General features: G+C 40.2%; 2 protein-coding genes across 18 annotated transcripts; one reads left to right on the top strand and one right to left on the bottom strand.

The window, feature by feature from the left end:
• Nucleotides 1-8,710: 8,710 nt before the first annotated feature.
• Nucleotides 8,711-34,032, bottom strand: RBM18 (RNA binding motif protein 18). 2 transcript variants are annotated; one of them, XM_053563728.1, is made up of 6 exons: nt 33,904-34,032; nt 30,079-30,207; nt 22,025-22,151; nt 16,716-16,802; nt 14,467-14,552; nt 8,711-10,703 (listed from the first exon to the last, which is right to left on the bottom strand). In XM_053563728.1, the coding sequence occupies exons 2-6, from the start codon at nt 30,189-30,191 to the stop codon at nt 10,544-10,546; spliced, it is 573 nt and encodes a 190-aa protein (XP_053419703.1). In that variant the 5' UTR covers nt 30,192-30,207; nt 33,904-34,032; the 3' UTR covers nt 8,711-10,543. The 2 variants fall into 2 exon arrangements, with proteins under 2 accessions (XP_053419703.1, XP_053419710.1); XM_053563735.1 differs by lacking the exon at nt 33,904-34,032 and adding an exon at nt 33,596-33,747.
• Nucleotides 33,909-100,486, top strand: MRRF (mitochondrial ribosome recycling factor). Of its 16 annotated transcripts, none has more exons than XM_053563663.1 (7): nt 34,006-34,126; nt 40,798-40,924; nt 56,442-56,597; nt 61,298-61,416; nt 67,535-67,626; nt 91,603-91,762; nt 100,388-100,486. In XM_053563663.1, exons 2-7 carry the CDS (start codon nt 40,801-40,803, stop codon nt 100,463-100,465), a joined length of 729 nt encoding a protein of 242 aa, XP_053419638.1. In that variant the 5' UTR covers nt 34,006-34,126; nt 40,798-40,800; the 3' UTR covers nt 100,466-100,486. The 16 variants fall into 16 exon arrangements, with proteins under 16 accessions (XP_053419600.1, XP_053419638.1, XP_053419603.1 ...); XM_053563628.1 differs by having other exon boundaries at nt 40,798-41,009; XM_053563650.1 differs by lacking the exon at nt 34,006-34,126 and adding an exon at nt 34,273-34,294 and having other exon boundaries at nt 40,798-41,009.
• Nucleotides 100,487-104,104: the final 3,618 nt, after the last annotated feature.

Genomic DNA, 104,104 nt, shown 5'->3' with positions numbered 1-104,104 from the left:
GAGCAGAGAGTGCACCAGCTTCTAAGGACCCAACGGGACTGGGCTGGGTGAGAGGGAGTGTTAATGGAAGGGGGGTAGTTCCTCTGAATTCTCTTGGGAGGGGTTGCTTAGGACATCTTCCTTCCCTTCAGGATTTACTTAATCACACAGTCTAATGCCAGTCTCACTAGGGGTTCTACTGATAATGAGAGTGGTGGGGAAGGCAGTAGATGTCCCCCCCACACACACACCAGTACACAGACACAGAACTCTCAAACTCAAAGACAGAGCCTGGCACTTACTAAGACCCCACAGCACACACAAGTGGACACTTACAGCCTCAGCTCCCTGTCCACACACAAACTAAACCTAGAGACCCAAGTAAATATACATCCTCTTCTAAAAACAAACATGCACGCTCAGATACCATGATAGCCTTCTCCCATCCCATCACCTCCATAATTGGCCTCATTTCCGGATGTAAACACCCACACACAATTGTTCTTACACTTGTATACACATCCATACTCAAGAGAGCACTGACTTGCACAGAACTGCAAACTCATGAACAACCTTATGTCCTGTACCTAGATACTCCCAAATATTCACCCCCATCCTTACAGATGGCAAAAGAACCATTTATAGGCAGAAACAGCATACACTGTTCTGCAGACATAGGATTCCCAATAGTTGAAGCCTCAGTCTGCATCCACACAAGCACATTCTGACAGATGCAGACAGGCAAGGATGTCTGCACGCCAGCATAATACCAAAGACCCACACCTATATCCTCAAAAGATACAAGTGTCTGTTCCTTTACAAGCACCAAGGTACACAGAAACAGCCTCAGCCCCAGCTATGGCATCTCCCACCCTCAGCACGCCAGTCTTTATTGCAGAGAGTATGGTCTTTTATACTAAGAAAACAGAGTGTAGTGTGAAAGTGTACATGCACACACATGCACCCTCAGATGTGACCACAGACAAAAACCCCTCCCCCTGAAATATCTCGTTTGCACATTATAATCCAAGCCACCATATCTGAGTACATTCAATCTGTTCCAGGCACATCGCTAAACATTTTACAACCATATCTCTCATGGTAGCATCTCTCGTGGTGCCATTTTACTGATGAAGACACTGAGGTTAAGAGAGTGTCACGCCCCAAACAGTGCCACATGGCTAACTGCCAGAACTAAGAACTCAAAACCAGATTCATCTGCTGCCAGGGCTCATACTCTTGACTTCCAGGCTAAGCACATGACCATGTCCACTCTGCATGTGCGCACGTGTGCGCACACACACACACACACACATGCACACACTTTCAACCTTATCTGTGAAAAGATGTGGATATGACTTCCAGCCTCACCATTTATGGGCTCAGCCTACTCTCTCATCAGCAAAATGGGAATAAAGATAGGACCTTTTATGTTCATTTTCTCCTTCCCTCTGGGTTGCTGGGAGAATCAGGAGGTCAGAATATGTTACACAATCCTGCATGTATGTTAGGCTTGTGAGTGCAAAAGGACTCCAGGAAAAAAAGAAGACCAGGAAGATTGTACTGGCTTTTAAAAAACAGTAGAGGTGGCAGGGGCTTGACCTGAAACAAAAGGGCAGGTAAAATTTGGGTAGGTTCAGGGGAGAGAAGAAAAGATTCCAGGCTATCAAGTTTCAGAGGCTAGACAAACTGTTGTCCTCTGATGAAGAGGAATGTGAAGCTCCTGCTCCCTGAGAGATGATGATAATAATAATGTACCTACTGTTTATTGAGCATTTATGTGCCAAGCGCTGTGTGTTACATAGATTATCCTCTTTAATCCTCACAGCAACTCTACAAAGAGGTTGTATTATTATACTTCTTTTATAGTTGAGGAAACAAACAGGAGACCCATTGACTCCAGAATCCAAACTCTTAGCTACTACACAGTTTAGCTCCTGAATTTTGATTAAGTATTCAGAAAATCAAAACTAGAGTAAGAGGCAGTAACTTCAGGAGTGAAGCATGAAGATTCTGGGGCCAAACGGCCTTGATGCCAATCTTGGCACGATCCCTTATTACTTGGGTAACTCTGCACAGGTTCTTCCGTTACTCATTCAGCCTTACTTTCCTCATCTGTAAAGTGGGGATGACAACAGAGTCCACCTCCTATGGTGGTGAAATTATGCAAATAATCCAAGTAAACAGGCTCAGAAGTGTGCCTGCACACAGCAAGCCACCAGTAAACATTAGCCACCATTATGGACTAGATGAATGTTCTGCTTGCAATTTTACTAGGCGCCACATCAAATTCTTTATGGAGTAAGGCACAGCATAAATTAACCAAATAACTGAGTATTCTCCTGAATAACTTGACTAAGGAAGCTGCAGAACCATTATTCCAGCCCAAGGTGGCTTGTCTGACTTCAAAGAGTATGGATAGGAGATTGCTTTAGAAAAGAAATCTCTTTCCACAGCTCCTGACTCCCGTAGGAAGAAGAATCCAGATAGAAGAGACCTTGGCAAAATTAGGATTAGCAAATTTAGCATGTTCCATCAGGATTCTCGATTTCTTCCTATGAGAGACTGTGGACAAGTCACTTTGCTTCTCTGAACCTCACTTCCTTACTTGCAAAATGGGGGTAATAATACTTAACCTCCCAGAACTGGGGTGACAACAAACTATATATTAAAAAGTATTTTTAAAAATGTCATAGCTTTATTCATTAATATATCCCTGAAGCTGTATTAAGCACCCTTCACATGTAACAGCATCTAGTCCTCGCTTCAGTTCTTTCCTGGTCACTAAACAGGATGTGGCCATCTGGTCCTCGGAGGTGAATTTTGCCATCCTCCCCCGTTTGCGTCTAGGTCCAAAGTTTGGGTTGGAAAAGAGGCTTCATTAGTAACTGGATAATTCTGTGGGAAGCCCCCAGCAGCGGTTCCGCCCCGCTGGGGAGTAATTCTAGGAAGGTAATGTGAGCTGGGGGAGGCCGCAGACTCAGCTTCACATTTATTCACTCTGACAGCTAAATTGGTGAGCAAGGGGGAAATCAGATGAAAGCCATTTCAGAGTAAATACTAAATACAAAATTTAAACATTCAGGTTGTGACAAATGGGGAAGAGGCAATGGGAAGAGACACAGGCAGTACCCGCTCCCAGCCCAGAACCCTGTCCTCACCTCCTCACCTTCCTGGGCATTTCCTGTTTGAGGGAAGAACATGGTGTACAAACTGCATGACCTTAGGCCAGCAGTTTACCTCTCCTGGCCTCAGTGTCCTGGTTGGTAAAATGTGTATTCAAATCAGATGATGTGGCAGGTGATGGAGGCAGTCAGATAGACCTGAGGTCAAATCCCAGCCCTGACACTTCCTGGCTGGGTGAACTTGGAAAAGTCATTTCAGTTGACTATGGGGATAATGTCATTCTTAGAGGAATAAATAAGATAATCAGTGTGAAAGGGCTGTTTTGACCTCAAAGTATTTTGCAAAGGTGAACAATTATAGTCGCTGAAAGTCTGACATCCTCTGAGTAAATTCATGTCAGCAGGCATTTATGAGGCTCTTACTTCATACTGAGTCTCTGTATGGACACGCTACCATCTCTTGGGAGAGCAAAGAGCCACCAATGAAGTGCAGTGCAACAGGGGCTACAAAGGGCACATTAGCAAGGATGAGGGGCACTTAACCTGGCTTACATGTGGGGTATTGGGAAAGATATTTTCTAGCAGAGGTGAACTTTCAGGGAAGTCCTAAAGGATGAATAAGCAGGCAAGGGCTGAGGGGAGTTGGATCAGGGTGAAAAGTGGGTGCCCAGTTAGTGCTTTGGGGGGCAACATCGGGAAATGAGGCTGGGGAGGTAGGTAGGAGATAGAGGGTGGAGGGCTGAGTGTTGAGTTGAGGAGTTTGGATTCATCTTGGAAGCTTGGGCCTACAAGCCTGCAATCCCACATGAAACAGCAGCCTGTTTCTGCAGATGTAGCACGGCATGGTGGTTAAGGATCCCAGGTTGATAGTCTGACTCTCTTACATACTGGTTGTGGGTTTTAAGGCAAGTGAGACTAACTATAAAATAGGCATGAACAGAAAACCTATTTGCAAACCTATGATGGTTTGAATACACGGAGATGCATCTTCAAATTGTGTAGTCACCCTGAGCCGTTGTCATTACTAAGTGGCTGTAATGGGTATACAGAAGGTACTAGCTAAGTGGGGATCTTGAAGGGGCTAGATGTTCCTTCTTCAGAGGATTCTGCCCTGACCACACTATTCAAAGTTAATATTCATTAACGATTTTTTTTTGGTAAAGTTTACTTATAGGCTAGACTGTGATAGCCTTCTAGCCTCAGAATTGTACACGATGCACACAAATATATGTGATTCTGTGTGACAACATCTATATAACTTTAGTATGTAAAGTTGATCATTTAGGAGACCGGATGTAAAGAATGGGGGACTGGAAAATGTCAAAGATAACTTCCAGGTTTCTAATTTTTTATGTATTTTTTCATTCAGTTGTTCCCAAAGCTATGGAACACCAAAGCAATTGGGGAAGGCAAGAGAGATTAGTGAGCTCAGCTTCGGTTCAGTGGATCCGAGGAATATGCATGTGGAGGCACCCAGCAGTGAACTAGATACATGGGTCTGGAGCTGAGAGAGACTGGAACTTGGAAAAGTAATTTCAGAGACATCAGCATAGGGATGGCAGCTTCAGCCATAGGAGTGGCTGAGACTTTACAGCAGCCCAGGATTTGTCCCATGCATGAGAGCTCAGAGTTGACTTATTTGCTTTCTGGGAGGCTCATCCTATTTTCCATCAGACTCAGTTTTTAAATTATAAAGCACATTATAGGCAGTGATAGGTGCTTAAATGGAACCAGGTCTTTAAGAAGCAGAAAGGCTATTAACTGCCTTAGGGGAATGAGGGTGGGTAAGAAGATATCTGTTAGACAAATGGTGGAGTAGAGATGGGCAGAAGGGACTTTCCAGGTGGAAAGAACATCTTGTACAAAGACAGGGGTCTCTGGGAGATTCCATTGTGTTTGAGGTACAAACAGTTAAGTCTGGTTAAGGAAATATATTAATGTCTTGGGGAAGACTGTAAAAGGCCTCAAAAACCAGGCTTATCCTAGGGGTATGGGTATCTGGAAGTGTCTTAGCTCCTCCTGTGTTTAAATCTCCGTTTCTCTCACTTTGGGGCTTTGTTCTTCTTCCTCCAAGCCTCCTCTTAAACACTTTGCCTGGCTTATGTTTCATTAAACATCCTTCAGTGCTCAGCTCAAGTGTTGCTTCCTCCCTCTGGGAAATCAACTCTGCCCTCACCTCCCGTCCCCACTTGGTTAGGTGCCCATCCTCTGTGTCTGCAGCTCCTGAGTCTCCCTTTATCACAGCATGTCCCAGTGCACAGGGCCCATGCCTTACCATCTTTGGACTCTCCATGCCTAGCACATGGGAGATGCTTGGTCTACATTTGAGGAATGAGTAACTCCTGATGAGATCATCCACCAGAAAGCTTCTCACATGGGAGAGGCCTATTTTCAGAAGAGGAAATCTTAATTTGTTTTATTTTTTTTAGGGCTGAATTTTAAATTACATTTCTAGTTTAGAGAAGTCACAGAGCACATCAAAAGTAAAATGCCATTCTGGATAATCAGTAATCCTAGCTAAGGAAGACTGAATGTGGAGGAAAGAAGATAGACTCATGTCCTGGGATAAATTCTGACAGACATGTTTTTTTTAACCTGAGATTCAAGTCCCTCTCCAGAGACCACTAAGGCGAGCTTGCCTGAGAATGAATCCAACCCAAAGGAAAACACAATCAAGAGATAGACAGGTCCTTGACCATATCATTTGAACACCTGGACTTTTCAGTTACGAGCCAATAAATTTTCTATCACAAGGTAGCTGGAGTAAGATATTTTTCGCTTGAACTGAAAGAGTCCTGACTAATTTGCTCATATAGCTGGGGCTAGAAGTCTCACCCAGCCACGTCTGATGCCAAAGCTCTTAAGGCCTTAGTTTCAGCCCATGGACAGTGAGGGGATTTAGCCCATGTTACTGTCTTAGGCAATACACTGATGCTACTAGGGCTTGGATAGCCAGTTCTCTATCCCCAAAGATGTATAAGTGGTCAGAAGGTTTAGAAAAGACCTTGCCAGTAATGGGATATAGTTTAGAGCAGGGATTAGTAAACTTTTCCTGTAGAGAAACAGTATATATTTCAGGCTTACAGGTCACACAGACTTCATTGTAACTATTCAATTCTGCTTTTACAGGGGAAAAACAGCCATAGACAGTCAGTAAATGCATGGGTATGGTTGTGATCTAATAAAATGTTACTTTACAGACACTGCAATTTGATTTCCTATCACTTATATGTGCCACGAAATGGTATTTTTTCTCCCAACCCTTTGAAAAAAAATAAAACCAAAACATTAATAACTTGTAGGCTGTGGAAGAGGTGCCCCAGACTAGGTGTCTGTGGGCCTGGGTTCTACCTAACGCTCTCCTATTAACTATGTGATCCTGGCCACATCACTGTCTCTTTGGGTTTCCATCTTTCCTCCTGCACAATGAGGAGGCTAAATGGAGTGGTCTCTCAAAGGCCTTCAGCTCTCAAATACCAGGATTCTGGTATTTCATTCAACACTTATTGAACATGTACTACATATTACACACCAAGCATTGTTTTAAATGTTGAGGATATAGCAGTGATAAAGTCCCTGCTTACATGGAACTTACATTCTAATGAAAAGAGATGAAATACGTTTATATATAATGTTCAGTAGAATGGTGCTATTTAAAATCTGAAGAGGAAGGAATAAGAGAGTGACAGGGCTATAATTTTAAGAGGGAGGCCAGGGATTGGCTTGTGATGAGACACGAGAACCCATCAAATGGAGCTCTGGGTAAAGCGCACTCCAGGCGCTTTACAGTGCACTAAAGGCCTTGAGGTAGGGGCTCTCTTGTGTTCATGGAATAGCAGAGGCCAGTGCAGCTGGGGCACAGTGAGCAAGGGGAGAACAGAAGGCTATAGGGTCAGTCAGTAGTCAGGGACAGGCCAGTTAGGGCTTTACAGTCTTTGCATTTTATTCTAGGTGTAATGGAAAGCCACTGAGAATGACATTTTTTGAGTCTCACAATGTCACCCTCAGTAGAGTGCCATGACATCATAGCTCACAGCAACCTCTAACTCTTGGGCTCAGGCGATTCTCTTGCCATAGCCTCCCGAGTAGCTGGGGCTACAGGCCCCTGCCACAATGCTCAGCTATTTTTAGAGACCGGGTCTTGCTTTGGTTCAGGCTGGTCTTGAACCTGCAAGCTCAGGCAATCCAACTCAGCCTCCCAGAGTGCTGGGATTTACAGGCAAGAGCCACTGCGCCCTGCCCTGAGAATGATATTTTAAAATAATTCTAATAAGAACTGCTTTGGCAACTGTGAGGAAAATAGGCCACAAGGAGGCAAGGAGATATTAATTAGGAAGGGATTGCAATAGTCTAGGCAAGAGATGACGGTGGTAGTGTGTTGGAGGTTGTGAGAAATGGCGGGATTCAAGATGTATTTTGAAGGCAGAGTAGACAGAATTTATTGAAGGACTAGATAGGAACAGAAGGAAAAAAGAGGAATCAAGGATAAATATCCTGTGATCAAATCATATTTTAGAAACGTAAATGATTAGACACAGGATATGTTTGACATTTGAGGCAACAACTCATCCTTTATATAGTATAAAAATCAGATATATTTGCTAATTTAGGAAATTATGCATACCTTAAGAATCAAGGGACAGGGCTATAGAATACTTGGTTTCATAAAACTTGTGCTATTGATTTTTGACATGCCTTGGAGTATCTTTCCTCATATGAGCTCCTTCCCCAAAGAGATGAGAATTATAGAAAATTGACTGGTGTGGGTTGTATTTGACAAAATAGGAGCTGAGATTAAGATAGTTCATCTCTCTCCTGAATATTTCCTTCAATCCTTCACCCTTGTTTAAATCAAAATTGTAAGTGATACAATTTCAGTAAACCAAAATAATTAACCAGCAAACCAAAGAATAATTTTACTGGCTTGGCGCCTGTAAGCTCAGCAGCTAGGGCGCTGGCCACATACACAGAGGCAAACGGGTTCAAACCTGGCTGGAACCAGCTAAAATAACGACAACCACAGCCAAAAAATAGCCGGGCGTTGTGGCAGGTGCCTATAGTCCCAGCTAATTGGGACGCTGAGGCAAGAGAATTGCTTAAGCCCAAGAATTTGAGGTTGCTGTGTGCTGTGACACCACAGCACTCTACCGAGGGTGACATAGTAAAACTGTCTAAAAAAAAAAAAAAGAATTTTACTTAAAGTACTCAGAGTTGACCAAGTTAACACATTCTACAAATCTTTCATCAGACTGCTTCCAGCATACTTATGAGTCATACACTGATTCTTTTGAAACCTCTACTTTGAGAGACTAAACATGGCATAGGACTGGACAAGACTTCCATTAACAACTTCTTTTTAAATAGTGGTATTTGCAATGAGAACAGCTGGTCTCAAAACTCCTCTCTAACAGAGGTAGGGGAGCATAAAGGGTGAAGAGAACTGTCCCTAAGGCCGACTCTCTAGCCAGAGCCCTCTGAACCCTCTGAAGCAAAGCCCACTTAGAAGCAGTAGCCCACGTGGACAGCGTCCTCTGTGGCAACAACCTACCAGAAAGCTGTAGTCTATTTCAATGAATGGACGAGAGAAGATAAACCACACAGATTTTGTCTTACATTTATTCACACGGAGGGATAAGACTTGGTACAAATAATAAACATTGCTTTAAATACAAATAAATAGCTCTGGTTTCTAAAGGAAACAATTCTATATAATTCTAAGTATTTTCTAAGCTCCTATTAAAAATAGAATACTATTTAGCATTAAGTTCTACTCCACCAGAACCCTTTGAGGACTTAAGGATAAAATGGTGAATTCTATACTCCAAGAAGTCACCAGAAAAATGGGAGCCAGTGCTCCCATCTCTCTGAACTATCCCCCAAATGGAAGGAGAGTTACTTGTATCATAAATAAGACACAGCTAAAAATGCAGAAAGCATTTGACATTTAAAGCTATCTAAAAAGATTAACCTTGGGAAAAATGGTAACAATTTCTCTGAACAGTTGTGTGAATGTTGAAACCTCACTACACTGAAGTTTTGATTCAAGTGTCTTAAATTCATTTACACTCACGGGAAGACTTAAGTTCTTATAATGAAAGCTTCCTCTTGCTAGAACAATAGTGGTAAATAGTCTGCAATCACCAAGAATGGCGCCTGGAGTAACAAAGTGATTGACCTGGTAAAGAGCAATGGTGCTGCCCAATGAAAGTGTCACATTTGGCACCAAAATGACCGAAACTGTGCTGAAGAAACACACTCCCAATCTGTTGGTTTATCTTTCTATATTGTTAAATTTAGAATGTTCAAACCAGCAAAAATATCTAGGGAGAAGTATGTTCTATGAGTGAAGAATCACTTCCAAGTCATGCAGTCTTTTAAAACTACCTACATCATGAGGTCATTACAGTCTTGGTGCCAGAGTAGTGTTTGCTTGACTCTCTGTGGCCACTGCTTATGCCCTGCTCATTGTGCACAAGATCATGCAACCTCTTCTACTCAGACCTCTACACGATTATTAGGAAATAATGATCGATAGTGACTAATATAGCAATGTTTAAGTTTTCAAAGAAATTTTGCCTTTTCTAATTAGATTGATCATGATACAATTCCAAATAGAATATTCTCATGCTATAAAAACAATCTTCATGCAATAAGTGCCATTTTAAAAGTTCCATGTTAATAACAACATTTGGTGTTGTAGAAGGTAGGATTATTTAGATTTTTAAAATATGATCACTATAGAATAAAAGTTGGATTTCTAAACAGAACTTCCGTTGTGGTATAAAATGCTTAATTTGATTCTACAGTTTTGTCAATGCAAACAACTTTAAGATATACACCATATTTTCCTAATTGGGTTTGAAACAATAAGCATAATTCTTCAACAGATAACTACAACATTTGTTCAAAGAACCAGCTCCCTTTGGCCAAGAAATTTTTCTTTTTTAGTCCAGTTGGAGGGATTTCCATAGTAAATGCTGGAATTACAGTTCTGAACATGATTTAAAATGTCTTTCACTCTCTTTATATCTTACTTTTTATGTTGTAAAGATACATGAGCACAGAAAAATGCTCGATTATTTTTAATGGATGTTAATACATTTAGTTTCCTGATTTAAATAACATTCTGTATATTTGCCTTCCTTTCTGGCACACTACAGAATGTTTCTGGAGTTACAGATCCAAACAAACTAGCCAATTAGAGTATCCCAGGGTTCAAATCACAATCTGGGACACAATCCTATTTATTCTGGATGATGCTCAATTCCACACAGTTTAGGGAACAGACATCCGTAAGAACAACCAAAACTTATGTTACCAAACTCTAACATGTGATTGTGCTCTGTTGGGTAGTACCATTCACATCTACAAAGTACAAAAGCAGAGGATTTCAGGTGTGGAGACCAATTTGCTTTTGCTGCTACATTAATTCACAACCATCATCTTCGAGATTTCCAAGCTGTTCTAGAATAAGGAGTAGTCCTTTTTTTATCTGGTGGCTTAAAGTAGGAATAAACAGGTGCTGCTGGATACTCTGCATCAGGATTTTCTGCCATCATTTTCAGCTTTGCTTCAATGGCTTTTATCTTTGCAGTAACACTGAAAAAAAGGACAGTGGAGGATCAGAGTGGACCTAGGTACATTTGGAAAATATTTTTATATTTCATCTCCTTGTGCCTCTTACTTATGTATCAGGAAACAAGATACTAAATTATGAACATTTAAACATTTTATATACAAGAGAAAAATAACTAATGCTCTCATCTTAAGAAAGGATTACATGTGCACCACCTATTACATTTTTAATGCAAGCCCAGACATCACTGGAAGTAATTCATGTATCTTACATTTACTCTTCAGACACAGACACCATTTAACACCTCAGTACTAGGCAGAGAGCAGGCATCAAAAATGATTCTCGTAGGACTGAAAAATGACATTATAAGGTAGGCTGTATTCCTTATTTTGCAGATGAAGAAACTGAGGCAAAGGAAAGTTAGCTTGCCCAAAGTCATAAGCTATTGCCAGGCATGGTGGCTCACGTCTGTAGTCCCAGCGCTGTGGGAGGCCGAGGTGGGTGGATTGCCTGAGCTCAGAGGTTCGAGACCTGTTTATGTAACAGCAGTGAGCCAGAGTAAGACCCCGTCTCTACTAACATTAAAACTAGCCAGACGTTGTGGTGGGCGTCTGTAATCCCCGCTACTGGGGAGGCAAGGGGACAGAGCATCGCCAGAGAAAGAACATCTAAAAAAAAAAAAAAAAAGAAAGAAAATGAACAAAAAAAAAAAAAAAAAAAAGTATTTCAAATGAAGAATGAACAAGCAAGCTGAAATTAAAAATAAAAAAAAGTCATAAGCTATTATCTGACATTTGAATACAAACTGTCTCCTAAGCTGATGCTACTAACCATTACACTGTACCACATTTTGAATTACTAAATAATAATAGAAAAAAATCATTCTGGAAACTCTGTACTCTCTTTTTACTCACAAATGTGGTTAATGAAGGCTATACCAGTCACAGAGTGTTTTTTTTTTTTTGTTTGTTTGTTTTTTGGTTTTTGGCTGGGGCTGGGTTTGAACCCGCCACCTCCAGCATATGGGACTGGCGCCCTACTCCTTGAGCCACAGACACCACCTCACAGAGTGTTTACAATGAGCTAGGCATAGTGCCCAGCTTTGTTTTTTTTTTCTTTTTTGCAGTTTCTGGACGGGGCTGGGTTTGAACCCACCACCTCCAGCATATGTGGCCGGTGCCCTACCCCTTTGAGCCACAGGTGCTGCCCAGTGCCCAGGTTTTTATTTATATTGTTTGTAATCCTTGCACTAATTCTGTAAGGGTTACCATCCACATTTTATAGAAAAAGAAACAAATACAGAGATTGTGATATGCCCAAGGTTTACACAGCTAATGAAGTGTGGATCTAGGATTCAACAGTTTTATCACTAAAGCTCTTGCCTTTTTCTCTCCATCAGGCTGGGATCTGAACAGCCCTCTACTGCACAGAGAAGAAGAGATGCTGGAGAAGATGTGAAAGATTTGCTCTTGATTAAGGTCACTGCTATCTCCAGACTAAAATGCAAAGCACCCAGGTGGTGGGTATCCTTCGGCCTATGGCTGCCTTTAACTTTCCATTCTTAGTACTGTCAATAGTCTATAGCCAATTTTATGGCCTTTTAGATATTCTCAAAAGATATATACAGTTGTGTGGAATATGCCCAATAAATTCACATGGACAAGTGATTTAAAAACTAAGTCACAATAAAAAGAACACTGAGGTATTATTGAGATGCACTGTGGCCCCTCTTCCATTAACAGGATAGCCAGCCACTCATTCAATATAAGTCACAGGGAAATAAATGTATCTAATTAGGTGGAGATGTTAATACAACAATGACAAATATAACCAAAAAATAGCTGGGAGTTGTGGCGGGTGCCTGTAGTCCCAGCTACTTGGGAGGCTGAGGCAGGAGAATCACCTAAGTCCAAGAATTTGAGGTTGCTGAGAGTGTTATGCCATAGCACTCTACCTTGGGTGATAGCTTGAGACTTTGTCTCAAAAAAGAAAAAAAAAAAAAAAAAAAGATGTAAACTGAGGTTCTCTGGATTGAAAAGCAGATGAAAAACACTAGGCTATCTTGTAAACAAGTGGCAAACATTAATTATAAGAAAGAAACAATGATAGGCATGTTCATTGTAACATGAAGACCACCAAGCATAAAATGCAGTCATCCCTTCCCAATAGGAGTTAGACTTATGAAAACTGACATGGAGATTAATAATCTGTGATCAAGGAGGTTCAAATCAAATCAATCTCTGACAATAGCACAGAGGATATAAGAAGTTTGCTGAATCTACAGTTACAATTTTTTAAAAAAAATTTCCAGGAGCGTAAAACAGTAAAGGCAGCATAACCTTAACAAATACCATGATATTAAAATTAAATAAGTCTAAAATTAGTAACTAGTTACTTATTTGCCACACCTGAAAACATTTCAGGACTATCTCCTCCTGAAGTTTAATGAGATGCTTGTAAATTGGTTTTGTTTGGTGCAGATAACATCCATGAATGACATTTTTTTCCTTGCCTGGTTCTCCATCCCAACAGGCACTGTTTTCCTGACTTTGTAACTACTGATTTCTGATCCTTTTGTATCACATATGTTCCATCACATATCCTTCTCCCCTCCCCTAGTACAGGTTTCTAGCTTTTTTTACATTCCTGCATTCACAGCCTGGAGCTTTTCTCAAGTAGTAACTAAAAGACTGAATTTTAAAGTCTAACAGACACTTATGGCTTTGAATCTTAACTCTGTTATTTGCTACCAGTGTGATCTCAGCCAAGGTATTACACCACTCTGTAAGTTTCATTTTCTTCATATGTAAAACTGTAACCACATTTTTATCAGAATTTTTATGATAATTAAATATACTACATATAAAGTGCCTGCTTCATGCTAAGCTCAACAATCCTGGCTATTGTTATCATTATTGTTAAAATTTCTCACTTGGCTACAATGCCAAAAAAACCCCAAACTCTTTACTTCTGTTCAACTATCCATTTCATCTCCCCTTTCTTTACCCAACTCTTAGGTTTCCTGCCCAAAGAAGCAGATGACAATTTGTACAAACTGGAACCAAAACTATTATAGTTGCCGCAATAGTACACAGAACTAAAAATCTGCAAACTAAAATTTTGAATACGGTAACTAATGGTGGGGGAGGAATTAAGTGTATAATGACAAATGCCAAAAATGTCATAAGGCCTTATATTAAGATGCTTATTTTTAGGGTAAGGACTGTGTCTGACTCATCTTTGTATTACCAGTGCCAAGAACAAGGCTTGGTGTATAGTAGGTGCACCCAGCCTTTTTGAGTGAGTGAGTTTTACAAATGGGGAATACATGATCTTTAGAAAATGGAGGAGGAAGAAATGTATTTATTCTGGAGAGTACTGAACACACATCTCATACCAAGTTGGTAGATTCTTTTTTTTTTTTGAAGACAGAGTCTTACTATGTTGCCCTTGGTAGAATGCCATGGTGTCAACAGCTCACAGCAACCTCAAACTCTTGGGCTTAGCGATTCTCTTGCCTCAGCCTCCTGAGTAGCTGGGACTACAGGCACCCATCACAATGCCTGGCTATTTTTTTTTTTTGGTGCAGTTGTCGTTGTTTAGCTGGCCCAACCTCAGTGTATGTGGCTAGTGCTGCAACCACTATGTTATGGGTGCTGAGCCAAGTTAGTAGATTCTATTCTAAATAAAGAGTCTTGAAGATTTACCTTGGTATGAATGAAGGTGCTAAATAAAAAAATGGCTCAAACTCTTGAATAACTGTCTTTCTACAGTATACCATCTTACCTTAGATTAGACTGAGTAGGCTCAGTGCTTGAGGATGGCTCAAGACTGATTGGAAGAATCTTATCATTCTTGTTATGATCATATCTCTGAAAGTAAGAAAAAGAGAAATTACTTCACCTGGGCAGAAACCAGCCCTTTACTGTAGTGTATGGGTTCAGAAACTCTAATACTACCAGCGTATCATTAGCATGTTTCTAGACAATTTTAAGACTGCTTTATATTTGGAATTAATGCAAAATTCCATAGTTTTGGCCTAAATTTATAAGTTTAGAAAAATAGAGAAGAAGCTTCCATCCAAGACATCAGTTCCTCCTTATTTAGTAGAAAAAAATTTTCAACTTTCAAATCCCCAGATGGTACAAATACATGGCAGTTGTCCCCTTAAATTCTTTTAACTGTTACCTATCATCTCTTACGCTACAGTAGAACTTCTGTAAGTTGACCACCAAGGGAATGTAACAAACTGGTCAACATATGGAGGTAGTCAACATAAGGAACTAAGGTCACTATCCTGATAAGTATATGTGGTATGTGTCTGGTCTATGAAAATTAGGTCAACTTAAGGAAGTGGTCAATGTAGGGAGGCGATCAACTATGGGAGTTCCAGTGTTTTTGTTTTGTTTTATTCAAAATACTTTAAATTTTACAAAATGCTAAGCATAATGTCCATCTCTCTTTTTTTCTGTTGCCTAGGCTAGAGTGCAGTGGCATCATCATAGCTCACCAGAGCTCCCAACTCCTGGGCTTCAGCAATCTTCCTGTCTCAGCCTCCCAAGTAGCTGGACTATGGACATGCACCATCATGCTTGCCTAATTTAAAAATATTTCTTTGTAGAGACAAGGTCTTGTTATTGTGCAAGATGGTCTCAAACTTCTGGGCTTAAGTTATCCTCCCAGTGTGCTAGGATTATAGATACGAGCCACAAGGCCTGGGCATGATATTCAACTCTTAATAGGCCTGAATGGAGAATAAAAGTAGTAACAGTTTTCAATAGCTAAAAACATTGTACAGTAAAGGAATAGCTTAATTTGATGTCAGATAATTACATACTTCTTAAAAAAGTAAATATAATAAAAAAGAGCAACTGAGAGCCTCTCATAAAAAAAAAAAAAAATTTTTTTTTTTAGGAAAAGAGAACCATAAGGCACAGAGATTCTCAAATGAAAGACAGGAATGAAGGATGATTTCTCTTGCATGCCTTGTCAATGAGATGCGGAATACAAAAACGACATGCAAATGAGACTCGATTCTGAGTAAAAGAAGTATTTGGTAATTCTCTTTATTTCTACTCTCAAGGCAGTATGTCCTAGAAATTGAGAAGGCTCTGTGATTACCTGAAATACTCAGAAGGATCCAAAGTGTCTGACCTTTGTTTTTCAGCCTGAACATACAGTTTACATGTCTGTTCAGTTTCTGTGACTCTTCACTGGAAGCTTGTTGGGAAGGGAAGAGTGTCTCTGATCCATAACTGTGCTCATACAGCTAAAGACTTAAGTTCCAACCCTAACCGTCACTCATCTTTTCAGAGGCAGGTCAAGAATCAACTCTTGGGACTGCTCCAGTCCATACACTCTACCACTTCGGTGCCAGCTGGAACTAAGCATCATTCATTTTTTTTCTTCTAATGGCCACAGCTTTTCTAGCACATTCTCCCTAGAGACCAACTACAGTAACTACAGGATGAACAGGGCTGCCTGCCACTTCTCAGGGCTTGGAGACAATACAGGCACTGCCAAGTTCCACAAACCCACACCCTACTCAAGATCTCTGGAATAAGGAGAAGCCAGTGCTTTAAGCACTCATACAAATATTCAATTCTCAAGCATTTAGAATAAGCAAATTCAAACTCTCCAGACTTCAGAAGCTGGGAAGAGTCTAATAATGCCTGAAGCAAATAATTTTAAAAATAAACACTTTATTTCCTCCAAAGAATAACCTTACCAAAAAAAAAAAAAAAAAAGATAGTGGTCTGAGTATACACATTAGCCACACGGAAAAATCAATCAAAAACAGGATCTGTGGGCATGTGAAGAGCAACAATGAAGGAACTTAAATCCTTCCTGAGATGTTTCTCAAAAGAAAAATCTGGCAATACACATAGTAAATATAAGTAGGAGACCAAACTATGGCTGTTCCAGATGTGAAGAGGCTGGGATGCAAATGGCTAAGTGGACAACTATGTTTCAGAAGACTTGCTTAAACGAGGCTTGATGCTGTCTCTCCAGCATCCCTGGTGCCTCAGACATACCTTTACTTGAGCATGTGCCCACCGTACCACCAGCTTCTTAGACAGAGCCAGCTTGCCATTGAGACACTGGATGGCTTGTTCTGCTTCCTGTCCAAGAAAGGGACAAATGTTAGCCACAACTTTCAAGTTCTTAACTAGCTACATGTATTCTCAGTCACAGGGCGTGACTATCTTTGCTGGCTGAAGTCTTAGTCTGTCACCTTGGGTACAGTGCCAAGGCATCATAGCTCACAGCAACCTCAAACTCTTGGGCTTGAGCAATCCTCTTGCCTTAGCTTCCCAGCTAGTCCCACCACAATGCCTGGCTAATTTTCCTATTTTTATTATTTATTTATTTATTTATTTTTGAGACAGAGCCTCAAGCTGTTGCCCCGGGTAGAGTGCCATAGCATCACAGCTCACAGCAACCTCCAACTCCTGGGTTCAAGCGAGTCTCTCACCTCTGCCTCCCAAGTAGCTGGCACTACAGGCACCTGCCACAACGCCTGGCTATTTTTTGGTTGCAGCCGTCATTGTTGTTTGGCAGGCCCAGGCTGGATTCGAACCAGCCAGCTCAGGTGTATGTGGCTGGCACTTTAGCCACTTGTGCCACAGGCGCCAAGCCTAATTTTCCTATTTTAGTAGAGATAAGGTCTCACTCTTGCTCAGGCTGGTCTCGGATGCCTGAACTCAAGTGATCCACCTGTCTTGGCCTTCCAGAGTACTAGGATTGCAGCAGTGAGTGACTGCGCCTGGCTGAAGTTTCTAACCAAATTGCTTTCAGTAAATAATTAGCAAGGGTTTCGAATTTAAAAATGCAGAACAGGCTCGGCGCCTGTAGCCAGTGGTTACAGCGTTGGCCATATACACTGAGGCTGGCGGGTTCAAACCCAGCCGGGGCCAGCTAAGCAATAATGACAACTGCAACAGAAAAATAGCTGGGCGCTGTGGCGGGTGCCTGTAGTCCCAGCTACTTGGGAGGCTGAGACAAGAGAATCGCTTAAGCCCAAGCGTTTGAGGTTGCTGTAAGCTGTGACACCACAGCACTCTATCTAGGGTGACATAGTGAGACTCTGTCTCAAAAAATAAAGAAAGAAATAAATAAAAATGCAGAACAAAAAGTGTATGAATTTTTAAAAGTGAGACAAAAATTAAAATCCTGGCTTTGTCTCTTGCTAGTTGTTTGCTGTCTGACAGGTCACTTAATGTCTTTAGCTTTGTCACTTGTCAAATACAGATAACAGTACTTGTTCCCTCATGGTTGTTGGGAGGATCAAGCAAGTACACGTAAAGCGTAGGGTGTACGGCATACTCTTACAAATGTTAGCTAGCAGTTAGCTAGCTACTAGAACCTACTGTTCTTATTAGGTGATATCTTTCTACAAACTTCCATTAGTTAGGGTAGCATCCCTACTATGTCAAGGAATCGTAGTACCCCAGTGACGCTGGAGCTACAGAGGGTACCAAACAAACATATACACATTTTAAGAAAGGAGAACATTGTGCCTTCCGGCCGGAGACGCCATCTTCCAGTAATTCACCAAAATGACAAACACAAAGGGAAAGAGGAGAGGCACCCGATACATGTTCTCTAGGCCTTTTAGAAAACATGGAGTTGTTCCTTTGGCCACATATATGCGAATCTACAAGAAAGGTGATATTGTAGACATCAAGGGAATGGGTACTGTTCAAAAAGGCATGCCATACAAATATTACCATGGCAAAACTGGAAGAGTTTACAATGTTACCCAGCATGCTGTTGGCATTGTTGTAAACAAACAAGTTAAGGGCAAGATCCTCGCGAGGAGGATTAATGTTCATATTGAGCATATTAAGCACTCTAAGAGCCAAGATAGCTTCCTGAAACGTGTGAAGGAAAATGATCAGAAAAAGAAGGAAGCCAAAGAGAAAGGTATCTGGGTTCAACTGAAGCGCCAGCCTGCGCCACCCAGAGAAGCCCACTTTGTCAAAACTAACGGAAAGGAGCCTGAGCTCCTGGAACCCATTCCCTATGAATTCATGGCATGATAAGCATATAACATAGCACACAGGAGTACTAATGGACCCATGTTTTTAGGAGCAAGAACCTATTTATTCCCCAGGAGCTCATGGCATAATATGTGTATAGCATAGCACACAGGATAACAATAGTCCCCATGTAACAGTGATACAAGGTGCTGGAACCTATTTCCCATGAATTCAAAAGTCAATCAACACTTTGCCACATTAAATGGCCAGGTGCCTCCCCGAGCTGCTGGAACCTCTTCCCCTATGAATTCATGGCATGGTAGATACAAATAATAGCATAAAAATGTTTCTGTTCATTCAAAAAAAAAAAAGAAAGGAGAACATTGTATTAAAATTGTAATAATATATACCAGTAACAACAGATGGATACAAATCATGTTTGACTTCTGAAATTACAAGAAGTGCTCAAAGTGGTTCCATCAGTGTCCAGACACTTCTGATTATGGTGAACTACTGCCTGAGCAACCATGACCAAAGTGTCCACTTGTATTGCTGCACAAGTCGTTTCAATTTTTTCCTGAAATACCACCAGTGTAGCTGGTTTTCTATGGTATACCACATCCTTTAAGGTCCCCCACAGGCAGAAGTCAAGGAATGCTAAGTTGGGCAAACTCAACCGCACCTCTTCAAATACCACTTCAAAATGATCTTGTATTTCTTCATGGTTTTTTTTTTTTTTTGGTTTTTGGCCGGGGCTGGGTTTGAACCCGCCACCTCCGGTATATGGGACCGGCGCCCTACTCCTTGAGCCACAGGCGCCGCCCTGATCTTGTATTTCTTGAACGACAACTGTGCTTCTGCCATTTTCTTTGACTGACCTGCCTGTTGCATGGTGATGACAGCATTCATTTGATTAATGCCATCTTTTGGGTGAAGATGCCATCATACTACATGTTGCTACTTCAACTCAATTTAGCCTCAAAAGGTAACATATAGGTAAGAGTGCTTAAAATGTGTACACCCCACATATCCTGGACTAGGGGTTACTCCCTGAATCCAGAGTGAGAAACATTAATGGTTCTTTCTCTCTTTCTTTTTTTTTTTTTTACATTAATGGTTTCAAAGGACATGAGGGTGAAGGAAACTAGGCCGGAAAAAGCAAGAGTGAGTCAAAGAGACTGTTAGCAAGGTATTTGTTTAAGTCAATCTATGCACCTGGTTTTCAGAGCCAAAAATTCCCTGACCCTTTCCCCATCAGATACAGGAGCAACAAGGTTGAAAGGAATTCCTGAAGCTGGAAAATAGTCACTTTAGGTCATTACCAGGAAACCTGGCTGTACTTTCCCATCCTGCCAAATCTTCTTTGCCTCATTTGTAACCATGTGGCGTTCAGCCAAGTGTAACCCATGTTTAATAAAGGTGAAGACCTTAAGGAACAGAATTAGACTGGGTGCCCTAGAAGACAGGAGACTGAGGTGTACCAGTAGGCATTTCAGTCTGGTTTTACTGTGATTCTCCTGTTTGTGAAGAGCTCGTCAGTATGGCATTAACAAATATTTACTGAGTACCCATTATGTGTCAGGCATTAGATATTCACTGGCCATCCTTGCCCCACTTCAGCAAAAAAAAAAAAAAAAAGAGTAACAGAAAAGGGACATTTATCTTTTAAGTTTCATTTGGTGAATCAGAACTTATAGCATGCTCTATTAGTTCTGAAGTTATCTTATCGGCAGTAATAAGATGCCAGCAGGGGATGGAGTTTTAAAAAATAATTTCCTACCTCTGTACATTGTTTCAAAGTTTATATACTCAAAAATATTATTAAATGCCAACTATATTTCCTTGTGTATCCTCATCTACTCTCCCAACTTCCTATAAAGCAAGGAGGGTTTGTATTTTTAATTTTCATTTTTAGATGAAAATTGAGGCCAAAAGAGGTGAAAGGACTTGCTCAAAGTCGATAAATAAAAGAGCCAAAAGTATATTAGGCTTTGTAACTTCTAGTTCAATGTTTTTATTTTTTATTTTTGAGACAAAGTCTCAATCTGTCACCCCTGATAGAGTGCCAGGGGGTGATAGCTCACAGGAAACTGACTTTTGGGCTCAAGCAATTCTCTTACCTCAGCCTTGCAAGTAGCTGGGACTACAGGTGCCCGCCACTCTCCTCCAGTCTCAGAACATACCCATTTCTTAAAGAAAATTGGCAGTTGTATTAAGAGAAAATATGCATGGCCTTTGATGATGCCCTTCCATTCCAAAAATGTAACAAACATACTCATAGTTAGAACTATAAAAATACTCGTTACTGTTATGCTTACATTAGCCAATCACTAGGCACAACTCAAATAGCTAACAACTGGGTATTAGTCAAACATACACTCAAATAATCAAAATGATGCCTCCCTATTTGCTAATGGGGTTGATTCATTTTTAACGAGTCTAAGTAACATATAATAAAATGCACAAATCTCTAATATAAATCAATAATTTTATATACACACATACATACACCAGTGAAACCAAAATATCATTACACAGAATGTTACCTTAATGTGATTAAAAGGCAGAAAAATTTTAAAATACTGAGTGATAAAAATGGTAATATGATCCTATTTTTGTGTTATACACTGTATATGTGTCCATGTGTGTATGCATGAATGTGAAGACAGAAAAAGAATAGAAAGATACATGACTAAATATTAACAGTGATCATTTCTGGGTCTTGGCCTAACTGACGTGCATTTTCTTTTTTGGTGATTTCTATTTTTATCTATAATATATACATTCCTTTTATAAGAAGAAAAACCCATATAATAACTAGGCAATGTTCTTATGTACAGTATGATGAATAAAGTTATAGAGAATAAGCAGCAGTATCTCTATACTTAGTACATTTAAATCATTCAATTTCTTTATCAATGCATTTCCACTCCAAGAACTAAATTTTAATACAGGAGATACATGTATATGTCATGGTTGAAGCTGAATGTACTCTTCCTCTATACTAAAATTTATATGCATTTGTTTTGAAACATTGAGAAGTATACAAAGAAAAGGAGGTTTTGTCAACCAGCCACTAAAGGAACAAATAGAATAAGGGAGAAGGATGTCCATGTGCTCAGTGTGGACATTCCAAAGCATTTGATCAGAAAAGTAGGTCAATTAGTGGCCTTAAACCTCGAGCCAAGGGAGGGTAAATTTTGAAAGCTGTTCATTAATTCGCTTGTTTACTGAGAATCTCTTTTAGGATTCGGTGTATGAATCAGACATGGCTCCTGTCCACAAGGAATTGCTATTCTCGATACAATCAGGAGAGATGCCTGAGTGATTATCAGAGTGTGATAAATATAAAGCTCAATTACCTGCTTAGTTTCAAAGTTAACGAAACAGTACCCTCGAGGCTGTCCTTCCAAAGCACCTGACTTGTGGAAGAGGAAGTCGAACTGCTTTACCTTCCCAAATTTCTGGAGAAGCTTGAGGAGGTGGTATCTGTGGAAAAAGAAAAGCCCATGTGAGTAAGCCCTGGCACTCAGCCTGAAGTAGTGCTAGACAAAAGCAGGAGATAACTTACCCCAGGCACAAAGTCTTTTGCCCCCACCCCTGCCTTCTTCCCCTGCTGTGTTAGTTTATCTGGCAAACAGAGTTGTTTGCCTCTATTTGGAATGGGAACTAGAATTGTCACGGCACTGCGTCTGTCCAATACAAAATACCAAACAAACAAACAAAAAACCCCCCATACCTTACAAACAGCTGTCTGGCCCACAGTACCATTTGTTTTTCTTTTGGAGAAACGCTCAAAAACAGTGTCGATTTATTTATTTTTAATTTCTTGGCATTGAAATAGTGTTTGTGAATAGCTGTAACTCCCATCAGAAACACACACCCACACTCCAAAAGCCAAATCTTACCCTACCTCAAAAATAAAGTAACAAACACATACACATTCACACAAACTAAAAAACAGTTCTGGAAAACTTCCCTATTAGATTTTATAGTTAATTATTAGACCCGAATTGAACTTGTGAAAAACTGCTAAAAATCAAGCCACATACAGCCAGTGACACTTTCTTAAGTGCTTGAGAGTTTCAATTCCTGATGTGACTGAACATTAGGATAATGCGGAACCATGACATGACTGAGACGGGTGTTACACAGAGCCAGGGAACCTGGCCAGTCCTACAAATCATGAAGCCATTGGTAATTATGCAGCTTTAGTTGCCTTAACATAGTTTATATTCTGAGGTATAGTCAAGTAAAGAATATAGATGGTCAAAAGGAAGACTTACTCCCGGGAGGATATTCACCCCAAGCTATTGCTCCCCACTCTGCCCCTCATCCTCTTCTTGGATTCCTTACTTTAAAACTCATTTGGTTTCTATACAGCTTTTAAGTTATTCAAACAGATGTGGCCTTAACAGGTTGCTGTGGCCAATCTCAATTCTGACTTCCTGTCATCTGATGTAAGGGTGAGACAAACCAACAGCTCTCCCGTTTCCTTTTCCTTTGGCCTTCCTCCTGGCATCCTTTGTGCTATTGAAATGGAGTCAAGGCTTTCTCTAAACAATGCTGTCCCTGTGATACTAAAAAGGTATCAGCCCACATGCTAAATCTGTTATTACTGGGAACTCTACCCCATAGGGAGTCAGTAAAGTTGTCATGATAGCCACATTTATATTCACATTGTTTTCTGGGAGAAACCATGAAGATTTTATTCTTGAGCAAGCATCTCTTTTGGGAGGCAGAAAGACATGAAATGGATCAGAAGCTATATACTACATTGGATACTAATGCACATCAACAAGCAAGTCCATTATACTGGATCAGGTGTCTGACACAGAGGAAAAAGGAAGACATTATACAGAGTTAGTACTGGAGCAGAAGGCAAGGATTCCAAGGCTTAGTGTGGATATCCATCTTATTTTTAGACCTGTTTTGATAGGGAAAACAACTAGGATCCCCTGCTTTCTAAATCCCCAACTCCACCAGGAGACCTCAATCATCTAGTGACAACATAGGGAGTGATTCTTCAGGGGAAAGAAAGGGAGACACCTCAAGTGCAAATTTCTTGTTTTACTTGATGAATAGGTTTAGAGCAAGGGTGAGTCTCTCAGATACACAGATGGGCTAAAGAATCCCCTCTGGGGGTTTAAATTCTACAGCTGCATCTTATACTTAACTATACCCATTCAAACCTTAACACTGTGTCAGATGCCTGAGAATGGTGGGTCAAACCCATTCTTAAAAAACAATCTACGGGCTACTGTGGGTTGGTCATCTTTTCATTAGCTTCATTCAGCTTAATAGCAGGAAGGTAATGCAACAGGCATTTCCTAAGAAATGAATTTTAATTTACTCAGAAAAAAATGCCGACAGATTATTCTTTGTAGAGCTAACAAACACATTCTGCCAGAGAAGTGCGACCTTAAGATTCCAGGAACATCTGCTTAGGTCTGTGTCTTTCAACTTCTCCAGGATTCTTTTCTTGTCTGATAATTTCTTGAAATTATAGGAACACCGAAACAAAAGGAATTAAATGTTTACTACTTTGCTTCCTGGAGATGGGGACTGCAAGCTCTGATAGTGAAAAAAGGCTGAAGGATCCTGCTTTCACATCTGCAAGCACTTTTATCTTCAGTTGAAGTGTGGGAGAGCTCACTTCACAACAGAGCCTTGCTTGACTTAATGAAAAGTGTGCCCTGCAGCCTTTAGGAGCTAGAGAATTAGCACACTAGCCCCACACCATTTCTGTAACTTAATCAGTGTTTTTCTGTATGATCTTTAAAACAGCCTTCCCCACTAATGGCACAGCAATAATTAACCTATACAAATGTTAAACAGATACTATGTGTCAAGAACCAATTAGGAGCTGGGACTATCCAGGTGAATAAAACTAGGTTTCTGCCTTTAAAGACTTCCTATTCTGGCTAGGAGAGATATATGTAGGCAAATAATTTTACAAAATTAGTGTGATACTTGTACAGAGAAGTATGTACCCGAACATCATAGAATGAGGACCAATGGTGCAGGAGAGGTAGCGGTTACAGAAAGCTTCATGAAAGAAGATCTAGAGCTGGACACAAAGGCACATGCCCCTATCACCAGCTACTTAGGAGGCCTAGGTGGGAGGACAGCTGGAGCCCAGGAGTTTAAGATCAGCCTGGGCAACATAGCAAGACCTCGTCTCAAATAAAACCACCACCACCACCAACAAAAGAGTGCTGAGTGGAACATATCAGCATAAGTGAACACCACATGCAAAGACATAAAGGTGAAAAAGAGTCTGATCCCTTGGAAAAGAGTGGCAGCAGACAGTAAATGAAGCTGAAAAGTAGGCAGAGGGCAGGTTGGGAAGGATGTTGTGTGCTTAGACAATTTTTTCTTAAGAGACAGAAGCTCACTCTGTTGTCTAGGCTGGAATACAGTGGTGTGAGGAGAGTTCACTGTAGCCTTGAACTTCCTGGCCTCAAGCAATCCTCCTACGTCAACCTTCTGAGTAGCTGGGATTATAGGCACAAGCTACCTTGCCCAGCTAGGAATTTTATGTTGTAGGTAATGGGAAGCCCATGACATTTAATTTTGTTTTTAGTATACAATTTGTTTTAGAGAAAATTTTCTTTCTTTCTTTTTTTTAAGAGACAGAGTCTTACTTTGTCGCCCTTGGTAGAGTGCAGTGACGTTACAGCTCACAGCAACCTCCAGCTCTTGGGCCTAGACGATTCTCTTGCCTCAGCCTCCCAAGGAGCTGGAACTACAGAGCACCTACCACAACACCCGGCTATTTTTTGTTGCAGTTTTGGCCGGGGCCGGATTTGAACCCACCACCCTTGGTATGTGGGGCCGGTGCCCTATTCACTGAGCCACAGGCGCCGTCCTAGAGAAAATTTTCTTTATAAATGAATAGAGATGATTATGAAGTGAGTTTTTATGTTTTGTGCAATGTACATTATTAAACAGTCTTTTTGTGTTTCCAATTTAAGCAAGCAAACAGTAAAAGCTGTTTCATGCAAACCAAGACATGAAAAGCAGCAAAAACAAGGAATAGGCGGAGAGAAAAACACAAGTTTCTACAGGGATAAACACTGTTCTTCCATGCTCATGCATTTATTTCCCCTTTCATTCTAGCTTAACTATCCTGTTCCTGAAAGTCTGTATCAGAAGACATTTACAACTGAATGGCTCTCCTCTGCTTTTAAATTTACAGAACATATGCCAAACCAACCTCTTCCTTACAACTGATGGTCCTTTCCAGGACCAACTGCTCAGTGTTGACATGATTTCTTTACATTCCTCAGACAAGAAACCTCAGGATCATCTTCAACTTTCCACTCCTTTCCAATCAGTTTTTTCACCTCTCAGACTCACCCTTGGTCTCTAGGTTCACTCTATCTAGCAGGACTAACTTATGATAGTTCTCCTGGCTAATCTTCATCTTCAGTTTTTGCCCCTTCAATTCATCCCACACAATGATGCTGGATTTCCCTACTAAGACACACTTTCACGATGCCAGTCATGCTAAACACCCACAATAAGTCTCTTCTACATGAAATTCAAACTTGTCTGAATAAATTTTAAAGACTCTGTCTTAAACTGGTCTATCTACCCAACTACTATTTTCATATTCATTTAGTATTCAACCTCTCCTTAATTCAAAAAGCCCTTCCTGATATTCTGCTCACATATAACAATCTTTCTTATTCCTACTTATATACTTTTATTTATGATTTCCTTCTCACTTAGAATGCTCCTTCTGTTAGAATTTCTACTGGCTTTGTTCTCTCTCAGACTATTTCTTATACATAATGCAGTGGCTATTAATTTGGCGTATGACATAGCACACTGAATACCTAAAAAAGAAAGCCAGTATTAAATTTTTTAGAGGAAACACTGTGATTACAGTGTGGGAAATTGATAATGTCTATGGACATTAACTTTTTCAGCTTCTCTGTTTAAAGTGATGATATTTACAGGTATTGTTTACCCTTATAGTTAGATTACGTCCCACAACAATTAAATGTGCTTACATTTTTAAATCTAAAAAACTCTAGGACATTTCAGGACACACTAAGTTATAAATGTTCAATTATTAGAATATTTGTGCAAAGAGCACTGAATTAGGCAGTGGAAAATTATTAACTACTTCAGTAAACAGAGTTGACTCATTTAACTCTTTTCTATAAAATAGGCAAAAAAACATTTCACTCACCTGACAGAAAGTTCTCAAGGGCTCATATAAGAAGAACCCATACATATTAGAGATAGAAGAAATGCTCAGATTGCTTAGTTGAACATTCTCATTTCACCATAGGAAATATAAGGCACCATATAGTTGGGAAAAATCAGAATACAGAAAGAACATGAGTTTGGAATCTGCAAACTCCATAAATAAGAGTGTGTCATCATTCTCTCAAATCTACTCTATAAGATTTATTTATTTATTTGAGACACAGTCTCACTATATACGTCACCCTCGGTAGAGTGCCATGGTGTCACAGCTCACATAAACCTCTTGGGCTTAAGCGATTCTCTTGCCTCAGCCTCCCAAGTAGCTGGGACTACAGGTGCCCGCCACAACGCCCAGCTATTTTTTTTGTTGCAGTTGTCACTGTTGGTTAGCTGGGCTGGGCCGGGCTTGAACCCACCAGCCTTGGTGCATGCGGCTGGCGCCATCACCACCGTGCTATGGGCACCAAGCCTCTAAGATCTGTTTAATCATACATGTATTTCTGGCAGTTAGCATAGCCCTAAAACAGTCAGTTTTGCAACCACTGGTTGAACACAAATAAATAAGAAGCTTAAGAGTGCTAGACAGTCAAGAATAAATATTCTGCTGGGAGGAGAATGACACATCCTAGTATAGCTTAAGCAGGACTCAGATTAGTAACCAACAGGCACACACATAGAATAACTAGAACTGATTACAAAATAAACTAAAAAACTGCGTGCACAAGTATTTTTTAACTGCCACTGTCTTACATATTCCCATAACCATTCCTGACAGTAAATATGTTGTTTTCTAATAAGAGGTAAGAAAACATCTGAATAGGAGGGATATTCAAATCAGTTTATAAAATAGGTCAGGAAGAAGGGTGGTAGAGAGCAGGGACATACATAGAAAAGAGAGATAAGAAGGGTCCGTTGAGGAGGAAATAGCAGAAACTGGCGGCAATTTATAGGTGAAGGGTAAGTTTAATTTTATTTGGGAAAACTGGAGAATGCTCTGCAAACTTCTGTCAAGAGTCATTAGAAGTTTTGAGATTTGGATTCAACTAATAAATTCTCAGATTAGACTACATGACAGTTACCATATGTACACGTATGTTACATCATGTAATCAGTCACTGTTTGGGAAATAATTCATAGGCTCACCATAATGTACCCTGAGAGAAACAGAATCCACCAATTTATATATTTCAAAAACTCAGATATTTCCACAAGACTTACCTTATTAAAATGTCAGGTTTCTTTGGTGTAATTAAGTAAATTAAGTGAGGTAATACCAAACAAAAATGTTAACGATAGGCTATAATTGGTAGCTATATATTTTTTAAAATAAATGTATTACTATTTGATAAATCAGTTTTTTTGACAGATGAAATGTCCTAAGGTGAGGAATCCACAGAAGCAAAAAAGCAAAAAGGGTCTTTGGTGATATGGAAGTGGGAAGAACATGAGCACTTCTAGCCAGACTGCCCCTGTCTACAGGTTAGTACTTGATGTCCCCCTTTAGCCTGATGTAGAAAGAGCAGAGAATCAGTAGGAAAGTTTAGATTTCACGTTCTCGGTAATGCTTTAACTAAAGAAAACACTCATATACTCCAACTTATGACATAAACTGAAGTGACAAATTTCCACACGAACTTTCCTGTGGAGAGCAGGGCACAACTAGAACAAGGGTCACATTATAGAGAACTGTGGCCAACCGATATTGTTTCCATGCTTTAGATTTCCATTCAGACAAGCAGAGGTGGGAATGGAAACCACTCTTGGGAGCAAAACTCAAACTTACAGTTTGGGTTTTAGATATTGGAAAAAGCTTCTTTGAGGAAGAGGCATTAACTGAGAGGTTGGGCAGATTCACACTCATCCTCAAAGCCATGAACCATAAAAGAGAATGGAAATAAATGCATCTATTCTGATGTCCCTGAGACCAAGGCAATGTAATGTCGGCAACACATCGTAAAGACCATCATACATGACCCAAATGTGTTTACATTTAGCAGACTTGAGCTTGAGTAGGTTTAAGGATGTGAAGTTTCTGTCATGATCTATAGGTTTATATCCCTTTTTCTCTCTTATGAATCCCAACCCTTGTATATAACTTCTCTCATCCCAGACTCTAAAGAGCAGCCTCCCTCATCTTTCCCCTTGCCTCTAACACTATTCCAAAGTTATTCCAAAGGGAATAACTTCTAGGATGGATAATATATTCCACGGCCTATGGAATATTTCACATTCCATTTAAGAATTGACTCCATATAGTTTAATCCACTCATCCTATTCTGCTACCAAGCACCACCTTCTCTCATCACAAAACCTCTTAGTTTTCTCTGCTAAGAAACTCCTTTCCACTATCACGTCTGTGATAGAAAAGAGTGAGAAGTCAGTATGGTTCAATCAATTTTGTGACCCTGTGCATGGTACTTCTGTTTCTTGGGCCTCAAGTTTCCTCTACTGTAGGATAAGAGATGGATCATCTCAGAGCTTCTCAAGTGTGTTCCACACTTCTCAAGTGTGCTCTAGAGGTTCCAGAGCCACATCAGGGACTGCCAAAGAAAGGGTGGCAGCTGACAAAAGGCTTTGGGTCCACCTCTCCTCTCCTTTAATAAGAGCAACCCTGTGCTTTTATTTTATATATAGCTTCTGATTAATTTTAAGATAGGGTTCTTAAAAGGTCTAAAATCTGCTTAGCATGGCACCTGGCACTCAAATCCTTTAATGAATGAATGAAAACTGAAGAGGCTGTGATGCTCTCTAAGATCCTTTCCAATTCCCACCTACTACAGTTCTGTGGCTGCATGAATTATAGCCAAGAAATACCTGTATGCCTGTTTGCAAAGGTATTAAGACTTCCACTTGCTCCTTCATTTTGGGACAAAGAATGCCCAAGGTTGATTCTAGAAAGTAGTTCCCTATAGCAATTGAGTATAAAGATTCAGATAGTTGGAAATGGGAAAGTAGGAAAAAAGAAATATATAGTTTAAAGGATACTCAAGTCTATGTCCTTGCAGTAGCACAGTCCAAATGTAAGAAAAGTGACACGGTAACAGGCTAATAACAACATTGTATCTCTTCAAAGATAAATTAAAACATAAACAAAAGGATCAAAATACACCCTATATCCTGTGAAAATTCTGAACATCATCACCACAAAACATCCCAAGTTTGTAGGTAATGAATTAAAGTGACTTAGACTTACTCTGTGATTTTAGGGTCCAGGTTGCCAATCCATAATCGGTGCCCTTCCTGTAGAGAACCCTCTGAAAGGATGGATGCATTCTCCAGGGGAAGAGTTTTAGTTTCTGCTTCCATCAATCTATATGAAATACTAAAGGAAATGTGAACACTCAGGCAGGAGAAGAATAAAACTGTGTAAACACGAGATTTCAAATTCAACTCAACATTTATTCAGGGAGGGCATGCCCTTTGGGCAGTCCTTTAAAGGCTTCAGTTATTTCACAACGAGGGCCCAAGAACCAGTTCCCTTGGGACAGCTCTTCCGGCAGCCAGAGCACAGAAGCTGCCATTTAAGGTGAAAGGGGTGTGGCTCTGTGTGGAGAAACTATAGTTTTCCTCCTCCCAAGCCAGAGGCTAACTGGGCAGGAGGCCAAACTCTCTATTACTACAAGATACTAACAGTTCAACAACTGTCACCCAAAATAAGTCTTGGAAACCACCAGGAAGAAAGTCTTAATGGCATTAAAGAGAGTGGGTAGAGAAGAGCAGCATTTCATCCCTTTTCCTCATGGAAGAGGCAATAGAGGAAATCTGTGCATAGATTTTGGAATTAAAACTGGGTTGGAATGTAGGTTGTGTCACGTGGTGAATTACCTAAATTTTCTAGGGCTCAGTTTCCTCATATATATAAATGGAGGTCAAGTTCTTATTTTATAAGGTTGTTGTGAAGATAAAAGATAGTATATAAAAAAATCACTACATGCTATACCTAATAGAAAATAATCAATACATAGTAGCTATTATCATGTTTAATATTCTGGGAGAAACTAGGAAGAAGAGACTAATTTCCTCCCTAGTTAGTCCAGTTCTGCCATTTGCTGGTTGTAACCTTGGGCAAGTTACTTAACCATTCGTGCCTTGGTTTCTTCCCTTGTAAGATGGGTATAATACCTCACAAACTTATTGTGCAGATTCACTGTTAATACACCTAAAACATTTAGAACAGTGCATGGCACCTAGAAAATATTTAATTTATGTTAACTTCCAGGGGTCCTCAAACTTTTTAAACAGGGGGCCGGTTCACTGTCCCTCAGACTGTTGGAGGACCAGACTATAGTTAAAAAAAAAAAAAAACTATGAACAAATTCCTATGCACACTGCACATATCTTATTTTTAAGTAAAAAAACAAAACGGGAACAAATACAATCACACAGTCTCATGTGGCCTGCAGGACATAGTTTGAGGACCCCTGGCTTAAACTATTACTAGTCTTTAGCCAAAGAATGAAGATTATGACAGAGACAGCAGTAGAAAGAGCAGAAAGGTTGGTGTCAAAAGACCTGGTTTCAAATGGTGACATTTCCAAGGGAAATCATTTCTCTCTGAGCTTTGTTTTCCTCGCCTTTAAATAACCAATTTTTCCCTGCTTATAACATAAGGTTGCTGAGAGGACCAAAAGTGAGATGACGGATTTAAAATAAAGCTTTAATAAATGTATAAGAGAAGATAAAGGGCCTGGGAAGATGGTAGGCTATGCTAGACTTCACAAGTTCCTGCTAGAGAGCACATGCGTTCTGTATATCCAAAAGTGCCTCAGAAGCCAGCACTGCAGGAACTGTGTCTTAATAACAGCTCTGCTGGGCATGGCGCCTCATCCCTACAACCCCAGCACTTTGGGAGGCAGAGATAAGAGCATCCTGAGAGCCAGGAGTTCAAGATAAGCTTGAGCAACACAGCGAGACCTTGTTTGTAAAAAGAATGGAAAAAATTAGCTGGGCATGGTGACATGTGGCTGTAGCCCCAGCTATTCTGGAGGCTGAAGTAGGAGGATTGCTTGAGCATGTGTTTGAGACTGCACTGCACTTTAGCTCAGGCAATAGAGTGAGACCCTGTCTCAAAACAACAACAAAAAAACAGCTGACATATATTGACACTGCCATTACCTCTTATTCACTTCATCCCATAAAGCCCAGCCACGCAGTCCCTAGGTAATTGTTGGCTGAATATATTTATCTACTTCCAGCACATGTCGGTTATTTTCTTTCTTTCCCACTTACGTCTTCAATACATTCAGGAAGGTGTGACAAGCAACTAGGTACTATTAACCCTGGGCTATGTACTGAAAATGGAGAAATGAGTGAACCATAGCTCTTGCTTTTCTATCTCCGGAAGATAAAACAGACATAAAACAGAATCCCAAGATTGTAAACAGGGGAGGAACAGTTTTATCTTCTTTCCGTTCCCCCCCCTTTTTTTTTTTTTTGACAAATCATCCATTAAAAAAAGTGTACTGAGTTTCTACTTTCTAGGCATTGCCTAGTTACTGGAGTCCGAGAAGTGAAAAGGTCCCTGTCTTCTGGATGCTTATATTTGGAAAAGGAGCAAGATGAAACAAAAAGCAAAATAAATAAACAAGATATAATTTGTGATGAATGCTGCAAACAATTAAGCAAGATGATGTAAAATGAGGGTGGACTACTTCAGGTTGAGTGGAGAGGAAATGTCATCCTTTCTGAAGGAGATGACATTTCCCTTGACACTTGAATGACAGGATCTTCTCATTTTCTTATGTATAAAAACAGCAATAATGAGGCGGTGCCTGTGGCTCAGTGGGTAGGGCGCCAGGCCCATATACGGAGGGTGGTTTGTTCAAACTCGGCCGGCCAAACTGCAACAAAAAAATAGCCAGGCGTTGTGGTGGGCGCCTGAAGTCCCAGCTACTCAGGAGGCTGAGGCAAGAGAATCGCCTAAGCCCAGGAGCTGGAGGTTGCTGTGAGCTGCGATGCCACAGCACTCTACTGAGGGCGACCAAGTGAGACTCTGTCTCTAAAAAAACAAACAAACAAAAAAACCCCACAGCAATAATGTAAAAAAAAAAAGCTCCAGCAATAATGCAAAAAAAAAAAAACAAAACAAAAAACAAACCCCAGCAATAATGCAAACAGCTACTAACACCACAAAAAGGTTCAATGCTTTAATGGGAAGAGCAGTGTATAAGAACCTGGATTCAAATCTTGCTTTTGTACCTATTGTGTCTTTAGCAAGTCACATGATCTCCCTTTAAGTGTCCTCTTCACAGAAAAGCTTTCCCTAATAGAGCTGAGCCCCCTGTTATTCTACAGCATAACTACCTTTTTCTTCCTATAAGACGCTAATCCAATGCGTTATTTAATGTTTTGCCTTTTGTTTCCCCTGACCAGAACGTTAAGTTCCTACAGAACAGGGCCTTCCTAATCTTAATCAGGGTTCTATTTCCAGCACTTAGTACACTTCCTGGTTTATGGTTGGTGCCGAATATTTGCTAAATTAAGCAAGCCACTTCTCTGCTCAGAGGCTTAATTTTCTTCTTTCCTAGGAACCATTTCTCCCTATCTCACAAGGTCGTTGTGAATCTTAAATAAAACACTGGTGAAAGCTCAGCACGGGGCTTTTTGAGGAAGGACAAAGGGTAATAAAAGATCAAGACAGTATGGCAAATCCTTTGAGTTTGCAACGGAGACAATCCCTTAAATTAACAGAGTTCACAAGACGCTCTTACATCCATCCTCCCAGCGGAGCTGCAGTCACCCTGGAAGCAGAACAGTCATTTGGGGAAGCTGAGGTCCAGAGAAGCAAAGGCACTTGATCCTAAAAACTAACAGCAGGGTCAAGCCTAGAACCCCGGCTTTCTGATTCCTGGCCGCGAATTCCCAGAGGCGAGGAGTCATTACTCGGATTGTTATTTCCGGGCCAGCGGCGGGACAATCCGGGGCGGGGCCTGAGAAGCCGTCCTGCTGGGAAGCCTCTTCTAAGACCTCCTCGCAGGGCCAGCCCTAAGGTACAGAAACGCATCACTGGGGGACTCACCTTGTGGCGTCGGCGTTGTGCCCTCAGCTCATGCCCCGAAAACAGGTCCCAACTCCACAGACACACAGACCTCCGGACGCTTCCGCCGCAACACCGCCCGCCGCCAGGCCACCCGTGATGCTCTACGCCAGCGCCTCCGTCCCGCCTCCTGACGTCACTGCGCAGCGCCGCGGTGCTCGCTGCTGTCGCATGAGTCTTTCCTTAGTAACTTGGGTCGTAGCTGGTGAGTGTCCTTGACAGGGCCTCGGGACGCGCGCGTGGTTCAGGTGCTAGAGACCCTTACTCAAGGACCTCGGGGAGACGTCAGGGGAGCAGATTAGCGACCCTGACCCATTAATTTCGAGTTCGGCTTGATCTTTAAGGCTGGGGGGCGGAATCTGTGGCTTTTAGAGTGAGTGTCACGGGATGGGGGTGGGACTCACCAGTTAGGGGATGAGAGGCTGGGGAGAGGGTATTTACTAAGTAGTAGCCGCTATATAGTAGCACCCTAATTGACAGAAATATTTACTGTTCAGAATAATCTCTTGGGAGTAGGTATTATTATCTCCCATGTTGAAGAAACGGAAGCTCCAATATAACTTTATTAGAGTCACGTGGCTAGTATAACAGCTTAAATTGAAATGTAGGTCTATCTGACCCCAAAGCTGTGTGCCGCGCAGTGGCAAATCATTTGTCATTTCAATAGTTCTCCATTTACATAACCCAGTGCATATAGTATTGTCATATAAGTCTTACGGATGAGATGGAAGTCCAGAGAGCTTCATCAGCCTAAGGTCACATCTCTAGGAAGTCCTGGAACCAGGATTCTTTCCCAGTCTTCTCTGAGTTTGGTGCTTTTTTTTTTAACAGCCTTTTACATTTCCCAGAATCTTGCAAAGGATAAAAACCTGTCCTGACCCCCTTTTTTTTAGTGGAAGAAACAAAACCTAGTTGGGAAAAATGGCTTGGTACAAGTCAGAAGTCAGTGGTAGACCTGCCACAAGGGCTTTTTGGATGGGGTGGTTATGAATCTAAAAGGAGTGGATGGTGGGGAATGATGAAGTAGAAATACTGGAATCTAGCTCTCTGATGTCTTAGGTGAAAACTCTTTCTCTACCTGTTAAAATGTCTCATCCCTTCTTTGGCTGTTCCAGTGATGTGTTGGACTCTATGTGTAGTCAGGTATTGTGAGTACCTTTTCTTTCATAACATTGAATTTAGAAAAGAACATGCCCTACTGTCTCTAATAAAAATTTGGTAAACTGGCCAGGTGTGGTGGCTCATTAAGGAGGGGGATCATTTGAGCTTAGGAGTTGGAGACCAGCCTGAGCCAAGAGTGAAACCCTTTTTCTACTAAAAATAGAGAAATTAGCTGGACATGGTGGCAGGTGTCTGTAGTTCCAGCTACTTGGGAGATTGAGGCAGGAGGATCACTTGAGCCCAATGGTTTGAGATTGCTGCGAGCTAAGCAGGCGCCACACACAGCACTCTAGCTTGGGCAACAGAGTGAGACTCTGTCTCAAAAGAAGAAAAAATGGCATACCAAGAGATAGTGGAGTCAGTGTTGGGAGCTCCAGAACCAACCACAGGAGGGGTAGATTCCAATTGTGGTTGATAGTGGGCAAGGGCTTAAGGTTCCTGGATATTCATTCATGTATTTGTCATATTTGTATAATATCTTGTGTTCAGGCACTGTGATAGGCACAGGGGTATAGCAATGTCCAAAACAACCATAAAGTAATAACTTTCGGTGCTTTCAGTCACGTGGAAGGAATTAGACAGTACTCAATTATACAAATATTAGCTTGTATTATTAAAAATTAAGTCTCATGATTAAGTATAGGATTTTTTTTTTTTTTGAAGTATAGGATTTTATGAAAGTGGACTGTAGGACATGTGACCTACCTGGGCTGTAGGAGGCAGTCAAGGAAGGGAAGGCATCCTCTGAGAAAGTGATGAGTAAGCTGAAATCTGAAAGAAAAATAGGAGGTAGTCAGTTAAAGAGATGAGGGAAGATCATCAGGCACATCCACAGGCATACTTGAAGACCCTGGAGCAGGAGGAGCATTGCCTAAGAATACAAGGTTGCTGTGAGCTATGATGCCAGCACTCTACCAAGGGCCACAAAGTGAGACTGTCTCAATAAAAAAAATAAATAAATAAAAGAAAAAATTAAACAAAAAACTTCGAACTCAGACGTTTGAAAGCAAAGTTCAAAAATTAAAAAAAAAAATAACAAATGAAAGAACTGTTTGCTTTTCTTGTAAAATGTGAGTGGTAATGACCACTCATTGGTTATTGTGAGAATCAAGTAAGATAATACATGTGAAAGTATTTTGTATACAAAAAGGCCTATGTATGTGTTCACTTATATTTGTAAAAATGTACATATGAGCTAGTATACAGCTGGATTGGAAGGGGTTACTAGGAGCCAGGGCTTTGAGTTCATCATCTAGCTTTTTCCAAAATTGAAATGTACTTTCAAGAAAGAATGGGGAAATTCAAGTTTTGGGGCTCCCAACTTCGGAAAAAGAATTTATCTTTAATGTAGTCTTTAACAATTGTCAACAGTTGAACACTGGTATAACTGCTGCTATTTACTGTATAACTACTAGCTGCCAGCTATTGTACTTTTTGTAGGGTCTTTTGGTTTTGTTTTCTTTGGAGACAGAATCTTGCTATGTTGCCCAGGCTGGCCTTGAACTTCAAGGCTCAAGCAATCCTTCCACCTCAGCTCTCCCTCGGTAGCTAGGATGATAAGCACGTACCACAGAGCCCTGCTGTACTGATTATTTTATGTACATGGTATACTACAGTGGTTAAGAGCACAGACTCTAGAGCTAAATTGCCTGAATTCGAATCTTGGGCAAATTATTTATTTGTGCCTCTTTTTTCTCATCTATAAAATGGGGATAATCATAGTACTCACCAGGGTTATCATGAGTCTCAAATGAGTTAATGCATGTAAAGCACTTAGAATAGTTCTGTCATATAGTTATTACTATATAAGTGTTAGCTGTTGTTCTCATGGTCATAATTACTGTTTCAAAGGCTCCTTAATATCATCATGAGGATGTGGTAGAAACTGTTGCTCAGAGAGGCTGACTGGCCTACCCAAGGTCACATAGCTCCTAAGTGGGGGAACTGAGATTTCAGTTCCAGCTTGCATCCAAAGCCTAGACGTTCCCACCACATTGCTTCTATGTGTAGGTTAATTTTGTTAGTGACTACTTGGGCTCTCATAACAACTTTCTTTCCTAACCTTTAATTCTTTATCTGTGCTGAACTGAATGTGAATGTGTGAGTACTTAAGGTAAAGGATCTAAAGGACTGCCTTTATTGAACTTCTACTTTGAAATTTCCTGACTCCTGTGCAATTAAAATCTATGCCTTAAGCATTTCAGCAATGTGGTTTATTTATAGAGTTGTCTTCCGGTTCACATGTACTGGGTCTCCTTTTGGGTGCTGCGTTTTCTGTCAAAGGTTGTTTATTTCTAATCTGTTTTGATTTCCTTTTGCTTTGTGGGTTGGTATTATGACCCACAATAGGAACACCAGGAAATCTGTCTTAACTGGAGCAACCAGATTGAGACCCTGTACATTAAAAAAAAAAAAACCCTGAAAAACAAACAAACAAAAAAATCACATTATTTTACAGCCATATTTGGTTGTAAGAGTGAGTTAGGCATTGGCTATGTTAGGGCAAAACCTAGATATAGAAACTTCACTCTGAGCCAGACTTTTGCAAACAGTTCTGATGAAATAGGGCTGGGCTATTAGCTCCGTGTCCTTGGATACTGGCTTCATCCCACTCTGAGCCTCTGTTTCAGCATCTGTAAAATGGGCATCATTATACTTCCTTTGAAGCATTGAGAAGATTAAATGAAATAATATAGGGGTAAAGCAAACAGCCCAGGCTTGACCTCAATTACTAGTAGCTATTGATAATAGTAGTTAAAGAGGAAGAGGAAAAATTACTCCTTTATTTTTCATCCAGATCTGTTTTTGCAGACTTTGTATATTGATCACTGACTTGTGATATCCCTTGCTTGTTTTTTACAAAAAAATAATGATAATAATGACAGCCACCATTTCTTTAGCAGCTGCTATATTTTAGGCACTGTGCTAAGTATTTTACATGGTATTTCATTTTATATAAGATCAAGTTTATTTTTATCATTGATGAGGAAAGTGATGTGCAGAAAGGAAGAGTAAATTGCCCAAAACTGAAATTTGCATTCAGATTTGACTCACTCTAGACTATGTTGTACGTTGTTAATGACATATAAGGTTTATTTAGTGTATTGGCCCCGAGCATGAAAGTCTTTTGAAAGGAAACGTGATAGCTGTCAACAGGTATTATTTCCATGGCTCCTGTCTGCTAGGTACTGTGCCAAATGTTTTATTTGCATAACTTCATATCTTATTCCCAACCTTGAAAAATAAGTATAATTATCCCCATTTTGCAGTTGGAGAAATCAAGACACAGGGAAATTCAGTATTTAGTCAGCAGTGGAGCTGAAATTGGATTGTAACTCTTTTTTTTTTGCAGTTTTTGGCCGGGGCCGAGTTTGTGGGGCTGGCGCCCTACTCCTTTGAGCCACAGGTGCTGCCCTGGATTCTTTTTTTTATTGTTGGGGATTCATTGAAGGTATAAGAAACCAGGTTACATTGATTGCATTTGTTAGGTAAAGTCCCTCTTTACAATCTTGTCTTGGACCCAGTAGGGGTGGTATACACCAAGGCCCCACCCCCTCCCTCCTTCCCTCTCTCTGCTCTTCCTTTCCCCACCCCTCCCTCCTTCTTTCTCTCTCTGCTCTCCCCTTCCCCCACCCCCACCGTGTCCTTAATTGTCCTCATATCAAAACTGAGTACATAGGATTCATGCTTCCCCATTCTTTTTTTTTTCTTTTTTTTTTTTTTTATTGTTGGGGATTCATTGCATACTTCCCCATTCTTGTGATGCTTTACTAAGAATAATGTCTTCCACTTCCATCCAGGTTAATACAAAGGATGTAAAGTCTCCATTTTTTTTAATGGCTGAATAATATTCCTTGGTGTACATATACCACACCTTGTTAATCCATTCCTGGGTTGGTGGGCATTTAGGCTGTTTCCACATTTTGGCAATTGTAAATTAAGCTGCAATAAACAGTCTAGTGCAAGTGTCCTTATGATAAGAGGATTTTTTTCCTTCTGGGTAGATGCCCAGTAATGGGATTGCAGGATCAAATGGGAGGTCTAGCTTGAGTGCTTTGAGGTTTCTTCATACTTCCTTCCAAAAAGGTTGTACTAGTTTGCAGTCCCACCAGCAGTGTAAAAGTGTTCCCTTCTCTCCACATCCACGCTGGCATCTGCAGTTTTGAGATTTTGTGATGTGGGCCATTCTCGCTGGGGTTAGATGCTATCTCAGGGTGGTTTTGATTTGCATTTCTCTTAATAATTAGGGATGATGAGCATTTTTTCATATGTTTGTTAGTCATTCGTCTGTCTTCTTTAGAGAAGGTTCTATTCATGTCTTTTGCCCATTGATATATGGGATTGTTGGCTTTTTTCATGTGGGGATTGTAACTCTTATTCACTCCATTATGTTGCAAAATTTTAGAATGGGATTTTTTTTTTTTGTAGAGACAGTCTCACTGTACCACCCTCCGGTAGAGTGCCGTGGCGTCACACGGCTCACCGCAACCTGTAACTCTTGGGCTTACGCAATTCTCTTGCCTCAGCCTCCTGAGCAGCTGGGACTACAGGCGCCCGCCACAACACCCGGCTATTTTTTTGTTGCAGTTTGGCCGGGGCTAGGTTTGAACCCGCCACCCTCGGCATATGGGGCCAGCGCCCTACTCACTGAGCCACAGGTGCCACCGGGATTTTTTTTTAATGAGGTGTGAGACTGATTTTCAAAGATAGCAGCTTCCAGGGTTTTCATAAGTGTTTTTAATTTTTAGCTGAATGGTAGCTAGATTCCTGGCAGAAACACCAGCTGGTTAGGACTGTGTTCTATCCCAGAGTTAGATGTTGGCAAATAGCATCTTTCCATGGTCAAAGGCCTCAGAAGTATGATATATAACTTGTGTTAACACAGTGGAAGGTGGCATTTTCCAGACCTTTAGTTCTATACCACAGAAGACCTCAAACCTCAATCATGGTTCATACTCACATTAAAGTAAAGTGCATTCTAATTGGTAATCAGTGCATAAGGAACCAGAGAAAATTTTATTAAATGCTGTCGTGTGAATTTTCCAGTCATTTTATGCCTGTTGAAGTGGCTTTTTAAATTTAAAGCCCTCTTCTTGTCCTCTGCTCTCCCTCTTCAAACTTTTCAAGATTTTATGCTTTTTCCTAAGTAAAGGTTTAGTCTGTTGCACATTTGCTTAACAGGTTTTTTTTTTTAGAGACACAGTCTCACTGTGTCACCCTTGGTAGAGTGCTGTGGCATCACAGCTCACAGCAACCTCAAACTCTAGGGCTTAAGCAAGTCTCTTGCTTCAGCCTCCCAGGTAGCTGGGACCACAGGTGCCCGCCACAACGTGGGCTATTTTTTTGTTGCAGTTGTCATTTTTGTTTAGCTGGCCTGGGCCAGCCTCGATGCATATGGCTGGCACCATAACCACTGTGCTATGGGCACAGAGCCTGCTTAACAGGTATTTTGATGTGGTGGAAAGAGCTTGGATTTTTACAGACCTTGGGCAAGTAACTTAAATCTCTGTGAGCCTCACTTTCTTCATCCTGTAAAATGCGGCTATCGTATTTCCTCCTAGGGCTGTTGGGAAAGGAATCGAATGTAATATATTTAAATTGCCTGGTATAAAGCTCAGTTTATAGGAGTTGCTAGATAATTGGTACGAATTATTCTCTGAAGTTGCAATAGGGTCTCTTTTACTTAGGTCTGCCTTTTTGTCTTATTCTTTTTAGTGGATGTTCCCAAGAGTTGTCTTCAGTCATGGCCTTGGTATTAAAGTGCTTCCGTGTGGTCCACCCTGCCTTTCGCAATTACCTTGCAGCCTTGACCAGACCTGTTTCAAAAGTTACACTGAAGACTGTGAGTGAAAGACAACGCGACCATAGGCAATATATAGCCTTTTCATCTGTCCCGGTCCGCCATTTTGCTACCAAGAAAGCCAAAGGTAGAGAGAGACCTACGACCTCCTCTCCATACCCCTTTTTTATACATGTATTTGGCCCTTCAATTACCATAGCTGGCAGAGGTCTCAGAGATGCACTGGTTTTCTCCTTTTGCCCACACGAGGAAATGGTGTCTCAGGTAGTTTAGTCGATTAGCTTAAAAGGTCACAGTGGCAGAGACAGTATTAGGACCCAGGGCCTATTTTTTCATTACTGTCTTATGCATTTTGTAGATAGCTCAGAAAATGCCTGATTTCTTTCTTTCAGGTTTAGAATTAGAGGTATAAGTGCCAAGCAAACCAGAATGCTTGTGGCTGGGATTATTATATTCTCTCCCTATGGGAGGATGCATGTTGGAAGTATAATGAAAACCAGAAGATTGTTGGGTGAAGGAGGTATTAGAGCCATGGATTTAGATGGATGATCTTAATGGCTTGTGTCATCTAAGAATGAGACTTTGATGTACCACAGGTCTCAGCTTAAATACCACTTCCTAAGGGAAGCCTTCCCTGACCTCTTAGACTAGGTCAAGTCCCCTGTTACCTGCCCTTGTGCATACTATTATTTTACCTTTGATGCATTTAGAACAGCGGTAGTTAATTAATCGTAAAATTGATTATTGTTTGTTATGTCTCTTACATGCTGGGCTGACTAAAGATAGGGTTCTAGGTCTTTCTTTAATGTCTAATAGGGTCTGACATATAGTATGTATTCAAAAACTTTGTTGAATGAGGGACAGAAAATTATCAAGTAGACTGTCTATTTATAGTGGTGGGACAGGGAGTCCACTCCCAAAGATACTGTTAGATATAAACTGCTGAATATTTTCCCAGACTTTCTTTTTCTGATTTCATAAAGATCTTTCCCTTTCTGTTAACAGGAAAATTAACAAGTTGATAAAAGAACATTAATGCTTAGAAGAATATATTCTGTTAATAGTGATAGTAGTAGTTAACTTTTGATCTGTATGTTGCATTATATTCTTTTCTTTTAATTTTGTTTTAATTTTTTAAATTACTGTTTTTTTATTGTTAAATCATAGCTGTGCACATTAGTGCAATCAAGGGGTACAGTGTGCTGGTTTCATATACAATCTGAAATATTCTCATCAAACTGTTCAATGTAGCCTTCATGGCATTTTCTTAGTTATTGTATGTAGACATTTGTATTCTGCCTCTAGTAAGTTTCACCTGTACCCATTCTAAGATGCACCATAGGTGTGGCCCCATGCATTACTCTCCCTCCACCCTAACCTCCCCCACCCTTGGCCCTTCCTTGGCCCTTTCCTCATAGTCTTGTGATATAGTTGGGTTATAGCCCTCATTTGAAAGCTATAATTTAGCTTCATAATAGATTTGAGTACATTGGATACTTTTTCTTCCATTCCTGAGATACTTTGCTAAGAAGAATATGTTCCAGCTCCATCCATGTAACATGAAAGAGGTAAAGTCTCCATCTTTCTTTAAGGCTGCATAATATTCCATGGTATACATGTACCACAATTTGCTAGTCCATTTGTGGGTCAGTGGGCACTAGGGCTTCTTCCATGACTTAGCAATTATGAATTGGGCTGCAATAAACATTTTGGTACGGATGTCCTTGTTATATTGTGATTTTTAGTCTTCTTGGTATAAACCTAGTAAAGGAATTATAGGATCAAATGGCAGGTCTATTTTTAGGTCTCTAAGTATTCTCCAAACATCCTTCCAGAAGTAACGTGTTCATGTGCATTCCCACCAGCAGTGTAGAGATGTGCCCTTTTCTCCACATCCACGCCAACATCCCTGGTTTTGGGATTTTGTTATGTGGGCTGCTCTTACTGGGGTTAGGTGATATCTCAAAGTAGTTTTGATTTGCATTTCTCTGATGATTAAGGATGATGAGCTTTTTTTCATGTGTTTGTAGATCGTGCGTCTGTCTTCTTTTTTTTTTTTTTTTTCTTTCTTTTTTTTTTTTTTTGTTGCAGTTCAGCTGGGGCCGGGTTTGAACTAGCAACCCTTGGTATATGGGGCCGGCGCCTTACCAACTGAGCCACAAGCGCCGCCCGCGTCTGTCTTCTTTAGAGAAGTTTCTCTTCAAGTCCCTTGCCCACCCTGAGATGGGATCACGTGTTCTTTTCTTGCTAATATGTTTGAGTTCTCTGTGGATTCTGGTTATTACACGCTTATCGGAGGTATAACCTGCAAATATTTTCTCCCAGGGGCTGTCTGCTTGCTTTACTTAGTATGTTCTTGGCTGTGTAGAAGCTTTTTAGTTTGATCAGGCCCAGTAGTGTATTTTTGATACTGCTTCAATTGCCTGGGGAGTCCTCCTCATAAAATATTCACCCAGGCCGATTACTTCAAGAGTTTTCCCTGCACTTTCTTCAAGTATTTTTATAGTTTCATGTCTTAAGTTTAAATCTTTTATCCAGTGAGAGTCTATCTTAGTTAATGGTGAAAGGTGTGGGTCCAGTTTCAATCTTCTACAGGTTGCCAGCCAGTTCACCCAGCACTATTTGTTAAATAGGGAATCTTTTCCCCACTGTATGTTTTTAATTGGCTTGTCAAAGATCAAATAACGGTAAGTAACTGGATCCATCTCTTGGTTCTGTATTCTGTTCCAGACATATACTTCTCTGTTTTTGTGCCAGTACCATGCTTTTTTGATCACTATCGATTTATAGTACAGTTTCAGGTCTGGTAGCGTGATTCCTCCTGCTGTGTTTTATTGCTGAGTAATGTTTTTGCTATTCGAGGTTTTTTTCTGATTCCATATAAAACGAAGTATTATTTTTTCAAGATCTTTGAAATATGACAATGGAGCTTTAATAGGAATTGCATTAAAATTATATATTGCTTTGGGTAGTATAGACTTTTTTTTTTTTTTGTAGAGACAGAGTCTCACTTTATGGCCCTTGGTAGAGTGCCGTGGCATCACACAGCTCACAGCAACCTCAAACTCCTGGGCTTAAGTGATTCTCTTGCCTCAGCCTCCCGAGTAGCTGGGACTACAGGCACCCGCCACAATGCCCAGCTATTTTTTGGTTGCAGTTCAGCTGGGGCTGGGTTTGAACCTGCCACCCTCCGTATATGGGGCCGGCGCCTGCGCCTTACAGACTGAGCCACAGGTGCCGCCCGACATTTTAACCGTGTTGATTTTTCCCAGCCACGAGCATGGTATGTTTCTCCATTTGTTAACATCTTCAGCTATTTCTTTTATTAAAGTTTCATAGTTCTCTTTGTAGAAATCTTTCATGTCCTTTGTTAGGTAAACTCCCAAATATTTCATCTTCTTCGGCACTACTGTGAAAGGAATAGAGTCCTTGACCATTTTTTCGGTTTGGTTATTGTTGATATATATAAAGGCTACAGATTAATGGGTGTTGATTTTTGTAGCCTGAGACATTGCTGTATTCCTTGATTACTTTTAAAAGTTTTGTAGTAGAATCCCTAGTGTTTTCCAGATAATACGATCATATCATCTGCGAAGAGTGAAAGTTTGATCTCTTCTGACCCTATGTGGATACCCTTGATCACCTTTTCTTCCCTAATTGCAATGGCTAAAACTTCCATTACAATGTTAAAGAGCAATGGAGACAATGGGCAACCTTGCCTGTTTCCTGATCTAAGTGGAAATGATTTCAATTTAACTCCATTCAGTACGATATTGGCTGTGGGTTTGCTGTAGATGGCCTGTATTAGTTTAAGAAATATCCCTTCTATACCAATTTTCTTAAGTATTCTGATCATGAAGGGAAACTGGATATCATCAAAAGCTTTTTCTGCATTGATTGAGAGAATCATATGGTCCTTATTTTTTAGTTTGTTTATGTGCTGGATTACATTTATAGATTTATGTATATTGAACCAGCCTTGAGACTCTGGGATAAATCCCGATTGGTCGTGGTGTATAATTTTTTTAATGTGTTGTTGGATTCTGTTCGTTAGGATCTTATTGAGTATTTTAGCATCAATATTCACTAGTGATATTGGTCTATAATTTTCTTTTCTTGTTGGGTCTTTCCCTGGTTTGGGGATCAAGGTGATGTTTGCTTCAAGGTGTTGGGTAATATTCCTTCTTTTTCTATATTTTGGAAGAGGTTTAGTAATATAGGTACTAGTTCTTCTTTAAAGATTTGGTAGAATTCTGATGTAAAGTCATCTGGTCCTGGGCTTTTCTTTTTAGGGAGGTTTTGTATAGTTGATGGTATTTCAGAACTTGATACAGGCCTGTTCAGCATTTCCACTTCATTCTGGCTAACTCTTGGTAGGTGGCGTACTTCCAGGTATTGGTCGATTTCTTTCAGGTTTTCATATTTTTGAGAGTAGAGTTTCTTGTAGTATTCGTTAAGGATTTTTTGAATTTCTGAGGGGTCTGTTGTTATTTCATCTTTACCATTTCTGATTGATGACATTAGAGATTTTACTCTTTTTTTTTCCCGGTTAGGTTGGCCAAAGATTTGTCTGTTTTATTGATCTTTTCAAAAAACCAACTTTTGGATTTATTGATCTGTTGTATAATTCTTTTGTTTTCAATTTCATTTAATTCTGCTCTGATTTTGGTTATTTCTTTTCTTCTGCTTGGTTTGTGGTTGGAGTGTTCTTCATTCTCCAGTTGCTTGAGATGTCCCATTAAGTTATTAACTTCCTCTCTTTCCGTTTTCTTGAGGAAGGCTGGCAGTGCTATAAATTTCCCTCTTAGGACTGCCATTGCGGTATCCCAGAGGTTCTGGTAATTCATGTCTTGGTTGTTGTTTTATTGTAAAAATTTGGTGATTTCCTTCTTAATCTCGTCTATAACCCATCTATCCTTCAGCATAAGGTTGTTTAGCTTCCGGTTTTTGTATGGGTAGGCAGGTCCCTGTTGTTATTGAGTTCAACTTTTAATCCATGAAGGTCTGAGAAGATGCAAGGAATGATTTCTGTTTTTAAATTTGTAGAGGTTAGATTTGTGGCCTAGGATGTGGTCGATTTTGGAGTATGTTCCGTGGGCTGATGAGAAGAATGTGCATTCAGTTTTGTTCGGATGAAATGTTCTGTAGATGTCTGTTAAGTCCAGATGTTGGTTAAGTTTAAATCTAAAATTTCTTCGCTTAACTTCTTTTTGGAGGATCTATCCAGCACTGGTAGAGGGGTGTTAAAATCTCCAACTACTATGGAAGTGGAGAAAATCAAGTTGCTGATGTCTGTTAGAGTTTCTCTTATAAATTAAGGTGCATTCTGGTTGGGTGCATAAATATTAATAATTGAAATCTCATCATATTGAGTATTGCCTTTAACAAATATGAAATGTCTATCCGTATCCTTTCTTATTTTGGTTGGTTTAAAGCCTATTACATATGCAAATAGGATTGCAACACCTGCTTTTTTCTGCTTTCCATTTGCCTGGAGTATAGATGACCATCCCTTCACCTTGAGTCTATATTTGTCTTTTAATGTAAGATGAGGTTCTTGTATGCGGCAGATATTGGGTTGAATGTTTGTGTCCAGTCAGCCAACCTGTGCCTCTTTAGAGGACAATTTAAACCATTCACATTAATTGAGAATATTGATAAGCCTTTTGAGAGTCTGGTGGACATTTTTAATCCTTTTGTGACTGTGGAAGTTGGAATTTCATCAAAATTTTCTTGGTGAATTTACTTTTGTGGTGGAGGATTATGCTGATCTTTATGGAGGATAGGTCAGAGAATATCCTGGAGAGCTGGTTTAGTTATGGCAAATTTCTTCAACATGTGAATGTTATTAAAGTATTTAATTTTGCCGTCATAAATGACTCAGTTTAGCTGGATATAGGATCCTGGGTTGAAAGTTATTGTGTTTTAGGAGATTAAAAGTCGATGACCATCCTCTTCTAGCTTGAAAAGTTTCAGCAGAGAGATCTGCAGTTATTCTAATATTCTTGCACTTGAAGGTGATGGTTTTCTTTCCTCTGGCTGCTTTCAGAATTTTCTCCTTCATTTTAACTTTAATGAAATTGATTATGATGTGTCTGGGGGATGTCTTATTTGGATTGAGTCGTGCTGGAGTTCTGAAACTGTCTGCTATCTGAATTTCAAAATCTCTTGGCATGTCTGGAATGTTCTCTTTCATTATATCATGGAGAAGAGACTGTGTGCCTTGTGAAGCCACTTCTTTGCTTTCGGGGATCCCTATAAGATGAATATTGGTTTTCTTCGAATTATCCCAGAGTTCTCTGAGAGAGTGATCTGCTTTTGCCCTCCATTTCTCTTTCTCTTTGACAGTTTGGTAGCATTCGAAAGCTTTGTCTTCAATGTCAGAAATCCTTTTTTCTGCTTCCTCCATTCTGTTATTGAGGGATTTGACTGTGTTTCTCAGATCTTTGAGGGCTGTAACTTCTTGTCTCAACGTGTCAAAATCTTTGGTCATTTGGTCTTTGAATTTGTTGAATTCTTTTTGGAGATATCTTTTGGGTTAGTGCTTGGAATTCTAGTTCGATCTTATTTGCTATCCAGATTCCGAATTCGATTTCTGATGTCTCAGCTATTTGTTTGTGCATGGGATCTTGTGCTGTGTCTGCCCCATTGATCCTTGCGGGAGTTGATCTACTCTGATTATTCATATTGCCAGAGTTTTTCTGTTGATTTCGCCTCATGATTGTTTTTCCACCGTTGCTTCTAGCTGTCCTCAGAGTTTGGGAGGTGCCTCTCCTAGATTAGACCCCAGCGTGATCACTCTATTATTGCTGGATCTTTGTAGGGAGTGATCCTGTGTAGCTTCTCTGGGGCTGCCCCAGCCAGGGAGTTCTCCTTGTGGAGGAGCTCCAGAGTGTGACAGACCCGGATCCAGCAACAGTGCGGGGACGGGGGTGGGGGTGGTGGTGCACACGATTCTGGGAGTGCCTGACACCCATTGACTTTGGCACTGAGAGCCCACGACTCCAGCAGTGTCTGGCCAGGAGAAGGGCTGTGCATAGAGGCAGGAGGGCTCCAGAGGGCATGCGGTACCAGAGTTTCTGGCCAGTCGAGCAGGCTGTTGTGGAGGCAGGGAGAGTGCCCGTGTGGAGGCAGGGATGGTACAGGTGGGAGGACGCGGTTTTGCGAGGCTCCCGGAGTTCTTGGGCAGGGGAGTGGAGGTCCAGCGGGTGCATCTCTTCGCAGGGTTGGGCGGGGGCAGATCACTGATGGTGGCACTGCTCTTCCGGAGGTCTGGCACTGATCGCTGATTGTACGCAGCTCTTACAGAGGTCTGGGGGCCAATAGCTGATCTTGCACAGCACTTACGGAGGTCTGGGCGCCCATCACTGATTGTGCGCAGCTCTTATGGAGGTCTGCAAAGGTCAAGGTGAAAATCCTACGAAGCATCACAAAATTCTGCTTGAGGCACTCCCATGCCAATCTAGTATGATCCTTTTGTCACAGCCCCTATGGCCCTGGTCTCAATTACAGCAGGAAGGAACCAGGCATGACGCGGTTCAGCTTGCAGGAGGCGGACTAACCTTGATAGCAGGGTAGACTGTGCATTTTTTTTATAGTGTTTTACTCAAAGTATATACCACAATTTAGGTATTCATTCTGCAGTCAATGGACACGTGGGTTGATTTAGTTTTGAGCTAAAACAAATAATGGTACTGTGAACATTCTTGTACATATATTTTGGTGCGCATATGTGTACATTTGTCCCCTTCCCCTCCTCTCCTGTTCCTTTCTGTCTCTTTCCCTGGCTAGATAGGGGCACTAGTATAATTGAATAAGTGTGATTGGTGATAATAGGCATTCTTGTTTTATCCCTGACTTTATAGGGAATAAGCATTTCTTGTGTATGTTAACATTAAGAATTATGTTTTCTTTGCTTTTAGTAGTCTTTTTTTGAGACTAAGTCACCCTCAGTAGAGTGCTATGGCATTACAGCTCACAGCAACCTCAAACTCTTGGGCTTAAATGATTTTCTTGCCTCCACCTCCCAAGTAGCTGGGACTATAGGCGCCCACCACAACACCTGGCTATTTTTTGTTGTAGTTGTCATTGTTGTTTAGCTGGCTTGGGCTGAGTTCAAACATGCCACCCTCAGTGTATGTGGTTGGTGCCATAACCACTGTGCTACGGGCGCTGAGCCGTAGGTAGTCTTTTAAACAATCTTCTATCCCCATTTTTCTGTAAGTTTTTGTTTCAGATGGGTCTTAAATTTTAATCAAGTGCTTTTGCTGCATTTATTGCCATGATCATATCTTTTTCTCTTTTAATCTGTTAACGTGCTAACTCAATATCAATAGCTTTTTCTGATGTTAAACCACTTTTGCATTCTTAATAAAAGCCCTTACATATATAGAACATATACATAATCTGTATATATGTTGCTGGATTTGGTTTGCTATTATTAATTTAGAATTTTCAGTATATATTTATATTTGAGTTTAGCCTTAAAGTAACATTCTAATATTGATAATCATAACTTTCTAGTATTATTCTCTAATTTTGATTCTGAGACTGTATTAGCTTCATAATGTGAATTAGGAAGTGCATCTCTATTTCTTTTTTAATGGAATGGTCTATAAAAAATCAGAGTTATTGGTTCCTTGGATTTTTTTGTTGTTGTTTTGGAGACAGAGTTTCATTCTGCTGCCCTGGTTAGAGTGCTCTGGCATCATAGTTCATGGTAACCTCAACTCTTGGGCTTGACAGTCCTCTTGCCTCAGCCTCCTGAGTAGCTGGGACTATAGGCACCTGTCACAATGCCTGGCTAGTGTGTGTGTGTGTGTGTGAGTGTGTGTGTGAGTGACTTGCTTTATTGCAATATTTGCTTCAGTGTAGTGGTCTTGAACTAAGAGCACAATATCTCTGAGGTATGCTTATACTACATGTACTCTAAATAAATTGTAACAAAAATTCATGTTACTAAAATAGAACAGCATAATGAACTTCATTGAATTAATATATAGTACATCATACTCCAGGACATAATTTTTCTTGAAAATTATTATTTTCTTTTTTTACAAAGCATAAAATTATATAATTGAACAGAAAAATACATTTCTATAATAATTGTTGAGAGTTCAATATCTCATAAGAGATAAGTGAGAAAATAAAGGACTTAAATAATACAATAAACCATCTAGATCTGACAGACATATACAGACTCCTCTTCTAAATAACAATAACAAACACATTCTTCCCAGTGCCCCTGGGATATTTTCTAGGATAGACCCTATGTTAAGCCATAAATTAAGTTCTAATAGATTTTTTCTTCTTCTTTATTTTATTTATTTATTTATTTTTAATTTTTTGAACCAGGTTACATTGATTGCATTTGTTAGGTAAAGTCCCTCCTGTAATTGTGTCCTGCCCCCAAAAGGTGTATCACACACCATGACCCCTCTTCACCCCCCTCCCAACTTCCCTCTCTGCTCTCCCCTTTTTCCACTGTGTACGAGGTCATTAATTGTCCTCATATCAGAATTGAGTACATAGGATTCATGCTTCTCCATTCTTGTGATGCTTTGCTAAGAATAATAATGTTCCACTTCCATCCAGGTTAATACAAAAGATGTAAAGTCTCCATCTTTTTTAATGGCTGAATAGTATTCCATGGTATACATATACCACAGTTTGTTAATCCATACCTGGGTTGGTGGGGATTTAGGCTGTTTCTACATTTTGGCAATTGTAAATTGAGCTGCAATAAACAATCTAGCGCAAGTATTCTTATGGTAAAAGGATTTCTTTTCTTCTGGGTAGACGCTCAGTAATGGGATTGCAGGATCAAATGAGACATCTAGTTTGAGTTCTTTGAGGTTTCTCCATACTTCCTTCCAAAAAGATTGTATTAGTTTAATCCCATCAGCAGTGTAAAAGTACTCCCTTCTCTCCACATCCACACCAGCATCTGCATTTTTGAGGTTTTGTGATACGGGCCATTCTTGCTGGGGTTAGATGATATCCAGGGTGGTTTTGATGTACATTTCTCTAATAATTAGGGACGATGAGCATTTTTTCATATGTTTGTTAGCCATTTGTCTGTCTTCTTTAGAGAAGATTCATTCATCTTTCTTGCTCATTGATACAAGGGATTGTTGGTTTTTTTCATGTTGATTAATTTGAGTTTTTGTCCAATGCAAAATATGCAAATATCTTTTCCCATTTAACAGACCCAAGTCCATAAATGTAATCGGCCATATCAACAGAAGCAAAAACTAAGACCATATGATTCTCTCACTAGATGCAGAAAAAGCATTCAATAAAATCCAGCATCCTTTTCTAATTAGAACACTGAAGAGTATAAGAATAGGTGACACATTACTTAAACTGATCCAAGCCATCTATGGCAAACTCACAGCTAATATTTTATTGAATGGAAAAAAACTGAAAGCTTTTCCACTTAGAACTGGAACCAGACAAGGTTGTCCTGTATTGCTACTACTATTCAACATAGTGCCGCAAGTTCTAGCCAAAACAGTCAAGCAAGAGAAGGAAATAAAAGAGCATCCTAATGGGAGCAGAGGATGTCAAACTCTCCCTCTTTGCTGATGGTATGTTCTTATACTTAGAGAACCCCGAAGACTCAACTACAGGTCTCCTGGAAGTCATCAAAAAATATAGGAATGTCTCAGGGATATAAAATCAATGTCCATAAATCAGTAGCCTTTGTATATGCCAGTAACAGCCAAGATGAGAAGCTAATTAAGGACACAATTCCCTTCAGAGTAGCTTCAAAGAAAATGAAATACCTAGGAATATACCTAACAAAAGAGGTGAAGGACCTCTATAAAGAAAATTATGAAATCCTAAGAAAAGAAATAGCAGAAGATATTAACAAATAGAAGAACATACCATGCTTATGGGTGGGAAGAACCAACATTGTTAAAATGTCTATATTTCCAAAGCAATCTACAGATTCAATGCAATCCCCGTTAAAATACCAACATCATGCTTTCAAAATTTGGAAAAAATAATTCTTCGTTTTGTATGGAACCAGAAAAAAACCCAGATAGCTAAGGCAGTTCTTAATAATAAAAACAAAGTTGGGGGCATTTGCCTACTAGACTTTAGGCTGTATTACAAGGCCATAGTGATAGGAACAAAAAGTATTGGCACAAAATAGAGATATAGACATCTGGAATTGAATAGAAAACCAGGAGATGAAACTAACATCTTACAGCCACCTAATCTTTGATAAACCAAACAAGAACATACACTGAGGGAAAGAATCCCTATTCAATAAATGGTGCTGGGAGAACTGGATAACCACATGTAAAAGACTAAAACTGGACCTGAACCTTTCTCCAACTCACTAAAGTTGATTCAAGATGGATAAAAGATCTAAATTTAAGGCATGAAAGCATAAAAATCCTCAAGATGTGGGGAAAACACTTGCAGTTATCTGACTGGGGAAAGACTTTATGAAAAAGATTTCAGTGGCAACTGCAACAAGAACAAAAATAAACAAATTGAACTTAATTAAATTGAATAGCTTCTGTACAGCTAAGGAGACAACAACCAAAGCAAATAGATAACCATCAGAATGGGAAAAGATATATTTTTCTGTTTTTTAGTAGAGATGGGGTCTTGCTCTTGCTCTTGCTCACGCTGGTCTTGAACTCCTGAGCTCCAGCAATCTACCTGCCTCAGCCTCCAAGAGTGCTAGGATTATAGGTGTGAGCCACTGCACCTAGCTGAGTTCTTTGGATTTTTGATAAAACTTGCCTATGACATCATCTGGATCTGGGGTGTGTGTGTGTGTGTGTGTGTGTGTGTGTGTGTGTGTGTGCACGCGCGTGCATGTGTGTAGGTAGACCTAGTTTAAATTATAGATTTGATTTCCTTAATGATAATGAGAACATTTAGATTTTCTTCTTTATTTTAGTAAGTTGTATGTGTTTAGAGTATTTTTTATTTTTTAAAATTTCCAAAGTTGTTTTCATAAAGTTATCCGTAAGTCTCTTAAATTTAAGATCTATTATTTTGATAACTATATGCCTTTTTCTTTCCTAATATGATTTATTTGTGTCTACTTTTATCTTTTCCCAATTGTTCTTGATAGAAGCTTGTCAGTTGTATATGCCTTCTAAAATAGAGCTTCTAATTTTATTTTTTCCCCAATTTTATTGATTTATGCTGTTTATTGTTTACTTTCTTCTATGTACTTCTCTTTCTATCTCCTCAGATGTATAGTTATAATAGTTCATTGATTTTTGTCCTTTGCTGTTTTTCTTTTCTTTTCTTTTCCTTTTTTTTAAGAGACAGAGTCTCGCTTTGTCACCCTTGGGAGAATGCTGTGGTGTCACAGCTCACAGCAACCTCCAGCTCTTGGGCTTAGGTGATTTCTCCTGCCTCAGCCTACCGAGTAGCTGGGACTACAGGTGCCTGCCACAATGCCTAGCTATTTTTTGTTGCAATTTTGGCTGGGGCCGGGTTTGAACCCACCACCCTTGGTATGTGGGGCCAGTGCCCTACTCACTGAGCACGGTAGTTCAGACCTGTAATCCGAGCACTTGGGAGGCCAAGGCGGGTGAATTGCCTGAGCTGACAGGTTTGAGGTCAGCCTGAGCCAGAGCAAGACCAGTCTCTAAAAAAAATTAGCCGGGCATTGTGGCAGGTTCCTATAGTCCCAGCTACTTGGGAGGCTGAGGCAAGAGAATCCTTAAGCCCAGGCATTTAAGATTGCTGTGAGCTATGAGTCCATGGCACTCTACCAAGGATGACAAAGTGAGACTCTGTCTCAAAAAAAAAAAAAAAAAAAAAAAAATTTCGTTGTATGTATTTAAGGTGCACAACATTACATTTTGATATATAGTGAAATGGTTACCTATCGTCAAGTGCATTAACATATCCATCATTTTATATAGTTATTCTTTTTTGTTGTGTATGGTAAGAGCACATAATATCTCTTTTAGCAAAAAATCCTGAGTACAATATTATTAACCATAGTCCTCATTATCCATAGACACTTTGGTGGTTTCCCTATCTTGGCTGTTGTGAATAATGCATTGTTTGTTTGTTTTTTTAAGCATTTAAGGCCCTAAATTTGTCTAAATACAGCTTTAACTGCTTCTTAAAAGTTTTGGATATGCTGTGTTTTTATTATGGTCATTTCTAAATATTTCAAAATATCTACTCATTTCTCTGTAGTCCTTTAGTGTTTATTATTCAGTAGTGTTAAAAAATTTCTCAGGGGCGGCACCTATGGCTCAAGGAGTAGGGCACCGGCTCCATATACCAGAGGTGGCAGGTTCAAACCCAGCCTGGTCAAAAACTGCAAAAAATAAAAAAATAAAAATTTCTCAAGCATATGGTTGTTTGCAGTTATCTTAATCCCACTGAGAGCATATTCTATATGATATAGATTCTTTGATATTTGTTGAGATTTGCTTTGTGGGATATAATGTGGTAATTTCATATAAAGGTCTAACTACGTATTTCAGAGTAATGTGTATTCTCTTATTATTGGGTATGTGGTTCTGTATGTGTTTATCAGATCAAGTTGACTAATTGTATTGATGAAATTTTCTATTTACTTTTTTATTTGCTTAATCCGTTATCAAGAAAGATGTATTAAAATTTCCTAGCGTGATTATAGATTTTCCAGTTTCTCTCTCTCTTTGTGTTTTGTTTGTATTTTTGAGGTAGAGTTCACTCTGATACTGGGGCTAGAGTACATTGGTGTCTCGACATAGCTCAGTGCAACCTCAAACTCCTGGACTCAACCAATCTTTCTGTCTCAACATCTGAGTAACTGGGACTATCAGCATCTGCCACCATGCCTCTAGCTAATTAAAGATAATTTTTTTTTGTGGAGACAAGGTCTCTTCATGTCCAGTCTAGTCTCACACTCCTGGCCTTAAGTAATCCTCCCGCTTCTAAAAGTGCTAGGATAAATAGATGCGAGCTATGATGCCTGGCCAATTTCTCCTTTTAATTCTGTTAATTCTGAGGCTACCCTGTTGGATTTAATTTAAACTCAGAATTGTTATATGTGTATCTTGCGAATTATTTCTGTTATTACTCTAAAGTTGTCCCCATTATTTCTAATAATGCATTTTATCTTAAAATCTTTCTTGTTTGATGATATTTGCTAGAGTTAGAGTTTTCCCATTCTTATACATTAAACTTTCTGTGATTTTATATATTTGTAAAACCTCTTATATGTTGTATATGAATGTTGATGGGTATATCTTTACATTTTTAACATACTAAACATATTTGTTTTAGAAAGTCTAAAGTTGAAGATTGTATTTCCATTGTTCCTGACTTCTGTTGTTGTTCTTGGAAAGAATTTTAGAGATAATTTGTCTTTTCTTACTGGTTTATTTCAAGATCTTGTTGTTTTTGGTTTTCTGCATTCACAAGATATCTAGATATGGATTTACTTTTACTATACTATTGGAAACTTGTGTTTCTGAATTTGAAGATCTATGTCTGTTGTCAGTTCTGAAAATTTCCAAGGCATTAGCTTGTTAACTTAGAAGCAGTTAACTTAGAAGCACAATATATTAATACAAGCAAATACATACTTAAAAGAAAATCACTCTGCTGTTTACTGGTTGGTTATGTTGGGCAATTTCTTTCTGCCACAAAGAGCTAACTTGAATGTCAAGGGGAAGAATGTACTTGTATTTGCATTGCAAATTATAATATGCTACACAAATAGTAGAAGATTGAGTTCACTGTAGCTATTTAATGAAATATATTAAATGGGCTCAGTGCCTGTAGCTCAAGTGGCTAAGGCACCAGCCACATACACCAGAGCTGGCAGGTTCAAATCTGGCCTGAGCCTGCCAAACAACAATAACAACTACAACCAAAAAATAGCCACGCATTGTGGCGGGCGGCTATAGTCCCAGCTACTTGGGAGGCTGAGGCAAGAGAATTGCTTAAGCCCAGGAGTTGGAGGTTGCTGTGAGCTGTGACGCCATGGCATTCTACCCAGGGTGATAGCTTGAGGCTCTGTCTCAAAAAAATAAAAAATAAATAAAATTAGGCAGATCTGGGACCAAATCTTGACTTCACCATTTCCTGTGAAATTAGGCAAGTCACTTTACCTTTCTCATCATCTGTTTATTTTTTCTGAAAAATAAGAAATTAATTTACTTATAGATTCCCTTCCATATGGATAGTGTGCTCTTTTAGTTATTTGAATGACTTAATTTGTATCTTTATAGTAACCTTGCAATATAGATATTATTGTTCTTCTTTTACAGGCACAGAACCTGAACTCAGAAAGATGAGTAACTTGCCTAACGTCAGAAACTAGTATGCATTGTAGCCAGGCTTTTAAACTGGGGTGTCTGCCTATAAAACTTGTGTCCTCACTAATATGAGAGAAAGAGTACTGAGCACATGCTGAGTACCTCATTGATACTCAGTAAATGCATGCTTTTTTTTTAGGGCAGTGATACAGATTTTTAATTTTACAGTACTTAACGTTTTCCCCTTACACAGTAGTAACTTTTTAACCAATTTTTATTGCTATTCTTCTATTTACTGAATGTTGACTTTTTAGCCAAAGGGAAAGGGCAGTCCCAAGCCAGAGTGAATATTAATACTTCCTTGGTTGAGGATATAATCAACTTGGAAGAAGTTGACGACGAAATGAAGTCTGTGACGGAAGCACTCAAGGATAATTTCAATAAGACTCTCAACATAAGGACCTCACCAGGTTAGTGACTGAACCAATGTTTTGAGGAGAGGTGTAGTAGAAAGAGCATGGTTTTGGCAGAGTTTAAGTTTTAGTCCCAGCTTTGTCACTTACTGATGACCAAAGGAAGTTACTTTACTTTTCTGATCTTTAGTTTCCTTGTTTGATTGTTACCTTATGCTTTGGGGGTGGGTATTGAAATAACAAGGTAACGTAAGTAATGGTTCTAGCACAGCACCTGGAAAATAGCTAACATTACATTTATTTATCCATTCACTATTTATCTGCTATGAAATGGGGAGTGTGCTAGTCGCATAGTAGTAAGTAAAAATAGGCACAGTTTTTGCACTCATGGAAATATACTCTCAAAAAAATGGTGGGAGTTTTATTGTGACTGTACTATAAAAACATCTAAGTGTTTGGTCTCACAGTAACTGACATCTTTGGTCTGATTTTTCTTATTTGTTCTATATGGTTGTTCTTATCCTTATTGAGAACCAAATGCCTGCAGACGTGTCCACCTGAGCCATTACTATACCCCTGAGCTTGACCAGGAAGATTCCGTTTGGGTTAATAACTTCCTGAAAGTGCCTTTTCTAAGTGGGAAATGTCAGGACTGTCTAGGAGAACTATTTGCAGATGTGATGGAGAAGTGAGTTGTCAGCTGATGGTGCAAGCAGGCAGGAAAAATCCAATTGCTGTTAAATTGGCCTTTTTGCAAATTGTCATCATCTTAGAGTCAAGCCTGGGACCCCCTCTGAAAGTATCTGTGGGAGCTTGGGTTGCTCCCATTTATATCCTGATTGAGGTAGTTCATAAGGAAACTAGAAATATTTCGTGAACTCACTCTTAAGAAAACCAAGTGAAAAATATACAGCTCCATTTATAAACACTATCGGAAACATAGTTCAGAGATGAGATCCAGTGTGAAACTAAAAGACCATTCCCATCATTTGTCAGCTTCTGGACTGAGGCATTTCTGCCTTTGCTGACAGTAGAGCGTGCCGTTCAATCTCTCTCAGCTGTTTGTTTTAAAGTTGCTTATTATTTTAGGTATGAAACTGATAAAGTGCTCTGTCTCCCCTGTGCTTTCTGGCCTGTTAACATTCTGCAGCCGAAACCAGAGAGCAGTTTGAGAGGAGCTCAGGGAGAAATGTGATACTCAAAATTAGCCAGCAAGCTCCACTCTTGTTGAACTTAAAAAGATGATGGGCCTGGAAAGAGGTTGGGAGTGTAATTTGTTAAACGTTAACCTCTGAGAAAATGAGGGGCAGGAACGCAGCTGAGGGAGATTCTCACTGGGGACAGATTGAGGGAAAAAGATTTGATGCATTATGTCGATATGGATTTAGGGATTGGGAACCACCACAATTCCATACTGAAAAGCCTATGTTGGGACTTCTGTGGCAAAGGATTTTATGGCAAATCAGGAAGGCCAAATTAAGATCCATTTTCAAAAGGCCTCCTGTTGGTATTTCCTCTTTGGTTCTTTCTCTTCAGGCCTATGTTAGTTTAAAGTTCTTTGTAGACCTTGGGGCCATGAAGAGACTGGGTAAAACAGATAAATTTAGTATTTTGTGTCAGTTGTTCCTTATCATCTTTTATTACTATCTGAACCAGCAGATAGTACTTCCATCTTCCTACCAGGAGTTTCTATCTCCAAGACAGTTGCCATCTTTTAACAGATGTCTGGATGTGAGTTTGTTTGTTTGTTCATTCTTGCCCTCTTTCCCCTTCATCCATCTATGCATACACTCATCAGAACATTATTAAGCACTTTTTCCGTGTTCACTACTTAAATAGGTGCTGTGGATAGAGAAAAGACATTGTCAGCACCTTCTGCGAACTTAGAACTTAGATGGGACAGACAAGTAAGCCAACATGTATAAAACCATATAGCAGGGCAGCACCTGTAGCTCAAAGGAGTAAGGCGCCGGCCCCATATGCCGGAGGTGGTGGGTTCAAACTCAGCCCTGGCCAAAAACTGCAAAAAACAAAAAAACAACCATATAGCAAAATTAAGTGGTGAAGACCACTCAATTTAGAGTTAGTCAGACCTGGGTTTGAATTCAATCTCCATTAAGAGCTTTTGTTTCTTTGGCAAATGACTCTCTCTGACTGAGTTTCCTCATTTATAGACTGGTGGAAGTAATAATAATTCTCATGGGGTTATTGTGATAATGAAAACAAAGTATAGAAAGCATTTACCACAATGTCTTGCTCATAGGAAGGGTTCAATAAATGTAGGCTGTCGTCATTATTGTAGAAATATGCATAGGATGCATAGGGGCTCACAGGGGTGATTGTGATCCAGTCCAGGAGGTCAGACAAGATTTCTGAGATTAGATGCTACTATAGCTGAGTGTTAAAGAATGAGCAGGAGTTACCTGATCAAAGAAGGTTGGTCTCAGTAGAAGGAGGATTATATGTAAGACTCCTGAGGCAAGAGAGAACAGAATATATTAGAGAAATTGTTTTAGTAGGTTAGTGTGGTTTAAATATAGGCAAATGTCAAATGTAATAATAGTCAACATTTATTATTTTCATGCACTGTTTCATTGAATCTCATAAAAACTCTATGAGATAAATACAATTTTATGCCCCATTTAGAGATCAGGAAACAGGCTTGGAACGTTGAAGGGATCTGCCCAGGGTCACACAATGTGGAAGAGGCAGAGTTGGTGTTTGAACTCAGGTCGTTGATTCTCAGAATAACTTTTACCATCTGCCTCCTGGACTTTTCCAGGTCAAAACCATTAGTATCAACAACCTTCTGTCTTATGATGATATTGAATTTGATTGAGTATGTAAAATTAGATCTATGGGCCACAGTATGTGTGGAGAAGGTGAAGTGCCATGCTAAGTAACCATGATAAAACAGTATGATGTCATTCTTCTGTAATTAATGCTTGGCTGCAGCCATTGTTGTTCTGGCTGCTATATTAGATCCTGAGGCTTTCCATCTGTGGGGCCGGCCTTCCTTCCTTCCTTCCTTTCCTTCTTTTCCTTTCCTTCCCCCCCTCTCTCCCTTTTTCGCCTTGGGTAGAGTGCCTGTGGTATCATAGCCTCGAACTCTTAGGCTTAAGTGATTCACTTGCCTCAGCCTCCCAAGTAGCTGGGACTATAGGCTCCCACCACAATGCCTGGCAATTTTTTTAGAGATGAGGTCTTGCTCTGGCTCAGTCTGGTCTCCACCTGCCTCGGCCTCCCAGAGTGCTGGGATTACAGGCTTGAGCCACCACGCCTGGCACTGTGAGGACTTCTTATGGTAGATTTCCCATGCAGACTTCCTATGGGGAAAGCTTCTTATGCTAACTTGCCTGCCTCCACAGAGCTGAATAACAGACATGTCATAGCTAGTGTCAGCTCCTTAGTTTTTCTCCAGTCTGTCCAAATTGGAACCTCCTTGGGGCTCAACCTCTGGCATTACAGTATGGTACTGCTTTATTCTAACATATTATTTCTAGGATAATTCCAATTTGATTAAGATGCTTTTCCTTCACCTTTCTCTGTGTCTCACAGTGAGCCACCCTTGAGTGGTTCCTACTGTGACTGGTATAGGAAATCAGGGAGTTTGAGTAATGCCCTCTTTCCATTGGTAACTGTAGCTTTATTGCTTGCCTCCTTTGGTTTCTGAAAATTTTGCCCAGGATTTTCTAGAATTCAGATATGGACAAAGATCAAATCCAAGACAACAGGGATAGTTATGTTATCATATGTTAATAGTTATGTTTTGTTTTAAATAGGTATATTTCTGAAAGAGATATAAGAACCAAAATCAAGGTTGATATAAGGGAATGGCTCCAAATCTGGCTGTGTCAGAATCATATGGTAAAACTAGAAAAAATAAAAATTATAGGCTACCTTCAAATTATAGGCTCCCAACCCTCTATAGAATCAGGATCTCTGGGGTGGGTCCCAAGAATCTAATTTTAACAGCTCCTTGAGAATTCTGATATACAGCCAGAATTGCACTTGTAGAAGGGAAACCCTCAGCTGAAATCAGAATTAAGCACAATTGAATTTGGGTCTGGATTCTTTGTCTTTCCTTTTGGTAGGTCTATAATCTGGACCCATTGATCTCTACCAAGTCTTAATTTCTCATCTGTAAAGTGGAGCTAGTGATACAGTGTTACAGAGTAGCTAGCTGTAAGAACTAAAAGGAATAAAAAGCATTATTTTTTATATTTCTTGTTTATGTTTATTTATAGTTACTTATAGTTTGTTTTTGTTTACAGTTTATATCAATATATAATTATAGCTATTTATAGTCATTTGTAGTTTGTTTGTATTTATTTATAGTTATTTTTAGCTACAGTCCTCACTTTACTTCTAGGTAGTTATTTTTTGACTGAGTTGAAAATCAAGGGACAGGGAAGGTAAGTAACTTGCCCAAGGTTTTACAGTTAGTAAATGGCAAAGAATTGAGGGTGATCAGTTCTTTCCAGTTTCGGCTTTAAAAGTCCTGTGTCACAAGAAATTCCTTCAACCACTTCGATTCAGGCCAACTAGGATGACTGGCTACCCTAGTTGGTGGTGAAGAATTCCATCCTAGTTCTGTCAACTTTTTAAGTTCTTACAATCACATAACACTACTGCTCCTATGCAAGACCTTGAGTAGCATAGGTAAGGGGTCCCTGAATGTTGAATTTGAATTAGATAGGGGCTTAGGTGTGGGGCTGCTAAGGTCCTTTGGAATTCTGAAACTGTTTCTCTTTTAGGATCTCTTGATCATATTACTGTGGTAACTGCTGATGGGAAGCTTGCATTAAACCAGATTAGCCAGATCTCCATGAAGTCACCACAGCTGATTTTGGTGAATATGGCCAGCTTCCCAGAGGTAAGCTGGCCTTGCTAAAATTGCACTATGAAGGTTTCTTTTGCAGTGGTGGAGGCTGGGTCAGGTCAGGTAGAGTGTTTCCTTCAGCTTGGAATGCACCTAGTGAGAAGACATAACAAAAGTTACTTAAGGATAGGGAAAAACTCTCCTTGTGTTTCTAAATTCTTTTTCTGTTAAATGCAAATGCCATAGAGGCTAAGCAAGTAATTTGCATACAAAACTGCCCCATCTAAGAAAACAATAACAGAGTTGCAGTGATTAGTGCTTGGCCAAGTGGGAGGGCTGTAGTAATTTGGAGAGCCTGAACCCTGTTTGAGGGGGCTGCCTCTGCCCAGCTCCTGTTGATCATTGCCAGGCATAAATGTGAGCCTGGTAATCAGTGTTAACTACTATTACAATTTTTATTTCCAGAGGAACCTAGACATTTGTATGTGAGGTCTTTGTTCTTTAAATGTTGACGACTACTTCACTTCTTTTTTTTTTAAAGACTATGAGAGAGGGCGGCCCTGTGGCTCAAAGGAGTAAGGTGCCAGCTCCATATGCTGGAGGTGGTGGGTTCAAACTCAGCCCCGGCCAAAAACTGCAAAAAAAAAAAAAAAAAAAAAAGACTATGAGAGAAATAAAACATATAAATGTGACAGATACTGCTAAGGGTCACCAGTTTGTCACCTCTGTATTAGTATTTGGATCCTTTCAATTAGACTGACCATTGTAGAGTATTACATGGAGCACGGTCCTTCCAAGACTAGACTGTAGGTTGCATTAGATCACTGCAACCTTGAGGCTTTATGATTTTAAATCTAGTTTAAGGAAGATAATTGGGCTTTTCCTTACTGGTTCACAGGCATTGGCCTGGATGGGGAGTTCCTAGAAGACCTGGAATCATCCCATCTCTACCATCAATTAGCCTTATGACCTTGAGGAAGTTGCTTCTCTGGGCCTCTGTTTCCTCATCTGCTAACATGAAAGTGAAGGAATTGTCCTGTTCTGATTGTTCCATTTGAGTAGCTCTATTCCAGAGACATAAACAAACCTAGATTAGATCTGCTGAATTTGATAAACATGCCAGAGACACCTTGGGAGTGTTATTACCACTCTCCCCTCTATTCTCCATACTGTAGCCAGTTTTTAAAAATGTATATTGCATCATGCCATTCTCATGCTTTAAATTTTAAGTATATGGTTTCAAGTAATCTTTAAAAGGTGTCTGAAATCCTTACTGTGGTCTAGAAAGCTCTGCATGGTCTGGCCTGTACCCATCTGTCCATTCTTGTAGAGCTGTCACCATTGTACACTGCTTTAGCCACACTGGCCTTTCAGCTCCTCAGACACACCAATCCCTTTCCATCTCCAGGGCCTCTGTATATACTGCTCCTATTGCTTGGAACACTCTCTCATAGCTAATTACTACTTGTATTTCAGATCACAGCTTAAATGTCACTTTCTCAGGGAACCCTCCCCTAATCTATTCAATCTAATTTCTCCACATGAAGCTCTCTTGTACAGTGGGATTTTTTTCTTTATTACACTTAACTACTATTAATAGTTATACATTTACTTACATGTCCATTTTCAATTTCATTTTTACTAGATTGTGAGCTTGGAATGTAGAGATTATGTTTAACTTGTTTGTTGTATCCAGCACCAAACACAGTGCCTGGCACATGGAAGCAACTCAGTACGTTTTCCTTGAATAGGTGAATATCTGTTGTTAGGTTGATAAAAGGGAGGCACTCATTTCTGGTGTTACAGAGGATCGGAGAAATGGACAAAAAAGGAACTGTCACCTCTTTCTCTTTTTGGCCCTCTCTGAACCACTGTGGCCTCTCTGTCTTATTCTTCTAGGCAGCACAGACCAATTTAGGGAATAGCCTCCTAATTACACAGCTTGAAGACCTCATCAGGCAGATTGCTTTTTAGAGCCAGCCACTTCTGTTATTAAATAGCAAATGGCATTCACAGAAGAAGCATATGATTGACTACTAGAGCATTTTATGAGGCCTAATTTTTCTTAGGAAGTTAGAGTACGTCTTAATTTTTCAACCAAAACATCTTTGCTATTTCTCCAAGTTGAAATTCCATGGGTTTTGAAAAAAACCTTTATAAGTATCTCAGTAGAGGTTCATTTATTCACAGGGATGGAGTGGGGAAAGTGTGAGTTACATTGTCTTTTGAATTCCTTTATCTCATTGAATGTATATATTAAACAAATAGCTCTAACTATTTCCTTCCTCCAGGTTAGAAGCTGTCTATTGAGTACTCAGGTTCGTAGCTTCAAAATGCTAAGCTAATCCTGTCTATGTTTATGTAATTCCTTTCTGTTTCACATAAAGTTGACTTTCTTTCCAAATCTGAGCCCTTTCAGTGTCACTATGTAGTGACATGGTGCAGATTTACATGCATAATCTTTTCAAATGCATTGAAGACAGAAAACTATGTTGCATTTGTTTAACATGTGTCCTGCTTGATAAATGATATACATACGGTTGCTGCCTTCCATAAACTTGCCTGCAGCTAGAGTTAATGATGGGAAAGAAAAGAAGGGCATAAAAACCACAGCATGATTTGAACGAAACAAGGCAAATGAGAAAAACAAAACTCTGCAAGGTCCATTATTGCTTTTGTGGAAGGAGCAGAGCTGATATATATATATATTTTTTTTTTTTAGAGCTGACATATATTGAGTGTCTACTGTGTTGCCAGCCACTTTCTAATGTTTTGTTTCATGTGATCAACACAGGTACGCTGGTAAATTAGGCATTATTTATTCCATTTTATAGATGAGGAAACTGAGGCTCAGAGAAGTAAAATGTCTCCCCAAGGTTCACACTGTTATGATAAAGCTCTATTCAAATCTTGGCTATATGACATGAAAGCCATTCATTCACTAACTCAACACATATTTTTTGAGTGTCTGCAAATTATTAGTTTCTGTTGGAGGTGCTGGGAATTCATTGATGATTAGGACAGACTAGGTGTCTGCTTTTGTAGACCTTATATTCTAGGGCAGGGGTCCTCAAACTACGGCCCGCGAGCCACATGAGGCGGTGTGATTGTATTTGTTCCATTTTGTTTTTTTACTTCAAAATAAGATGTGTGCAGTGTGCATAGGAATTTGTTCATAGTTTTTTTTTTTTTTAAACTATAGTCCAGCCCTCCAACAGTCTGAGGGACAGTGAACTGGCCCCCTGTTTAAAAAGTTTGAGGACCCCTGTTCTAGGGATTCATTGAAATATAAAGAAAATGGAAGGTCAGTAATTGATAAGGTACTAACAGAGTTGACTTTAATCCAAGTTGTCAAAAGTTTTGTTCACTGGTTTATAAAACTGTTATCATTTTTTGTTTTTTAGCAGAGGTTAGCTGAAGAATAGAAATGGCAGAGATTGCTAACTGATTAGAACACTCTTCACTGCCTGACCCCAGATAGAGTCTATGGTCTTTATCAACACACTACTCTAAGCAGCCAGTTGGTTGGTGTTGTCATTTGAGAGCAATGCATTTGCCCTGGGATATTGTTGAGCATCCTTCCAGTGAGGGGATAAAGCCTAAGATGAGAGATGGAAGTTTTATAGGAATGTATACCTTTTTCTGGTCTGAATCATGAGTGAGTCAGAGGTCATGTTGAGAAGCAGTTTCTGTGTTCTACTATGTCAAAGCAAAATATACTTATGTAGACTATCTTACAAGAACTACATGTCTCAGTGGGTTTCTTTGAAAAGTGAACCATCGATTGATTCACATTTTTTCTGCATACGAAAGGACACAGAAAAGTTAGTATAAAATAAGATTTGAGGGATTATATACATGAGGTAAAGAAAATGAGTTTTTCTAATAGATACGGAACCTGATCATTACTATATTCATTGAGCAAGCTTTGACTGAGCACTTACTACATACCTGGCACTCTCCCTTATACTGGAAAGATGTAAATATTGAGACATAGTTCCTGCCCAACTTGGCGTCAGTAGTGTTGTTCTTGTGCCTATAGGAGAAGGTTGTGTGGAAATACTTGGCCCAGACTGTGAAAGGGAAGTGATGGGATGTTTTAGAAGTGATTATCAGGCAGTGAGAAGCCGTGGAAGAGGATTAGGAGATTGGAGATTAGACTCCCCTTTCAAAGTGGAGGTTCTTTTATTGTTAACTTTAGAAATCTGTGTTTTATTAAGATGGCAATTCTTTTGCAAAGGAAAATCAATTTCATTTCTTTATCCAGCTCTTTTATTTACTTTGGCTATACCCTAATTCCCTAGACCTAATTCCAAATTATTTTTGGCTATTTAAAAAAAATTAAACCCCATATGTTACAATTACTGAATATATTGAGCTCAGAGATCTAGAAAAAATATAGACAAAGTAACAGCATGGGGCTGAATCTCCATCTTAACTGGGCCAGTAACTGAAAGTATGATGGTTGGAGTACTCACACCATCTCTCTTGGGCTATCACGGAGGAGTGTTGTCTATGCTTAGGGATGTGACCTTATCCCACGAGTCTCTTTTTACATAATGAAGGGGCTGTGCTTGGGTCACAAATCTTTTCCAGCTCTGATAATCTGTAGTCAGAAGTACCATTTTAAAAATTTACTATTTTAGGCAGTGGCAACACTGTTAGATTCTACAAGTATGTACCACCTCCCAAGAGTATTGATTATTCATCTGTAGCTACAAGATCTGGTTTGTCTTTTTAACCAGATAGTAATACCTCATACAGATGTAGAAGACCCAGAGAGGGTCGCACTCAGGTTGGAGTGTGTCCATAGGCATGATCATAGCTCACTACAGCCTTGAACTTCTGGGCTGAAATAGTCCTCCAACTCAGCCTTCTGAGTAGCTCAGGCTATAAGTGTGTGCTGCCATGCCTGGATAATTTTTCTGTTTTTTGTAGAGGTGAGTCTTAATATATTGCTTCAGGAGATTCTCTCCCCCCCCCCCCCAGGAAAGTAAAATAGATGTGTATCAACCCCCATTCATTTAATCAGAAAGTTTAGGGAAGAATTAAAGGCCACGAATTGGCCTGTCATGTTGATTGGCTTGGTTAAACCTAAAAATTCTTTTGAAAATGTCAGAGGCCTTATTTTCATGAATTCCACATTGTAGTGCCAATGAAAGCATCTCTCATCCACGCTGCTTTTTTGTTATCCTTTGGGATTGCATACCAGGTGTTGTTATAGTGTGGCTTAAGTGTGAAGTGAGGCACTTTGGGACGTCAGCGTACCAGTATGCCTACTGGTATATTAGCGAGCAAACCTGTCAGAGAAGCCCCTGAAGGCTGAAAGAGGTACCTCAGCTAAATGATGATGTCAACTCTGCCTTGTTTGAGGGCCTTATGCTGTCTTACCTTTTCATAGTAAAGGTATGTAACATGTTTATATAATAAACTGCTCTTGACTGGGTGATACAGTGTGCTAGGCACTGAGCAGATACATTGCTTATGTTATTTCACTGCCTCTATGAGGTTTGGGTGCCACATGGTCTCAGGTTTTGAAATGGAAGTCAAGCATATTGTCAGGGTCACCTGGTTATCAGAGCTGGGATTTGAACTGAGATCTTTCTGACCTCAAAGCCCAGGTTTTTAACTACTGTACCATACTACTTTTCCTGCAGCATATACCAGCAGATATTCATTGCACATTCCAAAACATGAGTGAGTTTGGTGTTAGTGTAGATGTGAATGAGTTAAATTTATTTTACTTATTCCAAATCGGCACTGGTATATTTTGAGTGTAAAATGTCAACTGGAATTTTTTAACATGTGAAATCTTTCATCTGTCTTTATACCAATCTTTGCAGAGACCAACCCCCCTCCCTTGAGGATTTATTGTGGTTTTGATCTGTGTTGCCTCAAACCATTGAAATCTTTTCAAAGAAGCAGAGCTGTTTTCTTTTTAGTTTTTCTTCTTTCTTTTTTTCCTCCTGCAGTACACTGGTACCAGGAGTGGACATAGTTTGCTATTCAGCTTGATCAAAGCACTCTACACCAATGTAACTTCCTGATCTTACTGGTAACAGAACTAAATGTTTCCATGTTCTGCCAAGATGGGTTGCCAGTTATCGGCAGAGGGTTAGCATCTGGTAATAATTATTTACTAATTCTGTTTACCTTTTGATCTGGTTTTCAGTGTACAGCTGCAGCTATCAAGGCTATAAGAGAAAGTGGAATGAATCTGAACCCAGAAGTGGAAGGGACACTAATTCAGGTACCCATTCCCAAGTAAGTTTGGTTGAAATTCATGTTTTGATGAAATGGGGTGGTTGTCCTTGGGTGGAAACGAATACCCTACTCTCCTGTTAGGCTAATAGTGTACCTTATTTGCACCTTTCATCCTGACAAACATCTTTAGTCATCTAGTTTATTGATTCAGAAGTACTTACTGAGTATTAAGTAGTACGTACTAGGTGCAGGGTATGCAGAAGTAAGTTTGAGAAATTCCTTGTCCTATTGTAGTTTACATTCTGGTTGGGAAAATTGGACAAATAAATAAATTCATTCCAGATAATGAAATGCTGTCAGGAATAAAGAGGCAATGAGAGCCACAAGAGAGTAACTTGATCAGGGTGATGTTGGCGGGGCACCTTTAGTCTGGGAGGACTCTGAGGAGGTAACATTTTTGTTGAGAGCTAAATGATAAGGAATAGCCAGCCTACAGGTATGGCTATTTAGGCAGAGGGAACAGCAACCCCAAAGGCCCCAAGTCAGAAAAGACCTTGACACTTGTAATCTCCAACTCGTATTCCTTGACTACGAGGTTGAACAGTTAAGTTCATGAACTCATCCTAGGAAAATTCTATATACCTCAGTGCTGAATATCACTGTTGTCACCAGATAGCTAAGGGGAGTACTTTGAAGATGACCGTAGTGATAATTCAGCAATGAGGTATGTAGTACTATTTCTAGGATGAATTTTTGAACTTAATTGTCTGATCTCATAGCCAATCCTTGCTGTTGAAGAATTTTAGATTAAGAACAGAATAATATAGCTGAGCATTGTGGCAGGCACCTATAGTCCCAGCTACTTGGAAGGCTGAGGCAAGAGGATCGCTTAAGCCCAAGAGTTTGCGGTTGCTGTGAGCTGTGACACCACAGCACTCTAACCAGGGCTACAGCTTGAGATTCTGTCTCAACAACAACAAAAAGAGCAGAATATTGTTAATTAAATTAATATGTAGTACTTAAAGGTGTTTTTGTTTTTGAGACAGAGTCTCATTTTGTCACCCTCAATCTCTCTGGCTGCTGTTTAGTAAATGGAATGTAGGGAGACAAAGTGGACACAAGGAGAAGGAGTCAGGAGGCACCTGTAGCAGTCCAGGTGAGGCCTAAAGCTTCTCAGATTCCATAGCGTAGAAAAGATGCTGCACAGTGTCTCAGATATAGCAAGGCCCAAATGGGTGTTAAATTAGTTTGGTCAGTCTTTCAACAAATATTTGTAAGCACTAATCATGCCAGGTACTTTTTTTAATTGTCGGGATGTAGAAGTAAATACAAATGAACAACAAATAAAAGGTCCCTGTCCCCCCTGGGGCTTACCTGATAGTTGACTAGGCACAGTAAATAGAAAAATAAATACATAGTGTAATGTCAAATGATGATAAGGACAATGAAGAAAAATTAGCAAAATAGGGAACAGAGAGGTTTGGGAACCTTATTGTTGATAGGGAATAAAGTAACATTTGAGCAAAGACCTAAGTGAAGTGAATGAATGAAGCTTCCAAATAACCAGAATGGACGTGGAATCTCTTTTTGTGCCACACATCAGTCTGCATTTCTTTACATATTTTTACACAATCCCTGTAAAGTAGGTTTTTCCCCAGGTATGGGAATTTAGGCTCAGAGAGGTAAAGTAATATTAAATATTTTTGAACACACACAGCTTATGCTAAAGCTAGGACATAAACCCAAGTTTGGTTGATTCCAAGGGTTCATGATGTCCAATGCTAACAAAGTATTAATCCCAACACTGAGGGTTCAGGAACTTTCCCCACCGAACTTTTTCCTGCCTTTTGGCCAGAAAACGGCCTCCTTATTCTATTGCGTTCTCAGTACTCCATAAGGCTGAATTGACACTGTGCTTTGGAATCGTATGAATTGGGAGCAATGTAACCTAATGTTTAAGAACCAGATGGACTGAGTTCGAGTGCAGAACCTGTTTGCTTGATAAATTCATTAATTTGCTGAGTGAATTTTCCAAGAATATACACGTGCCAGGCTCTGTGCTGGGAATGTACAATCCTGATGTTGGCTGTCATGGAGCTTACAGGCTGTGTGCAATCTGTTTATACTGCCTGCACCTTACTTGTGAAACTGACTGTGACCCTCAGTTGATAGATGAAGAAATTCATCTATTCAGAGAAATTCAGGCACTTGCCCAAGATCACATGGACAGTAAGTAGCAATCAGGGTCTGAATTCTTAGAGTTTTCCTGTTACCTTTCTCTGTACTATCCGTATAGATAAATAATTCTGCAAAGTGCTAAGTGTACTATGAGTCCTGGGAGCAACATTTATAAGTGTAATAGATAGTAGTCAGCAGGTTTATTTTCTAGTTCTTACTTTCCTGTCTATGCAACCTTGGACAAGTCACTTAACCTTCCTGAGCCTTGGTTTCCTCCTATACCAGGTGAAGAAGCTGTTCTCAGTGGCCTTCCAGGTTCCTTTTGAAGCTCCAGAATTCTGTGGGTCTATGAATTTGTGCCTGCTAAGTGCTTTTTGCTGATTTGGATTCATACTTTGGCCCAGTTGTGTAGCATATTTATCTTTAAAAGATCTGGCTGACATAATGTGCACTGCTATAGCCCAGAGGAGTTAGCCATCACCTTTAGTGGATTGTATGTAAATTTGAAGGATCAGTGAATTTAACTTGAATTTCCAAAGACATGAGGCTCTGTTAGGTTATTTTTATATTATTTTATCTTAGTTAACGGCTGTAATCTAAGAGAAAGTTGATGGACCAAAGCCGTCTGCTCCTGCAAACCTCATTTTTTATATACTTTGTTCCCTTTGACAAGGTGGTAGGGTCAATGAGGCCCCTTACTGAATTATATGTTTGGTAGTTTTCCAGATAAAAAATGAATAATCTGTTCTTTATTATGGAGGCTGTGTCATGTGAGAGGATAAACGTTGATTTAGAAGTAAGAGGACTGAGGTTTTTATTAGGTTTTGGCAGTGACTTCCATATGACTTTGGGCACATCGCCCTAGCCTTCTGCCATCACTAGAAGGTTTATTGCCTTTTAGTTCCTTATTTGTAAAATAGGTGAAATAGTACATAATGGTAGGCAGATAGATATTTGGTGAGTTAAATAGAAAAAATAGATTAAATGGTGTGATTTCCTTAAAGAAACTGTAAATATACAATACTAATATAATTTCAGTACTTTTTCTAACTTTTTAAATTTCAGAATGTTACAAGGGTATACGCGTTTTGGTTACATAATTTGCTTTTGCACATTTTAAGTCAAAGTTGTAAGTGTGCTCTTTACCCAGGATATGTGCATTGTACCTGTTAGGTGTGAGTTTACCCAACCCCTCCTCTCCCTCCCACCTACTTGATTTCTGTTGAATTTTACTTCCATATGTGCACATAAACGTTGATTAACTAGTCCAATTTAGTGTTAAGTACACGTGTTTGTTTTTTTATTTTTGCAATACTTCTCTTAGAAGAATGGTCTCTAGTTCCATTTAGGTTGTTACAGAAGATATTAGGTCACCCTTTTTTTAATGGTGGAGTAATACTCCATTGTATACATACACCACATGTAATGATGGGCACTTGGATTCTTTCCACATCTTTACTACGGTGAATTTTGCTGCTATAAAGATCTGAGTGCGAGCGTCTTTTTACAAAAGTGTCTTTTTTTCTTTTGGGTAAACAGACTATCATGGGAGAGAGGATCATATGTAGCTCTACTTTAGTTCTTTGAGATTTCTCCACACTACTTTCCATAAAGGTTGGACTAGTTTGCAGTCCCACCAACATGTATAAATGTTCCTTTCTGTCTGTATCCATGGCAGCATCTGTTGCATTGGGACTTATTGATAAGAGTCATTCTCACTGGAGTTAGGTGATACTACCTCATTGTGGTTTTGATTTGTATTTCCCTGATGATTAGAGATGCTGAGCATTTTTTTTTCATGTGTTTTTTGGCCATTAGACTCTCTTCACTTGAAAAGTTTCTGTCTTATCTTTTGCCCACTTTTTAATGGGATCATTTACTGATTTTCTTTTCTTTCTTTTTTCTTTTTCTTTTCTTTTTTTTTGAGACAGAGTCTCTCTATGTCACCCTCGGTAGAGTGCCAGGGCATCGCAGTTCACAGCAACCTCAAACTCTTGCGCCTAAGCGATTCTCTTGCCTCAGCCTCCCTAGTAGTTGGGACTATAGGTGCCCACCACAACGCCCAGCTATTTTTGGTGGTAGTTGTCATCGTTGTTTGGCAGGCCCGGGCTGGGTTCAAACCCGCCAGCTCCAGTGTATGTGGCTGACGCCCTACCTGCCGAGCCACAGGCACTGAGCCAATGTACATGAAAATTTTGATGCTTAGGAAGCATCCAGTTAATGCTAGCCAATGTTGCTGTTTCCTTTGTTCACAAAGAAGTAGGAGCATTATTCTCTTTTAGGGAGGATGAAACTGAGGTTCAGAGAGGCAAGGCATTGGCTCAGGGTCACACAGCTGGTAGTTGTCAAAGCAGAGAGGAAGAAGCTAACATACCAAAGCTTATTGGCAGGGGCAGGAAGAATAAGAACCATAAAGTTCTAGGATCAGTTTCCGATTATAAAATTACGAGAGATTGTATTTCTTTCTCTGACTGATGATAGTCTGCAAATTTGCCCCCACTTTTTATTTTCTGTTGCAGCTACCACCTCACCCTCAGTACACTTCTCTCATTCTTATATTCTTGTTTACATGAGTCTACTAGGTATGTGACTCTTACTATAATACGCCTCTGATCTTTTTAGGAAATAGCTAGAAAATAAATCCTAAATCAATAACAAGTAAGACTGAGGCTGAGTGGTCCTTATCACTAAGTCCTCTTTGAACAGCCTCCGTGAATCAACCATGTGTGGCTGTATGCAAGTGTTTGAGCCTCTGTGTTACGTTCTTCCTCACTGACGACGTGTATAGCTTTTGTTTTCTCCTCTGGCAGTGTTCTTTTATTTAGATAAGTTAGTCACAAGAATGGGTTCGTTGAACATTCCCATTAACTGAGATTTACTGAAGTAGTTTCTTCTGCTTTTCTTTTCCTATCTGTGTAATCACATTTCAGGTACTGTTTATTAACCACCTAGCTAGCTATGGAGGGCTTGGAGGTGCTGATCTGAATGCTTTACATTTCCCCCCACATCTCACAACAACACTGTGGGGTGAAGGAGATTTGTTAGGCTCACAACAACACTGTGGGGTGAAGGAGATTTGTTAGGCTCATTTGATGCTGAGAGACCTGAAGGTCACAGATGTTAATACTAAAATGAGATAGTAAGTGGGAAAAACAAGATAAGAATTGGGGTCTTTGTTATTCCTTTCTTCTTGTTCTTATCTACCAGTAGAAGCTATATCTGGATTATTAGTCTTTCACTTTTTAATCAGGGGCCCTGAAAAGTATTGAGCTGGAGTTCATTTTGATCAGGCCATATTTCTGCCTCCACCTTATTCACACCATCATTTGCCTTGAACAAACAAACCAACAACTAAACAAGCACACATACGTTCCCCTAGTCACTGTTTTACTGAATATCAATTGGAAAACCACACCAAGTAGAATTGGTCTGCTTTAGTTTGCAATTGCAAAGTTCATATCTGACTTTTATGTTATTTTATTTTATTTTATTTTTTTGAGACAGAGTCTCACTATGTCGCCCTCAGTAGAATGCTGTGGCATCACAGCTCACAGCAACCTCCAACTCTTGGGCTTAAGCAATTCTCTTTCCTCCGCCTCCCAAGTAGCTGGGACTACGGGTTCCTGCCACAACAACTGGCTAGTTTTTGGTTGTAGTTGTCGTTGTTTGGCAGGCCCGGACTGGATTCAAATCTGCCAGCTCCGGTGTATATGGCTGGCGCCCTAGCCACTGAGCTACAGGCACCGAGCCTCATATCTGTCTTTAAATAAATGCTATAAAGAAATTATTAATTCACCCAGAGACATAGATACATATGATTGATTCATCTGCCATTGAGGTTTCATTTCTCTTTGGTTGTCCTCTTCTTTCATCAGTATCTGCAATGGCTTTGTTTTAAATAGAATTAAATAAAATATTAAAATGCCTCCATCCTATTCTCCATAGAGAACCACTTTTAGCACCTTGATTTTCTAGATTTTATTTTCTTCCTGCCCAGTGTGGTGGCTCACACCTGTAATCTCAGTACTTTGGGAGGCTGAGGTGAGAGGATTGCTTGAAGCCAGGAGTTTGAGGCCAGCCTGGGCAACATAGTGAGACCCTTGTCTCTACAAAAAAGAAAAAAATTGGCTGGGTGTAGTAGTATGTGCCTGTAGTCCCAACTACTCAGGAGGCTGAGGCAGGGGGATCCCTTGAGTCTAGGAGTTTAAGGCTTCATTGAGTTGTGATCATGCCACTTCACTCCAGCCTGGAAAACACAGCATGACCCCATCTCAAAACAAAAAAACAACAACAAAGAATAGTTTTTTCCTATGCAAAGTCAAGCGTATGTCTGTATCGCCTCCATTTTCTTGTAATGATGTGAGATTATACTATACATACTGTTGTGTACCTTTTTTAAAAACTTAAAATGTGTCATTGCTATCTTTGTGAATTATTCTTTACTCTTTTTAAAGGCTATGTAGTGTTTGCATTTTACACCACATACTATTAACTAGTTCCCAAATATCTTGGTTTTAATTTTTCTCTTTTACTAACTATGTTATAATGACCTTCTTACTTCCTGTTCTTCTGCTGGGAGTGGGAAGTGGTGGGGGGAGCAAAATTGTAACAGAAATGATCCAGAATGCGGGGGGCCTTGGTGTCACTATTGCTGCTTGATTGAGTACTTGTTTGTAATAGCACTGCATAGTGCTGAGCTTTTTAGAGACCTGCCTATTTCAGGGCCAGACAACCATCTGCAACATACTCAAGTGACCCCTCCACTGGTCCTCAGATGTAAACTTGATGTTGCTCTTTTAGGAAACCCTATTTGTATTTGAATGCATCCCCTGGCTCACTACATGGCAATAATAATATTAAGCAACTGTTTACTGAGTGCAAATTATATTCTGGACCATCATTTCATATGATTATTCCTACCCACCCCCTTTTTTACTTGAGTAAAATAAGCCTAACTTGTTAAAGTTCATTTAGCTAGTTCATCTCTCTATAGAGAAAAATAAGTTGGTGAAAGGAAATAAAGGATGCATGGAAGGGTGTGGTAGTGGTGGTGCAGTATTAAGTGTGCACAGCGTTCAGAGGAAGGTGATACTGGAGCAGAGCACTGAAGAATCACGTCTGTAGCCAACACTGAGGGAAGAGGAAGCAAAGGCCCTGAGGTAGGAGTCTGCTTGGGGTGTAGTCTGCAAGAGGGCTGTGTGGCTGCAGCAGAATACGTGAGGGGGAGAAATAGATGTGGTCAGAGTTGAATGAGGAGGCTAAATCGTATAAGGTCTTATAGACTGTTAAGAAGGATTTGGGGGCTCAGCACCTGTAGCTCAAGCTGCTAAGGCGCCAGCCATATACACCAGAGCTGGTGGGTTCGAATCTGGCCTAGGCCTGACAAACAACAATAACAACTACAACCAAAAAAAAAAAGTAGCCAGACGTGTGGTGGGCATCTGTAGTCCCAACTACTTGGGAGGCTGAGGCAGGAGAATCGCTTAAGCCCAGGAGTTGGAGGTTGCTGTGAGCTGTGATGCCACGGCACTCTACCCAGGGTGTGATAGCTTGAGGCTCTGTCTCAAAAAAAAAGGATTTTGGCTTCTGCTTGACTTGAAATGAAACGGGAATTCATTGGAGGGTTTTGTGCAGGGGAATTAGACGACTTAGGTTTTGAAAGGATCATTCTGGCTGCTATTTTAAGAATTACACCATAATGGCTCGGTGCCTATAGCTCAAGCGGCTAAGGCGTTTCTAGTACCTCTGCTACGCAAGGTCATTGGCTGGGAATTTGGCACAGGGAATTTGGCCTTGGCATGACCTCGGCATGTATATCACAGTGGATCTTGGGGTGTGGGAGCTGGAAACTGTTAGGCATGTGTGCCCCTCAAAGCAGGTTCTCCTGGGGGATAATCACTGCAGTGATCTTTGGCAAATTGCTTAATTTTTTTCCTTTTTTTGAGACAGAGTCTCACTATGTTGCCCTCCATAGAGTGCTATGGCATCACAGCTCACAGCAACCTCCAACTCTTGGGCTTCAGTGATTCTCTGGCCTCAGCTTCCAAGTAGGTGGGACTAAAGGCACCCATCACAATGCCCAGCTGTTTTCTTGTTGCAGTTGTCATTGTTGTTTAGCTGGCCTGGGGCTGGGCTCAAACCCTCTAGCCTCAGAGCATGTATCTGGCGCTGTAACCACTGTGCTACAAGCACCAAGCCTAACTTTTTTTGAGACAGTCTTAACTTTGTCACCCTGGGTAGAGTGATGTGGCATCATAGCTCACAGCAACCTCAAACTCTTGGGCTTGAGCAATCCTCTTGCCTCAGCCTCCCACATAGCTGGAACTACAGGTGCCCACCACAACCCCAACCAGTTATTCTATTTTTAGTAGAGACAGGATCTCACTCTTGCTCAGGGTGGTCTTGAACTCCTGAGCTCAGGCAATCCACCTAACCTCGGCCTCCAGGATGCTAGGATTATAGGTGTGAGCCACTGGGCCCAACCAAGTTGCTTAATTTTTAGAAACTTTAGATTCCTTATCTGTAATGGGAGTAATTATCACAGTTTTTTTAAAAGTTGTTTTTCTATTTTTTTTTTAATTTTAAAAATTCTTTTTTACAAACCCTTGTTTTGAGGATTTGTTATGGTTTTGAGGAATAGTAGGATATAGTGTGAGACCTGGCATATCATAGATACTTAATACATTTTAATTCCTTTACGTGTAATATTTTTTTTAAAATTTAATTCCCCTGGTTAAGAAGTTCTTGGAAACATCCTTTATGTGATTATTTGGCAGTAAAATGAATGCTATTTTATTTCTCTTTTAGTCTTTAATACTTTCCTTTCCTCTCTAACTTCCTCAACCCCATGTTCATTTTTTTTTCATCTTTCCCTCCATTTTTAGAGATGGGAAGAATTGAGTCATTATATTATAATTATCTTGGAATTTAAGTTGCTCAGGAATACTTTTGTAGTTTGATTGTTAAAAAGCAGTTGGTTTGTTCTGTGAATATGAATTATGGTGAACAAGACCTCCTGGAAGGTATATCCCTAGTAAGAAAACCCAGTGACTTTATGTTTCTGACAAAGGTAAGGGCCCTTGTCTGTCCTTTACATTATTAGTCCACTGAACTGCTTCCCAGGACCTCATGATTGTTGGTTAATTGTCATCACCAGCTTCCTCTATTTCTCTGGGCCTTGTTGGGGATGACAGACCTTTATGCCTGGACTGTGATCTTTCCCCCAGAATTTGTTCTGAAGTTATTCTACTTAGAATCAAACCAAGGCATTTCCCAAATAACAGTAAAAAGCCCTGAGTTATAGTTCCCCTAGCCTACATTCTATCTTTCTCAAGTGTTTTTTCCCTACCATATGCTGATGTGTAGTTTCTCTTGGATAATGACCAGTTTTTTTCCAGGGTGAGAGCGCAAGCGGGGTAGGACTGGGTAGGATGGTCCTCAGGGTGCGTTAAATGTAAAGGGGTGTCTCTGTGTAGCCAGGGAGAGCCAGAATTAATAGCTAAAGGAGCCAAGGTTATACTTAGAAAAACCCTGAAAGAAAACCAGTAAAAAGAATTATGTACCCTTAAGCTAGTTATTTCAACTCACTGAGCCTTGGTTTCCTCATCTGTAAAATGGGATAATAGCAATGTTTACCTTTGTGAAGATGTGTTGGAAGAAAACTCCAATGAAGAATAAAAGGAAGAAGTAGCCAGTGTAGACAGGAGAGCCTTTAGACTGTGGTGCAGATCTGACATCAGTGAAGAAAGAGAAGAAACTCAACACATGAGAGCTAATGTTATTTTTAAAATTGTTGCTATCAACTGAGCCATTGTTACTGAGTATTCCTGTGACTGTTTCTGCTTGTAATCTTAGCATTGTGGGAGGTCGAGGCAGGAGGATCACTTGAGCTCAGGAGTTTGAGACCAGCCTGAGCAAGAGGGAGACCTTGTCTCTACTAAAAATAGAAAAAATTGAAATTAGCCAGGTGTCATCATGCACACCTATAGTCCCAACTACTTGAGAGGCTGAAGGAGGAGAATAGCTTGAGCCCAGGAGTTTGAGGTTGCAGTGAGCTGTGGTGGTGCCACTATACTCTAGCACAGCAGTTCTCAACCTATGGGTCGCGACTCCTTTAGACTGTATGAAAGGTTCGCGGCATTAGGAAGGTTGAGAACCACTGCTCTAGCACAAGCTACAGAGCAAAACTCTGTCTCAGAAAAAAAAAAAAACAAAGTTCATTTTTTTTTTTATTGCTGAGTAATATCCCATTATGTTGCTATACTACATTTTTATTTATCTGTTTCTCAGATGATGGACATTTAAGTCATTTCTGCTTTTTTGGCTATTATGAATAATGCTACTATGAGATTATTGTGTAAGTCTTTATGTGAGCGTATTTCTAATTCTCTACCAGAGAGAGAATCCTGTACTCCAGGATCTAAATCCAGGAGTACAATTGCTGGGTCATATGGTAACTACATGTTTTAACTTTTTTTTTATTAAGTCATATATACATAGATCATGAATACATTTATGCCTTTGTGCGATTCAATGTGTTGATTATTTGTACAAATTGGAGTGCTTACATCTTACTAATTAACATAGCTTTCACCTCGTTTACTTAATCGCAGTGTTAAGACATTTGTGTTCAATACTTGATAGATTTGACTTGTACCCTTCAATATCTCCATAGGTCTGGTCCCACCATTAACCCTCTCTCTATCGAACCACCCCCCTCCCTTCTCATCCTCCTGCCCTTCCTGCCTTCATCCTGGGCTGTAGTTGTGATACATCTCTCATATGGCATGTTTTAAGTTTTTGAGGAACTTCCCGACTTTTCCACGGGGACCACACATTTTACATTCCCATCAGCAATATATGAGGGTTTCAGTTTCTCCATCGCTTCACTAACATTTGCTGTTATTATTACTACTACCATCCTGGTAGGTATGAAGTAGTGTCATGGTTTTGATTTACATTTTCCTAATGACTTAACGATGTCAAACATCTTTTCATATGCTTCTTGGCCATTTGTATATCTTCTTTAGAAAAATGTGTATTTAAGTCCTTTGCCCATTTTTTAATTGGGTGAGTTGTTTTTGTGAGAGTTATGTGTATTGCGAACACTTTTTTGTGGTGATCTTTTTTTTTTGGCGGGCCAGAAATGCCCTTTTGAGATAGGTTTAATTCAGATGAGGAAACTGGGGATCAGAAAGTTTAAGTAATTTACCCAATGCTACAGATCAGTAAGTGGAGGAGTCTTATTCCAACTTGAATCATCTGCTTCCAAATCCCATATTCTTGCCATTTTATCACATTGCTCCTTGGGCTGCTGACATAAAACCTCCTTCCTTTCACTTCAATTCTTAGTGCCAGCTGCTATGTAGCCTTGTGGATCTTATTACAGGGTAGTGTGTATAATTTGCACATTCCAGGAAATACTGGTAATACCCTTTTCTTACACCACTCACACACATCCAGACCTTTAGAGATCTTGAAAGGAAAAGAACCCAGAGACGAATGCCTAATGATCTGACTTAGGCTGAGACAGCCACAAACTACATTTGAGCAACTGCAGCTGCTTTTTCAGCCCGTTTCTTCCCACTGTCTACTTGCCATTGTTGCTTTTACTTGGCCATTCATTCTGGATTTGTTCCAGTCCACTGTTTCTTTCTAACTTGTAGCCCCATGTGAGCCTCCACATAGTTTTTGGATACCTGTCTTCTCCTGTTCAGTGTTGCTTCCCACCTGGGCTGTGGCTTTTTAGGAGTGCTTCCTGCTGTTGCAGATCATGAGTGTGTGCAGTGGGGGCTCCCTCCAGCACAAATGCACTGATCGAAACACAGGACATGTAGTCAGGAATCAAGATCTGAGTATTGGCTGAAGAGAAAGTTGCCACCAACACTTATGCAAAAGCTGCACACAACAGGACCCAGAGAGCCCACTTTTGTCCACTCTTTGTATTATACACCTGTTTATAGTACCAAGCTATTGCCTCCCACATAGGTCAGGTCACTTTTTCATTGCATTCTTCCATGGAGTCCCTTTCTCCTTCCTCCCACTGCCTTTGGATGTGTGGGGGAGCTGGAAGAGCAACAATGAATTGTTAACTATATCTAAGCAAGTGTTAATGAAGAGTGGTGCTATTCTTATTATTACCATAAATAAGAATAGCTGCTAGATTTGTCTAGCAGCAATGAGAGAGGAAGTGTAGCAAAGGGCTTGAGGAGTCAGACTACACTGAGCTCAACTCTCAGGTCTACCAGGAACTTGTATGATCTTCAGCAGATTCTCGATCCACTTTCTAATCTGTAAAATCCAGGTAAAACTACCACTGATATCATGGGAGTGTTGTGAAGACTCGCTGAGCTAATAATGCCTGGGGACTGGATCTGCTCAGAGCCTGGTGCATGGAAAGGGCTCTGCCACTGGCAGTTACCATTATTATTATCAAAGGGGAGCAGATGACACTGGGGCCAGGTGACTAGAAAATATAAGTGGGCCCTTACTGTGATAATAATAAGGTCCCTCCTTATCTCCTTCTCTTGCTTTGTTTTCTTCATAGCTCTTGAATCATTTTATCTACTTATCTGTTTACTGCCTCTCCTTCACTAGAATGTGAATGCTTTGAGAGGACAAAGAAAGAGCTTTGTGGGTTTTGTTCATTGCTGCATTCCTAACCCCTGGAACAAGGCATGCAATAATGCAATAGTGTTGATGGAGTAAATGAATGTGAGCTCTCACTATGTGCCCACTGCTATTCCAGGTGCCATTTGTGTATTAGATAATACTATATTTATATCAGTCTTTTGAGGTCAGTATGTTGTTATCCATGGCTTCATAAACTGTTGTCTTAAGCACTCTGAAGTAAAGAAAGTCAGTCACAGAGCAATGGGGGGGTTCTTTGTATCTACTGTGACACAGTAAATAAAAGAACAGACATTCTCCACAGCCTGGGCTTATAGCCACTATGCTATGTTTTGTCCCAGTGGGAAGCATCACCAGTACAATAGACTGTCTGTAAGGTTTTTGTTTTGTTTTGTTTATTTGAGACAGTATCTCACTTTCTTGCCCTAGGTAGAGTGCCATGGAGTCACAGCTCACAGTAATCCTAGATTCTTGGGCTTGAACAATCCTTTTGCCTCAGCTTCCCAAGTAGCTGGGACTACAGGCGCTGCCCCAATGCCTGACCAGTTTTTCTATTTTTAGTAGAGATGGACAGAGCCTTGCTCTTGCTCAGGCTGGTCTTAAGCTCCTGCGCTCAGCAGTCTACCCACCTCCTCCCAGAGTGCTAGGATTAAAAGTGTGAGCTACTGTGCTCTGTAAGTTGACCACCCAAGGGACTGTAACCACACAGAGGCGGTCAACATAAGGAACTAGGCCTACCATAGTGATATATACATGTGGTACATGTCCAGTGTTTGGAAATTAGGTCAACCTAAGGAGCTGGTGTGTAAGGAAGTGGTCAACCTATGGAATTTCTACTGTATTTTTATTACTGATGTTATTGACAACCTAAAATACAACTTCACTACCTACATAAGCAAAGTTTTCATTTGCTTATAACACCATGAGCAAGAAAGGTAACACTTTTATCCCCCTCATTTTGATGGTTGAGGATGTAATAACATATTTAGTGAGCACATTACTGTGTACCAGCACACTTAATAACTTGTTTAACCTCACGACAAACCAGTTCAATAAAGGATATTATACACATTTGACAAGTGGGAAACCTGAGGCAAAGAGGTAAAATTACTTGCCCATGGTCACATAGCTAAGAAATGGTAGATCTGGACCTCAAACCCTGACCTTGGCTTTATAGACTGTTGACTTAAGCGCTTCACCAGTTTTCTTGCAAATCAGAGAGGAAGTTAATGTCCAGTGATGTTAAGTTACTCTGCTTGTAAGTAGCAGAGCTAGGATTAGAAGTCACATCTATTATGGCTACCAAACCTGTGCTTTTTTCACATGTAAGTTGGAGTTGAGGCAAGAGTTATGTCTACCTGTCCGAAGATTCCTACCACAGGACTCAGGTTTCCAGTCCTTTGAAGTGACAGGGAAGAAGATGAGTGATTTAATGAGGGCCACTTAGGTGGAAATGTGGAGCTGTGACCCCTGACCTCGGGTCCCTTTCTCATTCTTCTGTGTGGGGCTGTATTTCAGAATGGTGTATCTAGTTTAACCAGGCTTCAGTTGTAGGACAATCCTTTGAAAATAAGTGGCCAATTGTGTCCCCAGAAAGAACTAAAATTACTACTGGTGGTAGAAGTCCTTCTAAAATGTAGGATTTTCGTTTATCATTTACCTAAAAGGATACCTGCAGAAGGTCTGTTGTCTTTATGAGATGTTAATAAATGGAAGACAGATGGGTGGGACAGAGGTAGGGGTGTTGTACCTAGAAGCATAGGAAATCTGGTTGGGCTGTACAAACAAAAACACTTTCTTCAGGGACAGTAGCCTCAAGGCATTAGGAAGCTCCCTCCAGAAAATAATAAAGCAGATTGAGTGTCTGCTGCTGATTGCAAGCCAGTGTTCCTATTGGAGGGTGGGGGGAGCCCATGAAGCCCAGGGAGGAGGTGGCAAGGTTTCTCTCATAGCAGATGCTCCCTTCCTTGAAATTGCAGCTTCCTTCTCCCCAAGCTGCTGGAGCAGAAGCCATGGCCCCCACTGCTTGCTGCTCTCCTCTGTTCTCGTTCTGTACCTCTCTACTCACTGTCCACTCAGTAGCTCAAGCTCCAAGTGACAAAATCCATTTTTATTGTTTTCTCACCACTCACATCCTGTTGTCCCCAAGTCCTGAAGAATGACAATGCAGCGATCCTGTATTGAGCTCCTACAGTGTATATCCTTAGACAGTATGGTAAGCCCTTAATACACATTATTTCATTTAACTCATTCAGTTTACCTTCACCCTCTTAGTAATATTCTTACTCTCATTTTATACATGAGAAGACTGAATTTGGAGGGGGTGAATAGCATGCTCAAAGTTCTGCTAACAAGTAGCCAGGCTGGGATTATGGCTTAGGTCTTCTTGGCTTTTTAAAACATGTCCTTTCTACCTTTTAAAGCCCCCTTTAAGTGACCAAAGAAGTTTTTTGCTGCCATTGCCTAAGCTAAGCATGGCTTCCTCCTGTACACACCTGGTGTATAGCTTTGCACATTTGTCCCAGTCTCATTGGAACAATAGGAAGTGTCATTTCAGTCAGTGGTATTCTCTGCTGTGTGAGTTATCAGTGGGGCCTGCCCTCTGCTTATTGTTCATGGGAACATGCTCAAGGAATTTTGCAGGAAGGCCCCATCCAGGATGTTACTGGAAGATCTGCCTGGCGGAGGAGTTAGTATAAACGAAGTGTGACCCTGCCATCTCAGCCAAACCCCTGCCTTGTGCTGGGAGGCTCTGTGACCCTAGTAGAAAAGCGGAAAGGCTTCCTCACCCAGCCAAGAAACTGCAATAGAGTACTAAGCTTCCCATTTACCTGCCCGAAGGCGTCTGGGCAGACTCTAGCCATGTGCTTGAATCTGATCTGTACATTGCCGTCTACACAGAATACAAATGTGATCAAGTTTCCTCTGCTCTCCTCACAAACTCTTCTGTAGTGGTCCATGTTTTTCTTAGTAACAGTCTAGTACGATTTTTTTTTTCACTTTTTTTTTACTTTTTAAAAATTGTGGTAAAATATACGTGAAGAATTTTACCATTTTTAGGTGCATAGTTCAGTTGTATTAAGTATATTCATGTTGTTGTGCATCTAATCTCCAAAATGCTCCTCATCCTGAAAAGCTGAAACTCTACCCCCATTAAAAACTTCCACATCTCTCTTTCCCCAGCTCCTGCTAACCACTGTTCTACTTTCTGTCTCTGTGAATCTGATAACTCTGAGAATGTCATTTAAGTGGAATCATACAATAATTATCTTTTTGAGTCTGGCTTATTTTACATAATGGTTTTAAGGCTAACCCACGTGATTGCAGGTACCAGAATCTCATTCCTTGTTAAGGTGAATAATATTCCATTACATTTAGATTCAATATGATATCAAAGGGCTTGCATTTAACAACTAAGTTCATGAAGTTGCCATGGTGCACTTAACGTTGGCAGCACTATCCAAACAAGTCAGTAAAGTTTCACAACCTTGGTATATCAGCCTCTCACAGCTGTGTTTGGGTCACTGTGTGCTGGTGTCTTGCTGAGTGGCATTCATTATTTTTGTTGTGTTTTTGTGTTCCATCACAAGAATGTCAGGGCTTAAATTAAAATAACACATGAACAAGTTTCTTGCTAAACTTGGTAAGAGCAGAAGTGAAACCAGGGACATGTTACCCCGTTTCCCCGAAAATAAGACAGTGTCTTATTTTAAGGTGTGCTCCCAAAGATGCGCTAGGTCTTATTTTCAGGGGACGTCTTATCTTTCCTGTAAGTAGGTCTTATTTTCAGGAGATGTCTTATTTTTGGGGAAACAGGTAGTCTAAGTTTATGGGATAATGCCATGAAGAAAACAGCAGTGTGCAAATGGATTAAACGTTTCTCTGGAGGGAGAGAAAGCCTCATTGTTGAAGAGAGGTCAGAGTGGCCAGTAACAAGCAGAACTCATGAAAACATTGCAAAAATTCTTCAAATTAGGCATCATTATCGGTTGACTGAGAAGCATAGCAGACCAAGTAAACATTGATAGAGAAATAAGAATATCTTTTTGTTTGTTTTTTGAAATAGAGTCTGATTTTGTCACCCTTGGTAGAGTGCTTTGCATCATAGCTCACAGCAACCTCACTTGAGCTCAAGCAATACTCTGGCCTCAGCCTTCTGAGTAGTTGGGACTACAATCACCCACTACAACACCTGGCTATTTTTTTTTTTTTTTTTTTTTTGTAGAGACAGAGTCTCACTTTATCACCTTGTGTAGAGTGCCATGGCATCACACAGCTCACAGCAACCTCCAACTCCTGGGCTTAGGCGATTCTCTTGCCTCAGACTCCTGAATAGCTTGGACTACAGGTGCCCACCACAACACCCGGCTATTGTTTTGTTGCAGTTTGACTGGGGCTGGGTTTGAACCCGCCACCCTCAGTATATGGGGACAGCGCCCTGCCCACTGAGCCACAGGCACTACCCAACACCTGGCTATTTTTAAAGATGAGATCTCACTCTTGCTCAGGCTGGTCTCGTACTCGTGAGCTCTGGCAATCCACCTGCCTCAGTCTCCCATAGGATTACAGGCGTGAGCCACCACACCCAGCCCAGAAACAGGCAAATCTTTTTTTTTTTTTTTTTTTTTAATTAAATTATAGCTGTGTACATTAATGCAATCGTGGGATACAATGTGCTGGTTTTATATACAATTTGAAATATTTTCATCAAACTGGTTAACATAGCCTTCATGGCATTTTCTTAGTTATTGTGTTAAGACATTTATATTCTACATTTTGAAACAGGAACATCTTAACTGAAAAGCTTGGCATGAGAAAGGTGTGGCTCTTGCATCGTAACAGTGCACCAGCTTACATGGCACTGTCTGCAAGGGAATTTTTAAACAGTAAACAAATAACTGTATTGGGCACCCTCCCTCCTCACCTGATCTGGCCCCCAGTGACTTTTTTCTTTACTCAAAGGTAAAGAAAATATTGAAAAGAAGACATTTTAATGATATTCAGGACATTAAGGGTAATGCAATAAGAATTCTGATGGCCATTCTAGAAAAAGAGTTCTAAAATTTCTTTGAAGGGTGGACTAGGTGCTGGCAATTGGTGCAAACCTCCCCAAAGGGAGTACTTCAAATGCAGTGGCAGTGATATTCAGCCACAAGGTATGTAGTACTAGGATGAATTTGGGAACTTAATTGTGAGACCTTGTGGTCTTCCCCTTGCCAACCTCTCCAGCTTTCTAGTTTGGAATAGTCTTTACACTCTGCTCTCTATACTCCAGCTTTTTTTGATCTTTCAAGAGCTGTATCCTTCTCACCTAGGGGAAAAAAAGATGGCTTTGAACATGTCATTCCCTCTGGTGAGAATGATCTTCCACTGTCCCTTCCACTCTTAAATAGCACTTAGCTTAAATAGCTGCATATTTAGTTCCTGGGGTCTCACAAGGAAAGGTTCCTCTTATTCCCATCCCCTGCTATTCATTTTCGTATAACTTTGTCTTTATAGTGCTTGTTACAACTGCAATTTATGATTAACTGTGTATGTGTTTAATGACTGCCTTCCTTGCTAGACTGTAAATGCACACGTGTATCTTCTTTTTTTTCTACCATAGTGCCTGACATATAATAGGTGCCCAGTAAATACCTGTTGATTGAAGCTATAAATTGAATGAATGAATGAATGTGGAAACAGAAACATTTCAGGGCTATATGCTGGGAACATTTGGATTTTAAAATTTATATGAAATGTTAGACTATTAGTCATATCTCAAAAAGTCATCTTGCTGTAGCATAGATCTTTACTGTGTCATTTCTTGTTGATAAAAGCCTTTGTGAATAAACTCTTCATTATTTGAAGATGCTTCAGAGGTTCCCAGACCATAAATAACAACAACAAAGACAGCTTACATTTTCTGAGTGCTTATTCTCTACCACGCTTTGTACTGGATGCTTTCCATGTATTATCTAAGTCTCCCAGTAACTCTGAAAGGAAGGTGCTATTTTGTTTGCTTCTAATTTGTAATTCCACATGAAAGACCAGGGCTCAGAGAGTTTAAATAATTTGTGTCAGGTTACTCCCGCTGTAGGTGGCAGGCCCAGAAGTAGGGATGGAGCTGAGCTTTGCAGCCCAGTATAGAGCACCACCCTGCCCATATTAACTGAAGTAGTCTTTAAATTGGTTTTCTTTGAAGCTAGGGTTTTGTGGCTAAAAAAGAATTTGAAACCTCCAGCGCTACAGAATATATTTGACCCTGATGTACTCTTTTCAGCCTCATGCTGTCCCACCATTACAGTTCTCACCATGCTTCTCCCCAAAAGAGAATCATGGTTTCTTTCCTATCTTCTGTAGCTAACAGGTTACTACCCATCTCCAAGGCAGTTTCCAGGTCTGAGGGCAGAAGAGTTGTCTTTTCTATGCGTTCTCCCACAGCAGGTCCATCCCTCTGTCTTAGCAGTCATACTCTAAGTAGTGGCTGACAGGTTTGTCCCCACCACTAGACTGAGCCTCTGGCACAGAGTACTGGGGCTCAGCCATCAATTAGGAGGGGGTGCTTGGAACAGGCTGGCTGAGCTCAGAAGCCTGGAATGTAAACTCTAGTGTGTATACTCACAGAACGCTGTGAATGTGAGGTGGAGATGATCAGATGTATTAATCACTGGTTTGGAAAGGAATGAAAATATTTCCATAATAGACAATATGTTTCTTTTCTAAAACAGACATGCCCTCATTCTTTCATGAGGAAGTAATTAAGTGTTTGATTAAAACATTCATAAACACTATCATTTATTCAAGGCTACTATATGCTGCTCTCTTTGTTAGCACTTTATATCTGTTCTGTCTGTTGTAAGGTGTCTTTTTATCTTCATTTTAGAGTTATGGAAACTGAGGCTTAGAGATATTAAGTACCTTGCCCAAGGATAGTCAAGTTTTGTTTTTTAGGATAGTCAAGTTTTGAGTGATAGATCTGGGAATTAACTGGTCCATCTGACTTCAAAACCAGTGCCTGGGCCTGACTAGTGGCTCAAGCCTGTAATCCCAACACTCTGGGAGGCTGAGGAGGGCGGATTGCCTGAGGTCACAATTTTAATACCAGCTGGAGCTAGAGAAAGACCCCACCTCTAAAAGTAGCCAGGTGTTGTGGCAGGCACCTGTAATCCCAGCTACTCAGGAGGCTGAGGCAAGAGAATCATTTGAGCCCTAATGTCTTAGGTTCCTGTGAGCTATGACGCCATGGCACTCCACCTGCGGCAACAAAGTGAGACCCAGTCTCAAAAAACAAGGGTGCCGCCTATGGCTCAGCGAGTAGGGCGCCAGCCCCATATACCAAGGGTGGTGAGTTTAAACCTGACCCCAGCCAAACTGCAACAACAACAACAACAAAAAAAAAACCCAACCAGGGCCTTGCAGTTATACTAACTGCTTCAATCTTGCATTTTATTTATTTATTTATTTTAGTATTATCTTTTTTTCTCCCCCTGGAGACAGAGTCTTACGGTCTTGCCTGGGCTAGAATGCAATGGTGTCATCATAGCTCACTGCAACCTCAAACTCCTGGGCTCAAGCAGTCCTCCTGCCTCAGTCTCCTGAGTAGCTAGGACTACAGGCATGCCCCGCCATGCCTGGATAATTTTCCTATTTTTTTATAGAGGTGGGGTCTTGTACTTGCTTAGAATGGTCTCAATATCCTGGCCTTAAGTGGTCCTCCTGCCTTAGCCTCCCAGAGTGCTAAGATTATAGGCATGAGCCATTACACCTGGCCTGATCTTGCGTTTTAGATACCTTTCAGCTCGACAGCCTGAACCAGCACATGTATACCCTTCTTCCGCTCAGCCCCTGCTGTGCCCAGGCATCCCTTTCTGCTTCTCTTTGGCCCCTCCTCACTCCAGTTCCCTCTCCATTTCCTTACAGTATCTTTTGGATTATTACCTCTGTATTTGCATCCTGAAATGGAAATAATTTTTGATAATGTCAGTAATAATTGGGCACTATATATATAAAATGTGGAAACTGGTGTTAATAGTATGTTAATGTCACATTCAAGTTAATACCTGTAACAAATTACTATTATTAAGGCTAAATTACATATATAATGATTTTTATAGCCTTATTATACTTAACAAGTTTTTTAGTTCCATTTTATATATTTTTTAATGTATGTTTTTTCCCCTCTATTTAAAATATAACAATGTTGTAAAAAGAAAAGTTGGTTGGATAAAAATTTTTCTTTTATTAAAGGTTTTCTAAACAGTGGGATACCTATTTCAAATTACATACAAAATGGAAGATTGAATTATTTTAATAAGGATTATTTGGAGAAGTTTAAGAGGTTTCTTATAGACTTTGATTCATTTTCTGCCCCTCTTAGTATTTTAGCAGGATTAAGTTTTTTCAATCAGTGGATCAAGTTTTAATTTTCCTGCTCCTTCCTTATACTGACATATGCTTTGGCAGAACAAAAAAGAGACCTAAACATGTCAGCATGATTTTTGTTCAATGAATTAAAAACCATAAAAGTAACAAGATCTGATCCAAATCCCTAAACTCCTGACATGGTGGTTTTGTCCTTTTCAGTCCCAAGCTTCATATTACTTGCTTGGAAAAGCTTTCTGCCTGGAAGCAGAAGTAACGGCAGCAGTGCATGATTTGTTTGAAATAGATTATAAGGAGCAGGCAGCACAGTGTCGTGGGAAGAGTCAGGCCAACAAGACCTGGATTTGAATCCCAATTCTCTCACTCAGGGCAGGGGCAAGTCACTTAGCATCTGGCATCCTCCATTTCCTCTTGGAAACTGGGGTGTTAGCTCTACTTCGAAGGGTTCTGAGGATCAATGTGGTAACATATTTAAAGTAATCGAGATCATTTTTATTTTCAGAATACCTTCAAGTAGCTGAATCTTAACACAACTGTTTACTTCAGACCTTATCCTTTCTGAAAATTCTTCAATTTTTTTTTCGCATCAGAGAAAATGTCAGGTAGATGCTACTAAATCTTTAACAGCTGCTTATTAACTATTCTACACCAAACTTGTACCCAGAATTTGGGATTGTACTTACTTGGTGAGAACCACACTGATTTGAGGGTCAGGAAGTATAAGCATGTCCATTTCAGGACCCAGAGGGTGAAGGCATCTTGCCATCTGAGATGAAGCTGGCTCTTGAGACAGGCCAGCCTAGTTTTGACTGGATTTGACTTTAGATAAGATACCAAACTTCTTTGGGCCTCATTTTCTTAATCTGTAAAATAGGGTTTATGATCTTATAAGACCTTCCATGAAATGGCTTCCGAGCCTGTTTTCTTCTCTCTTTGTTATTCTGCTCTAGCCACTTCCTGAAATGAAACATGGGTGCTGCGGCTGAAGGCCTTTATGCATGTGCTCTCCTTCTGGAAATTTCCCCCTGCCATGCCAGTGCTGGCAACTTGCACTCATTCTTCAGATCCTAGTTTGGGTGTTAGTCATGATAGGAGGGGTTGTGCTGCAGTGACAAGCAGTTGCAAAATCTCTGAAGTTTATTTCTTGTTCATGCTGTATGATGGGTGCTGCTTATGGTAGTCACTGGGACCCAAGCTGATTGATGGAAGCTCTATCTCAACTTGTATTGCAGCGAAGGAAAACTAATCTGCCTCTTAAAACTTCTGTCCTGAGGTGACACCCATCACTTCTGCTCACATTTCATTGGCCAGAGTGAGTCATACAGCCTGACTTCAGAAGGAGTGGGGAAATGCATTCCTACTATGTGTCTGGAAGGGTAGACCCAGAATGCTAGTGAACAGACCTAACAACACCTTATTTATTCCTGTTGATTCAGCCCACACATACCAATTTAATCCCATCCCCAAATTCCCCCACAATTTTTGCATTATTTTGCCTTTTTATCGTTATTTACCATTATCTAAGAATATCTCTTTTCAACAATACTCAATGTTAGCAACTAATAAGTAAGTGAACCAGTTTACTGGGCTCTCAGGAGTAAGCCACCATTAATGAATGTAGGAAATATAGGAATACATGTATCAGAAAAGATGGTCAGATTGGTTTGGGGATTGTCTGGATATAGAGAAAAAGTCGGTCAAACCAGTTTTCCAGGTTCTTCGGTCCATAGCTGTAAGATGTCATTTCCTCAAGAAAGTCTTCCCTTACTGCACCTCCTGGAACTCGCACAGTTCTGGTGAGTTAGCTGAGCTACTTCTGCATTCCTGTGGCACCTAATACTTCCTCACTTCTCTTACCACAGCACTTGTTGTATCCTACTGTGAATTTCTCTTTACTTGTCTCTTTCCTTAGTTAAGTTCCTTAAGAGCTGGACAGAGGTGACGCCCATCACTGTTACGTTTCTTGTAATACCCTCCACACCATTACTAGTTCTGATATGTAGTCGCCACTCAATTTGTATATGATGAAGAAAGGAAGGCAAGGTAAACTTCACTGGGTGGTTGAGGTGATGAAATATAAAATAGAAAGCATAATAACTGCCTCATATGGTTGTTGTAAGGATTGATGTATAAAGTACCTGTCCCAGTGGTTTATTGTAGGCCCTCAGTATGTTCATTGCTGTTGATGGTGAGGATGTTAAACACCTGATGTTTATTAGGCGTTCATAATGGGTACTTTATGGAAGTTAACTTGTACAGTGTTTCTCATATGTTATGTTGGGATTCTTACTGTATCTTGGCCAGTTTTGAGGTGATTTAGAAGACATTTTTCATAATAATTGTTAGGATTCTGGAGGTTGCTATTAATACTTGTGTGATTTAAAGATGATTATTTCTGTAGCATCATCATCACTCACATTGTTCTCTTTAGTGGGTGAGAAAGGGTTAGAGTCATAGCTAATAATTGATTCCTTTTTTTTAGTACTTAAAGTGTGTCAGGGTCAGTGCTAAACAATTTATACACATCCTCTCATTTAATCTTCTCACCATCACTTACATGCTGATACAATCCCCATTAGACAGACGGGAATGCTGAGAAGAGCAAGTCACTTACGCCTCTCATGAGAGGCATGGCCAGAATTGGAGCCCAGGTTGAGTGATGGGCTCCGGCTTATACTTTTAAGCAGTACTCTTACTGGCTTTCCTAGCCTGACTTATCAGGAAAGCTTCTTGACCCTGAGCGTGCCCATGGCCATGTGTCAGGACTGTGAGATCAACTGAGCTGGTAGACAGAGTGATGTTATATTTTTGACTCACACTTAACAACTAGAATGATTTTGTTGAATGTTTTTTGTCTTTTATCAGAGTAACCAGGGAGCACAGGGAAATGTTGGTGAAGCTGGCCAAACAGCACACCAACAAGGCCAAAGACTCTTTACGGAGGGTTCGCAGCAACGCGATGAATAAGCTGAAGAAGTCAAAGGACAAGACCTCAGAAGACACTATTAAACTCATAGAGAAACAGGTACTTTTGTCAACAGGTGCAGTAGCATCTGTGTATCTGACAGGGAAATATTTGCTCGTGTCTGAAGCGAGGACAATTAAAGCAGAACATCCCTGACCTCTTTATTCATATGATCAGCATGGACTGTGTCTTTGTTCTGGGCTTAGCTGGAAACTGGGAGGGATCCATAGAGGAGAATGAGATATTATTGACCTTTTACTATGTGCCAGTCTTTGTGCTGAACACTTTATATTACTTCATTTATTCTCTCGCTATAAAACTATGAAGGAGGTAGTGAAGAAACTGAGGTTCAAAGAAGTTAAATAAGCTGGGTGCAGTGGCTCACACCTGTAACGCTAACACTCTGGGAGGCAGGTGGATTGCTTGAGCCCAGGGATTGGAGACCAGCCTGAGCAAGAGCAAGACCCCATCTTTACTAAAAATAGGAAAAAAATTAGCCAGATGGTGTGGCCAGCACCTATAGTCCTAGCTACTTGGGAGGCTGAGGCAAGAGGATCACTTGAGCCCAGGAGTGCTAGGTTTCTGTGAGCTATGACACCATAGCCCTCTACCCAGGGCGACAGAGTAAAACTCTGTCTCAAAAAAAAAAAAAAAGTTAAATAACTTGCCCAAAGTCACTCTGCTGATAAGTGGTAGAAATGGGATCCAGACACAGGAAGGCTGATTTCAGAGCCTGTACACTAATGCTTTCCTCTCTGGTTTTCTAGTCGCAGAGAAACGAGCACTTAATGTTTTCAGTATGTTGAGTAGTGGTACCTGAATAACTCTTAGAGGAGCTATCGAGTAAAATAGAGACAAGGGAGAAAGGTATAAGCACGTGTGCAAAGGTGTGGCTGAGATAAGGGAATGAACAGAGGAAACAGAGTGGCCAGATACAGAAAGTCTTGAATTTTAACATGTCCTGAAGATCCCACATCGGCTATATGTGTCACGTATTATCTATCAGTCACTTATCACCACAGTAATGCTATGTAAAAACCCCAAACTCAGTGATTTACAATATCAAAGCAAAGTGTTATTTCTTAAACTCCTTTCTCTGGACTAGCTGGCAGATAGCTATTCTAGACTGGGTTTGGTGGGGTTGGCTCCAAATCTTGGATTGGGTTCAGATCTGCTTTATGTATCTCTCAATCTTCAGAAGTCAACAGGTTTCCTAGGACATCTTTTCATGGCAACAGCAGATGCCATAGCATAGGCCCAACCACTTAAGCAAGTGTTAAACACCTGCTCTTGTCACATCCCATTGGCCAGAGCAAGTCACATGGCCAAGCCAGTGTCATTGATGTAGGGAAGAAGTAAACATATTTATGGAGGTCTGGGGTAGGGAGTGAATGTTTGCTGAACAATATCTAAGCTACCACAGTACCATAATCACTTGGGGAGCTTATAAAAGTACAGGTATCTGGGCTCCATTCACAGAGATGGAATCAGTGAATCTGGGTTGGAGACCAGGAAGCTGCTACTCATACACTAATGTTCTTAAAGATTTTTTTCAGACAGTGAGGAAATCACTTCTGTATTCATGAAAGATGACTATGGTAGCCTGGTAGAAAACAGGTCATAGTGGGCGAGATTGGAGGCAGGGAAACTATTGCAGAAATCCAACCAGGAAGTGTTGATGGCCTGAACCTGACTTGTACCAGTGGGAAATGAAATAGGAAGGTGAATTTATCAGTATTTAGGAGATACATTAGTAATGTTTTACATAATATAAAGGGCTTGATAGGCCCCAAAGCCTCCTTGTCCACAGTAAAACCATTATTTTAGAAAGGTTGCAGAGGAGTACAGGCAGGATGGGGAGTGAAGAGGGGAAAGCAACAGGCACGAAGAGTCACTAGGGAACGCCTAGAGGAGACCATGAGTTGACTAGCTGCTCCCCTTCTTCTGGACCAACAGTTATAATGCTAGCTGTGGGTCAGCCACAGTAATCGTGTGGGGAGAATTTTAGGTGGATTGTTGAGTCCTGCTCCTGCATATTCTGACTCAGTAGGTCTCCTAGGAATGTTTATTTTTAAAAAGCTCCCCAGGTAATTCTGCAAATGCACACATGGAAGGTAATGACCTAGAAACCTTATAACGCACCCCTATAATGATAGCAGAGTTAGAAAAAGATCGTTCTATACTTGATGTCCTGTGACCTTGGGAAAGTCACTTGACTATTTAGAGTCTTACTGTTCTGTGAAAAGGGTTTGATAATTTCTGCCTTGAAGGGTTTCCCTGGGATGCTAGAAAGCACCATTATTGTACCTGACCCCTAAACCCTCAAATCTCCCCTCTTGCCATCTTTCTGCTTTCTTCTTTGCCTCCATCAGCTAAAGAGGAAGTTGGTGGAGTAGGCTGGCTTTTCTGAGCACTGATCAGGCCTGGTCGTAGTCCAGGCCCTGGCTCCAGCTGGGCCTGCTGTTTGTCTGTCTCCTAGGGGATTTCCTCTCTACAGTTGAGTTTGCCTTTCATTGCTTCCTGGTGATAAGCTGTGGACCTCCGGGGCCTGCCAGGCACTCCTCACTCAGCATGTCAGGGCATCTGCCACAGGGACCAGAGCCCACTGCTTCTTAAAAAAGGAAGAATGATCAGATAACCAACATTCTTGACAAAGTCCTTGCTGGATGTCTTCACTCATTAGCACTGGTTTTCACCATCCTCTTTAGATTAGATTTTTTTCTACAGTGCTTCACACTGTTGATTATTACTAATTTTTCAAAGTTGAAATAGATCATTAGTTTTTCTGATACTAAACTAATGTATGTTTATTGTAATTTTAAGAAAGGAATGAAGTCATTGACATCTCATCTCTTAGAGATGACTATTAACATTTTGGTACAGACTTTCAAATTATCCCTGTAAAAGCATGTATATAATATTGCAAGAAAAAAGAGCGTACTATTTACATTACAGTATATCTTTACAGTGCAAAAATCTTTATTAAAGATAATACCATTTGAATATTGACTCTAACCATTACTGTTAATAACTTTTATTGTCATGGTTAAAAGTTTGGGCAGGCGAATCTTCAGGAGATAGTCTTGTATATGCTTCGCTTTTATTCTTTTTTCTTGTCAGAAAGCACCAAACTGGAGTTCTGGGTGTGTGTTTTTTGCTTTTTTCCCCCCCAAATATAAATAAGGCTGCAGCTGATTGTTGCTTTACCCAACAGTTTTTAAAAGTTTATTTATTTTCCCCTCATTATCAAAGTAACGTATGCCCATTGTAGAAAATGTAGAGTACAAAAGACTGTTTAAAAAATGGGGAAAAATTCATCTGATAATTCCTCATCACGGAGGCAACTGTTCTTTTTTTTTTTTTGCAGATTTTGACAGGGGCTGGGTTTGAACCTGCCACCTCCGTCATATGGGGCCGGTGCCCTACTCCTTTGAGCCACAGGCGCCGCCCTAGAGGCAACTGTTCTTAACATGTTAGACTATTTCTTCTTTGTTTTAACTGCATTGTTTTAATATGATTGAGAACATATATTTACAATTTTGAATTCAGCTTTTAATTTTCGGTCACCATTAAAGGCATTAGCATTTTCTCGTGTCTTGTAAAACTCTGTACACAGCCATTTCTAATGGTTGCTAAGCAGTCCATCTTCTGGTTACACCCTTGACTCACTTTCATAAGCCCTCTTTGTGGACATTTAGTTTGTTTAAACTTTTTTGTTATAAGTAAGGCTGCAGGGACTATCTTTACATACAATTCTTTGAGATGATTTCTGTAGGATAGAAGGCCCACGTGTGGAATTACTACACAAAGGGAAGGCATATTTTTAATGTTCTTGGTATATACTGCCTAAATCACTTGCAGTGTTTTTAGAATGTATTTTTTTGAAGTTTGCCTTTTTAACCCCTAACACTTGTAGCTGTAATTTTAAATGTGAGCTTAAAATGTTGCTTATCTTGAAAGTATTGCTTTTACTTCCCCATTCTATAGAAAAATTAAGTTCTTTGTGTAAATTTATAGTTTTTTTTGGAATATAAAATGGCAGCATACATCAAAATTTATACGTTTCTGATTCAGTGACTTAAAAATTTATCCAACTAAAATGTCAAGAATCTTATCTATTGTTGATGTATTATAAGAGTATATAATAGTAGAAAAATGGAAACTGTCAACATTTCTGACAGTGGGAAAATGAATTGTTTTACATTCTTTAGAATCTATATAGAAAGACAGTTGTAAAAATATTTTATAGACATGGTACTTTTTTGTAATTTTTAAAAAAAGGTGTATTATATAACAGTATTAATTTCATTTTTATAAGGAAAAGTTACATTTACATAGGGTTGGTAGCTTATCCAATCAAAAGTTTAAATTGGTCATTTTAGGTGATGGGATTATGAACAATGTTGATTTTCTCTTTGTGAGATTTTCTTTTTCTTCCTTTCTTTTTCTTTCCTTTCCTTTCCTTTTCCTTTTCCTTTTCCCTTTTCCTTTTCCTTTTCCTTTTCCTTTCCTTTCCTTTCCTTCCTCCTTTCCTTCCTTTCTTTCTTTCGAGACAGAGTCTCACTATGTTGCCCTCTGTAGAGTGCTGTGCCACCAGTGCCACCACAGCTCACAGCAACCTCCAGCTCTTGGGCTTAAGTGACTCTCTTGCCTCTGCCTCCCAAGTAGCTGGGACTACAGGCACACACCACAACACCCAGCCATTTTTTTGTTGCAGTTACATTGTTGTTTAGCTGGCCTGGGCTGCGTTTGAACCCCCCAGCCTTGGTACATGTGGCCGGTGCCATAATCACTGTGCTATGGGCACCGAGCCCTCTTTTTTTATTTTTAATTTTCCAAAACTTTTTGAAGATGAGGTCAGATTTTTAGACACTTTATTTTAAAAATGTTTCTTTCATCTTTGGTATATAAGAATGAAATGATTCAGTTGTAGGTCTTATCCCTGCAGTCATGTTTGACCCTTAAACTGCCTCAACACCGCGCCACTTCCTAATCCCCAGCCCAGGCCAGCTTTGCTCAAGAAAGACCATCATCTTCTCACTTAGGACTCTGACATCTGCCAGCCTGCTGTTTCACCTTCGCCTTAGTTTGCTATAAATGGTCCTGCTGAACATTAAAGCACTTGGCAGAAACCATCAGTAACTCTGGCCAAGATCCTTTCACTGCTGCCTTTCTCTGAGAAACAGAGCTGCTCTGAAATGAGCAGAGCTGGGTGCTAGTGGAGTTGAAGGAGGGGAGGGCTCCTGGGCGAGGCAGTGGGTGTTCCAAGCCAGGCCTCAGGAGTGATGACTTACACGTAGGCATATTCTGTGCTGCTGCCATCCCCCCTTCTCTGTCTCTGCCTTTTATTTTCCTGAACTTGTAAACAGCAATGTGATGATGGTGACGATGATGATGTTATAATCTATATGAGACCATATTGTAATGTAAAATGTTCTTGCTTTGAAGTCAGACAGTCCTAGATTAAAATCCTATCTCTTTTGTGTATTAGCTGTTCAAATCAGTGAATAATTTCACCTCTTACAGATGGAGCCTCTATTTCACCATCTGTAAAGTGGGAGCAGTAAGTTCTTGTCTCACAGGATTGGTATAAAGACCAAATGATGCAGCATACTTAAAAGTAGCTCATATGGTTCCTGGTCCTCAGGAATTATTCACACTGTTTATTCATCCTGTTCCTTCTTCAATCTTGTGACTTTAGTGATCATAACATAGCATGCCTTGACTGAGGAAGGACTAGGCCAGGTGTTGGCCAGGTGCTATTTCCTTCCTCCAAAGGAAATAGCATCACACTGGCCATCAGGGCAGTAAGTTCTTGGCTCAGCAATACTGCTGACTTGATCTCAGGCAAATCAGTTGACTTCCTGTGCCTTGGTTTACTCCTTTGTAAAATGGGGATGCTACCTGACCTACCTGCTTTATAGAGGTTATATGAAGTGGTTGGATTTGAATGAAGTTACAGAGGAAAAAACGGGTAAAATTAATGTTCATTAATCAGGTGAGATTAATATTCATAATATGCTAAAGGGAGATAATATAATTGTATTCATGTGTTGTAAGGATTATGTGCAACAGTGCATGTGAAATTTTAGTCCATTTTAGTCCAGTGTCTGGCATATAGTAAGTAGTAAGTAGAAGCCATTGGAGAGGTGGTGATGTTCATCATTATTTTGATGTCTGATAATAATGGAAAAGATAAACTTGCCGCAAGACTGTCCCCAAGGGTACTTTGTGCCTATAATATGATACAAAGTTAATAATAAATATTTTTATTGATTAATTGGAAAAGATGTCAGGAAGTAATAGTAAAACTCACAGTAACACAACTGGTACCTGTATAACAAATAACCAGTTTAAAATGTGTTTTAACAACTCTCTAAGGAAGACACTAGTGTCCTCATTTAATAAATGAATAAACTGAGACTCAAAGTGAGAAAATGACTTGCATGTATTCATCTCACTGAGAATTTTCTTTTTGCACTTCCTACTTCTTGAAACCACTGAAAATTTAACCCAAATCCCACATTATCAAATTGTTACCCTAAGTACTCTCCTTTTTCCCATCTGATGCTAGACTCCAAACTAGCGTCAAAGCTATTTTTCCAGAAGAGGCATGTAGCCCTCATTCCTGGCTATCCCAGGCGGCCAGCCTGCAGGTAATGGAGCACTGCTGGGCACCACACCACACGCCACGCAAGTTAGCTACAGGGGGCAGAAGCATCTCAAGGGTTTGTGGCCAAGCTGCCATTCTGAGTCCAGCCACCTTTCTGGAGTATCTGACAGCCCCAGGAGCTTTGCTTTTCTGTCTGAAAAGTGCACAGTTGTTGCCATGGTGAGAGCCTGGCTGCACCTCTGCCTGGCACCAATTGCTCTAAGTCCTTTTTAGTTTTTACCCTAAATGTATTTTGTTTCTAATTCCTAGCCAAGGCCTGCGGTCTGCAAATACAGATGTCAAGCAGCCTCCGTGCTGCTTGCTGAGCACGCAGTTTGTGGGCCTCACACTGCTGCCTTCAAAGCTTCCTGCCTTCGGTCCCATTTAGACACAGGAGGAAGACTGCAGTACCTACTAAATTATTTTGCTTTGTTTTTCATTCTTGAAGAGAGTACATGTTTGTTGTGAAGAATCTGAAAAATCCCGGAACATACAGAAAACTTTAATTATTCACTTGGTAAATATTTCCTGAGAACTTGCTGTGTTCTAAGTCCTGAGCTGGATGTAATAGGTATAGATGTGAAAAGTACATTTCCTATCGTCCCATGACTAAAAGGTAACCACTTAATATATCAGTAAATTTCTTTCCAGTGTTTAAAAATTTGCAGTTTTTTTGTTCACGTGCCTGTATTTCAGAGATCTACTACATCTATATGTAACTTTGTATCCTGCTTTTTCCCTGAGTCAAGGGTAATATCAGCATGTTTCCATATTATAAATAATATCTTGAGCCACTATTGAAAAAGAATTATTTTCTGATTATAAAAGCAATCTATGCTGGTTATAAAACATTCAAACATTTCAGAAATATATACTAAAATGTTATCCATATTTATATCCTATACATAAAAAATAGTCTTAACTATTTTTAATGACTATATGTATTCAACCTTTCCCCATTCAATAACTTTACATTTTCTGATATTTCATCATTAAAAATAATCTGTGTGTGTAGTACTTAAGAAAAATTTTCATATCTTGTGTATGTGATAATTTCCTACTTGAGAGATTTTGGGGTGAAATGGTATGAATATTTGCATCACTTTGAAATTTTTCAGTGAAATATGAGCTTATCCATTTTATCACAGTTTACACCATTGAATGTTACTATGAAAATCCACAGCATTAAAATTTGCTAACTGTGATAGCTGAATTGTATCTTATTTTAATTTACATTTCTTCAATGTCTGTTTAATTGTTCACATTTGTTAACTAGATGTACTTCATCTTTTTTCCTGCTTGGCAATGGGGAACTTAATGTTCTTCTTATCCATTTGTATGAGAGCATCATATAGCAAGGTGTCTGAGGTATAGGAACTCCTAGAGGCACATTAAAGGACAGATAAGGTTGGCTTCTCTGTATTGATAAGAGATAAGAGTTTGGGGTTGTGGAATCACACTACCATGGATTAAATTTTGTTATTGCTGCTTTCTAACTTATAACTTGAATAAGTGATACAACTCTCTCAGTTTTTTTATCTGCAAAATAGGGATAATGGTATCTGTTTCATGGGGCTGCTGTTAGGAATTAATAAGAATGTGTGTATATATATATATATATATATGCCCAGCGCCCATAGCACAGTGGTTACAGCGCCAGCCACATACACCAAGGGTGGTGAGTTCGAATCCTGCCCGGGCCAGCTACAACTGCAACAACAAAAAAAAATGCCTGTAATCCCAGCTACTCGGGAGGCTGAGGCAAGAGAATCGCTTAAGCCCAAGAGTTTGAGGTTGCTGTGTGAGCTGTGATGCCATGGCACTCTACCGAGGGTGATATAGTGAAACTCTATCTCAAACAAACAAACAAAAATAAGAATGTATATAAAGTTCTTATATATATAAGAAGTCCCAGCCTGGCTTTTGTCACTATTGTTATTTCTCAGGTAACCTCTTCATATTTCTGGAATATTTACCCCCCCTATCCTTTTCCAGCTCCATTTATCAGGCTGTTTCATTTTGTATTCTTACAGATCAGCCAAATGGCCGATGACACAGTTGTAGAACTGGACAAGCATCTGGCAGTGAAGACCAAAGAACTCCTTGGCTGAGAGACCTGCCAGGGGCCAGCAACACTCCAGAGCACGAAGTGGGTAGCAGCTTGGCACCCCCAGCCCCCATCCACACGTAAGGCTGTCGCCATGTGATCAGTCCTTGTGAAGCCCGGCCTTCCAGTGGAACACCCAGACTTGTTCATTCTCTTCCTCCTACCCCTCCTCACCCCATCATGCTCTGGGCCTTCGGTCTAGATGGTCCTCATAGAATATCTGCAGCTGGAAAAGAGTTGGGTTTTTTAATTTTTTTGCAGTTTTAGCTGGGGTTGGGCTTGAACCCACCACCTCTGGTATATGGGGCCGGCGCCCTACTCCTTGAGCCACAGGCGTTGTCCTGGAAAAGAGTCTTTACTTGGGCATTTGCCTTGACTGTGATGTTGCCAAGGGACTAGGACCGTTGGCAAGCCTAGTACTGCCTGCTCCTCATCTCAGGAGCCACTTTTTATTTAGGCCCTCTCCACAGTTTTGAACTCTGCTTGAACTGACATGGGCCTTCACCTGTGACTGGACACCTTTGCTAGAGGCCCATTTCCACCAAACATTAAAATCTAAATAAATCGGAAGGAATACCAACCATGAAAGAAAAGACAGTGTTGGTCTGGGTTGATGATCCCTGAGGACCTGCATATGGAGCAAACGGAGCAGTACTTTTGCCTCTGGGTCATGTTCACACGTTCACGTTACTCTGCGTAGCCCACTCTTCCACTCCTCACCTAGTCACCTCCTGGTCTTGGCTTGGATAGCACATCCTCTGGGAAGTGTTCCTTTCCCATCTCACCTGGGACCCCTGATACTGGCTTTCATTGCACTGTCTACTGCTCATATCTGAACCCTAATTATTCTTTTTGCTAATTAGTGTGTATATCCTTAGAACTTGGCATAATGCCTAAAGCATAGTAGGCATTCATATGTTTGTACTGTGAGTACATTTCACATAGCAGCCACCCAGCAAATGCTGGCTTTTCTTTTCTTTTTGGTCATAATGCCATGTTCCTGTGATTTTCCACACTTGTCCTTGTTCCCCTGCTCAACAATTACCTGGTAATGAGATACCCATTCACTACTTGACATATAAGTACTTTGTCCTGACTCATTTTTGGGTACTGGGTTAAATCAGGTTTTCTTTTTCCCTCATTCATTCATTCATCTATAATAGATATCATGAGTTAGATATAATTCTAGGCATTATTTGTCATCTTTATAGTAAACTTGAGAGATGTGTATTATCTCCATTTTACAAATATGAAAACTAGGACTTGATAGTATTAAGACAACTTACCTACAATAACAAAGCTGATAAGTGGTAGAAGGTTTTTATTTTTCACGATCAGGGTCATTTACAGAGAGGAGAAGTTTCTTGCCCAAGGTTACACAGCTAGCAAGTGGCATAGCTAGGATTCAAACTGAGGCCTGATTCTAAAGCCTGTGCTCTGCCCTCTAGTCTAAAAAGAAAAAAAAAACAAATTTTTTCCATACCATCACACTCAATGTGGAATGCCAAGCAATTCTCCAGTGGACACCAACTAGGTAACCTATAATTCAATTCATTCCGACACTATCTACTGGAAAATAGTGTCATATCCTTAGCCCTCAGACTGCTTCCACTTTCAATGCCAATCATGACTCCGGGCCACCCATATTTCTGACCAACCAGCTAAAAATCAGGGTTTTTGGCCCTTCCTTGGATTTGAGCTTGGAGACCTCACAAAACTCAGAGAAACATGTTTACTGGTTCATTATAAAGGGTACAGATGGAACTGGGCCTGGTGGCTCATGCATGTAATCCTAGTACTCTGGGAGGCCTAGGCTGGTGGATTGCTTGAGCTCACAAGTTTGAGACCTGCCTGAGCAAAAGCAAGACCCCATCTCTATTAAAAATAGAAAAACTAAGGAAAGAGGATCTCTTGAGCCCAAGAGTTGGAGGTTGCTGTGAGCTATGATGATACAACACTCTCTACTCAGGGCAAAAGAGTGACACCCTGTCACAAACAAAACAAACAAAGGATGCAGATGAACAGCCAGATGAAGAGGCACGTGGGGGAAGGTCTAAGGAGGGAGCACAGAGCTCCCATGCTTTCTCTGGGTTCACCACTTTCCCCACACTTCCATGTATGCAGCAGCCCAGGAGGAACTCTACATCCTGCTGCCTCTGTTAGCATTTAGTGAGCACCGACTGGCAGATACTGTACGGTGTGCTGGGAACACAAAAATGGGTAAGACGTGACACTTGTATTTGAGGGAACACAAAAATGGGTAAGACGTGACACTTGTACACAGTGCACTGAACTAAATCGCTATCTATAATGTCTTGGGTGGAAAGGTGGGAAGTTCCGCCAGGTGTCTGCCTTCAAAATGGAGCCCACTTTGGTGGCAGCAGGGCCTGGCTCTGTTCTTCTGAAGTAGCATCTAACTTCTCTTTGCTGTTTGACTCCCTCACCTCTTGTGCTAGAGGTAATAGAGTTGCTCTCCTCTCCCTGCTTATACTGACAGAATTTGCTGTGAAACAGCTAGTGAGGATTCAAGGTCAAAATCAGGTCAAAGATGAAAGAAACTAACACAGTCTCCTGTCCTGCTTACCTTCAAACCACATTCACCAGCCCTTAGTGGCCATGGCAAGGTTTGAAGTCAGCTGGGAGAACAGGTATAGAAATAGCAATTAAGGGGCCTCTTTGAGGGGTAAGCCACATGAGGGGCTTGGCAACAATCTTTCAAGAGTGACCGAAATTCCCCACTCACTGCAAATGTGCTTCTCAAAGATTCAGGATTTTTTAATAAACAGAGGAAATGATAAATTATGTTGTAACTCCACTCCAAAGGCATTTGGTTCTTAACAGCCAAATCCTCTGTAGTCTTTAAATAAACAAAAACTTATTTGGTGAACAGACAGGGGGGAAAATGAAAGATTTTCTGTACTTGCTTTCCACATGTCAACAATTTCTCTCCTGTGTGTTTGTTGGCCAAAGCTGTATCTCATGATAAATGAATAAAGGAAAATCTCAAGCCCAGGGCAGTCAGACAGCTCAGCAAATGGCTTTCAGCTGATTGCTCTATTTCAGTTGACATTTATCAAAGAGTTTCTGTTACTCTCTGTGTCAGGCTGTAGTGGTGGCAGGGACAAGAATGAGACTACCTGTTTGGATATGCTGAGTAATGAGTAATGCTGGAGCAATTCATTCTCTATCTCCTGAAACTTCTCTCTCTTTCAAAAAGAAAAGCTGGATATGGAAATTCTCACACTTACCAGAAGACTTAACCACTTCTGTTCAACAGCTTTCAAAATCCATGAAAAATTCAGGCCAAAGACAATGAGACCATTTTTCCCCCTTTTTTGTGCCTGTATGTGGGTGGGTGGTTTACAAAAGAAACCGGAATATAAAATTTTTTTTAAAAACCTCAGATGCTGGGCGGCGCCTGTGGCTCAGTTGGTAAGGCGCCGGCCCCATATACAGAGGGTGGTGGGTTCAAACCCGGCCCCGGCCAAACTGCAACAAAAAATAGCCGGGCGTTGTGGCGGGCGCCTGTAGTCCCAGCTACTCGGGAGGCTGAGGCAAGAGAATCGCTTAAGCCCAGGAGTTGGAGGTTGCTGTGAGCTGTGTGACGCCATGGCACTCTACCGAGGGCCATAAAGTGAGACTC

This window comes from Nycticebus coucang, chromosome 2, assembly GCF_027406575.1.
Source record: "Nycticebus coucang isolate mNycCou1 chromosome 2, mNycCou1.pri, whole genome shotgun sequence".
Lineage (NCBI taxonomy): Eukaryota > Metazoa > Chordata > Mammalia > Primates > Lorisidae > Nycticebus > Nycticebus coucang.
The sequence above is the reverse complement of the archived record's forward strand: the minus strand, read 5'-3'. Positions and strand labels throughout refer to the sequence as shown.

Excerpts from the sequence above, each read along its gene's own strand:
- RBM18 (XM_053563728.1), bottom strand. The coding sequence starts at position 30,191 with ATGGAAGCAGAAACTAAAACTCTTCCCCTGGAGAATGCATCCATCCTT. Across the intron at positions 16,803-22,024 it reads TTAACTTTGAAACTAAGCAG|GAAGCAGAACAAGCCATCCA; the intron begins GTAATTGAGCTT and ends TTTCTTGGACAG. Across the intron at positions 14,553-16,715 it reads GGGCACATGCTCAAGTAAAG|AGATATGATCATAACAAGAA; the intron begins GTATGTCTGAGG and ends TCTTACTTTCAG.
- MRRF (XM_053563617.1), top strand. The coding sequence starts at position 35,039 with ATGTGTTGGACTCTATGTGTAGTCAG. Across the intron at positions 61,417-67,534 it reads ATATGGCCAGCTTCCCAGAG|TGTACAGCTGCAGCTATCAA; the intron begins GTAAGCTGGCCT and ends TCTGGTTTTCAG. Across the intron at positions 67,627-91,602 it reads ATTCAGGTACCCATTCCCAA|AGTAACCAGGGAGCACAGGG; the intron begins GTAAGTTTGGTT and ends GTCTTTTATCAG.